The sequence below is a fragment of the Pempheris klunzingeri genome, chromosome 3 (genome assembly GCF_042242105.1).
Source record: "Pempheris klunzingeri isolate RE-2024b chromosome 3, fPemKlu1.hap1, whole genome shotgun sequence".
NCBI lineage: Eukaryota > Metazoa > Chordata > Actinopteri > Acropomatiformes > Pempheridae > Pempheris > Pempheris klunzingeri.
Genome location: NC_092014.1, coordinates 22,861,273 through 22,993,260, shown reverse-complemented (window position 1 = coordinate 22,993,260; position 131,988 = coordinate 22,861,273). Strand labels below are relative to the sequence as shown.

General features: G+C 41.9%; 12 protein-coding genes and 1 long non-coding RNA gene across 18 annotated transcripts in view; 9 read left to right on the top strand and 4 right to left on the bottom strand.

The window, feature by feature from the left end:
- Positions 1-779, top strand: part of wiza (WIZ zinc finger a) — a 6,529-nt gene extending 5,750 nt beyond the window's left edge. For all 3 annotated transcript variants that reach the window (XM_070827581.1, XM_070827582.1, XM_070827580.1), the window contains exon 9: positions 1-779. This exon is cut by the window's left edge and continues 424 nt beyond it. The gene's annotated coding sequence lies outside the window, so the exon portion shown is untranslated.
- Positions 780-26,995: 26,216 nt separating this feature from the next.
- Positions 26,996-32,047, top strand: LOC139198852 (prostaglandin E2 receptor EP1 subtype-like). The gene is made up of 3 exons (XM_070827817.1): positions 26,996-27,255; positions 29,150-30,060; positions 31,131-32,047. Exons 2-3 carry the CDS (start codon positions 29,191-29,193, stop codon positions 31,398-31,400), a joined length of 1,140 nt encoding a protein of 379 aa, XP_070683918.1. The 5' UTR covers positions 26,996-27,255; positions 29,150-29,190; the 3' UTR covers positions 31,401-32,047.
- A 1,939-nt stretch (positions 32,048-33,986) lies between these two features.
- On the top strand, positions 33,987-45,817 carry LOC139224808 (interleukin enhancer-binding factor 3-like). 2 transcript variants are annotated; one of them, XM_070856127.1, is made up of 20 exons: positions 33,987-34,060; positions 34,502-34,648; positions 35,517-35,628; positions 35,926-36,119; positions 36,246-36,420; positions 36,512-36,665; positions 39,037-39,128; positions 39,622-39,717; positions 39,843-39,954; positions 40,049-40,146; positions 40,219-40,327; positions 40,427-40,567; positions 41,836-42,026; positions 42,236-42,355; positions 42,516-42,647; positions 42,900-43,061; positions 43,511-43,637; positions 43,767-43,805; positions 44,764-45,123; positions 45,298-45,817. In XM_070856127.1, the coding sequence occupies exons 2-20, from the start codon at positions 34,536-34,538 to the stop codon at positions 45,402-45,404; spliced, it is 2,634 nt and encodes an 877-aa protein (XP_070712228.1). In that variant the 5' UTR covers positions 33,987-34,060; positions 34,502-34,535; the 3' UTR covers positions 45,405-45,817. The 2 variants fall into 2 exon arrangements, with proteins under 2 accessions (XP_070712228.1, XP_070712230.1); XM_070856129.1 differs by lacking the exons at positions 44,764-45,123; positions 45,298-45,817 and adding an exon at positions 44,037-44,056 and having other exon boundaries at positions 43,767-43,837.
- Positions 45,818-48,438: 2,621 nt separating this feature from the next.
- acp5a (acid phosphatase 5a, tartrate resistant) lies at positions 48,439-50,073 on the top strand. The gene is made up of 5 exons (XM_070856142.1): positions 48,439-48,618; positions 48,702-48,901; positions 48,989-49,113; positions 49,197-49,542; positions 49,642-50,073. The coding sequence occupies exons 1-5, from the start codon at positions 48,528-48,530 to the stop codon at positions 49,879-49,881; spliced, it is 1,002 nt and encodes a 333-aa protein (XP_070712243.1). The 5' UTR covers positions 48,439-48,527; the 3' UTR covers positions 49,882-50,073.
- Positions 50,074-57,806: 7,733 nt separating this feature from the next.
- Positions 57,807-59,013, top strand: syce2 (synaptonemal complex central element protein 2). The gene is made up of 4 exons (XM_070854337.1): positions 57,807-57,878; positions 58,214-58,293; positions 58,399-58,513; positions 58,752-59,013. The coding sequence occupies exons 1-4, from the start codon at positions 57,807-57,809 to the stop codon at positions 58,950-58,952; spliced, it is 468 nt and encodes a 155-aa protein (XP_070710438.1). The 3' UTR covers positions 58,953-59,013.
- Positions 59,014-59,448: 435 nt separating this feature from the next.
- Positions 59,449-63,497, bottom strand: gcdha (glutaryl-CoA dehydrogenase a). The gene is made up of 12 exons (XM_070828475.1): positions 63,417-63,497; positions 62,752-62,861; positions 62,628-62,660; positions 62,392-62,532; positions 62,142-62,204; positions 61,824-61,994; positions 61,599-61,728; positions 61,099-61,315; positions 60,890-60,993; positions 60,553-60,678; positions 60,291-60,451; positions 59,449-59,894 (listed from the first exon to the last, which is right to left on the bottom strand). Exons 2-12 carry the CDS (start codon positions 62,852-62,854, stop codon positions 59,821-59,823), a joined length of 1,323 nt encoding a protein of 440 aa, XP_070684576.1. The 5' UTR covers positions 62,855-62,861; positions 63,417-63,497; the 3' UTR covers positions 59,449-59,820.
- Positions 63,498-65,809: 2,312 nt separating this feature from the next.
- slc44a2 (solute carrier family 44 member 2 (CTL2 blood group)) lies at positions 65,810-81,369 on the top strand. 2 transcript variants are annotated; one of them, XM_070827454.1, is made up of 22 exons: positions 65,810-65,963; positions 71,287-71,335; positions 71,426-71,499; positions 71,635-71,719; positions 71,899-71,983; positions 72,082-72,201; positions 72,310-72,370; positions 72,471-72,597; positions 73,702-73,785; positions 74,030-74,142; positions 74,233-74,364; positions 74,446-74,545; positions 75,099-75,191; positions 75,781-75,865; positions 76,064-76,326; positions 76,439-76,533; positions 76,856-76,959; positions 77,043-77,116; positions 77,246-77,316; positions 77,425-77,513; positions 77,605-77,689; positions 80,357-81,369. In XM_070827454.1, exons 1-22 carry the CDS (start codon positions 65,927-65,929, stop codon positions 80,464-80,466), a joined length of 2,136 nt encoding a protein of 711 aa, XP_070683555.1. In that variant the 5' UTR covers positions 65,810-65,926; the 3' UTR covers positions 80,467-81,369. The 2 variants fall into 2 exon arrangements, with proteins under 2 accessions (XP_070683555.1, XP_070683556.1); XM_070827455.1 differs by lacking the exon at positions 65,810-65,963 and adding an exon at positions 69,980-70,106.
- LOC139198568 (uncharacterized) lies at positions 77,952-79,740 on the top strand. Its single transcript, XM_070827456.1, has one exon. The coding sequence runs from the start codon at positions 77,991-77,993 to the stop codon at positions 78,435-78,437; it is 447 nt and encodes a 148-aa protein (XP_070683557.1). The 5' UTR covers positions 77,952-77,990; the 3' UTR covers positions 78,438-79,740.
- Positions 81,370-81,895: 526 nt separating the features above from the next.
- odad3 (outer dynein arm docking complex subunit 3) lies at positions 81,896-87,935 on the top strand. The gene is made up of 13 exons (XM_070828279.1): positions 81,896-81,986; positions 82,204-82,325; positions 82,462-82,539; positions 82,786-82,977; positions 83,082-83,183; positions 83,717-83,842; positions 84,247-84,369; positions 84,661-84,810; positions 84,896-85,056; positions 85,143-85,299; positions 85,994-86,143; positions 87,312-87,399; positions 87,485-87,935. Exons 1-13 carry the CDS (start codon positions 81,908-81,910, stop codon positions 87,607-87,609), a joined length of 1,653 nt encoding a protein of 550 aa, XP_070684380.1. The 5' UTR covers positions 81,896-81,907; the 3' UTR covers positions 87,610-87,935.
- Positions 87,936-91,192: 3,257 nt separating this feature from the next.
- rgl3a (ral guanine nucleotide dissociation stimulator-like 3a) lies at positions 91,193-105,596 on the top strand. Its single transcript, XM_070828075.1, has 17 exons — positions 91,193-91,381; positions 96,318-96,607; positions 98,526-98,570; positions 98,692-98,861; positions 99,151-99,311; positions 99,406-99,717; positions 99,834-99,937; positions 100,144-100,228; positions 101,325-101,399; positions 102,070-102,156; positions 102,269-102,301; positions 102,437-102,558; positions 102,678-102,773; positions 103,087-103,222; positions 103,403-103,675; positions 104,146-104,260; positions 104,817-105,596. The coding sequence occupies exons 1-17, from the start codon at positions 91,193-91,195 to the stop codon at positions 104,969-104,971; spliced, it is 2,448 nt and encodes an 815-aa protein (XP_070684176.1). The 3' UTR covers positions 104,972-105,596.
- LOC139199065 (uncharacterized) lies at positions 104,093-111,407 on the bottom strand. The gene is made up of 3 exons (XR_011584112.1): positions 111,234-111,407; positions 107,808-107,937; positions 104,093-104,187 (listed from the first exon to the last, which is right to left on the bottom strand). It is a non-coding gene; the product is annotated as an uncharacterized lncRNA (long non-coding RNA).
- A 3,869-nt stretch (positions 111,408-115,276) lies between these two features.
- nfil3-5 (nuclear factor, interleukin 3 regulated, member 5) lies at positions 115,277-124,833 on the bottom strand. The gene is made up of 2 exons (XM_070828176.1): positions 124,452-124,833; positions 115,277-119,304 (listed from the first exon to the last, which is right to left on the bottom strand). Exon 2 carries the CDS (start codon positions 118,757-118,759, stop codon positions 116,885-116,887), a length of 1,875 nt encoding a protein of 624 aa, XP_070684277.1. The 5' UTR covers positions 118,760-119,304; positions 124,452-124,833; the 3' UTR covers positions 115,277-116,884.
- A 3,051-nt stretch (positions 124,834-127,884) lies between these two features.
- Positions 127,885-130,628, bottom strand: LOC139198916 (nuclear factor interleukin-3-regulated protein-like). Of its 2 annotated transcripts, none has more exons than XM_070827902.1 (2): positions 130,568-130,628; positions 127,885-129,957 (listed from the first exon to the last, which is right to left on the bottom strand). In XM_070827902.1, exon 2 carries the CDS (start codon positions 129,851-129,853, stop codon positions 128,642-128,644), a length of 1,212 nt encoding a protein of 403 aa, XP_070684003.1. In that variant the 5' UTR covers positions 129,854-129,957; positions 130,568-130,628; the 3' UTR covers positions 127,885-128,641. The 2 variants fall into 2 exon arrangements, with proteins under 2 accessions (XP_070684003.1, XP_070684002.1); XM_070827901.1 differs by having other exon boundaries at positions 130,503-130,581.
- Positions 130,629-131,988: the final 1,360 nt, after the last annotated feature.

Genomic DNA, 131,988 nt, shown 5'->3' with positions numbered 1-131,988 from the left:
TTTTGACGCTCGGTGCTCTCCTCCTACTGCTCATACTTGATGTTAAATGTGTTAACGTTCTTGGTCAATGATGCTTCTCTTTCTGTTTTTGTCCTACTAAGTAGACTGGTATGGTCGCCATATCACTGTGATATACTTTATCTCCTTTATATGCCCTCGACCAGAGTCTTGTTTTATAACTTTATTTTTTAAGTGTTTTACTATGAATCTGGAAGGATTAGTTTTTTTCTCTAACGGAAATGTTTTTGAATAACAGCACTGATACCAGAAAATTCGACACAATGTGTGTCCAGCTGGTCATAACTTGGTTTAAAATAAGAAAATACATCAGTAATATAATGTCTTAAAAATCAAAGCCTCTGCCCTCTTGACCATAGAGGCTGTTTCTGTTGTCATTTTCTTCAGGTGTAACTGTTAATCCTGTGCCGTTTTTCTTGTCTTTTTACACATCTTTTTTAACACTTATGTAAATTAAATTCTATCTTGTATATAACCATATAGTGAAGGAATGTGTGTGTGTTTTTTTTTTTTTTTAAACAAATACCATTCAAATGCAGATCAGTGTACAAACAACCTGCATTTCACCAGCAGCCACAGCGCTCACTGTAGAGATAATACAGTCTGTCCACATTGCCAATACATGTACATGTCTTAGCCGTTCTGAACACAAGCCACTATACTGAAGAGTCACTGTAGCTGACAGCTTCTTCTTTCTCCGCTCCTGTTCTTTCTTCTTGTCTTCGGTGTTGTGAGATGTCATGTAATTTTTTAAATAAATATTCAGGTAATTTTCTGCCTTGACTAGAGAGATGAAATGAAATGAGGGGAGACAGATGGGGGAGGGGGGGTGACATGGATTAAATGTCCCCCGCTGGACACGAACCTGAGAAGTTGTGGTTCATGGTCGCTGTCCTTAGACTGTAGGTCACACTGATGCCCTGTCATATTTTTTTTTATCTGCTCAGCTTTAAATTCCTGGCAGCCATTGTGGTTGTGCCGCACTCACCACTGGATGTGTGCATTTATTTAACGTGTAACATTTAGACTTTAAAGAAGAAATCAAAAAGCTGTTTTATCATTAAAACGATTCATTAATTACTAAAATGTCACAGTGAAAATAAAACAAGAAGCTGTTGCTAAAAGCTGATTGAAAAAAACATTTGTTGTGACGATATCTGTCAGATAGATGTTGCATAACAGACCAAATTATGAGAAAACACACAGTTTTCCATAATTTCATTTTCACTTTCCCTCTCACCCAAAGCCTTGTCATTGTTGTGTCTCCGGCTCATTTAACATTTCAAGCACTCGCACTTCTGCCCACCAGGAGCGCAGGAAACACTGTGAACAGCTCTGAGTTGAATAACTAAATGAGTTTGTGTTGTGTCCACTGGAGCTCTTTCTCCACGGTCTCCATGCACATTGCTTCTTGTCTGACGGGGGCCTGTAGCTCCTTGTTGAATGTTTACACATTCCTTGACACCACGAGACTAAATGTTCATTCCCTGCCGTGTCGTATTTTAACAGCATCTCAGCTTTGTTTAAACAATCTCATTCTCACATTCACAGATAGGTTTTGAGTTCCACAGACCACTGCACTCTTAAAAAATGTGGACATTTTGAGGAGAAAAACCTGCACATTCAGCATCAATTATCAGAGTAATCGGTGGGCAGCTTCCCTCCTCACGATTTTCATGTTGTTCTTGTAAAGCAGGACCTCACCAACTGCAGTCTGTGTTTCAACTCTTCAGTCCTGAAGTTGCTCCATGTTGTAGACATGATGTTGAAAAGTGTGATTTGATGCAAGCAGTGACTTTAAAAGTCCTTCCATCTGTCTTTTTTCTTTTGGTAAATGTCTGAGTTCAGAGCAGAACATCCCAGAGCTGCCATCCCTTGTGTGAATAAGGTTCATAGTGTTGCTCCTGATTTGATTTCCTCCACTTTCCACGGCTATATTCACCATTGTGTTGACAAGGGCCCATTAATCTTACTACCTGTATTGCTTCAGCAGAAGGTCCTGCATCCTTTATTACTCTGAGATGGACGGTCGGTCCCTGAGCTAGTGCAAGGGGAAACTCTGCACACACCCATGAAGAATAATCAGTCTCCTGTGTCTTTTCAGATTCTCGCCAAGGCATCCTCAAAAGCAGGGAAAGGCATTGCAGAGAAGTATATTATTCAAATTTCTGTATTACAATGCACGCCCACGAATACTGTCAGTGAGATTAGACTGAAATGGATAAAACAGATGAAGTGTCTCACACTCCATTTTCTCCTCGTTGTTGTTCAGATTCTCTTAATCAAAAAGAGGGACATCTCCCTGCACTTGTGGTCTTATGTATGTCGAACATTTGCTGAATGGTCCCTCAGTTATGCAGTGAAGTGGAGAAAACAGCTCACAGGAGGGGCTGATCTATAATAGCTTTCCATGTGACGCAACACCATTTCTGTGTTATGTTCACTCTCCTCTGTTTCTGCTGTATATTCCTGTCATCAAGCCTAAAGTCCCACTCTTTGTACTTTACTACCAGAGGGAGGTGGGCAGTGCTTCAGTCTGCCTTAAGCCACTGATGCAGAAATCTGATGTCCGCTCCTCTGCCAGCCTCAAGCCAGAGGTGAGGACAGAGTGAGAGACTTATCCCACCTGACAGAACCTGAGCCGGCGGGTTCCCGCAGCTATCAACACTGCATGGTTTAATCACAGACGCGAGGGACTCAAAGCAGCTATTACACAGCGCTCACTGAAGTGAGAGCCCAAATTAGGAGCACATCTGTCTTCCAGGACTGAGGGATTAGAAAGATCTGGCATAATAACTTTGGGTTTCTTTAATGTAGTCCATGTGTTTTCAAACTGGAAGCTGTGCATTCTAATGCTGTTTTTCTTTTCTTGTAGTCAAGTATCAGGGTACTCTCGACAAGACTGCAGTTATAAATGTGGACTATAGAGATAAACAGAAATAATAGACTCACCAGGAAGCTGGATCCTTTTTATTACCTGAAAATAGCAATTTTCCAATCGATCATGATTTGATGAAACCAAAATTTGTGTTTTTTTAAGGAATATTAATGAAATGAATGGATTTGGTTGATTGGTTTTCCACATGATCTTAAGGGTTTTTAGCAGAGGAGTCCCATAAAATTCATATCTATCAATATCATATTATAGAATTTTTCTGATCAATTCTGTCACAGCTTTACAACCTGTATTTACTGTATTTTTCAACCAGCTTTTGTCAGAGCGCTGCTAAACTGACTATAGTCTTCCTGCGCTGCACCACACAGCAGGCAAAGTTAACGACTAGCCGGCTAAAGAAATAGATATTATACACACAGACAAAGCTGAACAGAGAGTGAGTGTAATTTGTCAGGTGGCCAGAAAAAGGACTCTAAATAAATGCCAATGTTGCTGTGAATGTCTGTCAACACATTTGCTACAACACCTTTATTCGTCAGCTTGTTCTTGTTAACACCCAACGCAGACCCAGACGGAGAGCCGCTCACATCTGAGCCGGGTTCTACGTGAGGTTTCTTCCTGTTAAAGGAAGCCATTGTCTCCTGATGCTTGCTCATGTGGGGATTATTGAATTATTGTGTCTCTCTTAATGAAAGAGTTTGGTCTAGACCTGCTCTTTTATGTCTTGAGATAACACTTGTTATGAATTTGCACTATATAAATATAGATGTCCCAAAGAGACCTAAAAACCAATTCATACTATCCACTGTAAGTTAGTTTGAAACTATGGTACGCCTTAATTGTCAGTGATTTTATTGTAGTCATGCACAAGAGTTACGAAACATGAAAAATGAAGCACAACAAACATACATAAGAAACAGCTGCAATCAAAGAAAAGGATTTGACTGAAACCTTCCTGTTTATTAAACCCACATTTAAAGCATTTCGGTCATATTACCAAAGCAAAAGATGCTCTAGTTTCCATTTCACTGTGACTTTACTGTTTTAAGCCAGTACATGTAACATGTAAAAAAACAAAGTAAAGGAGTTAAAATCTGTCATAAACCAAGCAAAGCATGTCTTGCAAAGTTTCTAAATCAATGCAAACTGAGAGCTAATAAAGTGTTGACCCTGTACGGCAGCAAGACACCAATCAAAGCAAGTTTTTATCTGCTAATAATTACAATGTAGTGAAAAAAAAGTCACACTTATAAGAATAATCTGAACCTTTTATTTCTGCCATGGCCCAAATGCTAAGTAGTCCATCACTCTACCATTCAAAACATGTTTAATCCTTCACCTTGGCCACAATGACAGACGTCTGCGATGGCTGCAACATCTGGAAACACCTGATAAGTCTCGGCTATTTTGAGCAAACAAATTAAGCATAAATTTGCCCATAATATCCACTCATCAAGTGTAACAACAGTGCACTACATCAGTTTTTTGTCTTTTAGTTCTTTCCTTGAAAGGGAGGTGAGGTAGAAGTTTAGGACTTTTTGTTATTTGGATGGAAGCAAGGGAGGGAACCAAGAGGGAATTAGGCTTTCTTTCCTTCCTCAGTGACTCAGTGTCTGGAAGTGAATTCTTCCAGCATCTCCAGGATGATTTATAGTATGTGTTGGGGGCTTGGCAGAAGATGGAGTTTTATCACTCAGCTTGTGGTTTCATAATAATGCCTCCAAGAGGACCCATTCCCTAAAACTGTGCAACTCTGGCAGTGAATCTGTACTTTTCCCTTTCTGTTTTCTAGCTGTTTTAGTTTTGTAGTTGTTGTATGTTTCTTTCTCTAAACAGCTGGTGATGGCGATGCACATGTCCTTCATTATGTTTCAAGGATATAATTCACACTCACACGGATGATATATGGAAGCATCATTGTATGCAAAAAGCCATCAGGTCCTGAGATCACACAATCTGATTCAGCATTTTACTGTGCAGTCATTTTCAGGCTATGAGGCTATGATTAGATCATCTGACTGGACTTGGCTGCTCAGGTTGCCAGTTTTGCAGCATTCAGACTCCACTGACACCAGAGACGAGCACAGAGCTATTCCCAGGGGGCCGTGCTGCTGCTGGTGTCATCATGCCAGTGTTCTCGAGGCTGTTCAGATGACCTCTCAACACTCCTGCCCTGGGATTGCAGAATGTGAAACCCTTTTGCCACAAGCAGCTAATCACTCCAGCAGTTTACAATGGAACGAATACATGATTTACTGCCAAGTTGCTTTTTGGGAAATCCAGCCAAAACTCATTTGTGTGTCACAATTCAGATTTACAAGAATCTAACAAGCGCACGCTGTGCAGGACTGGAGGACAAAACGAGACACAAGCTCACCAACTGTTGAGTAAGGTGCAACAGGACCAGATGCATGACAGATGGGCTGCAACTCCACCTCTGACCCTAAGGAAGGGCAGAATAATGTGTGTTTACAAAACTGCACCTATAAATATATCAGAGATGTTTAGTATTATTATTTCAATATCTCATAGATAAAATTATCTTTTAAATTTAATTTGCATAATGTTTTCAGCCTTTGTGATGACCTTTTGTAATTACATCACTATGTTCATTATAGAAGAAGATGCTTTGTTTTTGTCAAAATGTCAGATGGATTATTCATTTTCCAAAGTCACAAATTAAATACAGAACTTATTTACTTCAGCCCTGCTTTTCATTTTCTTGAGAGAGATGTCTGACATTGATTGTTTCAGTATTTTCGATAATTATTCCGCCCCCAGACAGACCACGAAAATATGTCCGCTGTAGAGATTCAGAACAGACTGCTGTCACACTGCAATATAATTACCACTGACATGTTTGAGTGGACATAGGCCGAAGCTCACTGCTGGTCTATGTGCGTACAGGTGTTTGTTGTAGCCCTTTTTGTGTGGATCTATATGTGTCTACCCTCACGTCAGTGTGCATGGACGAAGGCATGCACAGTTCCAACCGGTCAATGAGCCAAACAAACACATTGTGGTGGCGGCCTGGGGGGGCATTGACATAAATCACAGTCAGCTGCAGGGACAGCAGGATTATGCAACCCCAAATAAGTTTGTCACCTCAAAGACACACAAAGCCCATAACTGGAAGCAGTGGTATGACTGCATGTATGGGGCCCCAGAGAGTAGAGACAAAAACACAATGTCTTTGGTTATGGCTCAATGTTTTATCAATCAGTTTTGTAATGGTGTGGCCTCTCTTGCTAATTTTACACATTATCAAACAATTAGTCATTACATGCTAATTTGTCAGTAATAAATACCAATTAAGATATGGAGCTCTAATATCCTACTGAATGTAAAACCTGCATTTACATTTTTGTTTTGGCCATTTGGGAGCAGCAGCAACAAGCTCCCTTAATGAATATATTTATACATCCAGCAGCCTCTCTTTTAGCTCTGATTTGGTCTCCACCAGTGCCAGCTGGAAATATCTGTCTCTTTAGCAGCTAAATGCTTCACAATATAGTCTGCCATTGGTGTTTAGAACTTTTTCACTGAAATCAGCTGTCTGCTGCAGTGTGAGCGGCCCTGAACAGTAGCAGGCCAGAAAACCTAAACGGTTTGCTGAAAGACGCCGAGCAGCTCTGTAGAGCTGAGGGAATCTGCAGAGATAGTGATTATTCTCTGTGGGCCTGTCTCTAAAGGTGATCTCTTTCACTTACACAGCATCACTGAAGTCATTGTTAATGTGAAAATATTAACGACACCCACTGAAAGAATGAAAGGAGAATTTCCTCTGTAATAAGATTGATAAGGGACCAAGAGTTTCCCTTCACAATTTTCCTGCAGCATGTCAGGAAATCCCCTCACATTATCAAAGTTTAGTCCAAATCAATGATACTCACTGTCCTCAAAACAATGTTGTGAAAAAAAAGCAAGGGAATATGCTGGAAGTGTTATGCCCCCTGTATTTCCTGTAAAGAATGAATCATATGCCTGACTGCCAAATGAGAACAAACCAAACTGAGGATGAAAAGACTGGACAGTGTTTTCCCTACCAGCTGTCAACAGAGGAAAGACCTGTGTTTCACACCAGGGAAAAATACAGAAAGTCAAAAGTGAAAGTCAGGATTTTTCAGCAAGTCACTCTATATTAAACATGTCACATGGAATATTTGGATCAGAAGGGGAAATGTTTTTTTTATCACCTAGATTTTTTTTTGGTCAGCCTCACTTTAGGTGACACTGAGTTTTGGTCAAAGATTTAAAAATCAGAGCAATAAACCACCCAGGAGCTCCCAATAGAAAGGCACTGCATTGCTGCAGACCCCAAAGACTGACCGCCACCATTCTCATCAGTAATTAGGAAAATGAGCACAGATAAATGAGGCGAAATGAGGACAGAGAGTTACTTAAATATATGGTATTGATTGCCCACTTTTCTCCTGGAGCAAATGATGTCGAAATATTCGACTGTAACTAGAATCTTTGAAGAATTTGCTCTGCGGGAATGAGGGAGGACTAGTTAGAGTGTATTCCACAGCGGTAAGAAGAGAAAGAGGAAGAAAGGTCTGTAATTATCATTATCTTGTCACACAATCCTCATAATAACGCCACATGCTGTTTATAAAACTTCGGCATTGCCATAGCAGGCCATTTTCGCTACTGGACCACTTTAATTTATGCATATTTCTTTCAGGGAGTGGTTTTTCTTCCACAGATGAATTTGCCCAAAAGAGCAGCTCAAGCTCTCTCTCTCTCTCTCTCTCTCTCTCTCTACAAGGGAGTTTGATTTGTATTGACTGTAGTCCAATAACTGTTAACTGCAGAAAAGAATTCAACAAACAAAATCAATCTCACTGCACATTTTAATTTAAGTAAAAGCCATGTAAGCAATTGCAGTTGTCGTGGGGTCATTCTTCAGGAACACGTGTGTGCAGCCGAGGCTTTGGTTGCCTTATCTCACTGACTGTGCAGAATAGCTCAGCTAGCTACAGACACCAAAACAGAATTTCTTAAATTAGCTGTGAAGTCTAAATAGCCCATGGTTGCTTTTCTGCGCTGAGTGTAGAACATGAACTTTGTATCAGCGCAGAAAGGGGCCAGGGATGATCTGTCCTACAGAATATTCCCTGTCTGCTCTGCCACAGAGCAAAGTCAAGAAAACACTCGGTGGCATTAAATTGGAGGCCTGAGATGGAGCCTGGGCAGACTGCCAGTCCATTGCAGCATTAACACAGATGACCACATACAATATGACTCACATTCATTCTGTGGGGTTGCTGCTTATTTTTGTAGATTTAAGGGAATATAGAGACTCCAGTCCACCTGACTTGAGGCCCTAATTGTTACCTCTTGTGGCAAGTGGCAAGTTGACCATCTAACCAGACATGTTGCCAGACATGTTAGGCCCCCAGGTTCCCCACAGGTTCCAGCAGCTCTCACGCAATTTATATCTTCTGCATAATCCCTAACATTTTCCAGGCCCTCTGTCCAGCTCTGAATCATGAACCCCTGGTTTATTTTCTGGTTTTCCTCATCTAACAGCACCCCTCCACATTAACTGCACACACTGTGAATGGGCCCAAGGAGAATACTACATTTCAGATGAATGAGCCGAGAGATCGCTGAAATTCAAAGCTAATGGTCAAAGTCCCACCCACGACCGAACGTTCAATGAAAAGCTTTTCCTCCCTTCCCAACACTGTATAACCTGTTATGAAACATTTTTAATCTGGTAGGATACTGTGACTGAACACAGTCTGCTCATTACTGTGGCCAAACAAAATACGCTCCAGACCAGTGTGGCTCCTGTAATGTGGAGACCAGTGTGCTCTAATGTGCGAGCCATGCAAAGTCGATATTTCACTTCCAGTTAGAAAAACTGGAACTATAGTTTTCATTTCCTCTGACCTTAAAAACCCAATATGTAGTAAAGTAGTAATCCCTGCCACACGTGAAATCCTCCTCCTTAAATAACTACAAAGAAGCCGAGATAACACACAACATATAATGTCATATATAACATATTTTGTACACACTTACACAGTCATGACAGGAGTGAAAACACCTGTGTGAGCGGACCATGAGTGAGTAGGGGCTTTAACTATCGATGCAGCTCTCTTTATCTGAGATAAGATGAGTTTTGTTGACTCCACTAAGTGTCACAGCAGCAGAAGTACAAGAACAGATAAGTAACTTTGCTAAATGTTTAAACATTATTTAAAAATGAGAATACTATATATATTCTGAACATCTTCTATATACAAATGCAAAAGAAAAAGCATGAAAATAAATGGTACAACTTACTAATGGCGTAAGGTTGGCTGTGAAGCGTATGAGACAAAAATAGGCACGAATAAAGACATGAAGACATGGAAGTTACGATAAAAAATTAAAAACAAAAGTTGCACTTGAGAGAATCAAACTGGGTGGTGGATCTTGTGTTTGTAGATGTCTTGTATGCAAGACAGTAGTAGTAGTTCTCCAGTCCCAGTAAAATATATAAAACTTAAGATAGCTAATGACACATAAAGATTAGCACAGCAAATCAGTTAAATGCTGCAGATTAGTTTTTCCAGGTGTCTTTTCATGCTTGGCCCAGTCTGTTCATGTGTATTTATATCTGTGGTGACATACAGAATGATGTCCTGCTATTTATACTTAGTAGATTAAAATCCACTGGGCTGAGTTATGCACTGTGAAGTCTCTGCCTGTAACTGATGCAAACGTAGCCTATTTTTCTCTGCACACTGACTCAGCCAAGTAATGCAAGTAAATTCCAGGAAAGTCGTGCAGTACAGTACAGTCGGGGGTTGTGACTGTAAAAAATTCTGATAGTTTTGCCTCTTTCACTCATCAACACTTTGGTATGGTTCATCGGAGAGTCAGCAGAGGGACACACAGCCAGTGGAGAAGGTCTAGATTCTGGCAGTGGGTAGTGAGTCAGACAGTGAACATGTAACAGTCACACATGTGAGGTGTTTTGACGTAAAGGGCCTCAACTGGTGCCTGAACCTTATTGTATCTCATGATTATCAAAACCTTATTTATTTACAAGTCAACTATAACAATATAATAAACAGTACATAGTGTTATGTAATCCCACATTCTGCTCACGCCTTATACACCAAAAATACATGCAGCACTATTTATATCAAAAAACAGTCATCTTAAGCAAAATAATGCATCAGCTGTGCTTTCCTGAACAATAACAACCTCGTGGGACACATTTGTAAGTCTCACATCGTTTGCTGCGTGGAGCAGTGAAAGTATACATTTGGAGTTTGTACATAACATTCAGTGACTCTTCATTGTGTCACATAAACACATGACTCCTCCACGGTGCTGTGATCCTCAGCAGGAGCAGCGCAAGCTCCAAATATGGAACCGAAAATATCGGGGAGCGACCCAAATCTCTAAAAGCTCGCTGCATGATTTTATTTCTGTGGTGTTTACACTGATGCCTCGCTCACCGAGGTGAGCGCAGGCCAGCGTAGCCACTGGTGAAAAACACATTTACACACCCTCATGTCAGATTTGAGCATAAGAATAAGCTTTCAGTTTGGTGTATTTTTTTTCATTAATAGCGTTATTTCCCAAACCAACCGTTACATAACTAAACAAACCAATTGTGCACCACTGATAATCCACATGCAAACAGAAAACTAAGACAGGGACATGCTAATTCATACCCCAGATAACTCACTGCCACCAACTATAAGATAAATCATTATTGAACCCCCCTGTGGTTGCAGACAGACACTAATGACCTTTTCATGATGAATCTTGTTTACTCACTGACGCAGGAGCTATATTGGCAGACACGTAGGTGGAGTTTAATTTACAACATGCCTCAGTGGCAGCTGGTAAGAAACGGATCAATCTGATCGCAGAACTTTGCAGTAATTGTGTAAAAGGAAGAAAAAACCCGAACTTGTTCACAAAAATCAAAGGACAGCCAACAGGTCCATATTCTACACTCCCCACCTCTATCTCTGTGTGATGCATCTTTAGCTGCTACCCTTCAAATCTCTCATGAGCTCTTTATATATGGTCAAGAAGGTCAGCCAGCAATCTCCACCCGCTCCTTTGTGACTGGGTGACACCAGTCCAGTGAGCCAGTGTCCTCTCCACCCACAGTACACGGAGGTCAGAGAACACATTACAGTAGCGCGGAGGGATTTTTATATCGTGTCCTCCAGCTGGAAAGTGTAAACATCCCATTTCTGGCCCCCTTTATAGACAATGTTTTTGGTGCATCCTATATTTGCCAGTGGAATTTCCCAAAAATTCACACAATGACCACTTTCAGGACATGCTGCACCTCCTGACCTGCAAAGACCAAAAATAAGGATATGTAATGGTTTATAAAAACAGACCCACCCGGACTAATTCCTGCAAGAACCCAGAGAATAAGAGATAAAACATGAATGTGATACTACAGCTCCCTTGTGTATTCTTTAGAAACAGAATAGAGAGTACAGCCAATGTGACGGATGAACCGCCAAAATGAATGTTCTGTACTAACATCCATGAAACTTTGTGATTTTCACCTTCACACCCTTTGGATCAACCCTAAATGTAGTTTCTTAATTTTCATCACCCCCTTCTCTGCTTCTTTTCCTCTTCTCATTCCCTGCACTGGGATCTGCGATTCATGGGCTCAAGCATTTCAGAAGCCTATGAAAAGTCAAGTCCTGCGGTTAAGTCATGAGTGTGGTTGGGAAATGCTGTGCTGCTGCCTTGGGGGTGAAATATTCTTGTTGATTGCAAACGACTGTAAATTCCCAGTAAGAAAGGACAAAGAGAGTAAAAGTGGACATCCCATCACTGCTGTACACGTAGCACCCGTAGACTGTGGCAGATTTTAACATTGAAATTCTTTTTATCATTTCTTTTATTGATTTATATATTTGAAACAATGGGTCCTTGATTTTAGGCAAAGTGAGACAAAAGCAGACGTCTCATTTCTAGCTGGCAGCAGTCAAAATCAGCTCTAACTAGCTGGCTAATTAAGCTAATGTTAACTCATAACTCAACCCATATCCAGCTGACATGTTTCTGATTGACTCTTTTTAAAATGCAGCAAAAAAAAATTGGTTTTAAATTTGCAGTTAATGATACATGATATCATGCTAAAAGACTGAGGCTAAAGCTGCACGTCCCACACAAAAAGTTAATATGTTGTTCACGTTCTGTTTGGAGCACTCGTTAGCGGCTCCAAAGACATACGTAACATTGCTTTATCACCTTGATACTTTATGACTTCTCCTAAAGCTGCTGCTCATGGTGCCTTTTATACAACATCACGTCTCCCAAATCCCAAATAAGTCTATTTGAATTTTGAATTTCTCATTATTAGATTTACTCTTCTTGCCTCACAGCAAGAAGATTCCAGCTTTAAATCAGCTGCCTGGCAGGTTTGTGGTTTGAACCTTTCTGTGTGGAGTTTGCATGTCCTCGCCTCTCACCCCAATGTACCCCAATGCCCCTATATATACACACACACACACACTCTTAGCAAATGGTTCAGCAAATGGTTGGTTGCATTAAAATGGCTCGGATACAGAGGGACACATCTGTTATGATCTTTAATTTTTAGTTCAGTCTCTCAGGTTGTCAACACAGTCACAATGTGACACTTACTGTGTATCAGCAGGGATTGGGCATCTGATAGACTCATCATATAAGTATCTAATGAGTTTTCAAGGGCTGCTGCAATAGATGGTGGATATTCAGGAAGTGTCTGCTGAAGTGACTGCTTGTAACTGAAAAGTCCAACAGTAGGTTCATTCATCTCTCAAAATTATTACTTTATTTGGAGTCCAGATTTTTTTAATAAAACCAGCCGGGCACATGAACATACAGAAATAACCTTTATTAGATGTACAGCTAATTTGCTTTTCTTTTTTTCACTCTCCATATTTCCAAAGGTGAATGCCAGAGCACCGAGTTAGACCTGAGTTCAAAGGGAAAAGATCATGTCTGGCAGGAAAAGTGCTGTAATGCTGTACAGATGCATATTACGCAGCTGAGTTCAAAAGTCTGCTAAAGATTATTCACTTCCAATTCTTGAGAATTTTGGATTTCATTTCAGATTATAAAAGAAATGACTGGAAAAGGGCTGAGTTGAGTGCAGTGTGGATGAAAGATGTCACCAGTCTGCTGTTGCACATTGACCTCCTCTACTGTACTGACCTCCATTATTTCTGCCTTCAGTCACGCACCATGCTGTCCAACAGCGTTTAATCAGCCACACTGAAAGATTTTCCATGCCAACACATTGTTCATTTAACAGGAACTCAGACTGGGTTGTTTCACCTGTGTAGAAAGGAGTATAAGTGAGTGCTTGACCTACTTTGGACTGGCTTGAAAATCACAGAGAATTGCAGCTGGCACACAGGAACTATTAAACATCTCACCGCCGACATTCACCTCCGTCCCTTTACAAAGAACATCAGTATTTGATGTAATTACACTATTGGTTAAAACAGGCCCTAAATATTTCCAGGTTTTTGTTTGAGAGACAAAGTTGGTCAAAAGTCCTTCAGGATTGGAGGTTTGATGTGAGCATCCAGACATCATGATACTGCATTGTGATGAATCAACATAAGTTCTTATTACATTCGTCATTTACTTTCACGTCAGGGTTTAATGAGACACATCTCTGCTTTTACAGAGAAGCTTGAACACCAATGATTGATCTTTACTCTATGGCATGTTTGCAAATGTTTTCCTTCCTTCCATCCATTTGGCCTTCAGCCTGAACACATATCAGCATGGCCAGATTCATTACAAGTGCTAATTCAATAGCAGCGATAATAACTGGGCCATTTATTATCATGTTCTGGAAAGTTGGTGCCTCTCAAGTTGCTGGCCGTATCTGGTTTGGACTAAAACGTCTGAGTCAGCGGTACAGATGTGTTCTTTTCCTTTGTTCTCAGTCTTTCAGACATGTAACTTGCTTTAAACCATGTTTTCCATTTTTGTGAAGGTCGACCTGCTGTCATTTATATATGTCTTTTTCATCAAGTTTTGCGTCTGTTGTTTTGTGATATTTCTTAAATCATCAGATTGCACAATGATATTTAATCTGCATTGTGAAGAGGAAAATATTCAGATAGGCTTTATTCATCTGATAATTTAGGATATTATGAGGTATAATATTGTAATATAATCTCAAACTCAAAATCTCAAAATCTTCTTTTCCCCAAAAATGTGAAGGGTACAAGTGGGTGGATATGACCTGAGTTCACATGTAATTGGAAGAATCCTATCATAAGTGACCTATCATAAATTAATCCACACCCAAAGTAAGGTCCAGTAAAGGAAGCAAAGAACATCTTAGGCTGAGTTCAAATGCATTGCTGTGTTTTCCTTTAAAATACAGATGCTGTCACATACAGAGCACAAGGTAAAGGTCATCTGATCGCATGTGGAAAGAACAAGCAGAGGCCAACCTCTGCTGGAGTGACACTCATCCAGTTATCTGATATGTCATTTATCCTTATTAGGGTTTGAGAATCAAAGGTGATGTTTCAACTTTTGAAATTTAAGACCTTTCTGATGATATTTTAACTTCTATCCATTATAATTTGAATGTACTGACACCTGCTCATGGTATGTGTGAAATGTGAAAAATCTGATATCTTGCCCAGATCTTGTAGGAACACTTAAGTATTATTTCTTCCAGATGTATTGAAGTCTGGATCACCACTCCGTGCTTTGAACAACCTGAACCTGGGTCTCCAATTCTCTTTATGTGTGACCTTGGAGAGAAGATATTAGTCAAATTTAGACGTTAGACGAAATATACTGAACAAAATTCACTCTCCTTCTCTATGGTGACTAGGCAATGAAACGTGTGACATGTCACTGATTAGTGTGAATAAAGCTTTTACCAAATCCTGTCTGAGGTACAGCAAACACATCTGTCTTATCAAGAAAAGCTTTAAGTGCAGTTTTTGTTTTTCCTTCAGAGAAAATATACCTTCCAAATCTGTCTGAATGGGAGAGGGACCAGACGCATCTGCCAGAGCAAATAAACCTAGCTCGCAGATTCATCTGGTTCCCAGGCTACATCTGGACAGTTGTGTTCTGTTCTCTGAAAAAAGAGGAGAAATTATCTTTTTGTTCTGCAGTGAATATGAAAAAAGTACAAAATGCATGTTATTGTAAAAGCACATTTTACAGTAAGTACAAGTCCTGACTTAGAAAATGCTTTAAGGAAATACTTTATCATTTGGGAAATACAAATGTTCACTTTATTGCAGAGGTAGATGTGCCTGTATGGTAAATAAGGAGCTACAACCAGCCTAGCTTAGCATAAAAGTCAGAAACAGGGAAACAGCTAGTCTGGCTTGGTCCAAAATCCACCTATCGGCTCCTCCAAACCACCCTGATAAACACATTACTACCTGGTTGTTTGATCTGTGCAAAACCAAAATATAATAACAACACATTGCATTGCTATGGGAGGTTAAACACTTGACTATTTCTTGACCATGTGCAGTAACTTCCTGGTGTCTCAGCATGTTAATGAGTGAGATTTGGTAAAGCTGGAGGATGTTTCCACTGTTTCAAGTCTCTAGGCTAAGCTTGACAGACATGTCCAAGAATTGCTATAAAGTTGCAATATGTACAATTTAGTGGTATCTGGTGGTGAGGTTGCAGATTGCAACCCACCGAATTCCTCTTGTATCACCCCTCCCTGTCCAAGTGTGTAGGAGAAGCTACAGTGGCCAAAGGATTCACACTCTCTTGCTTTTTCTTGGGCTTCATAACGACATTGAATCTCCATTTTTCTTCTCTCATCTTCCAACTTGTGCATTCATACCACTAAATTCAAGCTGCCACTCTTAAGTAAATAGCACGAGGATTCATAGTTTAAGGCAATTATACACATTGAAAACATAATTATGAATATTATATTCCATTAAAGCCTACACACTACACCTTTAAAAAGTACAGCTACAGAAAAGTAGCTAATGCAATGTTAGAGAGCTTGTCAACAAGAAAGCATGTTTAGGTCCTAACTGATATTTGGCCTTTTGGGATGTTTCATAAAGAACAGAGGACCATAAAATAGCACTATGTAAAACAATGGGATGCATACTGGCATTTAGAGTCAACCTTTTTTCGAAGACTAGATCTATTTGGGGTTAAATATTAGTGTTATGTCTCATCATTCCTAACTCCCTGCATGACATAATACTCCTGCTGTAAAACCTTTTATAGAGACATCTAACCACATTGTTTATCATCAGCTAAAGTGTCTCCTTTGGCTTCATAAAACCCATTTTCATACAGAACTTAACTTTTTTATCCATTTATTGTTTGACCCTGTAGAAGCTAAACTAAAAAATATGAGAAGCTGAATTAAGCGTCTCACTGCAAACAAGCATCAATGAAACTATAACTTTAATGACAGAAATCATACTATGAAAGAAAAGAAAAGGTAAAACATCTCCAAAACTGCCACTGTCCAATTTCATTTCTTTTTTTCTTCAAATTGTGCAAGCATGGTGCTATACTACATTTTAACGGCTCTACATTACAATAAACGTAACAAAACTTAATATACAAATAAAACTTGAAGCGGTAAAAGAATATTGAATATTTAATTACATTGCACTACATGTATTGAAGATGTCATTAAAGGGTAAATGACACCACGAGAACATCAGTCAAAGCAATGACAAGAACGTTAGAATGCTCCAGTGATACAGTCAAGCTCAATGTTGTTTGCAGTTGTGTTGTACATAAAATACAGAGAGCGTGGAGCACCAACCAGTCTAGAAAGTGAGGACTGTATGGTATTTTTTGTTTCAAACATGATGGATGGACAGCAATGTGGTAAAAGTATGCCTTTTCTGGAAACAGATGTGTCTTTAAGCCACCAGAAAATGATGAATTAAGTATGAGACTGAATCAGAATCAAATCATACCTTGCACTCTATTAGAAGATTTGCATGAATCTTTGCATGAGTGAATCTGCCTATTGTGTGTACAAGTGTAGCTGACAGATGTGTCTTTATTTGGGGTTTTACTCAGGCTGGATTGCTAAAAAACACAAAGACGTGATTATCTGAAAATCTGTTTGGGGATCCAGCTGTCAGATCGTCTTTATTTCAGTTGTGCGTTTCCACCTTGCATGATATATTCCTAAATTAACGCATTTAACCAAATCACCACACAGCAAACTTAGGCTCAGGAAACAGCACTCGCTGTTCATGAGAAGTATACAAACACTTGTTTATAGCATACTATAATGAAGTTTCAAGCACAGTTGTGCTTGTATCAAATATGTCTTTATATTTTATATTCATTCATGTATTTATTCATTAAGGATCATATCTATTGATGCACGTATTAGATAATATATATTATTAGTATTAGTAGTGTAGACTTAGCATATACTAATTCTTCACTCTCCACGATAAAGGCGATGAGTTTCAGCTGACAGTAAACTGAACCTTTTACCTTTTACCATTTCTGAGGTCAGTCAATCAATCAATCAATCAATCAATCTTTATTTATATAGCACCAATTCATAACAGCGTTATCTCAAGACTCTTTCCATAAAGAGCAGGTCTAGACCAAACTCTTTAGTTAAGAGAGAGACCCAACGATTCAGGAGTTCAAAATTAAGGATTCAAGCATGTACATGATGCACATGAACAAGCATCAGATAGTCAAGAATGAACCTGACAGATCAAGACTTTTTCACAGGCTACATATTTGAGCACATTTATAAACAGTTTTAAACCTGGCTGTGAATGATTTGAACGTAAACAAATTACATTTCCTCATTACAGCTGTTGCACTGTGTTATCAGTCATTAACTGTTTATACAGCAGTTATAGATGCTTCACAAACGCTAGAATTGTTTAGAAATGCATAAGCACCTTGAAATGTTCATGTATCTGCTGTTATCTGTTATGAACAATTGATTAATTGATTATATACTTCTTATAACTGCTAAACATGTTTTATATGCATTTCAAAAACAAATGTCTTACTTTTTGAGTTAATTTAACTGATCATCTATTTTCACAAATGATGCCACAATTTAGAGGATGAATGTCATTAGACTTTCCAGCCCCTCTAACAAGCCTCCCATCAGAAACAAAGCATTTCCATCAATCTGTGAGTGGAGTAGAGAAGGTCAGACCGGAGGCAAACACAGCATGATAACTATCAGCAGCCTTACCAAAAACAGTGAGCTGGCATGTTACTTTCGCTGTGTCACCACAGTACAGTTTGTACCTCTGGGAGAACTACGCTGAGCAAGTTCAGTGTGGTGACCACAGCTGCAGTGTTAAGGACATGAGTGTGAGTTATCTGACCGTCTCCTGTGGCGTCACACATCAGTGTGCAGGCTGCACTAAATCTGTCATACAGGACTGCACACTCATCCCTGCACGACTGTTCAGGCTGAAGACAAATGCAGGGGATTATAAAAGGAGGTGAGTGTCCCGTATGCAAACCTTTTCCCAATCAGGCAACTTCCTGTGCCCTTTATTGTTGCATATGAGGAACATTTTCTAAGCTTTAGCTGTTAGTTGTGTGAGTTCATTACTTTATGTGAAAAAGCACATTTTGATCTATGATGTGAGCCACTGCAAAAACACTGGAGTCCAGATGAATCCCATCAATTTCACCCCTCAAGCCGCAGTTTACTGCCACTGACATTTCATCATGGCTATGAGACTGATGATGAAATGGAAATGAAATGGAGGGAGGGAGCTGGAGTAAATAGATGGATGGCTTCAAGCAACCCACATCTATGACTGCCTCTATTATTGTTGGTACTGTAAATCTCTTTGTGTGCAGAGCATTTTAAATGACATACACTTGTGGTCTTTGTGTCTTTAGTTTCTGAGGTTAATTGCTATCTGATCAATGAAGATTTGACTGTTTCTAAAGTGGTCACTTTTATCTGTCCATAATAAAAGACATGCCATTAAAATCAATCTAACCGCTGCTACATAGGTTTATTGCAGGCGGTGCAGTAGCTTTATCTGATACCTGTATAAAATCACAGCTACCACACAAAGAATTACAGCTTAATGTATTTATATTAAGAAGGAAAATGTTAAATGAGGGAGGTGGAGGAAAATTATTTAATGATCAGTCCAGTCAGATGAAAGATGTTGTGTGTGGGGGCATAAACTGCGTCGTAGGCAAACAGGGAGGAAAAGCTGATAACATTTGTGCTCCATTTAAGATCATCCACCATTTTATTACAATGTTGGTGGGAGTTAAATGGTTCTTACTTGTTTCAGAGTCAGAAAAAAAGTTGAAGACTGATTCCCTGGCAGTGCTCACCATCCCCCCGTCTCTGTGGAGCAACTAATGGTTTCACTGTTGCAGACTGGACTCAGTTTGTCTTCATTTAGGTAACGTTTTGTCCTCTAATCTTCTCTTGCTGATTATTCTGTGTTGATACAGGAACCTTTAAACCCTTTGTGGATGAATAACTTGAACGCCTGTCTGTGATCAATAACAACCGTCATTGAGCTAATAGTGTTAACAATGAGGGGACAGATTGGCATTATTTAAAACATACTTGTTGAGAGTTAGATGAAAAGATTCATACCACTCTTGCTTCTTAGCTTGAACAGCACGACATTTTTGGAAATATGCTTGTTTGCTTTCTTGTTGAGGGTAGGATGAAAAGATTGATACTGATCTCATGGCAAAGATGAAGTTTGACCCAGCAGTCTGTTAGCTTTGCTTAACACAAAGAGTGGAAAACAAGGGTAAACGCCTAACCTGGCTCTGTTCAAAGGTCAAGTCCACCTCCCAGAAACCTCTGAAGATCACTGATCTAACTGAAGTGTGTCAAATTCACTTTTTTCATGGGGGTTATGTGCCAAACAGTTTTTTGATTCTGTGCAGCCCACAGAGGCCTCGGGAAGCTACTCCTCCCTTTGGACAGAGACAGGATAGGTGTTTCCTCCTGTTTCCAGTCTTTGTGCTAAGCTAAGCTAACTTCATCTTTACCATGAATCTCATGGTATCTTGGTAATCTTTTCATCTAACTCCCAACAAGAAAGCAAATAAGCTTATTTTCAAAAATGTCATTTTGTGTTTAGATATGACAATAACACAAATCAGAGGAAGACTGGATTATGAGAAAAGAGCAGATCTCATTGAAAACTAAATTTGCAGCTAATTTAAATCTTTTATGTTGAGAATTAAGAAGCACATTGTCTCTAGAAGGAAATATTTGAAGCACCAGCTGGTGGTCCCAGGTGAGACATTAATGTGTGTGACTGAATGAATGTGATGGAGTTTGTGCCTGTGTGTGTGTGTGTGTGTGTGTGAGGGGGTGGATAGGTGGTTGGATGCTTGTGTCACCATTTACTATTAATAACATCTCTGCTTAATAACATCATGTAATTAGCAGGCTGTGGTTCTTAAATCTTGCTCTGTCGCAGACCTGCTTTAATTACCACTTCCCCTCTTTTATTCACACTGACAGGGCTTCTCGTTAATCACTACACAGAGGCGAGCCCTTCAATTTTATTACCGCAGACATCAGCAAAGCAGCTAAGCGCGTGTGGTATGATGGTGGCTGCTCTGATGGATCAGACCGATCACCGTGTTCAGATATGTTGAGTCTCCCTGCAAAGCTTCTGCTTGTTTCTTTGCTGAACTGCATAACCTGCATTGAAAATTCATTTGCTTTTACTTGTCTTTGTTTCAAAGGTTCTGGAGCGGGAATGTGGAAATAACATTAATCAAAGAACACAAAAGAAATAATGTCCTTCAACTCTGAATTTATGTTTTTCATTATCATTCATGCATTTAAATGAGGGGTAGCGGGAAGGGGGTTGGTTGGTTTGGTTTGAAAGAAGATGTCTACAGCCTGGGGTTGTAGTTTGAGGTGCAATGACACAAGTGAAATTAACACAAATTCCTCCAATGCTAAATTATGACCAGCTAGGATTCAGCACAAAGAACAAATCATAAATAAAAACCTGGAGAGGTCTAAAGAACGTCTCTACCAGTGTAACTGAAGCAGAGATCGGACGCAGAGTGGGAGTAGAGCCCGGGCTGATATGCTGTGGGGGTGGGGACAGAAAAAGAGAAATACAGAAACAGAGACACAGAGGTGACCGTGACAATTATTGCTCTTGTTTAGAAGGCATTTCAAAAGTATTTGTGACAAATCAATGATAAACGAATGGTAATAAGTAGATTTTGTTCTGCATCTTTTTTTCACAGAAGTGAGATAACAGATAAATTACAAAGTTGAGGCTTAAATTTGGTCTGTGAGACAAATTTCTGATATTGTGCAGGCTAATCTATAAGCCAATCAAGTTTTCTTTTGGGTCTTATTGTTACCATTAATCTTATTGTTATGTCAAGAGCTGATCATCTCAGACAAAAAAAGTTCAGTACACTGAGAGAAAAAAGATATCGGGCTGAGACAAGAGGAGCTGCCATTTTTGAGAGCTGTATTCAAAAGGTATGAGGAAATGGTCAAAATCTCAATGGTGATGTTAAATTAAGCTCAGTTATGTCTAGGAGAAATAGGGTGAACAAAGAAAGGATCTTATTTAGATTTTTCCTTTCCTCAGGGTATGTCTAGGAAAATAACCATCCAATTTAAACCATACCACAAGCCAAGCATATCAGCCAACACAGTTGGAGAGAGCCCCCTTATAGATGTATTCACATATTGACTAAACATGGGTTTAGATTGGCAGGGGCAGAGTAGGGAAACTTTTATCCGATGCCGATCATTAAACACAGATAGGGAAAACTGTCATTGGTTCTCACTGTGAACAAAAAAAGATTTATGAGAAGAAAGCCACAGAAATGTTATGGTTTTACTATTTGCAAAGACAACAGGAAGGAAGTTTTGAGACTTTCACTTCTCAGAACCAGATTTCATTGAGAATTTATAAGGAGATCCTGTGCAGGATGTATTTTCTGGCACCTGTAGACTGTCACGCTGCTGAATGACATCATGACATTGGATTGAAGGTTAACTTTAAAGGAAATACGTTAGATAGATAGATAGATAGATAGATAGATAGATAGATAGATAGATAGATAGATAGATAGATAGATAGATAGATAGATAGATAGATAGATAGATAGATAGATAGATAGAAATACTTTATTGATCCCCGAGGGGAAATTCTGGTGCTACAGCAGCAAAAGAGCAAAAGCTTCAGCTATTTAGTTAATTAACATTAACGTCATGACTGTCTTTTAGAAAAAGTCACAGTGATCTTCCTGTGATCTTGGAGAATATTCTGAATTAATAATAACAGAAATAGAATCCAGAGAGAGAGAGAGAGCGAGACTGTTCTGTGCATGTAGTATCACTAACAAAGGATTTCTAAAGGCTGATGAAGAGAAAATGAATGAAGCGAGCCAAGCAGTCGAGACACAGCCGGCACTTGTGCGGAATCAGCAGGCGTGTGTGTGTTGGATAGGCACAGAGGCTGGCGTCCCAATCTGCCTACTGTAATGGTTTTTTTCCCTCCTTTTTATTGTGTATATTTGTGACTCCACTTTGTTCTGCTGTCCCAACTGGAGCGCTTCTCTCCCTCCAACTCTCTAAACCTCAACAATTACATCCTGACACAGACCATAAATTCTTACAAAACTGGCTCATCGTGTTGGCTTTGCCGGTATCCAGTTACTGTGGCATGCTGCTTCAATTCAGAAAGCCTCTTATCACTGTCATCCACTCTGGAGGCAGATAATGCTGATGCCTTGTGTTAAGTCACTGTCTTTGCTGCCCTGTTTTTCTTCGCTAACCAGAGGGTCAAACCATGAAAGAAACAAAGTTAAAAAAGGGAATTTATTATCTTGCATTATGACCTGAGAGTGATTCATAGAGACAAACACCACCACAGGCATTTACATCTTTCACTCTACTCAATGATGTCGTCTCCTTGATGGGTCACTGTCATTGGTTTGAATATCTTCAAGCACATGCAGTAGACCCAACATGGTGGTTGATTTATAACTACTAATTTATAATTCAGTAAGAAATTCTATTAGACCTTAAAACTGCCTGCCTCATTTGACAGGCTACTGGTAACTGAAACAGAAATACCATTGGTATAAATAAGGTCTTGAATCTTGGTAAGCTGTGAGGAAATGTTCCTAAATTTGTGAAAAATGAGCCATTTGAACCTTGCAACCACACATACTGTATGGCCGCAACAATATCTGCTACACACAGAGATGTAAACAACCCAAGAATGATGCATTGCAATTTCTATTTCGTGCTATTATGTTGCAGTGATCAATAGAAACAGATATGTGGCAGCCAAAATATCATCATCATCATCATATCATCATTCACATGCTGCATAAAAGATTAAATCTATTCTGGCATTAAACTTCTACAGCTACACAAGCATCTTGTGAGGAATTAGGCATTAGTGGTGCTTTGAGCTGAATATTACAATGAATATTACAATGACTACCATGCTAATGTTCAGCAGATATTTTGATCATGTTAGCTTCATGTGTTGCCTTGCTAACATTTGCTAATTAGCTCTAAGAACAATTTAGGCTGATCGGAATGTCTTTAGTTTTACAGGTAATATTCAACAATGGAATTATGGAAATTCAATGGTGGTGCTAGATGAAAAATCAGCATATTAAAGTCATTACAAGTCATCCTGAGGGCAACATCACCACATTTTATGGCAATCCATCCAATTGTTGTCAAAACATTTCATAGAAAACCAAAAATGTCACAGAACGGTGGCACTAGATGAAAAGTGAGGGGATCACCAAAATTAGGGCCACGTTATGTTCATTTCAACAACGTGGCGTCCAATCATCTCGGAAGACAAAAGTGTTTATAGCCGTTTTGAACAGCCACACTTGAAGGCTGGGTGAAAAGTCACCTTTCAGACCGAGGGTGAGATCCGATAACAGCGTACATTTTCAGACAGCCTCTCCTAGATGAAAGAAGATAGCGGAAGAGAGAAGTTCAAACTCTGCTTACTGTCTCACCTCCACACACCTGGCCAATAACAGTGTGAAGTGGGTGTGAATGTCAGAATGTTAGATATATATATATATATATATATATATATATATAGTTTTATATTCAAGTGGTGGGTAAATATTCAGCAGTGTCAACACAGCACAGCAACACAACAACCAGTCTTCTCAGTCTTTTGCTTGTATTGGCAAGTATTTGTCATGTCATTATTTCCTGCAAAACATTTATTACCAAGGAGGCTGTGCTATTGCCAGTTCTTAGTAGTTCTGGCTCAGCAATAGAACAGCATGATTGCACTGTTTTCCCTACCTTAACCTACCTTAACCTTTACTTGAAATCTGCATTATATCATTAGACATCTAATACTACTTCATCTTACCAATGCATCCAAAATATGCGGATTAATGTGAATACTTTTAAATGTTATCTCTGCTGGAAACAGGAAAATCAGCTGTGACAAACCTCTCTGCCTTGAATGGATGACAACTGTAAATATTTGTGGATTTCACCATATTCTGATTTTGCTTCTTCTCTTGCCACAGTGACGCACTCCATCCCATCTTTGCACTGTTTGAGACATACAGGCACAACGGTAACAGAATATTAGCAATGACCTCTGGGTTCCAGCCAGACAGCAGTTTTTAAACAATTTGCACTACAAGGAGTGTGTGTTTCATCAGAGAAAAGTAGCAGAACTTTTTTCAGTCTTTGCCTCCTCTTCTCTTGACGTCTCTTGATCGTCTCATGCGAACATTCCACTGTTTCATTTTTGGCGAGTAGTTTCTGAGGCGCCCAGACTGATAGCGTGTGGCTTTCCACTCATAATAGCCAGCATCTCCTTAAAATGTCAAGGAGGAATGCACAAGCACATGACACAGTGGTTACCTTTGCCACACTGGATGTATTGACATGATGTCACATTGTTTGATTGAAACTTGAACATTACAGTTTTGGAAATTACTGTCACAGGCCTGAATTTCCTTGCTGTAATAAAAAAAAAAAACATTTTTCAAATAGTAGAGAGCACAGTTACTGGCAAACCAAACAACTGTCAGCTTCAAAGCTACTCAGATGCTAAGAAATACCTCCCTGACAAACAGGTATGTGCTCTGCTGAGCATTTTGGGAAAATGGGCAATGCGACAAACATATACAGTTGGAATACTTGTATGCATATGCAACAAGAAAACTCACAGCTTTGTCTTCAACTTCGAAAAGAGATAGATCTTACTCTGATCTTACCTCCGATCTGAGGAACTCCTCCATCTCAGATTGTCTCAAAGATCATCAGGTATGCAGTCAGGGGTTTTTTCTCTCTTTGTGGTCAGTGGAAGGGGAAAGGGCGCAGAGGGAGCCTCTAACCCATAAACCCCAGACTTAGTATTGGACGAGCCAGCGGGCCGCAGAGGCCAAATGGCACCATTTGTAGGAGCAATTGATGAGGGAAATGGGGGCAACAGGGTCTCCTTTCAGAGCCGGAGGAAAAACACACATGGCGGCCAAACGCTTGATTGTTGCACTTAGAGTCTAAACGGGCACCAGGAAAGGAAGAAAGCAGACATAAATTATTGGCTCTTAAGCCCAAAACCAACACACACTGAAACATGCCTTTTCTGATGTGCTAAAAAGACAAATGAAGCATTATATTGAGCAGTCTAATTTAGTATGGACTTCCCAATTTGCCATGTCTATTCTATCTGAATTCCTTTGGTGGGCTTCGAAATCAACAAGATCAAAACTGAATGTGTATAACTTCACTGTTGCGGTCTGTAATATGTCAATAGAATAATCCACTTTGGAAACAGGCTCCTTACAATAATTTTACAGCCATGTTAGCACCTCAGACTTACATACATCCCTGCACACTTTCTGCTACAGTCAAATATGTTTGCATTTTTCAGGCTTGAACCACTCTTTCACAAACAAGGTCACGTTTTACAAATGCATTTTTGATATTTTCTCAGTTTAAATCACATTCTATAATGTGTCAGCTGTCAGTTCATAGACTTATACAGTCCTGTCAAGCAGCTGACCCTTTCCTCCAGGTGCCCCACTTCCAGAAAAAATTAAACCAATTCATGTGTCCACCTCTGCTCTCTTTCCGATTTAAGATGTTGCTTTTATTCTGTTTCCAGACTATTATTTGTGCAAGTATGTGTCCAGCTGGGCTGCCAGGTCCCTGTAAAATGAAAACAAACATGACCACCTGTCCCCAGAGGAGCAGGATCAGAGATACGATATTATGCCTCCTCGTGGTTTTCCCTCTCAGAGTGTCAGTCAAACAGAAGGGAAAAAATGGCATGTTTTCCTTAATGCAGCTGCAAAAACCCTCAGGACCAACAGCAGAGTACTTGAGGAACATCTGGATCATTCATAAGGGAGAATATGACTTTTCCATGCCTTTCCTGAGTTTCTATAGCATGTAGGTATTTGGTTTAAAAACTCAAATACAAAACAAATACGTTATAATTTCACCACATCTTTAAAGACCTGTCTCCTTTACACCTAATTTATTCACAGACCTGAAATAGAAAACCTTTCCAAGCCCCTCTAACAGCAAACTGATATTTGTAGTTCCACCATGGTCTGAATCTTTTGGATAAGTGATACCTCAGAGGTTATTCTGAGCGCAGGGTGACAGATTAAACAGCAAAATAAAACATACTGAAGGCTTTGAAACTCATTCTGTTAACATTGATCCAGGCTCCAGAAAGCAAAAAGCTGAACAGTGACATGTTAAATCCAATCTGCACATTCAAAATTTTGGGAAAAGGTGACAAAGTCGTGGCTGTAAAAATCTAAACGTGAGCTTTGATGAGCACAATGTGCTGCCTAAAGATAATGAAATGTCTCTTTGAGAAATGTAGGTGACAGACATAACGTGAGTAAGGACTGACCGTGTAGTTAACGTAAACAGAAGGAGGCGACACAAAGTGCAGCAGAGGCGTGAACTTGAGTCAGGAGCACACAACAGCAGGAGGAGGAGGAGGAGGAGGAGGGAGGGAGGGAGAGAGGGAGGGACGCCCACACAGACTGAAGGCTGGAGGACCCACTATAAAACCGTAACGCTGTATTTGGGTGTCAGTGGGGATCCTTTCCAACCTGCAAGGCACCATGAGACAGCCGGACGAGTTCAGCCATGGAAAATACTCCCCAAAGGACCCTGAAGGTTTTGACTTTATCAAACGAGAACAGGATTTCTGATCTTAATTTAAAGACATTTTTCCATTTATTTGTGGACTTTGCTGAGATTGTTTCATAAACTCTTTTGGAGGAGTATCTCTGGATATCTGCTTGACAAGGAAAACTGTTTCCTGGTCGTTCAGCTGGACTGAGAAGGTCATCTGAACTATGTAGTGGTGAGCCATTTCTTCATTTGAAATCTAATAATAAAAGTAGACCTTTCCCCCTCAGGGTAGCCTCAATCTAAGACTGAGTGGATTGCATCTTTTATATATAAATAGCACTTATATTGTTTTATTTCTGTGATCATAATCTTTTCTCTGCATACCTCTTACTGCACAACCATACTGCAATCCACCATCATTTCTTTTAGAATCAGAATCAAGTTTATTGCAAAGAAAGTTTTCATAATTACAAGTAATGTGCCTTGGTGTACTGATGCATAATCAGGCCACATAAATATAACATATAAAAAAAAGAGATATTTGCAAACCAGAATATTTATGATAAAAAAATGTGCAATATATCTGTTTTTGAAAGGAAAGAGCTGTACAGTGTGTGCAGGAGAACTGCAATTAAGGTGCAGGGTTTACAGAGCTCTCAAGGGGGTTTAGAGAGCATGGATAAAGCAATGAAAGCAGCCTACCCTTCAATCAATTGTCCGATATAGTCAAATATTGCCCAGATGAACAGATAACACACAGAATGAGTCAGAGAGCGAGTCAGGACAAACTGTTTGACAAGCTGTTCAGTGATATTGAATTGTATAAGCATGGGCTCTACGGAAGGGTTTTTTTAATCAGGATAATTAGACGACCTATTCTGATATCTAATTATAGCAGGATCTGTTAGGGTACAAACAATCAGCTGTTTTCTTTGGTTGTAAATCAACCAAGGAAAACGGCTGATTGTTTGCTTTGTATAGTCAGTTTAGACAATAAAAGTGGGTATGGAAAAATCCTATACTAACTAAAGAAGCTAACCAGTAAAACATATTGATTGTCCATACAGTGTGTTTTGATATATCTTATTGTATTCAAGTGTACCTGGCTGCTATGGCAATTTAATTTCCCTTTGGGGGTTAATAAACTCATCTATCTATCTATATCTATATCTATATCTATATCTATATCTATATCTATATCTATATCTATATCTATATCTATCTATATATATATATATATATATATATATATTGCTAAACCTAAGTGATCTGAGTCCACCATGTAAAGGTCCGGTCATATCTTCAGTCATCTATGAAGACGTTGTAGGAGCATGTGTTGAACTCTTTTAGTTAAGAGTTATTAGAAGACCCCGAATCTTAATCTTAAAAGACTGTAAGAAAATATACATAGTCTATGTTTTTAAAAAAGGCAACGTAAAGCTTCTTAATATGCCACAACAGCCTCAGTGCTCCCTTCTCACAGTGTGTGGAGAGACTGAATACCATTCTTTCAAAATCAATCAGTCAATCAATCTTTATTTATATAGTGCCAATTCATAACAGCGTTATCTCAAGCATCTTTACACAAAGAGCAGGTCTAGACCAAACTCTTTAATTAAGAGAGAGACCCAACAATTCAGGAATTCAAAATTAAGGATTTGCCCCACGTGAGCAAGCATCAGATATTAGATTAGGCAACAGTGGAAAGGAAAAACTCCCCTTTAACGGGAAGAAGCCTCGAACGGCACCAGGCTCAGATGTATCCCTTCATTTTGTGTTTTGATGGTGGTGGTTGAGAGAGCCGTCTAACATGTCGCTCCACAATCTCCCATAGATGTTCATTTAGGACCTAAATTGACCTTTAATCTTAAGGTGATATCTGGAGACTGAGACCATAGCAAATAATCATATCATTTTAATTTGGATAATTTGCCCTGTATGGAAACATGTGCACTTGTTATGTTTCCTCATTCATTTATTCAGGTTTTTTCTTTAATTTTTACGCCTGTTTGTATTTGTAACTTTTTCCTTCTTTTTCATCGATGCATCAAATCAATTGTATTATGTACTTAAGTTGATCCACATCTCATTTGCTCTCCTCAAATTTGATCTTCTTTCTCTTGCAGCCTCCTTTAACTATGGACCTCATGACCTCCAGCGTTCAGTGATGTTAGCTTTGAGCCACTACAACTCTTCAGCCCCCCCGCTCCTCCAACGTTTCTCTAATGACACCCCAGGGAAGGTGGAGGCTGGGGTGGCTGTTGAAGGGCTGTCGCAGCAGGGAAACCTCACCTTGGTGCAGCCCACCACCAGTGGCGTCATTGTTGTCGTATTGTCCATGACACTGGGCATCATCTCCAACATTGTGGCCCTCTTCATCCTGGCCAACGCCTACTCCCTCCAGCGCCGGCGCACCAAAGCCACATTCCTTCTGTTTGCCACTTCACTAGTGGTCACAGATTTCATTGGCCATGTGATCCCTGGCGCCTTAGTTCTCCGACTCTACCTCTCTGGAGGTGTGCGCCCTGAGGACTTCAACTCTTCCGATGGGATGTGTCAGTTCCTGGGTGGCAGCATGGTGTTCTTCGGCCTGTGCCCACTCTTCATGGGCTGTGCCATGGCTGCTGAGCGATGCTTGGGTGTCACTAAGCCACTGCTTCACTCATCCCTGGTCACCAAAACCCGCACAAAGATCTGCCTGTCTGTCATTTGGCTGGCAGCTCTGTGTGTGGCCCTGCTGCCGTGCTTTCAGCTGGGCTCTTACGCCTATCAGGACCCAGGGACCTGGTGTTTCATTAATGTGCTGAGTGACACTGAGGAGGTGGATGTGGCGTTTGTGGTGCTGTTCTCTGGACTAGGTCTGACCTCGCTAGCTGTGGCCCTGGTGTGTAACACCATCAGTGGACTGACGCTAGTGCTCGCTCGGCTCAGGAGGCAGCCTGGCTCCCATCACTCAGCCAAGTCCCACGACATAGAGATGGTGGTGCAGCTGGTCGGCATCATGGTCACCTCATGTATCTGCTGGAGCCCTCTGCTGGTGAGTATCAGGAAGTAGAATGAGAGGGAAGCAGACAGTGAGGTCATAATGAGATGGCAGTGAAGTACACATTGCCATTAATTCAGTTTGCATGCTGTAGTTGAAAATGCTGGAAAGGTATACTACAAGTACAGCCCAGCTATAATATAGGTCTGTAATCAGTACAGGCTTTAGAGCTTTAGAACATAGTATATACTTGTATATAATTAATGGTCAGTCTAATTTTTAAGCTAACCTTAAGATCTCCTTAGGAATGTGCACTGTATGATCTTTCTAAAGGATTTTCATTTTCCACTTCACTTCCATGAACAAACAATATTCGTCAAAAATCAAGAACTCTAATAGAAAAATCTGTTGTAACAAATGGCAGCTCAATAAGAAAACAGTAATGATGGCATAACTTGTACAAATAATGCATCCATTGCACTATCAACGGGAAGAGAGAGTCTACTAACAAACACGGATGGCAGATTGTGCTGCATGTTTCTTTAAATAGGGGTGGGCAGATCAATATCTACAGTAATAACACTTCAAGTCAATAAGATCAGTTACAAAAAACTTAATCCGTCTCACATTAGATCACCTTGGGGGAAACATAAACACTCTCCTTGGTGCATGCACTCTTTGCCTCGCTGCAATTCACGCAGTAAATATTTATTACTTACTGTTAACACTCTCTTGCATTTTAATATGCATGTGATTAAGTAATCACACGACACACCACTCTCCTCAGCTTCATAGTTTGTTACAGCTTTGATAAATTAAGTAATAAAATGACTTTAGAGTGGGCATATTGTATTGTATGTATCTGTCACTCTTACAAAATTCAAAATCACTTGTTGTTGATATAGATGCAACTATAATATCTAATGTGATAATGTGAAAACATATTAGCATGTCCTTAATACAAAGAATATCAGTATGAGCGTTTGAGTGCTTATCAAGAGCATCCATTTGTTGTTGTTTTGCTGTTATTTTCGAGTGACTTTAGCTTCGCTATCAATGCAGTGTTTTTGCTCTTTCACCATGTAATATGAGCATAAATAAAAACATCTGTTTCATGCCTGCAGATCTTTGGCCTGATGTCCGTGATCCGCTCCTACACAGGATCCATTGGAGAAGACCTGCCCAGCTACAAAACCCTGATGGTGATGGGTGTGAGGCTGGCCACATGGAACCAGATCCTCGACCCCTGGGTCTACATCCTGCTGCGCCGCACCGTTCTCCGGAAGATCTACCTCATCGCTAAGTGCCAAGCAGGACTGAGGGGTAATATAATAGGCCGCTGGGAGCCCACCTCTTTTCCAAGCTCAGAGAAGAATCAAGTCAACCAAGTCTGAGCTGAGAGAGGGACTGATATAATACTTTGTGGATACAGTACTTTGTGGATGTACTTTGTGACCAGATCATTGAACGTACGAAGAACAAAGAGGTTTAGATGGAGAGACAAAATCTCTGTCATACTCCATCAAGGAGAGGAAGCTAGCTAATGCTATGATTTTGCACAAAATATAAACTTTCTACTGTTTACTTATAATAAGTGAACATTCCATATTATCATTATTACATTCTCATTTGGAAACACATGGCCAAAGTATATGAGTCACGTTCTGTCCACTGCAGGACTGATGGGATCGAGGGATCTGGGCATAATTTGGTTTCTTTCACCAACCTTTTTACCAGCTTTGAAAGTAAAAATATATGTGCACAGTCACCTGGTTTAGACAAATATGAAAGAATGAATCTCTATCGGTGTAACCATGAAAGGGAGGTTCAGAGTAAAACCAGAAATATTCAGAGTGTATTCGGAATTTGAATTACTTTGCTGAATGTATTTCATAAAGGAATGTTAATATTCAAATACTGTGGAGTTTATGTATGATGAAGTTTAAATATGCTTTCCATGTATGCAGTGCTTTATGTGAAATAATGTAAGATTTTATAAACTAATACTTGAATTGTACCCTCAATTTACTGAGGATATGTAAAGAACTTTAAATTGAATGTAAATAAAACAATGTGACCTTAACCTGAAGTTTCTGTTTACTGACTAAATCTATTCTGTGTTGAGAAGGAGAATGTTGGTTAATAGATATGTTACACTGTACCGTCATATAGATACACATTACATATTATTATATATAATTATTCTGGTAGCTAAACAGAGCTTTAAGTGTGAATTGGACTCCAATAAACATGCTGTATTAACTTGATCAGTTTACAACAGTGGGTTTTTCCATAGCTGTTCCTCAGTTCACCTTTGTATTAATGATAAAAAAACAACAACTTTGTGTTGTAAATGTGTATGTTGTTAGAACTCTACTCTGAGGATGATGTGATCTGCAGCTTGGATTTCCTGCAGAGTCATTCTGGACTTTACTTTCCATAGATGACAAATCAAACAGGATTATCCCCAAAGGTCACAGTTGCTATTTCAGCAGCTTCCTAGTGTCTAGGCAGGTAGTCTGGCTCTGATGTGATAAGTTGCAGTGCTTCAAAACAGTACTATAATTTCCAATTTCCTATCTGATCCGTTTCCTCCCCTGCATCATTTCTATTCAACCACATCCATGCGGTCTGCAGCTGTGACATTTTTCAAATATCAGATTCACAGACCTGGCCAAAAATCCTTCCTGCCAACTGCAACTCGTTAACAGCCAGTGATATCTGGGCGGCCCACTGTGTGGTATTTCACCACAAATGAATGGAACGTGAATGGAACAAATAAATCCTCTGCGGGGGCCACACCATCACTCCTAGGACTCCTTGTTCTTCTTTACACTGAAGATAGTTCCTAATGACATTGGCTGCATGTTTGGGGTCGTTGTCTTGCTGCAGAATAAGTTTGGGGCCAATCCCACGCCTCCCTGATGGTATTGCATGATGGATAAGTATCTGCCTGTGTTTCTCATCACTGTGGACACCATTAATCCCGACCAAATCCCCAACTTCATTTGTAGAAATGCAGCCCCAAACTTGCAAGGAACCTCCACCAGCTTCACTGTTGCCTGCAGACAATTAAACTCTCCAGCCCTTCAGTGAACAAACTGCCTTCTGCTGCAGCCAAATATTTCAGAGCACCTGCTGCCATTTTTCTGCACCCCAGTTCCTATGTTTTTGTGCATTGTCGAGTTGCTTGGGCATGTTTCCACGTCGGAGGTATGGCTTTTGGTCTTCCATGAAGACCATTTCTAGCCGGACTTCTCTGGACAGTAACTAGTCTCTAGTCCTGGTTAGTTCTGAAGGGACACATAACCTAATCTGAATCTTCTGATTTTGAAGGGAACTAAGCATAATGTGTCTTTGATCTTTGATCTTGAAGTTTCCTTGGCCGACCGCTGCGTCTACGGTCCTCACTGTGGCCCATTTCAGTTAATGACTGTTTCAACCTACATATGAAATCGATGCTCATTAGCAGCTGTTTGGTCTACTTGGTTAATCATGCACCTGACTATGATCCTACAAAATTTCATTTAGATTTTTCTTCTGTTCACTCACTTTGCATTTTGTAAATTGGTCAAAAGAAACAACTAAATTTTATATTTTTGAAAGCATCCTTACTTTACAGAATTTCCTCACACCTGCCTCAGACTTTATATTTTCTATTGACTTCTGTCTGAAATCACTAACTATACTACCTATACGTCCACTTCCTAACCTTACACAGTTAAAGTGGTAGCCTGATGTAGGTATTCATATTGCCATGTTACAAACATCACATAAGTCAGCTTCTTATATATTGATAAATATCAGCTTATTTAGATTTAGATTTTTTACTTTTATGTTTGATGTTTATTCTCATTCTTTTGGAGCTGTGTGTAACAACAAGCAATTTCCCCCTGGGGATTATTAAAGGAATTCTGATTCTGATTCTGATTCTCTTTGCAATTTTAAAGGTCGTGCAGTGACGTCATCTTTCAGCGACCGTTCCCTGGTTAACAAAAACGTAACAACGTTACCTCGATAAGGGCTACACCTCTTTATACGTTAGCTGACAAAGGTAAGCTTCACCTGCACAGACGGCACTTGGCCAGAAGTCAGCGGCATGTGAGAAACCGAAACCTCTAATGGGAAACTGACAAAAACGGCATGCTGGCCGACATTAGCTAGCGCGATATCATCCGTGCTATAGCAAAACATGAGCTAACAGCTAGCTAGCTGTCACTGTTTATCACAGCGTCGTTTAGCATGGGGTGCATGAATGACGTGAGCACTGGACAGCTGTATTAGATTGTGTGTGTTTAGTTTAGTTAATCAACTTATGCAGCTCGTTTGACGACAGGAGGGGCCGTTTCAACCTGCTGTGCAAGTTTCCTGCATAACGAGCACCTGCTCATACATACATGAGGATGACATAGTGCCAGTCGTGACATTTGGTTTGATCTGTCCTACACTGCCAGCTATCTGTCGGTCGACCAACACAGGTGTTTTCTCCTAAAAGCAGGTGGCAGCTTTGGTCTGGGAGTCGTGACACCATGGCGGCCGCTGCAGCGCCCATGTGGGATGAGCACCAGGCGTATGAGGAGCTGCTGTACTGGGACAGCCTCATACAGCAGGGCCATCACCTCCTCCCGCATGACTTTGATAGGTGCAGACACACACACACACACACACACACACACACACACACACACACACACACACACACACACACACACACACACACACACACACACAGCATGTCTTGTAGTGGCTGTGGTGGCTGAATGCATTTAGCAGACTGGTAAAGATCAGAGAGACATTTAGCACTTCATGTTCGGTCTAAAGGATTTTCACTTTCCACTTTGTTGTGCAAACAATATTCACCAAAAACCAGGACTGGAATAGGATTATTTAGAAAAATGGTAATTCAATAAGAAATCAGTTATAATTATCAGTAATAATAGCATACAATACTTACTCAAATAATGCATCCATTGCACAATCAACAGGAAGAGAGGGTCTACTAACAAACATGTAATGCATGGTTAATCTGAAGGCAAGGCAATTAAGTTTGAAAGCATGTTTCTCTATAGGTAAGTTAAATGCACTTTACATTAAAATGTATACAACATCAAGTAACATGTACAGAAGATGCAAAGATATTTTCGAATAATTCTCAAAAAGAATTTTAAAGATGCCAAAATACACACACACACACACACACACACACAAAGAAGTGAATTAACACCTTAAACACAGACAAACGCTGAATATGCGTGTGACAGATCAGGAACAGGTAATAGTTGACTCTGCTGATCAGTAAATGCTTTTCTACTTTTGAAATCACTTCTATCATCACAGCCTCTTGAATTAAATGTAGAATAATATATAGAAGGACAGTGGGAAGATTTAACCTTATAGGGATTTGTTAACTGTTCAAAGTGTCAATGAAAAATGATGATTGTCGTTCACATTTATGCATTGATGATGTAGCATCAATGCACCTGCTTCATATTGTCATTCGGTCCTTCCAGATACGAGGAGCTGCGTTACTGGTATGACTGCCTTTGCTACGAGGAGGAGCTGAGACAGTACCACGACTACATCGCTGCTATTGAGGAGATGGAGGATAAACGGCATCACGAGGTTCTTATCTCACCTGCTAAATGGTCCCCCAAAGACATGATGATCCAAAAGCATCTTTTAGATTGAGTCATTTAAGATGCTTCCTTTCTTGTTTACTGGATTACATCAAAGTAGCAATAAATGGGATAATGCAAGAATTGCTTTTAATGAATATTCTTAATAATCCACTAATTACAAAAATATGAATATATGATTACATTATGAACTGAAGATTATAAACTGAACATTTGCTCTCTGGTGCACTATGCTGTCCTTTTTTCCAATACAAACCTTAGCATTTCTGATTTGCTCATCAAGGAAGCCGCAGCCTCCCAGGTGCACACAGGGCCATATGATCGTCATGTGATGGCCAAACACTCCGAAGTGTACCCCTCTCCAGAGGAGCTTAAGGCGGTGCAGACAATCGTCTCCCATGTGGAGTGTGCTCTGAAGACCGTGTCTGACCAGATGGATACACCGAAAGACGACAAAGAAAATAAAGAGGCAGAGAGGTAATCGAGGCGCCCAAATGGTTTGTGGCAGCTGTCCCAGTGGTTAAAAAGTCAAGTGGCTTTTTGAATATTCAAACTCTACTGTTTTTCCTGTTTACGTAAATATGTTTTTTCCCCACTTCACAGTGAAAGTGGTGATTCACAAGATCGTGTCCTGCGTGGGGTTATGAGGGTCGGCCTGGTAGCCAAGGGACTCCTGCTGAAGGGGGACAAGGACCTGGAGCTGGTGCTGCTTTGCTCCAACAAGCCTACTATCACCCTGCTTCAAGAAGTGGCTGAAAAGTTAATTGCACAGTTGGAGGTAGAACTGAGTACTTATAGTTGTTTTACATTGTTCAACATTTTTTTAAAAATCACAGATTTGAATCAGGTTTTTTTCCTTCTTTTATCAGTTAAGTTCAGAGGGGACATATACAGTAAGCCAGTGTCCAGGGGATGCGGCCATTGTTGTGACAAGCACCAAGGAGTCGGCGCTCACTCTCACGATCCACCTGACATCACCTCTTGTCAGGACGGAGCAGGAGACTAAAGCTACAGAAGAAGAAGGTGCGTATGTTGGTCCAGCTACCACAGGCCTGATCTGTGTGTTCTCAGTATGCAGACACTGTACTGCTCCACTGATCTGAACCCTGCACTGACTATTGAAACCCCACAGACGTTGTCCATCTTCATCTCATTAAACCTCAGTGGTGCTCGTACAGTGACTGTCTCAGACCGATGCCAGTGAACAACCAAATGAATGTTGGCTCTTCACTCGCTCGAGAGTCCTATCGTCGTCTTGTGACAAACTGGCGTTTGCCAGCACTAAATTTCATCTGTAGTTACTGATGCATTCTGCACATGTTGTTGATAACAATGCAAGTCATGAAAGCAACTTTGTTTATTCTTGTTCAATTGTTTTCATGTTTTTAAATTGAAGGCTTTTCAAGAATAACAAGTTAAAGCGCGCATTGCATGTACTTGATGCTTAACATGTACATTTGGCACCAGCTGCAGCAAAACTGATTATCAATGAGGACATTTCTGTGGCTTCTCTCGAGGAAGACCAGTAGAAATAAGTAAATCCTTATTTGTTTATAGATGAATGTGCTGGTTAGTGGAGTGTTTGGTGTGTTGATCAGAGCTGTATTTACATGGGAGTCATAAGTTTCACTGAGCTCATTTTAAGGTCAGGGGGAGTTTGCTGAAGTCCCACATACAGAACCATACCCGTCTCAGTGCAGCTTTAGTCCATTTACTACACTGCACACTGTGGCTGCGCCGTTAAAGTGATGTAACAATTGTGATCATGACTCTAGCTTCCACAATCATTCAGACCCGATCGCGTGCAGTACTGACACTGTGTTTGAAGGGCTTATTTAGTGCATCGAATCAAGCACTACCTCACAGGTAAACTGTCTTGACGGGTCAGGGGTTTGTCATGAGCACTGCCCCGCAAAAAAGTAGTGGATTGCAGACAGTTTTAGACAGGAGTCAGTGTTACAAATTTGTTCGCTCGGAGAGCTGTATTTTCCCTCAGTAACTTCTGTAACACAATGGTGTGCAGCGGTGAGAAAAATGCCAGGGGAAAGCAAACCGTACAAAGGAGAGAAAATGGAGAGAACTGGTGGAAGTTGTTGAGCTAACAGTTAACTTGCCAGCTACAGTGGTTCACCTCTCCCCCTGTGAGTAGTAAATATCACCCAGCTTCTGGACTCCGCCTATTTTGTATCTGTGTAAAAAAAAAAACAACAAAAAAAACAGTGCACAAACAGTAGGCTAGCAGCTCCACCAGCGGGCCAAACTCAAACTTGATTGTTGTGTGTGGTCTCTGCAAGCTGTTTTCTGTGCTCATCCAAAGGTTGTTTGTGTGGCAAGAAGCTCAGCTCCATTCTGTAACCAGGAGTGTTTCTGCAGTTACAACAAATCCAGCAGAGTGAGGAGATACCAATTAAAAAAGGACTCGAATCAGGCCAAAAAAATCGTAATCTGGACATTCATAATTTACGCAACTGTTCTGGAACTGCATCGTTTTAGTTGGGATTGACAGTTTTTATTTTAGAAGATTACATTACTCTGATGACATGGCTATTAGTATTATTTTAATCTATATTTACTGTAATGTTAATCTTAAAGAAAATGCTGATTTCATGTAGATGCTTTTGTTTAACGATTTGAACATTTTCAATATCCAACTAAACATTTAGTTTTTTTCCTAAATGAGGATGGATATTCCAGATGATTGTAATTACAGTTAAATATCATAGTGATTTATAGATCTGGCCATCATAGTGCAGCCCTGTTGCAAGCATACTGCTGGTCATCTGGTTTTCAGTTTTTAATCGGACGTGTCGCTCATACGACAATTAATTGTGGCACAGTATTGGAGTGAACTCGCAGAAGCCTAAAGCTTACTGTGTTGGAAATGAGCTAAAACTTGCATGAAGCTGGTATGGCTCTTTATGTTTCTGCACTTTCATAAAGCCTGTTGAAGCCACTTTGGATCAGGACTCCATCAGTTTTGCTGCAGTGTGGGGCAGACGTGAAGATTATCTAAGTGCTTGTGATTTACAACTGATTACCTTTTAGTTTGTCAAGTTTTTTAGGAACGGTGGACCTTTGACCAACTGGACACACTGTCTCAGGAGGGGGGGAAAGCAGCAAACCCAGGCCAAGGGGCTAAGGGAAGGGGGTATTCATTTGTTAACAACATGCTATGCAGTGTTGTAAATACTGTTTCTTTATGGCGGCCTTTACTTCCACTTGTACTCACTGTGGAAAAGTTAGCTGGGATCTGAAGATTTACACATTAGGTTCTTGGGACCCCCTTTCCCTGCTGCTGGTGGTTTGGGGAAAGCTGCTACTCCCTGAGCTGCAAGACAGAGCCGACCCCCTTGGTCAAACTGTACCTCTTCTTCTTACCCCACCTCGTCAATAGAAACGCGAACAGTCAACGATCCGCCGGACGTTCTGGACAGGCAGCAATGCCTAACTGCCTTGGCGTCTCTCCGCCACGCCAAGTGGTTCCAGGTTTGCATTCACGTCCTTATTTGTACGTAAGGTTGAAGTGTTTCTTTGGTCTCTCAACTGTTTCTTTAACTGTGCTCTCAGTTGTTGTTGATGTAGTCCATAGTCTTATGAAAGTAGAGAGTGTGTCGGGAAGTTTTAAGAGTTTTACTGATTAACTCATGAAGAAGGATCTGCTGCTTCAAACCAATGACAGATGTGGATAAATCATTGGTATTGACACCAGCAAATAATTAGATTTCAAAATGTCCTCAGTCAGACTGAGCTCACAATATCAGCTCCACATCTGTTGACCAACCACAAACAGCATGTGGACAAAAATGTGTAACATATGTGTTAGTCTCAGCTTTGATGATTTGGACGTGGCTCAGTTGTTCTGATCTTCCTGGGGATTGTTTTCGGAGTCGTTTGGTGGAACCTCAGAGAGCACAGGGTTGAGGCGGCATCAGAGGCAGCAGGTCCCCCGGCTGAGCTGGCTTTTTGCTTGTGTCTCCAGGCAAAAGTCAACGACCTGAGTTCCGCCGTCGTCGTGATCCGGATCATGAGGGACCTGTGTAACCGTGTTCCTACCTGGACGCCGCTCTCAGGATGGGTGAGGAAGCTGTTGCCGCACATGTTTTTGTAATGGCCACTAAAGACTTTTGGCAGCTCCTTTCTTGCTCTGTGATCAAAACCTTTTTAAGTATAAGTAGTGTGTGTGCTCTCATCTCCACACAGCCTCTTGAACTGCTCGTAGAGAAGGCTATTAGTACATCTGAGCGACCAATGGGAGCAGGCGAGTCATTGCGCAGGGTTTTGGAGTGTGTTGCATCTGGAATCCTCCTGGAAGGTGAACGTTTTTTTTATTGAGTTGTCAAACCGGAGTGAATGTTCACATACTCATATTATCATTAATATACTAATTTAATCATATCTGTGCAAAGACGGCCCTGGAATTAAAGATCCATGTGAGAAGGAAACTGCCGATGCCAACGCAAGTCTGACTCTGCAACAGCGTGAAGACATCACACAGAGTGCTCAGGTGAGCTGAGGCACAAGCACACTCATATCTTTGAACCTTGGTAATGGTGTCTAACATTTATTCTTCCCTTAGTTTGCCTTGAGGTTGTGCGCATTTGGACAGATGCACAAAGTGTTGGGGATGGACTTCAAACCCATAAAGCAACGGAAATCAGTGGGAGCTGGCTGCAAAGGTGGTACAGGTACCTGATGATCTGTGTCCTTTTCTCTTTCTTTGCATTTGACTGAACACCTACAGGAAAAGATCTATTCTCAAGCTCCTTTCTGTTGTTTTCATGCAGCCCAAATAGCACCTGCTGGACTTTTCAACCTGCCAGCTAAGAGATCCTACTCTGAGGTGGACTCAGTGGAGGAGGAGCAGCACCTCAACAGCAAACAGAGGAAGTCTCTCAAGTTCCAGAAGCGCTTTCAGAGGAAATCATGTAAGCAATGAATGTCAGAGGCCTTAATTTAAGCCGAGTCTTTTTACTTTTAATGAACCACTTTAATTTAGGATGTGTGACCTGGCACATATGACGTAAAATGTTTTGTGAAAATGATTTTATTTTTATTTAATTTTATTGATGTTACCTTCAACTCCATGGCAAAACACGAGCCTGACATTGTTGAGCTGTCAAAATATACTATTGTATATTTTCAGTTCAATTTGGCTTATTTAAAAGATACTGTGGGTAATTTGAATCTTTACTCTTTCTATTTTCCATCCAATTTAATGTTAATTGTGACAGTTTTTCCAAATACGCACAATACGCATGGATCCACATGCCCTGTGATGCCAGTTTATTGTGTACACTCAGCTAAATCTAATGCAGTCTAATACCTTAATACCTGTGCCTGATAAATCGGCATCACAAAGTACAAGATAAAAAAAAATCAGTTGTTAAAAAAATCAGTTAATTATGCGTTTCAAAAGTGTTGTCTTCAAGTATTAAGGGATAGATTTGCATTTTTACAACATTTCAACATACTTGGAAGAAGTGATTTTGAACCTGTTCGCACATTACATTAATCACATTGTGTATGAGTACACAGCCTTGGTGTCAACAGTGCAAATACGGAGTCGGGAAAGTGACTTTGAAGCAATGGCATTGAAACACTTGTGTTGTAAAAAGTTGCATTGGTGCTCATTCTTCATTTGTTTTTTCATGTCATCTCTTTTTTTTCAGTGACTTTTTTTATTTACAGTTGACAGTTGGAGTTTTTTTCCTCCCACAATGACACAATTATTTTTGGGTTTCAACTTTCTGTCACTGTTCTGGAGCGTGGAGGCAGGGGTTTGACTCTCAGTGCCAGTGTCTGCCTATCTCTGTTCAGAGTTTGCTGTCAGTGCCAAAATTTATTTCGAATGCCAAATTTAAAGTCACTGCTTTGGCTCCACATGCAGACGCTTCCTCAGGATCGGTGTAATAAGAATTCGAGTCGTTAATGTCAAAATCAGAGCCCCTGCTCCCTTATGACACTGGAAGCAATGTGCTGATTTTCATTAAACCAGATCGAGAATAGTTGAACTCTGCTAATAGAAACTTGGTGTATTAATACAGAACTGTTTTCTGTAAATGTACTTAAGATATATAAAATACTTCAAGCTTACTACTTTTGGGCAGTACAAGTAATGAAATAACCACCAAATGTATTGAATTCATTTACTTGATGGCTCATGTTTCTCTGCCTGTCTTCTTTGTCTCTGCAGTCACAGATGATTTTAGCATGAATGCTGTGATGCGTCTGAACCAGTACAGACCTGGACTGGAGTATCGACTTACATCTCAGACCGGTCCAGTCCACGAGCCGGTCTTCACAATGGCGGTAGACTTGAATGGGAAGACCTATGAGGCAACAGGACCCTCCAAACGAGCTGCCAAGCTTAATGTGGCCACCAAGGCAAGACTCGTGTATATCAATCTAAATACACTGCCTTTAATTTGCTTTATTATAAAAGCTAGTTTCCCAAGTTAACCTGAATGGCAGCTCAGTTATTGTGATTCTTGACAGTTTTCTTTTCACCAGTACAGCCCACAGTGTGACTGGAGGAAGAGTTGTTGCTGTTTTAAATTCCCATCCAAGTTCATGTTTTGACTTTTGTCATTCAGGTCCTGCAAGATCTCGGCCTTCCCACCGGCTCAGAGTCTAAATCAGAGTCCAGTGGAGACACTGAAGGAACCCTGGAATCAGCAAAAGCGTCTTCCACGGCCTCTACCACGTCAGACGATGTATGTTCCTGCTGGAGTGCTACATTTAGAGGCATCTTTTTAAAAACTTAAAGCCGTCTCAACATTGGCTTTCCTCAGAGAGAAAAAAAGACGCGAGATGTTCTTGACTATTGGGTTCATAGTATTTAACAGCTATTGTTTGTCCACTTGCTATGAACAGAGTTGCCAGGGTCCTATCTTGACCAAAAATGGCAAGAACCCGGTGATGGAGCTGAACGAGAAGCGCCGCAGCCTGAAGTACGAGCTGTCTGCAGAGACGGGGGGCTCCCACGAAAAGTGCTTCGTCATGGAGGTGAGTCAGCTGTGTCATATGTCAGGAACCAAAACTAAAAAGATAATTGAAAGGTTCATGTTGGTGTTGTTTTTGTCTTCATCCTTTGCCTCTTAAGTGTTAAGTGAACACTGAAACACTTCAGTCCATAAGGTGGTGGTGGTTCTCAACTCTTAGAGGCAGAATCAGATAAGAGTAAACTCTGTAACAAAAGGTAATGCATGTCAGATTTAAAAGTGCAAAAACTTTGATGTGTGGTCTTCGGCCTATCAGGTGGAGGTTGATGGCCAGAAGTTCAAAGGGAGAGGCTCTAATAAGAAGGAAGCAAAAGCCTTCGCTGCCCTCGCTGCTCTGGAGAAGCTTTTCCCAGAAGACAGTGGAGTGTCAATCACCAACAGAAATCCTTCAAAGAAGAAGGTCACCTACACCGACATGGTAATTTATCCAGTTAACGTGCTGATCAAAGAGTTATCTAGTTAATACTGCCTCAAACCCATCACAAATACAATTCTGTCAGAGTGTACATGGTCTGAATTTGGATGTGGACCATTTTGGGAGAAAATGGCTCTTTACGATGATGTCGATGGGGACTTGAAAGCATTGGGAGTTGACAGGTTATTTCTTTTAGTGAAAGCTTCTCCTTCATCTCAGCGTGTCTGTATCATGCCCTTCTGAAAACACTCTTTTGCTTTAAATGTATCAATGTTGAATAAAACTTTCAGTTCCTCAGTCAAATCTTAAAATGATTACACCCCAGAAGAATACATGCTCACTTACTGTTCACTGTATTTATACATCAAGACAAAAAAGAAAATTTCCTTGCTAACTGCATGCGCATCTCTCACTCTCACTCATCAAATATTCTGCAATCTTGTGTTCACCAGCACATCCCAGGCTTCGGCACTATCCGTGGCATTCCTTCAGACTCTGGGTCTCGTGGCTGGGGTCCCAACAGAGGTCGAGGCAGGGGCAGAGGCAAACCGTTTCTTGCAGGACCCAGCTATAACAAGAGTAAGGAATTTTACAGTCACTAGATGTCAGCCGAGTCTTACAAAGATTATGTTGTATGTTTTTAAATTTGCTTCGTACACCTGTAAGAAAATCAACTAAATAGTCATTTCCTTTTCTTCATTTTTAAAGCCAACTACAGTTATGAGAGCAGCACTGGCACAGGCTATCGTAAGTATACACTCTGTGCAGACTGACTTTAGGTTGGTGTGTGTGTGTGTGTGTGTGTGTGTGTGTGTGTGTGTGTGTGTGTGTGTGTGTGTGTGTGTGTGTGTGTGTGTGTGTGTGTGTGTGTGTGTGTGTGTGTGTGTGTGTGTGTGTGTGTGTGTGTGTGTGTGTGTGTGTGTGTGTGTGTGTTGCCACAGAATAACACAAATAGAAATCACTGTTCTACAGTTACAGTTTTCCTGTTTTATTTTGCCTCCATACGCCGACAGCTGTGGCCAGAGGCATCATGTTTTTCGGGGTGTCTGTCCGGACGCACATTCTTGTGAACGTCCACTTTGGCTCATGGATGAACTGATTTAGATTTTGTCGATTAAAGGTCAAGTTTACTGTGACCTCACAAAACACATCTTTAGCCATAACTTGAGAATTCATACACTAGTCATGACAACGTTTCACACAATGTTTAATTGTCCAATAAGACAGTGATAAAGTGACATTTTATGTCCAAAAAGTCCCACTTGACTGTGACTTTACAGTGTTCTGCTGAAACACTTTTCTGGCTGTTTTCCAACGTCACAACTTGCAGAAGGAGAGATTGGGACCATATTTCACATTTGGTTGGATACTGAATCGGTGACACCAATCTTGGGTCAGGACTGACATGGTTCAATGTCTAAGTTAAATATGTTAAAATAAAGTAAGTTCCAAAGGAACTTTACAGTGATGTTAAAATTCATAATACATCCTAATGCAAGTAGTAAAAGTTTTATGCTGTGCATGTCTTGCCTGTCGTGCATTATACTGCTGTCATGCTGCCCAGATTTGTCTTGATTGACATGGATTCATTTTAGTTTACCAAGAATGCCTTTTGTTTGCACTGTTGAAGGAAAATGAAACAATGGTCAAAAGAAAATGATCTCACACATCAGTGATATTGCTCTTGTCTCTAACTGTCCTTCAGATAAACTGTATGGTAATAATGCAGCCAGCGTCGCAGGCAAAGGCAGCGGCTCCACTGGACAAGGCAGTAACATTGGCTACGGCACCTTTTACCCAGAGAGCAGCACTTACTCCTCCCCACCCGTCTCCAGCTCAGACTCCAACACTATGAAGGTGGAAAGCTACCAGTCGATGCCTCCTCCCATGGACCAGGAGAGCCCCTACAGCTACGGGTATGGAGATGAGAAGAAGAAGATGCTGACCCAAGGTCAGAATGAGGGGCAGGTCCAGGTCCAGGTCCAGGGCCAGGGAGGAGACTACTCTATGTACAGCACAGCTTACCCCAGCTCGGTAACGGGTGGCCAAGTGTATAATAATTATGGTGAGTATTAATGAAGCAAGTTGAAATCCACTCCTGCAATCAAGTACAACTGCCCGTCTCTTCTGCTAGTGTTTTTTTAAATACTGATATACAAATGATACCTCGCTGCATTTAGGTCCTGTTTCAGTATCCTGTCCATCAAATTAAGGACTCTGGTTTGATGTCACTTTACAGGCTGGGGAAACCAGTCGTCCTGGGGGAGTCAGCAGGGTTATGGCATGTACCAGGGCTTCGCAGGACAACCCCAGGGCTCGTTCTCTGGATACGACATGAATTACTGATCATTACATCATGTACAGCCCCTCTCCCCTCACCATGCCATCTTTTGACTCTGTCCATCCTCGATGAAGATCCTGGAGTACCACTTCTGAAAAGGAAAAAAAAGTGCTTGTGTTGCCACTGAGACTGGAATTTTACTGTTTTTTGTTTTCACCTCACTTGACGATTGTAGGGGACAGACGCAGGCTTATCTTTTGAGTAAAGCCAACCTGTTTTTCCTTTTAACAGCAGTATCCCTCATCATTTCTGTGTTGACCTGAGTGTAAAAAAAAAACATACCTTGTTTGTCATTATAACTTGTTTATATGGTTGTGGTTTTTTTTAGTGTACTGGCTCTGTATCAGTATGTTATGGTCTTGATTTAAAGCTGCTTGTAGTTTTAACCGGAAGATTTATTCATTTCTGTGTCAGATCAAATCCTCTAATCTTTCTTGTAAAATAAATGGTTATTATTTTGGAGCTCAGTTTCAGATTAGTTTGCTAATTGAGATTTTCAAGCTCACCTTCTCACTTACTGTGATGGATGAAAGTCTGATATTGAGTGGGACAGTTCAGGTCAACTTGAGTTTCCCTTAAAAATACTGAAGATATTCCTCACTTCGGTGCTACTGAGAATGTTTTGTAACACTCACAAGTGCTGCGAGTGGTTTCTGCAGGACATGCAGATGCTTCACAGTATCAGCATGTTTGTTCTGTATGGATGGCTGCGTGACTCAAAGATGAGGTGAAGCCTCTGAGGAAATAAGGTCACTGTAGTTGCAAAGATAGTTGGATTCCCCAGTGAGGAGATAAGAGAGAAGGTAACAACACAACTAGAACATAAAACCGACAATAAATTGGTGTAGAAATAAGATAAGATAAAAATGGTAAAATACAGAAGTTGTTTTTATATATTTACATACTGCCACTTTACAAAAGGGAATGCACTTATGTACCCTATGGCCTTATAGCTTGCGAACCTGAAACCATATTAAGAATTACTTTCTTCAAAGGACACTCACATATTTAATATTGATGCCTATGAAGACTGAGACAGGTTACAAAAACAATATTCATAATCGAAGCAGCAGAAGCTGAGATATCCTGAGTCAAAAGCTTCAAAACACTGCATCCTACATTTCCCATGATGCCACTGGCTTGCATCTTTCATTCGACGTTCCTGCTTAATAGACGGCATATTTTAAACTCCAAACCCTCAGTTTGTTCCCCAGGCTTTCTGGTGAAGTCTTATGATGCAATCCATTATTTCCAGAACTTGTGGAGAAAAAAAAGACTTCTGACAAAAAGTCCAATGGAAGTCATGGAGTTCACTGACATAAAATCACGCCTGATGTCGCAGCAATGTGGTAGCCAATGTGACTTCACCATTAAAACAACTTCTAGTACTTAATGCTATTGGCTATGGTGAGCACGCTCAGCACTCGTTTACACAGTTTTGAGCTATTGTAAGTGATTATGTGCAAAGAAGAACAATACAGTGAACTGACGGTTTGTCCTTGCTAATGATGCTGTAGTCATTAATATAGATCCTAAGCTGGTGCTTGTGATGACTTGCCATATAACCATTAGTTTGCTGTTGTGGGCATCCGTGTTTCCCGAGCAAATGTATCGGGATGCATTGATATTGGAAGCTGTACTATTGACTTCCGACTTGCAATGGATTTCACCTTTAAGTCCAGTCTGAGAAAATCCTGATGACACCACAATGACATCATCTAGGTTTTTTAAAAATTTTGGAAGTTTCCCACAGAGCTGCAGAAGACACTATACAACTGCATAATGGCTCAATAGTACTACTCCTGACAAGTTAAAAAAGAAGGTGGAATGCCCCTTTAATTAGGCCTGCATGTGAGAGCAGAATAAGAACTAAAGAACTGATTTTGAATGCTGCAGCCGTGTGCATCTCACATGCTAGTTGCTCTTCATCTGGTCATTGTCTTCTACTGATTTAGAGCCACCAAAAGTAAATTCCATGGCCCTCTAGCTGCCCAACAGACAATTATGTGTTTGCATCAAAGTGAGAAGAGGGCAGTGAGTTCTGCTTTCAGTTAAAGTGACAAAAGAAGCGTGACAATAGAGAAAAGGGGCATGTGGCACTCCAGTTTAACAAGACAAAAAGCAACAAAATACAAGACTGCAGTCTGTTTGACTGTACAATTTGTCCACGCCCTCAACATTTATTTATGCTCAGCACCAAACCACTGAAATAAACTCAGCAAGCTACATGTTATTCCCCAATTATCCTAAAAGATGGAAGCATAGACATGGAATAAAAAAAGAAGAAGGGAAATGGTGATTAACACTGAAATGGAAAAAGTGGAGTCTGGACACCAGCTATAATAACCATTATGGATCACATGTGGACCAGATGACCCTCCAGGCCCAGGACTGAGTCAGGGTGTGAGCAATGATCATGCCCCTGCGGCGTGTCCAGGAGCTGTTCCTCCTGCACACTCTCCTCCGGGAATGCTGATAAAAGGAGGGCAGGAAGGGCGCTGCGAGGCCAGAGGGTGTCCCGTCAGGTCATATTCAGCAGTTATCAGCTGTGAGTGGTTTTTATCTTTGAGCTCCGACATTATTATCTCTGCACGCTGACACCTACTCTTGACAACTGGTTTTTCTTGCTTTGTTTTCTTTTTGGTGGGAGAGGACTGAGGTGTTAGATACCGCTTTTACCTTTGTGGCGTGTGTGGTCTGCTTAGGCTGATGATTTTCAGCTTATCTGAAATAGCAGAGTTTCTTTTTTAAGAAGAAGCAGCGTTACAATGCTGTGCTTTGACAGACAGAAATTATGACCTCTGATCCTCTCAGCTTCATAGACACGGCTGCTTTGATTACCGTCCATTAGCTCCAGCTGGGACGTGTCAGCTTCAAGCTGCAGGCAATCACATGTGACCTTTAGGCATAAAGCTAGAGATCATGTTATTGCTCAGTGAGGTAGGAAGGAGAGAGGAAGTGGTAGGCTTATATGGTATGTTGCCGCGCTAGCTGTGGTTTGTTACGCTTCTGGTTTCTCTGCTCAGGCGTGTGTTGACTTTCATTTCTTGTCATGGTGAGGTGTGTTATTCTCACTTGAGTTGTGCTTAGTTCTGCTACCAAGTGAAGCTCTGTTTCTTTCTTTAAAGATGGCACTTACACTGGTGTCCATCATAATTGCTGCCATCCCCGTGGCCTACTGCTATCCTACAACCTTCCAAAACCTGGAGGAAAGTAGCAGTAAGTACTTCTTCATGCATGCTTTCTTCCAGTTGTGAACAACTGGATATCTGTGTGAGGTTTTTATTTTTATGTTCTTGCAGCCAACAGAACCTCCATTAAGTTTCTGGCTGTAGGAGACTGGGGTGGGGTGCCTTATCCCCCTTACATCACCGCTGTGCAGAAGGCTACAGCTCGAGAAATGAGTAAAGTAGCAGAGCAGATGGGAGCTGACTTTATTCTGGCCCTCGGTGACAACTTCTACTACAAAGGTGTGGACAGTGTGGATTCTCCTCGGTTTAAGGTCAGCTAAAATGAACCTGGTGTATATTGAAATGTAAAAAACTGGAGGTGTTTTTAAAAGGGATGGTTTCTCTTCTAACTCTATCAGGACACTTTTGAGTCTGTGTACACTGCAAAGTCTCTCAAAGTCCCCTGGTATGTGCTTGCTGGTAATCATGACCATGCAGGGAATGTCAAAGCCCAGATCGAGTACAGCCACAAATCTGACAGATGGTAAGGAGCAACTTTCAGATGTTTCCTAAAATGCAACCCCTAAACTTCAGATATCCAGAGTCTTAAGCTTTGCTCTCTGTTAGGAAATTCCCATCTTACTACTACGAGCTGAACTTTCACATCCCCAACACGGGAAAGACCTTGACCATCATCATGCTTGACACCATAATGCTCTGCGGCAACTCTGACGACTACGTAGATGAGAAGCCCAGAGGCCCCCTGTGTGCAGTGGATGCCAACCGTCAGCTGGCGTGGCTGCAGGAGAGACTGGCCCGGAACAAGGCAGACTTCCTGCTACTGGCAGGCCACTACCCCGTGTGGTCCGTGTCTGAACACGGTCCCACAGCATGTCTTCTCCAAAGGCTTCATCCCCTGCTCATTAAATACAAGGCCACGGCTTACCTCTGCGGACACGACCACAATCTGCAGGTTGGTTCAAGCAAACTGAAGTTTGTGTTTGTTTTTTTTTTTTTTGTTTTTTTGAGGCTGCTTTGCCTTTAGTCCCATCTTGCCGTTTCCCCCCTACAGTACATTGAAGAGTCTGGTGTGGGCTATGTGGTGAGCGGTGCTGGAAACTTCCTGGATCCCGATGTCCGTCACTGGAACCATGTTCCAAAAGGTTCTGTGAAGTTCTTCACTGGCCAAGCTTCGACACTGGGAGGCTTCGTCCATGCAGAAGTCACAAAGAACAAGATGATTGTGACCTTCTTCCAGGCTAAAGGCACTTCGCTATATCGCACTGTCCTCTCCCAGAGGAACTTTGAGTAGATCGCCCAAAAGAAGTCAAGTTGTCAGTTACATACGACACTAGTCTGCAGTGTAGTTTGAAACTGAAGAAATGACTGCTAATCCTGTTTTAAACTTTGGCATTAATTTTTCAAAGCAATTGTCTGTTTTTAAAGAGAATCTGCTAGTTTTTACATGTAAATTTATTGGATAAGAATAAATGGTTTGTAAATGTGTCTTGTCAGCTCAGCTGCAGTCTTGACTTGTGGTATTGAAGTTTTGAAATTTATTTAAAATGTGTTTTTGTGAAAGCTGCTTGGTGTATCACATCACCTGATGGGGATGTAGAGTCTTACTCAGGAGGCCTCTGAATGAAAAGTGCCTGGGGCTTGGGATACCCTTGTTACTAAGGACTGTTTTGATCAGTGGATTCACCTCTTGTTTCATAAGCAATTGTAGCCCCCATTCTAAACCAGGTATGAACACTTCTCAAACTATTAAGGACTGAGTTTGAACTGTACATGTAAATGCTACATGTCCATATCTCTGCCAAAACATTCACAGGAGACACAAACCACATGGAATATGATCTAGCTGTATTTGTGCTTGCGTTTTGTTTTTTTTTAAACTTGAAGTGAGAAGTTTGAGGTCTGTTCAGAAGCATGTTGTTACCAGTATGGTAAATATAACGAGACAAACAGTAGTTTTGTTTGGTCAGTCAGGTGACTATATTAATGACAATGTTCCATGAACTTGCAGCTATGCACATCTAAACCATTAAAATTCCCAAGGCTTGTGTATTTACCCCAAGCTTTCCTGCTAATTCTATAGTATGGGAAAATTAGTTTTGTACAGTGGGATCTGGCAGATCAAGTTAACTGGTGTTATGCAGAAATGTATGACAAAACTATCTTAGATTTTCCTTCAGATTAGTTAAATGGATCCCTGGATGAGTCCTGTTTTTAAAAAAATAAATAAAATTTAAGTTGTGGTTCTACCCGTTCACCTGTTTGTGGCCTTGCCTGGTTTTCTTATGAATTGGTGAAAACCATGATGCAATGGTGAGAAACGGTGTATAAGAGATGTAGAATTCACTTCAGTGAATTTGGATCCTATCAGCCAGCCCCTAAATGTACAGGAAATGCAGTCGTTTCACGCTTGTCGTATCAGAAGCTCATGCACTGACATGGTTGGCTGCTGTTGAAGGACAAGAGAGGTCAAGACTTCCACAATCACTGCTCTTTGGTCCATCGCAGAGTACCACCTGGCCTGCCAGCACAGGATTAGGCTGAATGACGCCAGATTGGCAGTGACTGCAACCAGGATAAACTCAGCCAACCAATGAAAATTAGCCTGGGACACCCAGAACAGATGGGTTTCTATTTTCTCTCCCTCGTGCTGCTGACATATTGGATTGTTGAGCTTTACTGCTTTTAATGTCTTAATGAGTAAAATAGATATGTATGTAAAATCTGTGCAAACCACCACTATATGTCGGTTAATAGGTTCACAAATCCCCAAACAGGCCAGGACACACTATAATATCTTCTATTACCTAAGGAAGTGACACAGAGGTTTTTTCCTAGTGTTTTTCTTGTCTTAACCACAGTCTGGCTACCACAGGGTCACTGACTCTTAGTGTGTGTTGCTCTGATCCAACTGGGATGAGTTACAATCTGCTGGTGTCATGCATCAGCACACTAAAAGCTGGACTGACAGAAGTGAGTCACTGCCAACAAGAAATTGGCTGAGGATAAGCTGTCACCTGAGGATAAAGGACATGCAAGGACCTCTTAACCACGAGTGACGTAAACTCTCTGCAGACCAAAACAAAGCCTAAGCGGGCTTCGTTCAGCCAGGTCAGCCAGAGTGATGACCAGACACTATCTGAATTTACAGTAGTTATATGGATGTGTCCATCTGTAATCAGTGGGTGCCCCAAGGGGATCGCATCAAGTTGGAAACAGTTTAAATTAAATCAAATTAAATGATTAAAGCAGCTATGATTTATATCGTTTAGGAATAACCATGTTTAAAATGATGATAAAGCTGCAGAGACTTTATAGCAAGTTTCAGCTCATTGTTTAGCTATCCAGGTTCACACACTCACAGCTCTTATAGTGTCATTTTCGGCCACAACAACAAAAAAAGCTTTAAAAACCGCTGTATACTCACTACCTGTTCAGCATCAAACAGCAGACTGACAAAGTTAGAAACTAGCTGGTGAACTCACTGGAATATTTAGTGCCAGATATTTCTCTTGGTGGCTGGTGGAGGCCAAAAACAGAACCAAGAGAGTCTTACATTAGGTGGCCACAAAGATGATCCAAATGAATAATAATAGTTCGACATATCAGAGACTGATAATGTGGTGTGATGCCATGATAAAGTGGCCAAAAAGTTATTGCAGGTTTAAATGTGAACTATGATCATAAAGTAGCTACCAACATTCATAACAATGTCATTTTAAAGGGAGAAACCCAACAGAGCTTCAACAAGGCCAAAATGCTGAGACACAGGTCAGAACAAACAAAAAACCCAAACAGGGGCAGCCTGCATTGAGAAAGAGGAACTAGCTCATGTGTTGAAACTAACCCAGAGAAGCATAAAGAAGAAGGTGCAGGCTGGAGTTGACTGACACTATGTGATCTCACAGGAGCCATGTTTTTACTGTAGCTGTGTTTGCGATGGTTACGAGTCATTTCGAGTTTTGAGTTTTCTTTTGTTCATGTAATTTTAAGGCCAAACCCTCAGTAAATACAGTTTACACGTTTTATATCTTCCTACCTGCCACCAAATGTCTGCAGCGCAGTAATCCCACATTCATCTGTTTCACTTCAAAAATCTAGACATCAGCTAATCCTCCAACGTCTCGTGACAGTGGTGAACACAGCAGCAAGCAGTTAGGCTCCATGTTAATGTAGTGTTTTCATCTGCTTGTTAATCAGACAGCTCATTATACCTCACACTACATGCAGTTATTACTGTTCCTGTAATGTGGTGTAGGATATCTACAGGTGGATCCTGAGCTGTGCTTCGACCTCACTCATAACCTTTGCATCCAAAATAGACCCGACCAAATATCCAGGGTCAAGCTGCCCTAGAAACTGAATAAAAATCATGTAATATGTCACATTATTTCCCGTGATTAAAGTGATACGCCAGATTCTGACCTTCTTTGAGGCTTTATTGGCTCCAACTTAAGCCTTAAACCCTCTGTGCCACCAGTGCCTGTCCCACAGTGTCAGTGTGGAGTTTAGAGTGCTAAGATCTCCTGCCTGAGGAAATAGGATTAGCAAACTTCTATCTCCACCCAAGTCAGAACTGAAAAAGCCATTTTAGAAAGTTACATTCAAATTGTAACTTTAAATTGTAATCTCCCCCATCTTACCAGAGAACCAGATAAGACAGATATACCAGATATACACCACCTTTTTTCTTGTTTGTTTGCTTTTTTTGGTATTTATTGTTAAATCTATCTATTTCATGGAATGAAAAATTGGCTAATCAAATATCCAGTTCTCCATCACAAGGTCAGTCTTAAGGCATCTTTTCAACTGGTTGTAAGTTTCAAAATGCTGCTCATTTTCTGAAAGTCGAAACAAATTTCTCTTTCCATTCTACTGCTGAAAAATTTCACTTCCTTCTGCAGGTGGCCGAGTCCCTTCCCTCCTCCACCTGCCCCATCATATGCGCCCTTGCACTGCATGACTACAATCGCTGTGACTTTCAGTTCTACATCTGAGCTTTTTGGTTGTTGCAAACCAGCTTTTGCCTATTAGTTGAAATAATGCTGTTTGCATAAGACACATCTCACTCAGTTTGGACTTAAATCAAACTCACACTGCTGCAGTGAGCTCTCCTTTCTCCATTCATCACTGGCTCCATGCTTCCTTTCAATCTTTCACTCAACACTTCTCTCCTCTTCACAATCTGTTGTTGGCTGCACACCCCAGCCTGGATCCTATGAATCCTGTCACACGACCAGAATAACAATGAAACTCAGATTGGGCTGATGCTGTCCGATTATCTAATTCCACAGCTCAAAAGTAATAAAAGGGTGCTGTATTAAAAGCTAAGCTGCTCATCTAATCTTCTCTCCCTAATCTCTATCCCTCACTGAACACAGGCACTCCAGGTTCAACAGATGGAATGAGCAATGTTAACTCACTGAGAGCTCCCTAAAATTAGCTAATATAAAAAAAACCCACAATGTTAATACGCTGATGTTTGTCCAGAGAGACACAGTAAAGGTGGAATAATCTCATCATTGTTGCATCCGTGATGCAGAGAGAAAATAAAACGATAAATTAAAGATGCTGTGCAAATGTGTGTGTTTGTGATGTAACAGCCTTCACATGCTTTTAATATCCTGGGATCTCTGCATCTCAGCCAATATCCCGCTTAAAACGGGCCCTGAAATCTGTCTTTTTGAGTTGCATAACAGTGGGTGTGTTTTTTGAGGCCAACAAGCAAAACTAGGGAGATCTACATGCCTAGTACTACACACCCTATTGTATTTTAACAGTTTAACAGATAGGACTTGAGTGAATCCAACACCAATATCAAGGCCATAATGTAGTGTCTGTAACATGTTACCAATTCAACATCATTCATTACGAATATCCAGATTCTTAAAAAATAGTATTTTATTACTGGATTTATTGCAGTTATTATTTTGCAGAAATAGATAGGCTGAGAAGATCAATCCATTTCCAAGACTTTTATTTTAAGTTAAATTAATGTTGCACATACTGAGCCCATCCTTGAAAAGTCACCTGAACACAATCACCTCCACTAATCACATTAACTTCACCCTATTTAGTTAGTAAGTTAGGCCGATCCTCCTAAGGACAGGAAATATGTTTAGCGTCAGAATAAGATTGTGAGTCCTGCACTCACCTTTATTTGACACCATTTCCCTCCTGTACTGTGCACACTGCTCTTTCTCATTTCTCTTCTGGTATTCATAAAATAGGATATAGTGAAAGTGTAATACATTGGAGAATCACTCGGTGAAACAGTGAAGCTTTCAGACATGGTTCTGACTGGATCTGTCATTCACTGGAGTTAAAAAACACACACCTGCTCATGGCCAAACATGAACTAATTATACATTTGGATTCTATTATGGTGAATATGATCACAAACTCCTCAAAACTCAACTCCACCTTAAGTTTCGCAAAGCAGGTAAAGATCTTACATAAAAACAAGTGTGGACTGCTGGGACGAGTGAGTCTGGCAGGAGAAGGTAAATAGTCATGATGTTAACTTGGCACAAATCCACAGGAAAAAAAACAAAACAAGTAAATGCTGTTCCAGTCAGTGTCCCAAGGCTCTGCTCCTGAGAAAGTGTGCTGTTTCTGTCTGTCTTGTTCTAACACAAAGATCAGTTTTACCAACAGAATAAATCCAAGTGTTCAGAATGGCCTTCATCACTGCTTGTGTGCGATACCAGTCAGATGTAGAAAATATCAAAAGTCTTAATGCATAGTCTGCAAGTCTCTCCAGGTCATACCATGTTGCTGGAATTGTGACGCTCACTGATTTTCATGAGATCTTCCCAGAAATTGACAATCGTCAATGAAAACAAGCAGCTAAAGCAGCCAAAGAGGCTCAACTAAAGAGGAAACCCAAAGCGAGAGGGAAGAAGGACGGTGTTAACAGTAAAGCTGACTCAGCTGGGTCCTTCATGCTGCCTCACGCATCACCCTCCTTCGGGATTGGGTGATTGTAGGACGGGCTGTTGATGCTGAGGGACGTGGGAAAAAATGAAGGTATGTATGGCATGACTGTCATCAAGGGGCTGGCCAGCGGGCTTTCACGTGGGGAGGTCATGGGGATGATGACGTCGTTCTGGTCCCACACGTGGAAGGCGTTTGGGTGGGAGTGGCCGAGGACAGGCGGCATGTGCAGAGGGCTGACTCCTTCAATCTCGCCCTCTTTTTTCATGTCCTCAGTGACTGGGCCCAGCAAACAGTCTGTGGATGGATAAAAGGTTTGCTGAGAAGTCAACAATCTATCGCCACCATCTCTATCCCTGCTATCTTTAAAACAAAGTCCCCCAAAGCTTGAATTAAAAAGAGAAATCTAGACTAGCTGCAGCCTGCACCAACAAATCCTGTGTGCACTGTACTGTCAAATGTATATATGTTTTAAATTGATGCATAAGGCTAGACAGCACAAAATTAGAAGACTTTTATAACATATGCAGACACCAAAGAGTTCTGATATACATCTAATGCTTCATTAAGATGAGTACCTGTTATATCCAGCATGAGGTCTTTGATGAGATGACCCACAATGGCATAAGCCACAGCCACCACGACCAGAACAGCCATCAGGAGGTAGACAACAGATTTCGGTACCTGGATGAGGTCCCTCGGAGCAGGCTTGTACTCCTTGTAAAGTGGCTCATTTTGAACCAAGTACTGGTATGAAAGTCCTTCGTCTGTGTAGTTAAAGCTGTCCATATTCCCAGAATCTCCACTTCCTCAAGCAGTTATTCCATTACATTGGAAGTGAAAATGTTCCCAGCTTAATTTATCCACTTGCTAAAGATGTCGCTCCCTAAAATGTAGAGTGGCAGAGTGAAAGTCTACTGCTCAAAAAGCCAAATGAATGAAATGAATATCTATATCTTGTTTAAGTAACTTTAATATGAAGCAGATGGAAGAGTGTGATGCATATATATATGTATAAATATATATATAGCTACTTAACCAACATGAAAATAGGCCTGTGAACACATTCACCCACCTGTCAAGACCAGGTTTTTGCAGCTTCAAGATGAAACACATTTGGATCTCTGCAGTGCCTTCAGCGACATCTTTCTCAATAACCTTCGTTAGTTTCATGTTGTTTCATGAGCTCATCCTCCACCAGACATCAGGACGCTTCAGACAGCCTCTGTGCTGTGTGCTGTGTCCTCTGTGCTGGAATAATCCAGACTGTGGGAGGTGACTGAGGCAGAGAGAGAGAGGAAGAGGGGGATTACATTTCCAATCACAGCAGATCAAACAGTCCTTCATCCCATCCTCATCCCACACAGATTATTTAGTCCACCACAGATGATCTGAGAGGGTGCTTTCTCTCTTACAGTGAATGAACCCACACACACACACACACACACTCAGAAAAAACCTTTGCTAAGAAGATCTTAGTTGTTTTAACGTCATCTAAAATGATAAATTTAAGACTTCCTGGCTGAAAAAATCTTTTCCTGTCCACGTTCTAAATTTAACAGTGCTGACAATTTTGACTTTCTTTGACTATTTTCATATACTGCTACTTAAAGATCACACCTATAATACCGAAAAAAATACATGTATTAGCTACAAAACACACCTTACAGGGGCCCACTGTGTCTCTGCCTTATGAGTATCTTTATTGCCAATGCTGTCTCTTCCATTAACCAGGTGAGAACATCTCCCCTCTCAAATCACAATATGATGAGTAAAAATGTTGTATTCGGTCTATAATTTTAACAAAATAACACAAAAAACACTAAAAATGTAAAACAGGTCGCGGGATTTCGATTTGTTAACATTAACACGATGAAAATAAAAAAGAAACCATGGTACTAACTAGCTAGTTAGCAATACGTTAGCATTTAATGCTAACTGACTAGAAAGCACAAACCGAACAGGTCTAATAACAGCTAACGCTAAATATATATTTCTGTATATGAGAATATATCTTATATAATATATAAGAGCCATTTATTTGTGATATACTGTAACTACATAACGCAAATTGTTTTCATTCTGCGGTTATTTTACCACCTAAAGGGTTGAGCTAAGTTTAAGCTAAGCTAACGGTAGCTTAAACTAAATGTGTATGAAGCTAACTGTGAGTGCTATTGAGCCATCCCCTTGTGTTAAATTAAGTTAAGCTATATCGTTGTCATGTTTTCATTAGTGTTGTTTTTATTTGTGTATTTTAAACAGGCATATCTTTCAGCCGAAATGGATTTTTTCTATGAGGACCTCCCATCCACCTCTCAGTCTACCAAGAACGGACATGAAGATTCACACATGGTAAGAAAAGCTTAAAAAAAGTCCCAAGATATGTTTTTTTTTAATTGAGACACTAAGACGCAAGACTCCTACAGGTTATTGTCTTAGTTAAGTTATAAAAGTTAAGTTAAAAAGAGTTGTGTGAACAAGTGTCTGATTGCAGATGGGTCTGTTTGGAAAAACAGACCCATCTTGTTCCCCTGTTGTCCCAGATGATAACTTATTTCCCCAAGAGATTAAAAAACTGAATGTAATCAGGGACTGTTTTTTGGGATCTGTGAACTCGAACAGGTACAGTGAATCAGTCAGCCATGTTAAATGTTGAGCTGTGTATTTCATTGTCCGTGGTGATACAGACAGAAGACACAGACCGTGACTCATCAAGACAGAAGTCATCAAGTGTGAGCGTGACTGAGACTCAAGAGCGATATACCAGGTACAGAACTCACTGAGGCGATCGTTCCTGTAGTAGCTGTGTTTTCATTAAAGCCAAATTCAACCTGCATGCATGCCAATGTTTGCTTGCTGACACTTATTGTAGCTCAAGCATAGATGACATCAGCAGAAGAGTGCAGGATCTGGTGGAAAAGATAAATGACAGCCGCACCAGTGACCAGAAAGTGATGGACAGCTTTCAGGAGAAACTAGTGCAGAAGGTACAGAACTTCATTCATTCTTCTGGGTCTATTCTTTATGGTGATTTTTGTCTTGTCGACCACTGTATTTATACTTACTGCTTTCATGACTTTCAAGTTTGACCAAGATGCACCACTAAAATGCTTATTTTGAACTGGTGCATATGTTCTGTTGTTCATTGTGTATCTTGTACTGTCACTGTAAGCAAATGTTCTGATTTTTTCTCCACCTCTTATACCTGTACCTCTTATTCCCAAGGTGACAGAGATGTACCAGCAGATGAAGGAGCACATGTACACGGTCTATGAAGAGAACAGTAATGAGATGCAGGTGAAGCTACAGGAGTTAGCAGAGGTGTTGGAGAGCTGCACTAAGCTCCACAAGGAGCTCATGGACGCCAATCGGGCGCTGGCAGGTCTCAGGGAGGGCCTGGCTATTAGCCAGACATCAGAACCCTGATTAACTGGTGCTTGTTCTTATGTCTGTGTTCTTTAGTTTATTATGTTCAGAATTCAGTTGTCGGCTCTGTCTCAGATACTCCTTTTGGTTTCCTCTTTCTCATTCCTCTTTTTCCAAGAATACACGGTTGACTTGAGTCTGTCTTTAGGATAGTGGTTCAGGTTACAGCTCATTACTACAGTTGAAAACAAGCTGAATCCATGTTTTATTTATGTTCAATTTCAGTATTCACATCAATTAATAAATTAAACTACTACAAAGAACAAATAGCCCAAATTATTTGACTCTCTGATGTTAAAATTTTTTATTTGCTATGTATTATTATGCTCCATTGTCTTTGGTATTTTTGTATTTCACCAATAGGCAGTTCCTCAGACTTACAGTAATTAATGTATGATAACAATGTAAAATAACAATACAATATAATTTAATTTGAATCAGTCACAGATCAGTATTAATTGATCTGTATGTACAGAATCTGAGCTGCACTCAGTCACATCTTCTCACTCATTCAAAGCCATTTATTTACATATTATTTAATATACACCAACTTATAATGCCACACATCTTACATGCACCTGCCTGATCAGTACCTGGAATATATGTCAGGCATTTTAACTGTACAAATGCTATCACAGTTGGACCCATTGCTTTGTTAGGTTGACCTTACAGTAATAGACGGCTACTATCAGTAGTTTGCAAAAGTATAACCATAATAGGGTATTTGTAATGTATCCCACTAGGCAAAGCTCCAAGTGCGAGGCACCTCATGTTCCTACACATATAACTTTGCCCAGTGAGGCCAGATGAACAGGTGGCACAGTACTAATCCACATCAAGTCCGTTTCAAGAAGGTGGTGGAGAAGCTTTAATTTCCAACAGTGAAAGACTGCAGTCCAGTGATGGCTCTGCCAAGGATCAGGGCATGAATGTCATGAGTTCCTATAAAAAAAGAAAAACATTAACAAATTGTTTTAACGTGAAAAGATAATGAGTTGATGGTAAAAATCATGGCATTCCTCTGAAATTGATGTGGCATTTTCCAAACCTTGCTTTCCAAATTAATTACAAAAATAAATATTTTGGAGTTTTACATTAATCTGGCACATAAAATTCAATCTTTGACCATCAGCTTTGCGTGCCTTTAATCATAAGTGTACTGCTCTGAATGCTGTGTAATCTACACATGCCAACCTATAATAACCTCCGTGCTGCTGACCTCTGGTGGTGGATGCAGGTAATTGCAGTTAAAGTTGCAAATCTAATTCCCCAAAACACCACATTTTGCCAGTACTTCTGAAAATGAGGACTAGATTTAATCAACTATTGTGTGCCTACCCTCATATGTGTTGACGGCTTCCAGGTTCATGACGTGGCGGATGATGTGGTACTCATCTGCGATGCCATTTCCTCCCAGCATGTCTCTGGCTTGTCTGGCAATATCCAAAGCTTTGCCACAGCTATTCCTCTTTAGCAGGGAGATCATCTCTGGTGCTGCTCTGTTAGGAGCAGAACACACACAATAAAGGAAAACTGTTTGGTTGTTTTAAAGTAGAGGACAGAATCAGTGGCCAAAACAAGGCAGAAAGAAAAGACTCACTTCTTCTCATCAATAAGTCTTCCCAGGGCCAGACATGACTGCAGCCCAAGAGTGATCTCTGTCAGCATGTCTGCCATTTTCTTCTGCATCAGCTGGTTCCTGGCCAGTGGCACCCCAAACTGGATTCTGATTGGTGGGTAGAAAGACATGAAAAGCAATCCTTTCGTTAGAAAAGCTGAGGCTGGCAATAACATGAGGAGACGATCTGAACATAGAAAAATGCAGAATAATGCTGATTTTCACTCTTCTTCCACTGGATTTGGATTCTGCTATGTCTGTAAAGTCCACTGACCTTGACTTTAACAAACACACATGCTGCAGACAGAATATCATGTACCTGTCCAAAGTGTACTGCCGGGCAGCGTGGAAGCAGAATTCAGCAGCTCCCAGAGCTCCCCATGCGATGCCGTACCGAGCGTTGTTCAGACAGCCGAAAGGGCCCTGGTCACAAAGGTCAGCGACAAAAGAAGTGGAAGATGTTAACACACTGTAACATTTCTCTGGTTTTGTCGGAGCTGAAATTGATCTAAGAAAGCAGCCACTTACAGCTAGGCCAGACACATTGGGCAGTAGGTTCTCCTGGGGAACTTCCACCTCATCCATCAGGATCATGCCAGTGGCGGACGCCCTCAGCGAGAATTTGCCTTCAATCTTTGGGGTGGCGAAACCCTTCATTCCGCGCTCCAGGATGAAACCCCGCACCCTGCCATCCTCACACTTGGCCCACACCACCGCGATGTCCGCCACGGGGGAATTAGTGATCCTGGCAGAGGAAGGAGAGTGAGTAACAGGAGGAGGGACGTTCATAATGCAGAGGTTTTCAAACACTAACTACAGATTAAGCACTGAAGTATTTCACAAAGGGCTTGACACTTGGTTATATATCCATATAATCTATAGTAAATTAGATTTCAAGTACAATTTAAATCAGGCACACCGCTGAGACCAAACAACCATATAAACCATCATAGTCCAGGGCTGGCACCTGTATCTTCATGCACTCTATGAGGAAAGCCAGTGTTTCTTGCTTGTGCCTGTCTACCTACCAGGTCTTGGCTCCACTGACAGTGAAGGTACCGCTGGATGGGTTGTATTTGGCTTTGGTCTCCATGCTGCTGGGATCGCTGCCGTGGTTGGGTTCTGTCAGGCCAAAGCAGCCCAGGATCTCTCCACGAGCTGCAAGACAAAAGAAAAACCGTCTTGAGACCCTCCTGTAACATTTTTTTTTTTTTTTAAATGTTGTGTACAAATGCAGAAAATGTCCCTCTCACCAAGCCGGGGAAGGTATTTCTCCCTCTGGGCCTCTGTGCCGTACGCATTGATAGGGTGCATGACCAGTGAAGACTGGACACTCATGACTGACCGATACCCACTGTCCACTCTCTCAACCTCTCTGGCTATCAGGCCGTATGCCACATAACTAGTGCCTGCACAGCCGTACCCTGCAGGGTAAAGAAAACAGTAAGAAATCCTACAAGAATCCTAATCTGAACATGATAAAAAAAAAAAAGCTTCTGAAGAAGGTGGCAGAAGCACAATAATGTTCTTCAAATACAAAACAATCATAATGTAGTTTTTTTTCTGTTTACCTTTAATAGTTGGGCCTAGGACGCCCAACTCTCCCATCTCTGACACAATCTCACGGTGGAAATCTGTAGCACAGCACATGTTGGGAAAATAAAAACTGACAGTCAAATATACCTGAGGTGATATCACATGAGGATAAACACCTTAGAGACCAATTCTGCTCTGGTTGTTAGACCATAAATGAGTCCGTCATAGTCTGAAACAGTCATGACTCCTCCATTTGCTCTGATCGTGGACGTGGGCTACACTTACGTTCATGTCTGTTCGCCATAAGGATGCGGGGCATGAGTTTTTCCTGGCAGTAGTCGCGGAAGGAGTCCCGGATCATGATCTCCTCCTCTGTCAGCTGACCCTCCAGATTCAGCGCGTCCTGCCAGTTGAATGGCACCTTGGCTGAGGGTCAAAACACGCGCACACACAGTGGTTATATCACTGTAACATGGTGACGGAAGGTGTGAAGGTATCAAGACAACCCAGGTTCAACTTACGGGCCTTTGCCGGCTTTTTGACTTCTTCAGCATCTAAAGGAGGAGAAATAAAAAGTTAAACACTCAATTTCTGCTTTTATCTCCTGTGTGTGTTCTTTTACTTTAATAAAGAGCTGAGCTGTACCTTTGGGAGCGGCAGCGGCTGTGCCCTGGGCTCTGGACGCAGTGACAACAGCACATTTTTGGCTGTTTGAGAGCAGCCGGGTGACAGCACCTCTGAGAGCCATGTGTTTACTGAACATAGAGGAAAGATTTATCAAAAATTAGAATATTTCTATATATATATATATACACACACACACACACATATATATATATACATATATATACACACACACACACACACATATATATATATATATACACACACACATATATATATACATATATATATATTCATTTATTTATATTTATATCTCTAAACATTGTGGAGGCACATTTCCCAGTTAATGATCTTGTTATGCAACAGGAGGTTGAGAAACCAGACCAGTAATATGCAGGCAGGTTTGTCCAAATATAATACACATCTTAATTTCCTGATATTCCTATGTATAGTTGTGTTTGGTGGCTCATAAAACACACTTCTTATTAGTGTATTATCATCACCACATGCAGGACAGAAAAGTTTGGCTGTCGATGCGTTAGAACACTATCTAAATGTTTTCCCAGCACTCTCCGTATGAACACACTGTTCTCTGATGAGGAACGCTCACATACACTAAAGCTAATTCTCAATGCAACGGTGCAAACATGAATGGACTGTTTTAAGAGCATCCACCTCTACAGTACCTTTGTCCTCTCGGTGGGGTTATCTGATGATCCGGTGACTTTCTGCGCTAAAGTGAGCGATAAAAGTCGCTTAAGTAATACTTCGCCCGATGAGACGTCACAGGGCTACGTAATGTCAGACTTGGGAGCTTTTTTCCTCCATGACAGGTGAGGCAGGACGCGCTTGGAGCTGTGCACGACCTGGAGTTGTGCAACGCGTGGAAGTTATGCAACCTCCTCTGGACTGCCCCTGGCGGTGGAAATAGAATGATATTAAATAGACTTTGGGTGTCCACCTTTTGATGTCCACTCCTGATCCCCGAAGATCACACTGTTTGTAGTTTATCTGTTCATGGAGTTATATTTGCAGCACATATACACACTCAAAATGGCGTTTGTAGACTGCTGTGTGGCCGGGACGCGTGGAGGGAGGCGGCCCACGCCCTTCCTACTCATTGGCTGGTAAAATAAGTAGCCGTGGACAGAATGTGTCAGAGGGACTGGAGACAGCTTTCATAAGTGACACTGCTGCTGACTTCTGACTGCAGGCACATCTCAACAACAACAATCACAGCTGCAGCCTGAGTGCATATACATGTGTGTGTGTGTGTGTGTGTGTGTGTGTGTGTGTGTGTGTTTATATAAGAAAGGAGGCTAAGAACATTTTCAACAAGCTGTTAAGAATCATCAATCAGGTGACAGGTGATCTTTTGCAGTTTGACCAACTTTTATTTATTGATTTATTTGGTATTAAAGATAAAACAAGTGAAAGCATCCACTAACACAACATCAGTTGACTTTCAGTGAGAGAAACGCCACCAGGCAGCATGTCTGTATTCACTTATTTGTTTGAGCGGCGGCCTGTTATTTCAGATGGGTAAAATGATTCTCATGATCCTTTTAAGAAACCTGATAACATTTCATAGCCCACCTTAATTATTCATCGCTGTGTCGGAACACCCACACGTGACACTTTTGGAGCCAAAGGTGAGGCAGAGCAGTTCGCCTGCCACTGACCGAGTTACGAAAAACATGGGATAGGCCTAGTTTCTCCTAAACGTTTGGATTTGAGAGGAATCGGATATGTGTTTTGTTTGTGACCATCACAGAGCTGCTGAGTCATGTCTCTGCAGTGGCCAGTGAAACACTTCATGAAAATGTCTTCCTAGATGTTAATAGGCTTTATGCATGCTTATGTTGTGCTTATGCTTCCTCTTGTTTAAATTGTACATATCTTTTTATGTTTATATCACTGTCCACTAGTTTATTATTTATTCTTTTATTTAACATTCTACTTTTGCTACTCTTTTGCTTTTGCTATTCACTTGCTGCTGTAACACTGAATTTCCCCGCTGTGGGACTGATAAACTAATATCTTGTCGTATCTTAGGTATCCATTCCTGATCGGATTACTCAGGGTATCCTGTCCCTGTGATCTGAACTGCTTATGAACATCCAGGTCTTTCTGTCATGAGGTAAAAGGTAAAAAGAGTAGTTTTTCCTCGGAGTAATGGAGCCTGCACTGTGTCCTGTGCACTACATATAACCATACCAAAGTTTAAAGACTCCTTAAAGTAAAAGCCCTGCTTTTCAAATTGTATTTAAGTTGATATACAGATGAAACATACGTACAAATATAAAGTGCATGAGTTATGGAATGTTGCATTATTACACATTTTACATTACTGGATTGCATCAACTTGTGATCACCATTTTAATGGTGCAGCCTACTTTGAGCCAATTCTGAATACTTTATATAACCTACCACTGGGTAGTTTAATCTATAATAACAAATTGTATATGCTCATCAAGTGCTTTGTATGGAAAAACCTCAATCAGTGAAGAAACTACTCCAGCTGGGAGGGAGACATTGTTTTCTAATGTGGACTACATATTTGACTGCTGCATGCAGCTGGATGCACAGAGGAGAAGAGAGCAATGCTTCCCTCTCAACTGTAGTCGAGCATCAGTATACAGTGTCATAAAAGTACAAAAAGCTCTAAAATGTACTTAAGCACAGGAGTTGAGTAACAATAGGAGAGTAGCCTATTGTTATTCTAACCTCTGCTGTGCTCTTTTATTTATTTTCTAAGGTTAGAATAAAAAACAAACAAATAATATTGTCTGATTTAATCCTAACCGTGGATAAACACGCTCTTTAATAACTCATCATGTCCATTAGAAACACATTCGTCTTTACAAACTCTCTCCACACATTCCATCGAAGTAGCGGCGAGACAAATGTTTTTGTCCCGCTTTGATGCGCTCTGATTGGCTGAGGCAGCTGTCAGTCACCGGGCTCTGCTCTCTCATTGGCTGGTCTCTCCTCTCCGTTAGGCTGGAATGCGCCCTGACTCATCTCTGTTTGGGATGGTCTCTCTCTCTCTCTCTCTCTCTCTCTCTCTCTCTCTCTCTCTCTGTAGCTCTGTGGCAGTCCTCCTCTGTTATTGATGTTTTTTTCCTCGACATTTCCATGGTAACTATCCTGTCCAAGGTCTGATCAGCAGCGAGCAGCCGAGCAGTGTGTGAGAATGGAGCTGGAGGAAAAAAACCCGGACCCTAAATACGGTAAGAACAAGGTTTATGTGGCCGCTCTCTCCCCGCTCTTTGCTTTTGACGAAGAAATGGAAACAATGACTGCAACGGATGGATGGGTGTGGACCTCATGGGTCTCATGCAGATCTGAAGTCATCCTCATCCTCCAAAGCCGGGTTGTTTTTTAGAGCACTTCTCATCTTTAATGTCGGAAAATTCTCTATGAACTACTCTAATTTTGTATCAGACAATACACTAATGGGTGGTAGGATTTGGATAGATTGCCCCTTTTTTATCAGTCTGCATTGTAAACTAAATATAGCCTCAAATGAAACTAGGCCCACACAGTTATTTACTGTTGGTAATATGGGTTAAGGTAATAAAAAGTAGGTTGCCTTTCATTCAAACAAGTGCTGTCTTGTTATTAAACTGGCTTCATTTTCAGGTTATTCTGTACTGCAGGAACATCCAAGAACAGGCCACAGAGGAGGAGCACTTAGTCTACTTAATTTATTGTGTTCTCCCAGGGGCTCAAAAACCATTTGGTGTTTTGTCGAGTGACATATGGTCTTTGTACATGTACTTGTACAAACATACAAACACATGCGCTTCACTGATGTTAATTTCTTGTGTTCACGCTGATTTTTTTGCATATTCGTATCATGGAAAAATCATTTAGTGTGCCAGCCGAAGACATGACTCATCGCTGATTATCATGTGTCACAAATCCATCTTCTCCACCAGCACTGACGGCCTGGGCTGGGCTGTTGTTCATATGGACTGTTGAGTCATGAAGTTTTGGTAACCAGTGTTATTCTTGCTTTAATACCCCATGTCAGTGTTGTTACATGAGAGGACCGCAGTATTTCACCACGCTAATGCTGGCTGACAATTGAGATGCTCCTAACAGCCCGCACCCACAATGTTAAGTGCACATCCTCCCTAGTCATTCTATGGAGCTCCCACCGTGGAGCATTTCCATGTTGCTTTCCTGTTGCCATGTAAACAGCTCTTTTTTCCTTGGCTCCCCTCCCCCATAAAGGCTAAAAGGTCAAAAACCACAGCCCTTTAAAACTGGACATAAAGCTGTAGACTATGTAAACACTCATTACCCATTCCAGCTCACCAGTATTCTGAAACAGCTGATTTTATTAGCAGAGTTTGGCCTGTCAGCAGTCTCTGGAAGCATACTACTGTCACTACTACATTTTCCCGGTGTCTCGGCTGGTGCGCAGGCAGGCTGCAGCCTGCACTGCCTGGACTGTGTTCTGCCTTGTCTGCTCTACCCACACAGCAGACACAGTCCACTCAATATCAAGCTAGCAAACACTCAGATGTATTACCACATACACTGCATGTGCACACTGAGACACAACTGCTAAATCTTTAACAAGGATCGCTTGCCATTAGGAGCCCGATCGTCAGTTTGGGAAAATCAGACAAACTGTTGCTATTTGATCAAAGCAGGTTCTGTGAGGAGTAGACAGAGACAGTGATCTGAGCCACAGCTTGTCGGTTTTTAAGTATTTAGTTCAGCAAAAAGATACTTTGATGTGTTTTCTCCTTCTTTTTAAGAGTATGTAGGCCAGTGACCTCATTAGTAGTGAGTTTTTTTTTTGCAGCTTTTAGATGCAGCAGTAGAACAGTAGCACATACAGTGGTCTCTGTGTGGTCTCATCAAGTCCCATATAGTAATCATTCAAATATACTCCATCTACAGACCACATGCATGCACACACACATACACACACACACACACACACACACACACACACACACACACACACACACACACACATACACATATACATACACACACACATACACAGTGCCCACTAACCCATTAAGGTAGTAAGGGAAGGGTACATCTGATAACCCCTCTGGGCCCATTAGTGAATCACATCAGTCATGACATCATCACTTCCTTTAAAGCACACACACACACACACACACACTCACACACACACACACAAAACATAACAATTGTGATTCTAAAAACTTTTATCGTCAGGAGAGGCAGAGACCGTATTGCTTTACTTTTAGATTTCACATTTGTGCCATTTCGATTTTTTGATTGAAATAAGATTGTGCTAAATGCTGCTGAGATCAGTAAGGTTCGGTAGATGTTTTAATGCAGATTAGATCGTCTGGCAGACCCTGTAGATTTTCACCATCAGGGCCCCTGTGTCAGTAATGAGCTACCTGAGGAGCCCAGGCCACCCAAATGACAGAATAAAACCACCTGGATTTGCATGTTAAATTGCAACATTTACTGAGATTAGCATCTGTAACCCACATTATTTTTGCCAATTAAGTAAACAAGCAAGACTATTTACAAGACATTTGGCAGCCTTTACCCACCAAATCTGCTGGAATGCTGCTCAGCACAATCAGAGATTGTTTCATGGCACAAAGCAGGCGGCTCTAATGGAGCCGTGTCTCTCACACTCACAGATGGTCCTACAAATGAAGGGCTGATGGAAAAATCACTTTCAATGTTTATCCTCCACAGTAAAGAGAAAGAAGAAGTGTATATACACAAAGTGATAGAGAGAGGGTGGGTAAGACCAAAGCAAGTAAACCCTTTCAACATTTCTATAAATACTATGCAGACAGTTTATAATGATCCTGTTTCAAACTGTGGCCAGGACACTAAACTTTTGGGTGGAATTATTATAGTCAACAATGATAGCCCAATAATTGAAGTTTAGAGCCCCAAATAAATAAATACATAATATCATCTCTTCATTTTAGCTTATTTGCATATATGTAGTTCAAACAAGAAATAGTTACGTTTGAGGTCATTTCAAAACAGCATGTCTATTACATAGTTATATTGTTAATTAGATCAAATGTAGTGATATATTTATTTGTGTGATGTCAACATGCTAAAGCATGAAACGTTTGATATGCCATGATTTGCTCATGCCAAACACAAGACAAGAGGATTGATGCTTGTCACGTGTTTGTATGCTAAGTATGCATATTGCAATTTTACGAGGGGCCATGTGCCGGGCTATTTCTAGGCTACAGGGAGTTACCTGTCCCAGCTAAGAATTAATAAAAAAGAATTAATTGTTGGGGTTAAGATGAGCTGGTAGGCAAGCTATCCCAGCCGCACCAACTGACACATATGGGAGTGGTATTAACCTTCTCATCTCACTCTCAGCAAGAACGCCTTTGAGCAAAAGCATGGCACGGTGTATGTAACATGTGTATGGGGTCCAGAGTGAGTATTGTATTTCATGCTATGGCATGCTGGCAGGCTGTCACATGGCAACAGAAGTGGGCAGAGCAGAGCAAAGTCATGTGCCAACAGTGGACACGTAGGACGCTCTTATCTCTGATGTGCAGTTCAGCTCGCCGCCTCGTGTGTGTCACATGCACACAATGCATCAATAACCAAATCATTGTCTTAACCATGCATGGAACCATCTCAAGAGAGCTTTGTCCATTGTTTAGGAAGTTAGTGATGCAAAGTTTCAATATAAAAGCACTTAGAGGGGCGTGTGGTTTAAGTGCTGTAACAAGTTGGAAAAAACAACCTAAGGTAGAAACAGGAAGCTCAGAAAACATCGAGAGGAGGCCATAAATCTTACTAAGTACTGGTGAAAGAGAAAACTGTATAGTAGCAATGTTGTCAAAGCTAGTGTCAAGGGCTGAGGCTGTTTTGGTCATATGACTACTGTGAGGTGAGAGCGCCGCTGCTCTGCGTGCAGCTACACACTGCAAAAGGAAACAGGCAGCACACGTTGATTCAGCAGTTTGAGCTGAAGACTAAAATAACTGTTTTGATGTCGAAGTGAAAGACTGTTTTGATTTCAGAGCATGCCCCTGCAGTCAGAGAGTCTTGAATCAATTTTGGCAACAGCAGGTTCATAGGCTCAACAAGTCTGTGTTGCTTCTGCTGCTTCTCTCTCAATTCCCCCGTCAACACTGTGTCTGCTGCAACTCCCCTGACGAGCCAAGAGGGGGTGGGGGTAAAGAGAAATAGAGGGAATATGAAGCAAAGGCAGGGCTTTGAATACACTGAAAGAAGGAAGTGAAGAGTCAGAGGACAGTCCTCACACAGGAAGGAGACGTAGAGAAAAAATTGCAGCACACACGGCACACTGAGAGAAACCATCCATGAGAGAAGCATAAATAACCACGGAATGACAAAATACGAAAGACACGGTATTGTACCCGTCTTTATGATGAACTCAAGGTTGATTTGAAGGTCTTATTGACATTATTCAAGCTTGTCAGACAGACCACTGCTGCACTGACTAATGGATTGTGTATACTTCACTTATTGTGATGGTTAATGGACTGCCTTAAGTCGCGTATTACCTCCAGCAGAAATACTGCACTTTAAAATACAAAGTTCAGTGACACCTTTGTGTTGGTGCCAGTTAGATGTCTGCAATATGTGGGCAGACTGTGTGTGTGTGAGTGTGTGTGTGTGTGTGTGTGTGTGTGAAATAGCAGCGTACTGTATGTAAGCACTAAGAAGGAACAACAAGTATTTAAAGAACAGGTAAACGCCCCATCATCATGTGAAACGTCCTGACGTCTGCCGTCTTACAAGAGGATGTTGGTCAATGAGCTCATGTTTACTGAATTCTTCACCAAGCTGATTTCCTGTCTGGCATGAAGTTCAAGGTGTAATCTAGACATCCGAAAAACGGCAGATGAGCGTATTCATTTTTCATTGTTCACTGATAATGTTGACTCGCAGTGTGAGCTCATGATGATCTCACCCCAGGCAGAGTGGGCTTGGTTGATGTTTCCCCTATGCCGTGTCTGAGGTGTTTCCATGGCGGCTGGTGATGTCCACAGGGAGCTCACTGTCGCCGGGGAGCCATTTTGTGGGTTGCTAGGCATGAGAGTCAGGCAGAAGAATCCTTTTGTTCTGTCTTTGTCGATACATGAGACTACACATGTACTGTGCTCATGTGTACCTCCCGTATGCAGAGTGCGCTTTGTGTGCACACATACAGTGTACATATTCATACTATACTCTACTGTAGAGTATAATAAACTACAGATAATTTAAGATATAGTGTCAGTCATTGGAAAAAATACTATTTCTCTGTGATAATTAAAAAACATAGTGTAATCTGTGTCACTAAACAATGTGCTGAAACAGATTTACAGCTCAGTTTTAATTTAAACAACAGAAGCAATTAGATTTCACAATGAATTCCCCAATTAACATTGGTTAAAAAGTTCACATGTAGAGCGAATAATCACAAGTGGAGTTCCTTAATTGAAACCACAGGTTTTTGGTCAACTAGCATTAATGTACTAATTACAGTCTCATCAGATTGTACAAAGAGACATTAACAAGCTGGTTGTTTCTTGTTATCCCCAGGGGAATCCAGGAAGTTTGACCCCAACTTCAAAGGGCCGATTTACAACAGGTGAGGCGTCTTTTTCAATCACTGATCGTAATTTTTTCCTATCTGTTGTACTCGAGACCAATAACAGTATTCTGCCTCTCCTCTCCTCAGGGGCTGCACAGATGTCCTCTGCTGTATTCTCTTCATCTTGGCCTTGTTTGGATACTTTGCTGTTGGTATCCTCGGTAAGACTGATCCTCCATCACTAAAATATGCATTGCTTCGTTGCTTATGCATGCTTAGATGTGCTTAGACATGTCTTGTCATTTGATCTGAATTCCACTTTTCGTTCTGAATCATTTGAATTCTTGTCTACGCAGCCTGGTCGCAGGGTGACCCCAGGAAAGTGATCTATCCCACTGACAGTAGGGGGCAGTTCTGTGGACAAGCTGGAACACCTCTGGAGTGAGTCACCTGACAATATGATGTCTTTGAAAAGCTTTCAGATGCAGGCTATCTCTTATATTTCAGACAATGCTAGGTATTACCATAATCGAACACCACTCATTATGGGCTATGAGACAAAAATAATATTTATGCTACAGCCCAAATGCTAGTTTTGTTTTGCTGTTCTTATGCAACAGGAAGAAGCGTCTTCTGTTCTACTTCAACATCCTGAAATGTGCCAGTCCTCTGGTGCTGCTGGAGTTCCAGTGTCCCACCACACAGGTCAGATGTCTACTTATCTTTTATGTTCACTGCAACATGTTTCTCGTCTCCAACAGTCACGTTAATTGTTGCGATTGTATGTTGTTATTTGTGTCCAGTTATGTGTGGAAAGCTGTCCTGACAAGCACATGACATTGGTGAAAGCAAAGTTAGGCGGCAAAGAAGACCACGAATACTACAAACAATACTGTAAGGATGGAGTGGACTTCACCAAATTGGTAAGTATGCAAATGATTTGATTATTCACATTTTATTCATGCTTGAAGTGATAATGTATGCAATGAGATGGGACAAAAGTACATTGAAGCCTGTTTTACATGACACAGAGTCCTCCTGAGCTCCTGAGGGATGGCTTATGTCCCGCCATGCTGATGCCGAGTAAAGCCTGTAAGTGAGACGCTTGTTCCTCCTCGCTTAATATCATTTCATTCTGTTTGCGTGTGAAACAAATAAAACCAGACAAACGGATCATCTCCTCTCTCCACAGTCACGCGTCGCTGCCTGCCGGCCTTGGGAACCCTGAAAGGTGGGGTGGTGGTGGTGGGCAATGAGACCACTTTTGATGCTGGACAGGGCGTCAATATTAATGCCACAGACGTGCTGGATGCATCCAGGCGAGTAACACACACACACGCATGTACACGTGAAATATGCTAATATTATAAGAACATTAATCGGGCTCTTTGTGGTTAACACGCCTGTGCGATCCTGTCATAATTTTACAACTAAATGATCAAATTAGTACTGAAACGATTATTCGTTGAATGGATTAGTTTTGCTTTAGATTATCACTTTTCATTATAAATGTAATCCCTTTGGGTTGGGGATTGTTGGTTTAGACCTAATGGGCTAGTTTGGGGATATCACCTTGAGCACTCAGAACTAAATGTGGACATTTTGTCTTCATTTGTCAAATATAAACAAAATGCTGCTAGGTGGGTTAATGAACCACTTTAGGCTTGACACTTGGCGCACATCTTGCCATGTTGTTTCAAATAACATTTAGTGTATCACTTCCCCGTCATATGTCACTGCAGCGATTTGATGTCCTATTTAAAAGTCCTTATGCTCTTATTTACTCTGCACGCTGATGTGTCTTTGCTACAGTGAGCGTTTGTTTTGGTTCTGCTCTATTTGTATGCACCCTGGAGGGTTTTTATCTCAGCGTTTCCTATCATTGTCATTCCCACTGGGGGAGGTTGTAATGCTCCCCGCATGTTATTTATCAAGATGATGAGCTTTACAGGCTGTTCTGTTGCAGCTGCATCCTGCTGCTGGAGCGTGTAAAACCACACCGCCCAGTCAAATTATTTGTCATCTTAATTTGCAATGTGACACGCTTAGCTTTAGAAATTAATAACTTAATAATAACTAACCCCCCCCCCCCCCCCCATGAAATAATTTTTCATGGGAGGGGTACTTCAGAATGAATTTCAAAGGCAATTCTTCTACTGATTTTACATGCACATGCTGAAAAAAGCTTTTTTACAAAGTGAATGGATTTTAATGGAACAGCATAAGGTTTAGATTTCTTTTAAATCCCCATCGTCATTGTTTAACTAAAAATATTATCTATCAATGTGTTCAGTTATAGGCTTATTTTTTGACTTGTCTGATAAGCTTTTACGACATTTTGTTGGGGGATCCATACGCGGCAGATGTCGACAGTCAACAATTCTAATTCTGGTTTGTGTTTAATTCATTTCCTTTTGTTACAGGAAATCAAACATAGCTGTTGAAGCTCGCCAGGTGGCCATGAGGATCTTTGAGGACTACACTCAATCTTGGCACTGGATATTGATGTAAGTCTGTCCACTTTTCAGTTACAGTCATAGAGTTGTGCAGTGTAGAACATCAGTATTACAACACAAGACATGAGAAAATGTTTCAGGTTTCAGTCAGGCTGCCTACTGTAGTTGTCAGAGCATACACATGAGATCATTCATCATGCTTGTCCAATGAAAAGCATCTGAGTGTGTTAGGGTTAGCTAAAAGACATTTCTGTTAACTCTCTTTGTTAAAACGTTGTGTGTCCACCCTCCCCAGCGGTCTGGTGATCGCCATGGTCGTCAGCTTGATTTTCATCATCTTGCTGCGGTACTTGGCTAACATCATGGTCTGGGTCATGATTGTTTTAGTCATTCTAGTCATTGGATATGGTAAGTCTTCAGCTTCTGGAGATGATAAAGTTGGTTTCTGCTTTTTTATTCAAATCTAAAACTTCTAACTGTCTGAGCTATTCTCTTTAGGGATTTTCCACTGTTACATGGAGTTTGCAAGTCTGAAGGGAGAGCCGGGCGCTGACGTCACCATCCGTGACCTGGGCCTGCAGACGGACTTCTCTGTCTACCTGCAGATCAGACAGACCTGGCTGGCCTTCAGTATGCACTTTTCTTCTTTGTTACATGTGTATATAAAGTATTTATTATTCCCAGTAATCTAATGCCTTTGCTGTTTTGCAGTGATCATCCTGGCTATTGTGGAGGTCATCATCATCCTGCTACTCATCTTCCTCAGGAAGAGAATCCTGATTGCCATCGCCCTCATCAAGGAGGCCAGCAGGTCAGCCTGTGGCAGTGAATCACTTTCTGGCATTGAAACGTTGAGCTAGAACAGAAACCAGGCCCGCTCTCATATTTTAAAGCCGCACTAATCAACATTTTTATACGGACAATAAATTAAATGACGGTGTAATGTGAAAGAGGATGCTCATAGTGACAAACCCACAGAGAATTATCACCCCACTCTTAGTTAGTGATTAGCTGGTGAACATTGCGAAATGTCCCACAATGTTCACCAGCCAGTCGCTAAAAAAAGGCTCTGTAGCTAGCAGCTAAGGAGTAGGTGGAGACCCAATACAGAGCTAAAATAAAGCTGAATATTAGACTTACATTCATCAGTTGGACAGAAACACGACTCCAAATTAAACTTAATGTTGCTTTGTGTCTTCTGGAAAGAGGCAACTGTTTGCTAGCATGTTTAGCACGACAACATAATGAGGTAGTTTCCAGTTTTGTATTTTGCATATTTGTTTTCATAAGAGTAAGAAGAGACTTTTAGCTCTTAAAGTTAATAGTTGTTGACGTGACATTTTGATCGTTGTTTCCTTTTTCAGAGCTGTTGGTCATGTGATGTCATCGCTGTTTTACCCACTGCTGACCTTTGCCCTCCTGGCCGTGGTGATTGCTTACTGGGCCATCACTGCTGTGTATCCTCTCATCAGTCCAGATAATGATCAAAGTTGGTCAAAATGTAAATGTGTCACTTAGTTATTAGCTCCCTTGATCTTTTTACTCTACTTTCTACTTTTATTTGCACAAATTTGATTTTCAGTGCTACACTGCATTTTTCTTATTCTAATCCTTCAATGTTTTATATATTTAGCAATGAAACAAAAAAAAACATACAAAAGGCAGTTAAAATGCTAAGGTGTTACTGATTCAGTAAATTACATTAGAAAATAATAGACAGAAATATAATAAATAAATAAATAAATAAAATAAGAATTACTGAAATGGACAGTCTAACAGTTTGAAAAACCATCTATGGTAATAAACCAATTAATCCATCAATCAAACATTCTTTTTTATCACGTTTAATGCTTCTCAAAGCTGTACCCTCTATTTGCAACTCCTACATCTCACCAGTTCTAATAATTCCCTTCCTTCCTGTCTAGTTGTTTTTATTCTGTCCTGCTTTGTTAGTTCCCATCAATGTATAAATAGATGCAAACGACTCTTGATTGTGTCACAGATATCCTCCTTTTTTGACGTAGTCTCCTTGACCACTTTGACCAGTTTCTTGTCCACCTCTAATGAGCAGGTGTACAAAGTGTTCAACAACTCTGAGTGTGAGTACTCCCGAGAGACCTGCGACCCCAAGGTACGCTTTTAAATATCTCAGCCAAGAACACGCCAGCCAAAAAGTGAAACAAGTATTCTGCTTATTATTATTTGATACCTTTCAGGAGGAAACTGTTTTATTGTGTCACGGTTTGCCAGGACAGCAGCATCAGTTTTCATCATAGCATGAAAAATCACTTTGATAATCCTGCGGTCTACCACTTCTCTCTTCCTCCAGACATTCAACACCTCCAACGCCTCAGCTCAGTGTCCCGATGCAGAGTGCCTGTTTGCCTTCTACGGTGGGGAGACCCTCTACCACAAATACCTCATCCTGTTCCAGTTCTACAACGTCTTCCTCTTCTTCTGGTGCGCCAACTTCGTGACTGCCCTGGGCCAGGTCACTCTGTCGGGGGCCTTCGCCTCGTATTACTGGGCCTTCAAGAAGCCCGAGGATATTCCCGCCTACCCCATCTTCTCCTCTCTGGGACGGGCCCTCCGGTAAGAGGCTGTCTTTGTATTTGTGCCTGCAGTCTGTCCACCTCTGTGCATTTGTGTGTTTTCTAAACTTGTGCAAGCAGAAGCAAAGTATACGTTCCCTCCTCCTGTCTAGATACCACACAGGCTCCCTGGCTTTCGGCTCTCTGATCCTGTCTTTGGTCCAGATCATCAGGGTCATTCTGGAGTACCTGGATCACAAGTTGAAAGGTCAGAAGATCTAACTTCAGAGCAAGACTGTGCATCTTCATCATTATCATCTTATATTAATCAGTTTTTATATGCATTTAGGATATTGTGTGAATGAATCCTGGATTTAGATAGACATGCTATACCAAACATTCAACTTTTCATACTTCTCCCCTCTTCACATATACTCTTCATACCTTGGAGGGGCACAGAAATGTCCTCTCTGATTTATTTACATCAACAGGGACATTTACAGGGTGTCAAAGGTGCACTTTGTGTGACCCAACTAAGACCTGAATACAGGCAGTAATCAGAGTATTCTGTGGCTGCTCTCATTCTTCAGGTGCTCAGAACAAGTTTGCTAAATTCATGCTAAGCTGCATGAAGTGCTGCTTCTGGTGTCTGGAAAAATGCATCAAGTTCCTGAACAGAAATGCCTACATTATGGTGAGTTCTTGTAACTGGATACAGCCGCATTGGACATGTTGGTTTCTGGTTAAAGTGGTAAATTGCTTGTTTTCTTTCTCCAGATTGCCATCTATGGAAAAAGTTTCTGTCCCTCAGCTCGAGATGCTTTTTTCCTTCTCATGAGGAACATTCTCAGGTGAGGTTTCATTACACTAATATCCACAATTTGTAAAGCAGTATGCATTAGACTACAACATTTATTCAGTGTTTAACAATGTGTTTTCTTAGTCTTCTCTAATTTACTCTCTACTGTGTTTCAACACAGGGTGGCTGTTTTAGATAAAGTGACTGACTTCCTGCTGTTTCTTGGGAAGCTCCTCATCGTTGGAATTGTTGGTGGGAGAGCTTTTATTTTTAGACCACACATGTCTGTTTTCTTAATTGGAGAGAGATCTGTCTGGATTTCTAGTTTAAAGGCACTAATTCACATTTGTTTCTGTGCAGGGATCTTCTCTTTCTTCTTCTTCTCTGGAAGGATCAAAGCAGTTGAGGATGCTGCTCCATCTCTGAACTACTATTGGGTGCCAATAATGGTGAGAGATATTATATTTGTATCATGTGGTCCTCACTTTTGAGCTCAACTGTGGGCTTTAATGCTCGACGTATGTGACTCTCTTCACCTAGACGGTGGTAGTGGGGTCCTACCTCATCGCCCACGGCTTCTTCAGTGTGTACGCCATGTGTGTGGACACCCTGTTCCTCTGCTTCTGTGAGTAACTGCGCATTCAACCAGGTCCCCCACAGATCCTTCCTCTTCCTGTTTTCAAGCACTCATACAGACTGCCTTAAGCTGAGATGCTGGTTTCCTCTTCTTGTTATGTTTCTGACTCTTCTTCTCTTTGTCTCATTTCTCCATTTACTTTTCTTTATTTTCACATATTTTCCCTTTATTTCACATTTTCATTTTCCCTTAATTTTCCATTAACCCAATCAAAAAACACACATCCCCATGCACGCAAAAAGGTGAGGACTTGGAGAGAAATGACGGCTCATCTGAAAGGCCGTACTTCATGTCCCCCGAGCTGCACGAGATCCTCTCCAAAACAAGGAGAGTGGAGGAAGATGGCGCTGAGCAAGCGGATTCTGCCAAGCAAATGGACGAGGTGAAAGTGGAGGAGGAGACCCCTCTTCAGCAGGAGCAAGACGGAGAGATCCAACTGAAACAGGAGACGGTGCTGAAGCAGGACATCGAGGAGGAGGAGCCTCTGCAGGCCAAGACGGACGCTGAGGAGCCAAAAGAGGAGAAAAATGAAGAACAAAAAGTCAGTGAGGCAGAGGAGGCGGAGAAGAAAGAAGAAGCAGAGGTGAAAGAAGAGAGAGAAGAGAAACAGGAGTTGAAACAGGAGGAAAAGGCGGAGGAAGCACCGCCTTCAGCTGTGGAGGCAGAGAAAGAGGAGACTGGTGAAAAGAAAAAGGAAGAAGAGGAAGAAAATCCCCCCTCTGCACCACAGGAGTAGATGTTAAGAGTGATGTGAGGGGAAAAAGTAGGTACGGCAAACCTCATAAAGCATAAAGAATGAAAGAACAGTACCCACAAAACCTTGTGATATGGACCTGTTAAATGTAGGGCAAGCTAAAATTTCAGATGGCCTTCGTATGTGAGCGCTGTGACGTCCAGCTTGGGGAAGGTCGACGTGAAAGCTGAAGCAGGTCAAAAGCCCAGTGCATCTCTGTAGCTTGAAAAAAAATGCTCTGTTGTGTTGGTTTTAGAACAGTGTTGGTTTTTATATTGTGAAGATCTGTAGAACATTGTGAGTGCTGAAGCTGTGCCTGATTACTGTCACTACTAGTTATTGTCTTAATCCTGTTAACGAATGCACTACAGAACCACTAAATACCGTGTTTACAGTCAGAACAAACACATCTCCACTGAAGGTGAATCTCTTTCACTGTTTACAATAATACCAGCTGACGCCAAAATGTTACAGACATATTTGATATACTGTATGAATATTGGATCTTTTTTTCCTATGGAACTTGTATATATACAGTAGTGTATGTCTATTGTGTATTTTTTGGCTTTGGCCTTGTAGAGATCCTTTCCAAGATGGGATCCCATGTATTGTATTGCCACCTACTTGCCTCAGACTGGCGTAAGTGCTGTGATTGTGTCGCCATGACGCAGCCATCGTGACCTCTCTGCAGACCTCCCCAACCCAACCCAACCCAACCCCCAGCCACCCAGCCGTTTACTGATCCCACCTGCCTTGCTCTGTCCCTATCCTCTCTCTGTCTTTCTCTAAGTGCTGCATGGTGTTGACATGGCCTTCTGAATGCTCGCAACTAACATCTTAAGTCTCGGACGCTTTTGTACCTTTTTTTCTTGTTAGTCACCTTGTGTAAGTTGACTTTCCACTGAAATTACTGATGACATTCCACATTTATTGGACGTGAATCTTGATTAAAGGTGATTGTATTTAATCACAGTAGTTCTGGTTAGTTCTGGGTATGCACGTGAGTTTCAAGGTGGTTTGGCGTAAGGAAGCAGGTGAGTTTTCATGTGCAACGTGTCCAATTTTGTCTTAAAGGGGAACTCCCAACAATTTCACATGTCTAAGTCAGTTTGCTATAATGTTTTCTGTGGCTCTAAAGACTCTCTTAAGTCTCTGGAAATGATTGATGACATCATTTCATTAATTTGATTGAGGTTCGGGTTGGAGACTGCAAATGTTCAACCTTAAGCCTAAGCCTATGTTACAAACTGTAGTCCCTGGTGTTTGAAAGTTGTGGGCATTTGCTAACAAACAGAATAAAATGCATTATGGGCGATGTAGTATCCTGGGTTTTCTGTAACCTTTATAAAGAGAGCGTATTTCTGCCTCTGCTGCATTGATTTAGAGCATCCATGAATGTCTATGTGAAAAAAGTGCACATCTCTAACTGAAATATGAAAAATGGGTATCTAAAAAGGGAAAGAAACCCTCTTTGAAGCCAAAGATTTTTCCTTCTCAGAAAGAGGGCTTTCTACATACCTATTTTTCATTTTTTACCCCTTTAAAGCACCTTATCTAATGACACCTTTTTCCTGGGACCCTATGAGGGTCCTGACCCCTGGTTGGGATCCTCTGATTTAGAGCATTCTTTTATTGTTGTTTATCAAACACCACCGGAAAATATTGTTTTTGCTGACCTCTAGTGGATTCTCACCGTCTCACCTTGCTCTAGTGACGTGCAGGTGTACTCCAGGACCCAGGATTCAGTATGATGTTGAGGCAATATTGAGTGCAATATTACATTTCAGGAGTACCCCTTTAATACTTAATCTACTGAAAGGTAGATAGGCGATGCATGAATACAGGAAGAGCGGAGTTACTCTTTAGTGTTGGCATGCTGTTTGGAAAATGTTGTTCTTCAACTGCTTCTGTCCATGTCACAGTGGAGGATCTGGAGCGCAATGATGGATCAGCAGAAAGGCCGTATTTCATGTCGCAGAACCTGCTCACCCTCCTGAAGAAGTCCAATGAACAGCAAAAATCTGTAGATTAAGTCATGACGTGTGTGTGTGTGTGTGTGTGTGTGTGTGTGTGTGTGTGTGTGTGTGTGTGTGTGTGTGTGTGTGTGTGTGTGTATGGTTATTTTTAAATCAGGGCAAAAGGATGAATTACAGTGCCATTTCCTGTGCTACATTATGTATGGACAGTATGATTGTGTCTCTCTGCCAAATGGGATTAATTTCTGTTGTCTGTATGATCTTATGATCGTTTTGGATTTTGTTACAAAGTGTTAAGCCCACTGTCTCACTGTACTAGCCCAAGACAGGCTGGTTTTAGTAGAGAAGGAATATGAGAGCTTGAGTTATGATAACTGTAGTTAATTTAACCAACATTTTTTCTTACAAACTAATGTTTTTATTTTTCACTGTACATTTTGGTCTTTTTTGTCACTTTTTTTTGTGTGTGTGTGTGTGTGTGTGTTCTGTTGTGCAGTTTAGGTGGAAGCTTTGAAGGGTCCAACATCTTTCACTGAGATCTCCACTTTATGGCAGATGCAGCATGTTGATACATGAGTAAAGCTGTGCTTTATCAGTTTAACTAAGCATATTGCACTGTTTGACATTAGCTCACCAAAGCAAAGTTGCTAAACCGCAGGCGATTAAAGCTTAGTATGATACTCAAAGCCTTAAGAGATTACAAAAGACCCACAGGGTTTAACTTGTTTCAGTCTGTATTTTTTTAATAACTTGTGTTCTTTTTTTGATCATACTCTCCACTGAACATACAACATATCCGTGTTTTCATTCCATCTTAACGTGTGAAGCTTGTAAAAGTTTTACATTACCTTTTATTTTGTTGGAAACAAATAAAACTTTGTGTTGCCATGTCAGTATTCAAAGGCAAAAAATCAACAAAAGAGACCACTTCTTCTTAGGTTTATTTGGCTACAGTAACACATGGATAACTGATTACATTTAAGCACTAAATGAAGTACTTTTTTTGTTTAAGAAAAGTCAAAGTGTGCACAGAAGTGAAATCTGAAATATGAGCGACATAAAAGTACTTCAGATCTCCTTAAAAATCCAGAAAACGTATTGTGTTACATCAACTATAGCTGATATAGACCCAGAGTTTACAGTTGTATATTTCAGGCAGAAGGAATCCTGTATGTATCTGTGTGTTTTACATGAACTTATTACTTATCAACAGAAGCACCATACGAGGTGGTTTTTGATATTTTGCGATATTTCTAAATGAAATGAATGGCCGAAATGAAGCATTTGGTTAAAGGACAATAAGCATGTGGTTGCAGCTGTAGTGTGAAATATTAAAAATAGATTTAAATCCATGACGAGGCCTCAAACCTGAAACGAGCCTCGCTCTGGTGTCAGTGTACACGTTGCTAGGCAACAGCGGGGAGCTGTCCGGTCGGGTCCGGCTAACAGGAGGGCTCATTTCTTCCTTCTGTGGACACACAGACACACGGCACAGACATGCCGTTCACCGCCGACACGTTTAAACCACCGCTGCACGACCAGATAATGGAGATGCAGCGCAAAATCCAACTTCTGGGTAAGTTTATTCAAAAGTGGTAGATTTCTGTTCGTGCTAAAGGACGCGTGCTTTGCTGCAGTTAGCTAGCCAGCTTTATGTTTGTGTTGCCATGTGATTAACGTATAGCCACTATTCATACATAACTGAGATAGAAATAGAAAAGGTAGCAAGCTGTGCCACGATAAGACTCCTTTCTCCGTCTATTATTGATGCAACGATTACATGTGTCCGCCAGAGGGCGACAGAACTGCATATTATGAGAGCTCTCAGTCCACCATCAAGAAGAACAGAGAGTCCATCCGTCAGCTGAGGCAGGAGAACAAGAGGCTGTACAAAAAACTGGCTGAAACTAATGCTGTAAGTCCAATTTCCCGGCACTGTTGATCCTCACAGATCTTAGCCAGAGCAAAAGTCAAACTAAGTACATCTGACTTTCCTTGAAAATCTGACAATTCCAATCTTGTTTCCTTTGTTGGGTTGTGTTGCCTGCCAGGGTGATGAAAATGTCATCAGAGCAGCCTTTCACAACAGAGGCTTAGAGAAGGATGCCTACCGCAACATGTCAGGGAAGGTGAGAGGAAGGAGCACAGATAGGCTCCTATTGTTCTGTGTCATTCATTTTAGGTTCATATGGTTGTACTGTTTTCACTTTTCCCTCTGAACACTGCAGCTGTTGCTGCTGCTTGAAATGGACAAAAGTCCTCAGTAATGTGACACAAACAAGACTTAGAGACTGCATGTGTACAAATCTCAAGCTCACTGTTTGTCTCTGTTCTTAAGCTCACACACCTTCTCCTTGTCTTCACCCCTTTCTCAGGCAGCCCTGACAGCACTAGAAGAGAGGGTGCTGTCCAAGATGAAGCGTTTCAATGCCCTAAAACACACCACCCAGACTCACCAGCGTCGCCTTGACGAGCTGAAGATGGAATACCAGAGGGTGAAACCACTGGGCAGCAGTGGAGCACAGTCTGCTGATGCTCGCGCGAGGAAAAAAGAGGAAGATGCCATGGTGGTTACCTCTCAAGCTCACACAGAGATGTGCAAAGCATGAAGTACTCTAAGCATAACTGAATGATACGTGTGGCCGCTCTGTAAGTATGTGTGTGTCTTCAGAACCTGCGGGCGCTGGAGAACAGTCTAGAGAAGACCCAGTTTAAGTGCAAGGAGGCTGAGAACATCATGACCAACTATCAGAAACTCAAAAGTCACCTGCAGGTTAGTCCAACAGCCTCAAATAATGTTCTTATCTCATCTTCACTTGCTGGACATGTTGCAGGAGCATTGTTGGCACTGCCTCCCATCATGATGTATGTCATTGTACTGAGCTGCCCACTGTACAGATAATTATGCAATTAGTGGAGTCCTTTTTGGACTTTTGGCATAATTGAGTAATAGACAAACAGTAATTGTGCATTCGCCATCAGCACCAGACACCCGTATGAGAGATGCTCAGTGCCAGTGTTTTATATACAGTCTGCTAATCATTTTCATTGAGGTATCATGCACAGCAAAAAAGAAATGCTCCCTGTTAAGCAGCGCTATGACACTTTGTTGTGCCTTTGATATGGGACTCTGTGTTTGTGATGTAAATGTTGAGTGAGACTTCCACAGTGGTACAGTACTTCCTGTCCCAGGCTCACTTTACCTTTGTTTGCACTTAACTTGACCTCCGCTGCTCTTGCTCTTTACATCCATGTTTCCCGTCCTTTCTCTTTCTACCCCTCACTTTTCCACTGCCACCACTTCAGGAGGAGAGTCTGACTTTCCAGGGCCAGTTGGACGGTCTGGAAGCAGAAATCCTGAAGCACAGAGAGGAGCTCCACAACATGCAGGCCATGAACAACGACGCCCAGCTCTCTAAAGAAGCTGCTAAGGTGACCTGCAGCGTGCTCTGCTAAGAGTTTACAACACGCATGTATCAAATGAAGGAGTCAGAGGGATGATTCACTCACCATTAATGATATAAGTTATATGAGTTACACGCTAAGCAGCTGACATTGCTTTTTCAGTGATTAGCAGCCTGTTTCCTTTTCATTTTGATGCATACACACAACTCCCAAGCACAGATACATCAGCCCTCCTCATCGCTCTGCATTGTGCGAGCATTTTATCCCCAAAACAATGTGGCTCTCTCTTCTTCTCTTTTTATTTCTTCAAAATAAAAGTAGAGCTGAAGATTATGATGCCTGCTGCATGACAACCTCCTACGAACTGACATTTTGTTCGTCTCCCTTCGTTTCCAATCCGAACCCTTTCTTCCCTTTCTTCGTCCTGCCAGGCTGAGTTACAGCAGCAGGAGGAACTGCTCTACAAGGAGCGCAAGGAGAGAGAGCGCATTATAGCCAGCTACAGGAAAAAGGTTGAGGAGCGCAAGGCCCAGGCTGAAAAAGTTGACAGAAGGGTGAGATATACATGGTGGTGGTGGTGGTGTGTGTGTGTGTGTGTGTGTGAGAGAGTGTGTGTATGGTTTTATTTTGGTTTTATTTTAATGTTGCTCCCTCTTCTGATGACCTGCTGTCTCACTAGCCATGTGCAAATACCTTAATGACCAGAGAATGGCCTACGACACTCAGTCACCCTCATTTCTATCTAGTTTTCTGTAAAAAACATAGTCTGGTTCAAAACAGAGACACTGTGCAGAGTGAAATGAATAATTAATGTTTTGAGTGGTGTTAACCTCTCCTATCTTTAGGCTCAGAGAACAGCTATGCAGCCAGATGAGCTGAGCAGTGAGGCCCAGCGCAGCACCCCCAGGATGGCAGGTGAAGAGGAGAAGGCCATCTCCACTTTTGAGGAGGCCTTCCGACGCATCAAGGAGGCGACAGGGGTCACAGATATACAGGTTGAGATGTGGAAAAGAGAAAGATTCCTTGGGCCTGCTGTGTGTGGTGCACCTATTAATGTTGTGTGGTTTTTCATATGTTTAGGAGATAGTGGAGCGTTTTATCTCACAGAAAGAGACACACCAGCATCTGGAGAAGCTGAGGGAAGAGAACGAGAAGGTGCTGCAGCAGCTGAAAGAGCAGAAGGAGCTCCTGAGTCAACAGTTCCAAGATATGAAATATTCTGGGGAGGCTAAACTCTCCAGGTGAGTCTCTCAAGACTGTAGGGATGGAACAACGGCACGGTGCAGGTTATTTTCAAGCCTTCACTCTTTCTCTGTGGTTTTATTAGTGACCAGCAGATGCTGGAGGAGTATGAGCAGCAACTGCAGGCGAGCCAGCAGAAGTGTGATGCAAATAAAGAGCACCTGGATTGGCTTGTTAAAGCCCTCAGTACTGTCCGAGCCGGGTCGGAGCACCTCGCAGACAAACTTCAGCACATCACACTGGTAAATGCAACCTCAAACACCATGATTGGAAATTGTCCAGCTGTAGGTTTAACTCATGACGACACCTAGAGTCTGTCTTTTTTATATTTTAATAATTTAAAACAGACAAAGTATAATGGAATACACAGTTGGTCACCAAGATATTCATACATCACGCTGATGGAAATACACGTCAGTTCATACAGTAACAGATCGGTAGTCCTCTCGTGCTGTCACAAACACAATCCATTTTCCCAGCAGTGCAAGAATTTATCAACCCATAGATTTAGTGAAAAAGTCACAGAGAAGAGAATTCCTTCACCAAAAATGTTCTGTATTGCTCCCATTACCCCCTGCCACTATGACTGAATGGCTGGGAAGCTACAAAATAAATGGAAATTATCATATATATCCAATTCTTTCTAGAAGCTATCCAATTATTCCTTTGATGAAATGAAACAGTAAGAACCGATGCTAATTCCATAACAGTGCTTAAATCTCCTATCAGTCCTTGCTGGCTTGATGTTCGGGCCAAATGTGACCCAGCTCAGCCGTCTAGACTGTCTTTCCAGTAGTGGTGATTTACATTCCTCGCCTATATTATTCTTTAAAAGTGCCAATTTCACATCCATCTATGTTTTTAACTCCTATTCTCTCAAAATTTCTGGTTACAATTGAGCTTATGTCTGTTCACCGTTGTTCCATTTCTCTCCAGAGTGAGGACACGGGGGCTGATGTGTCTCCAGACTCAGATGAGTTTGTGGTGGAGCTGATGACCCAGTGCGAGCTGAAGTTGCAGTTGCTGCACGAGGAGCTTCAGGGAAAGGATCTGACTGCTGTTATGAAGGAGATGGAGGAGGAGGAGGTGAGTCGAAGCTCCACAACACTCATCCGGCATCACAGTGTCCGACTGTTGCATTTGCAGAGATAATCCTCGCAAACTGGCGCAGAAGGCTCGGGTACAGTTTTAGCGGGTAGGTGTGTGTGAAAGACAGATAATTGTATGAGTCACATTGTTCATACTGACCTCATGAACAGAAAATAACAGTGATAATTGCTGCTAGCAGCATTTCTCATGAGTAGGTGTCTCCATTGGGATTCCTGGCGATGGTCATGTTACCAAAGTGATCTGCCAATGACATCTCTGTAACTAATGACAGGAGAGGGTTGGGTAAAAAAAACAACTAGTTTGTGTAAAATGATTTATTTAAAATGGACTCCTGGTTTGACACTTAATCAATAGTCTCCACATTGCACGATGCGACAAGTGAACGCAGCATGGCCGAGCATGTATGCATGCATGCTGCCGTGCTTGCATAGCTTATCTGAATGGAAAGGCAGCCATTAGAGCCAGCTGAAGTGTTTGTTCTTGATTACTAATGCTCAGCAGCGCCTTCTCTGTTTGAGAACACGGGGTATCACAGTGTACCATAGGAAATAGCCTGCAGGCCATTTGGTAATGACATTGACTGTTTTACTCTGCGTTTTTAGAAGCCATAATCTCTGCAATTGACGTAAATCTGAGCTGATAATTTCAGAATCAGTCTAGCCTTGTTTGCTTGGCCGGCACTGTTAGAAACTGCTTGGCTGTTCTGCTCAAACTTTCATCTCTGCCATAAAGAAGTACATCAAGTCTGGGAGCGAGCGACCTGCTGGCCATCAGACCTGTTATCATACACCATAATTATAGAATAGAATGAAATTGATTGAACAGCATATTGTTTGTGTTGTAATTTCCATAGATGCATACATTAGTTTTCTCATAAAGCTTCAAATGAGCTCTTTAAAAGGTTTGTTTCTAAAATGGCAGCACACTAATTTAATTTCCTCATTAATTTGAAATTTTAGATACATGTGAAATTCTGTTTACATCATGGGGTTTAGGAATAACATCAATATGTGTAGGGTACATGAAGACAGTTGTCATGGAAATAGATTCATATTAGATATAGCAAAGCTACATTGGCAGAACACAGCTGCGAATCACTGGCTATTTTTAATGTGTACTTTTTTTTCCTTTTCGCTCTGAGCAGTTCTATGTCAGGATCGAGGGGAAGCTGCCAGCTTACAACACCCGTGTCAAGCTGCCTGAGGACCAAAGGCTGGACCTCTTTAATGACGGTGAGACGCAGACTCACTCACACTAGTGCAGGCACACACGGTCCAAATGACTCTTTGTCTCACGCTGTCGCTGTTTGTGTCCTAGAGGACGAGAGCGAAGAGGACGAGGCTGACATCATCTCGCGGGAGGCACTGAAGCGTCAGTCTCAGCTGATCATTGACTCCAAGTCCAAGAAGAAACCCTGGAAGAAGAAAAAGGGAAAGTTCTGAGCCAGTAGCCTCAGGACTCAGGACTCGGGACAAATAAATGCACTGAACTAAAAACTGATTTAGGTGTTTGCTTTCAGTGTTGAGTGTAACTTCCTGTAAGTTGAGGACGAAGAGCCTGTAAGAATGATATAAGATTTCCCGTTGCAATTTTAGCTAAAATTAATGTTTCACCATTTGAAAATCTACTTTTAGACTTGTTGAAAGATGAGCACAATTTAACCGTTTGTAGAAGATATCTGTGAGTAGATATAATGTCTCTTTGAAGCTGGGTACTTGTTGTAGAAGTGGCTTTGTTTTGACAACAGTAATGTTCTCTGTCAGGTTTCATTGTTGCACCAACACTTGTTTCTCCGCCTCTGTGTCAGTCAGTTTTTCACCTTCTGCCTCAAGGGGAGGCAATTAAAACAATCAAAACGCTGCTTTCACTGTTGACCACAAATGTCTGCATAGGGTGAAATAGGTGACTTGTGCCCAGACGTTTTGGTGCTGCAGATCGAAACCAATTCATTGTGAATGCAAAAGGTTTTATCTTACATACATGATGCCCTGCAGCCTGCAGTGCACTGAAAGCCAACACCTGTGACCAATCCAGCCTTTATTTAATGGCTGAACGACACTAAAGATGCACACGCTTTGTCTCTGTGTAAGATGTGATACAGAGCTGTGTTTGAGACCTTCCCTGCTTGTAGTGGTGCAGCACCAGCACCTGAAATATCTCTGCTATGTTTAGCATCTCAGAAATGTTCTGCCTCTTTACTCACATGCTTTGTGGTTGCTGGAGCCAGCCCTAGGATGTTGGGTGGATCGTCTGGTTTGTTCCTGTTAGCGTCGGATGTTTGGTGGGATTTTACCAAAATGACATTTTGAAGGCCAATATAGTGGCAGATATGTGATCTTAAACTATATACTGTAAATAAAGCTGACTCGACTTAGACTGCATTTGTCCATCAGCATAGATTCAATATATTTGAATTTGACTGCATTTTTGACTCAAACAAATTGAAATTCTTCTACAAATTGATGGTTCTGTATAATGTGTAAACAGATAAAGGCCACTGAGACAGCTCTTAGATCCTACTGCTGGCTGTGCCTTAGAGAGAGATCGGTTTGTCTCCTTAGTCTCATTGTCTCCCATCTAATAGTGTCAACATGTAAGCTCTTTGCAGGTTATTGGCCCAGTGTGGCTGTGAGTTTAGAGTGTTTTTCAATCAAAGTGTGATTTTCCTTTTGTTGTTTAATTTGAAGGATTTTTATCGTCCTGAAGACTTCACATTAACAAAAGCAAAGATTAGAGAAATAATTATGTTCTTTTATTGTGATCCTGGTGTCCTCATGGTCCACCAGTGTCATTATCACACTAAGAATCAAATATTAGGCTCAGTACTTGGTTGAAAAGGATATGTCCCTCATCTCAGGCCTTATAATGAAGGATTCATTTACAGCAAGCCTCCATAAAAAACGGATGATTTAAAGCAAGACATGGCATGGAAACAGAGAGGAGTTGAAGAAAGAAAACAATGGATTGGGTTGGATTCTGTCACACACACATATGTCACACAAATACTCAGAAAGACCAAGACAACAGAGGCACAATCCAACGTAGGGTCAGAAACAACCATTTAAATTGAAATACAACAAACCATAAATAGCATGTCACACAACTTTGGTGTATATGTAGAGCTGCAGCACAGAATAAGATAAAAAAAAAAAACAAGGTAAATGTGACATATTATATTTTCATTTTTGATTCTGGCCTGCCCTAAATAGTGATAACAGTAGACACTGTTGTGTCTATGATACATTACACACTTCAGTAAAAGTTGTGACATTCAGACGTAATAATTATTGTCAGTGTCACTCATCATGCACATAGTCGACAATAAATCACCAAAACTCACACAAAAATAAAGTTTGATGAAATGCTCGTCAGTCTGGAACGAACCTTAATCATGTTGGCCATTGATTGGCTGATATACAGGCCAAACATATCGGTAACCCACAAACGCTCATTTTATTGGTGCTCTTCTTTGCAGCTGATCGGCCAATCAGAGGAGGGGGCGGGCCTGCGTGCTCTGCTGCAGGTTTTGAATCGCTGCCAGCAGCGTGAGAGAGTTTCCTCAACATCTCCTGCCATCAGGCCTCCAAACCAACCCAACATGTTTGAGCAGCCTGAACAGAGCTTAAATCGTGAATTACTCACGTTTTTATAGGCTCGCCCTGTTTCAAAAGTGTCCTGTAACCCACCAACAGGTAAGATACATTTCAGGCCTGGACAGCTTATCAGCAAACTGTTTAGTATGATGTGCCAGTCAAGTTCAAATACCAAATGACTGTTTGAGCAGAGTCAAACCATCCCTACATGTATGCGTGAGTGTTTGTATCAGTGTGTGATCCAGGTGAAAATGAGGGCAGAGGGGCTGTGCTTTATTCTAATGAGGAAGTCAGTGAGGTGGAACTGATTGGATGTGAAATGCAATCAAAATACTTATATCAGTGTACAGCCAAACAGGGAGGAGGCCTTCCCAACACACACACACACACACACACACACACACAAACACACAAACACAAACATGCGCACAGAGCATCATCCACCCACAAACACAGAACAATCCGTCCTCAGTGATATTACGCCAGCGTCTCTTCCATCCAAGTTTCACTCTGTCTCTCCGTGAGTATTGTGCCTGAACCAATGCAGCTCTGAACATGGTCTTCATCAGGATTCAGGAGAAGCATCAGCACGGTTAAGTAGATTTCTTTATGGTTCGCAGGTTTTTGATTGTATCTTTTGATATCTAGATGTTTCTTTGGGATGCTGTGGAAGACACTAAATAACTGCTTGTTTGTGAATTGTAATTGAATATATGATATTTTTTTTTACCTTGTTAAAGAAATATTTGATATATTAGTTATATTGAGTGCTGACCAGATAGTCATATACTGTCGTCATGTATTGCAGTCTTCATATGTTCATTGATTGTTTTCATGTGGCCATTGAGACTGTATTACTAATTAGACAAATGAATGTAATATAATATATGAGTGTTTACTCATTATTCCATTACTGACAGAGCAGCAGTTAACTATATATACAACACAGACTGATTCAAGAGAAGACTCCTCAGTCATTTTAGACAAAATGACTTTTTATATGGCAGATTAGGGGTTTTACAAGCCCTTTGTGTTATGAAGGGAATTCATTGAATTCACGTTATTGTGTTGTGCTGCTCCTGATAAACCTAGTGAAGCTGAAACCTTAACTCATTTTCTATCCTAGCATAGTGAATCTAATCACGGTTTCTATGCTTAAATTCGACTACAGCCACTGACCTAGATTGTAGATTTTTAGTACTGGTGTGTGTTTATTGAAATTTAAATGGCTGGAAGCAGGAGATTTAAAAGTGGACAGTGGACCCTTCTTTGATTTGGGAAAAAAAAACAACCATAAAATTACTAGAAAATGTTAGAGCATCTTTTATGTTCCTAATGTTTTCACGCTCTCCTCCTTGCCACAGATGAAGCAGCAGGTGTGGAGGAGATCTGACGAGGTGTGTGGGCCCGTAGCGTGACACAGAGCTGGGAGATGAGGACCATTCTTCCTGTGTGCGGAGGCGGTGATGGAGGGGAGTCCCACGGCCTCCGCAGCAGGGTGGGCAGGATGAAGAAGCTGCTGTGGCTCAGGCCGAATCAGTGCGTGGGCGTCCACATGGACACGGAGCCCGGCGTGTGGCTGACCAGCTTCCAGGTGCTGGACACTGACGGACAATGTGAGGTGAGTTGGAACAAAACTACACAAGATCTGCACTGTAAACACCCAGTTTGTTGTCCACGCTTTTAGTCAGCCAGAGCATGAGAGAACAAACATAGAAGAGTTAATTATTCAAATCTGGAAAGGTTAACATTCCTGGTATTCCACCTTGAGCTAGAAGATGTTACTATGAGATCCATATTGTGATATGGCCTTAGACATTGCCTGGGTTATTATAATGTCAGGATTTATGGTTTTAATGTTGTCCTCATTTGGCTGCATGAGATAATGGATTCACATGTTTGAGGTTATTATTACACTTCTTGCTGTATCATATCAGCATTAATCATGTGTCCAATGTGTCTCTTAAGTATTTTTTAGATTTATTGTTTGGTCTATGAAATTTAACAAATAAACGCCCATCACTGTTTCCTTGTTTTGTCTGACCAACAGTCCAAAACCCAAAGATATTAAATTGACAGTAAATTAAAACAAGGAAATGCAGCCGATCTTTATTTTAAATTAAGGCTGAAACTTATGATCAAGTTACTGGAGCTGATGTTGAAATTGACAAATGGTCCAAAACTATACAAAGCAGATTCACATTACTATCACAGAGGTCTGTGAAACACTAAGAAAACCAGAAGATGGTCATATTTGAGAAGCAGGAATCAGTCATATTTTATCCATTTGTGCTTAAGAAAATATTATTTTTGAATTAACTCATTAGGAATCATGATTAAGCAATTATCAAAATAGGGTTTGATTAATTTCCTGGTCATCTGATTGACGTCTGCTACCATTCAGTCTCCCCTGAACCTTTTCTTATCATAGAGTTAATATTTTAAATGGCTGTAAACTTAGATTTAAGCTCTAATAAACTTGTTCTGAGATTAGATTTACTGCTGTATTTATTGTACTCTGACAAGTCATTAGTCAGTGAGACAGAGAGAATTATTAGGGGTTGTTGGCCTGTTGGTGTGACACACACACACAGACACACACACACCTGTGTGATGGAACAGCTGTCGTATATTCACTCATTGTTTACATCAGGTTTCTCACTGGGAACTTCTGCTGCTGTTCATGTTCAGCTCAACATTGTTTCACTCAGGACGTCATCAACACCAGGAAATTTTTAGTGACACTGAGAAGGAAGTACAGCAGACTCTCCAGGAAGTGTGTCATATTTCTTTCAGCTAAAAGAAGCCTTTTAATCATGTGAGGTTTCGACCAAATGACTTCAACCAGCCTGTTTGGGCATCATCTTGCATGCATGCTTCCGTTTGTTGCTTGCCTGACACCTCGTCACCCATTCATGTGTCTAATGAGCACTAATTGAGGTTTCTCCCGGCACTGTTTCTCCGCTCTTTTGTTCAGCCACAAGTATAAAAGCAAACGTGGAGGAGTGATGGTAGATTTTTAATTCAGAGAGACAGAAACTCATTAGAGAAACAAAAAGCTCATTATTTTCTTTGAGCTGAGAAAGCAGCGGATGGCCTGATTAAAGATGTCCAATGTGCTCAGCATGTCACTGTTGTTGTTCAGTGTTTTCACTAGTACTGATGGCTCTTAATTTCTACATTTTCCCTATTTTGTGCATCCTTGAAGTCACAAAGTTGAAGTTACTTCAGAACAGACCTGTTTCATGTGGTATATCCGCACCACGCCCCTGACCTCATGGGAAGGGGGCAGAAGCTAAAACTGTCCCAACTGGATTCTTTAGAAACAGCAGCATTGAAATGCACTGATTCCAGCATGTTGATGTTGGCTTGAAATCAGCTTCTCACCTCTAAGCAGAGCAGCACCTCTAGGCAGCAACTTTCATTTAATCTCTTCCTGTAAGGTCATCAACTGATGAGAATGTGGAGCAAGTTGAAAGCTGCTGGGCCTGTTCCTTATCTGGACAGAGAGCCTGCGGAAATATAAAGAACTGAGTTCATCTTTTTAAAGTTTACAGTTTGGCCACTAGATGTCTCAGGACTTTCTCTGCCATTTTAAGGAAATAAGTTCTCATACAATGTATCTCCAGTGATAGAAATGTATGGGGAAGTGTATGCGGCGCTAAAGCTGGAATACAACCACATTTGTAGCGTTCTCTTGGATGTTATGATTTTGGTAACACTTGCTGTAAGTCCCCATAATGCATCATGTGTCTTTTACCACCAGTCGTATGGCATTGTTAGCATTGCAACAGCTCATGATCTCTTTCCCCGTGGGGCATCAAAGGTACCTGTAATAGGTGTAGGCTGTATTTCTATTCAGCAAACATGCTGTAGGACTGTGAGAGGCAGGATATGAACCATCACACCACATGTTGGTCCTGACACATCATCCGTTACTGTTATTTAAGCATTTCCAGATGCTTTGAAACTTCCCTGCGGTTTCAATGATTTTTCAATTTTTTTTTTTTATTTTACATGCAAAACTTACAATAAACTGTAGTTTAAACCACTGAGTGTTAGACCTAGCACCACATGGACTGGCTGCAAAATTATTATTTATTTGTTCGTTTAATCTGTCTCTCTATCTGTTGCCAAACACAACTCTGAATGAGACTTCCATTAATATGTTTTTACTTTTTATTTAAATAACCCAGTGTTTCAGTGAAACATGTGAAATAGTTACTGTACATTTTAAAGGGTCTTTTTCCACATGTTTCTACCACTGCCTCCACTGTGAATAGTAGTAACACTAGACAGCCGGTACTACTGCTGCTGTTAGAACTGTAACTTTAATAGTACTGGATACAATATATAATGCACAATATTAATGTTCAGTAAGTTGTAGTTTGTTTAGGTACGAAATGTACATATTGATAATTCACAAACCATCTTTATCTTTATATACAAGAAAAAGCATAGTTATCTGTAACTCAAATAAAGGGGCACACTTAACTCTTTTATGACTTTAGTGCTTGTAACAACATAATCAGTGTCAACAGCAGTTGTTTTTTTTCCCTCAGTATTTCTAATCTGCATGAGAATATCTCACCGCTTTAGCCTCTGTGCCCTCATTGGTCGCCCCCTTAGCCCCGCCCACACCTGTGTCGTTAGTCCCGCCCAGTGTCGTGCCGCTCATTCCCGTTCTCACCCCTCCACCTCACCCCCCCTCAGACCGGTCCGTCCGCTGCCCCTGTAGCGCCTCTTCAGCTTCTTGCTCCATCCTATTTTATCACGTTAACTCTTAAAAATGGAAGCGTCAGTTATCTCTCGGAGGACGGAGACGGATCCTTAATTCGTGCCTGTGTGAAGGTTTTTGGGATTTCTTCTCTGTGGCAGGAGGACAGACATGGGGAAATGGCACCTTTCCATGGTAGGTTCACTGACAGGTCGTGAGGGTCAGAAACGCAGTGGCTGCACTGTGTCATTTAGTCCAAGTTTTGCTTTGCTTTGCCATGTGAACCTTATTCTGTCACCAGGACACACGCACTGATGATAAAAGTTCCATTGAGCGCAGGGTGTGTAGCCTACATGTCATTGTGTCTGGAAGAGAGCACACTGGGTTTAGTCCCAGTTTCTGTCATGTGATATCGCATGTTTTCAGGCTTGCTCTGCTTTGCTGTCTGCTATTGTTAATGCTGTGATGACTTCTAGCCTCTGGACTTCTGGAAAACATTCTTCCAGTTTGTCCACAGTCACAGAGGCTCATGGCACAGCAGTGAATAGCTGTTGATGGTCAGTATCACGCCTCATTTTGTCAACAGCCCCTATATTCCTCAGTCTGGGTTCTTACAGTATGTACCACTGACACTGTATAGAGAAGAGACAGAGAAAGGGACTACTTGGATCCGGCCTAACAGCCACATAATAACATACTTGCCCCATGCAGAAGTTTTTTTTTTCTTCTTTTATTTGCTTTATACCTTTTTGTGCCTATAGCATTTTAAGCTGTGCTATTGAATAAATTATTCTAAAACACTTGCAACAGCATATTGTAAAAGGTTACCGTATCTTAACTAACGACTTAATTCTGCTGTTTAATTCAACCATAATGCCAAATGCAGTGCATTCTTTGTCATGCTGTTTAGATAGATGGGTGTGATTCCTGATTTACACATAAAGAACTTTGTATTTTTAGGGACACGTTTCCTACTCGAGTAGAGATGATGTGAAGATTTTCTGTTAGTGTCTTCTGCTAAGATGTGGTGTGACAGTAAAAATCAATCTTGTGGTACTTGGTCATAATTAAATAATATTGTGTGTTAACACTCCAAATAAGAATAGAATGTATTCACCTAAGATATGCAATATTCATGTTGTTCTTTCTTTAAAACGATACAATTTTATTCAGTAAACTTTAGCATAAAACTGTGATTTTATTGGTGTCTTATAATTAGTGAAACATACCTTCACTTGTTCCTTTCAAAACTTGTCTAAGCCCTCCTGATCTCTGCTGGCCACTTATTGTTTCTCTAACTGGAATTAAATTTAAGAAAAAAAAAAAAAAAAAAAAGCAAGTTGTCCCTGTGTGTGTGTGTGTGTGTGTGTGTGTGTGTGTGTGTGTGTGTGGGGCAACTTGTGTGCCAGTGAACGCTTCCTTGCCTAATCATCGGTGCAGTCACCAGGTGTTTGTCTGCGTCAGGGTTCAAGGCAGGGTCACAAGCAGAATGTCAAGAATGAAGTTAATTGGCGCTGAGTTATAACTTTCTTAATGAAGTGACTCAGTCTGAAGGCTTATTGCATTTGTCTTGACGTAGGTGTAAGATTGTCACAGTGATTTAGTTTAGCGGCACGTGATGAAAGAGCTCCAAGACTGCTGGGGCCGAAGAAAAAGTTTTGGTGTTTGTCCAAACTTCTTGTTTCTGTCATGTTGTGTGTGTGTGTGTGTGTGACACCTGGACAATATTTCATGTTTAGTATCTCCCATATTAAGAAGAAAGGAGCAGAATAGAAGGCTGTATGGAGTATTTGGGTTTTTATTTGCCATATCTTGATGACCTTGCATTCTCCCCCCGCAGGACCCGGTGCAGGAGTGGGGGGAGGAGGAGGAGGATGGGGCTGTGTTTGGCATCACGCTGCGCAGAGAGCCCGTCCTGCCGGGCACAGACCCGGCAGAGCTCCCTACGGCCTTCAGCTTCGTCCAGTACCACACGGTGAAGGTGCGCAGGCTGAAGGCCGGCACCATGGAGCGTCTGGTCACCCACCTGCTGGACGCCGAGCACCAGGAGCCCGACTTCACCCGCGTCTTCCTCTCCACCTACAGGGCCTTCACCTCCACCAGCACCCTCATCGAGCTGCTGTTTCAGAGGTGGGAGACTGTCCTCTCTGCAGACTTGTGTTGAACTGAGACATATGTTAACAAAAACCATGAGGGCTCAGTCAGCTGCTCTGCAAGCCCTCATATCGTTACCGTTCAAGTCATAGAAGGATTCCTCACCTTGGCACTAAAGGTTTATTTGCTCTGTTGCTTAGAGTTAGATGAGAAGGTCACCTTCATATCTGTCCTTTAAGACTGGATTAGTCCAAAGGTATCAAAATTAGCCGACCGGGATCTCCAAAGCTCACCAATTTACATAATGTTTCTTTAAGTCGCGCTAAAAAGCAAAGTGTAAAAGCTACATGTTGTGGTTTTCTGGTGGTTTATATGACTGCAGAGGTGTTGGAAGGTTGGTTTAGTTACCTTCGGACAGAGCCAGGCTAACTGATGTCCCCTGTTTCCTGTCTTTATGTTAAGGTAAGCTACCCAGCTGCTGGCTCTAGCTTCATATTTAACACAGAGACGTCTGAGTGGTATCAATCTTTAAGAATCTTTAAGAAAGCTCCCAAATATTAAAAACTACTTTACAAGCTTTTGAAGATAGTTAACTTTTGAAAATATATTCAAAAGGCTCAATAACATGGATTTATGATTAATTGATAAATTCATGCTAAAATCCTAACTGTGGAATTCCAACAAACTTACTCCACAAATGTCCCCTTTTAAAGAATTAGGTTAGTTAAAAGGTGTCAGAAGCCAGATACAGATTTGAAGGCTGTTGACTATTGACGTTGATTTGTTATTCCAGTAAACAGGCCACTTCTGTATGCAAACGTAAGTGGAGCACATGTGTAGCCAGGTTTTACAACATGTCAGATGCACACATGAATTTCTAAAGAAGACGGCGATTTAACACCGTCTTTACGTCTTCTCAGCTATTCACATAGCAAACCTCTATTGACGCTGGGCAAGTTTCCGTGACAGGTATTATCGTCAGAGCAGCTTTGTTCCCTTCCAGAGTGGTCATGACTACGCCCTCCACGCCCAGCGGAGGTGCTTCTCCACCTCATGAAAGCTCAGTGAACTCAGAGATTTATTTTGACCTACTGAGCAACACTAGGAGACAACTTGTAAAATAAGTAAAGAAGAAGAAGAAGTTTTTCCCACTTTAATATGAATAACTGAAGAGCTAAAGCAGGCTCATCCCCAGTCCACAGATCTTGGTCTTATGTCTCTCTCAGGTTCTTGCAGCTCACCTTTGCTGAGTGTCCTGCAGATGGCTGCCAGTGTGAAACTGTGTCCATTAATGCTCACTTGATACATTATTTGTCAGTCGCTCTCATATCTGTGCTGCTGGTGGCAACAGGTTTCCTGTGAGCTGTATGTGAGGTCAGCCTCATGGCAACCAGGGAAGTGTGTTTTCCCTCCTTTGCCTCACAGGATTTTGTGCAGGATGTAACATTTTTTTGCTGTCATTAACTTGTAAACCACCTGTACTGTAACTTAATAGCTGCTATATAAAATTACATTTTAGTTATACGTTTCACATTCTTTGATTTGCTAAATGTGACATTTTACTGTTCTCCTAAGGTTTTTTCCCTTTTGTGTCACATTGTGATGGAGGAAAGAGAACTCACCTGTTGTAAAACTTTGGCCAGGTCCATACAAATGCAACAGCGTGACACAATGCTTCAAGTAAATGATCAATGTTATGCTGCATATTATTATTATTATGATGCCATAGCTGATCCTTGAGGGAGACACTCAACAAAGCCACAGTGTCTCAGCAGGGATTCAGCGTGTTGATGTTTCCACGGGATGAATAGCTATAGAGGATCAACCCCGGGAGTTGTTCTAGTTTACAGGATGTTTTTTTGTCACCACCAGGTCACCATATTGTCCTTCCATGTGGTGTTTATCATTGAAATGTAGGTCTCAGTAATCAGTAATCGTGTTTACTTTTCCACAGAGATGACTCAATGGCCAACCTGGATAACACTGTCTGCCCACGCAGGTGAGTGTGTTCACTCCTCGATCAACAAAGATTAGTTTGAATTTGTCGTCAGTCGGTACTGAGTTGATCTGAGAAGTGAAAGACTAACACTGCAATTAACACTCCCTGATCATCCCCTCAGTACCTTACCCCCGGTGATCCGGCTGTGGCTGGAGGAGTACAGCGAAGACTTCCACGAGCCCCCTCAGTACCAGGCCCTGCGGCTGTTGTGTGTCCACTTGCGGCATCGTCTCTGCTTCAGACGTTTGGCTCACATCGCGGAGACCCTCCTCAAGAGGTTCCAGGAACAAGGTACGGGGGAACAGGGGATGTGATGATGCCACAGCGTGTGAGCACTGTGCCGTCATGTTGGCGTCTATAGATAAATGAAAGTTTAAGATCTGATTAGATTTTCAAATACCTCGCTGCAGACATTTGTTAAAGTGGAATAACTCTGAAGTTATACTCAGCTCCCCGTATAATCAGTTATCCATTGTTTTATTGATTAGATTATTTAAACCTCATTGAACCCACTGAGCTGTAGATGGTATAAAATCCTATAAACATCCCGTTGTCAATTATGATTTGTTGTGTTTCACAGCTTGCGGTCGGTCTGCGTCAGAGCACAACAGTGAATCACTGCAGCAGGAGCACAGGGATCAGGAGGACGGAGGAGAATCGTCCACTAAGGAGGAAGACAAATACAACTTCATGGACTCCCCTGTGAGAGAAGTGGCGGTGCAGCTGACCAGACTGGACGCTGTAGGTTTCATTGACAAATATCTCAAAGTGCTTTTCTGTATCACACTGGGTCGATCATTCATTCTGTGCCTCCCTGTCATCATCTCCCCCTCAGGAACTGTTTGTCAGAGTGGTGCCCTTCCACTGCCTGGGCTGCGTCTGGTCCCAGCGGGACAAGAAGGAAAACCGAAACCTGGCGCCCACCGTCCGCGCCACCATCTCCCAGTTCAACGCCGTCACCAACCGTGTCATCACGTCACTCCTCTGCCCGTCCTCCCCGAGCCCTTCCACTTCCTCTCCCATCTCATCGCCCAGCTCCTCCTCTACCTTCCTGTACCCCTCCACCGCCCCGAGCTCACCTCGCTGCACGCACACCAGCCCCGCCCACAGAGCACGCATCATCGAGAGGTGGATCGCTATTGCTCAGGTCAGGATTGAAAATCATATAGATATATCACTAAAGGTTTACAATCAGGTGACATATGAGCGAAACCTTTTGTCAAAAGGAGTAATAGAGTTGTTTCCTGTATTTTCTCCGTGCAGGAGTGCAGACAGCTGAAGAATTTCTCCTCTTTGAGGGCCATCCTTTCAGCCCTGCAGTCCAATGCTGTGTATCGCCTCAAGAGGACCTGGGCTGCCGTTAGCAGGTCAGCAAACAATTACAAGACAGTAGACTCACTTTACTAATAACTTAGAAGACAGACTTGTGTAAAAGAAACCATTTAGTTTACTTTTATAGGGCACAAAATGGGGAGGGGGGAAGCAGGTCAAACAAAAGAAAATCCATTATTTATCTTTTACTTGCTACACACAAAGAAGATGTTCTTAACAGATTGAATTTGTTTGATTTCAGGGAAAGCATGACCAACTTTGACCACTTGTGTGAGACTTTCCCTGATGAGAACTGTGTGCTCGCCAGCAGGGAGATCCTGGTGGAGGTAACTACACGTGTTTTTGGCATAAACACGTGTGAGTGTTTGGCTTTGCATAATTACTGAGGGAAAGATCTGTGGGGTTATTGCTGTGCCAGGTCTTCCCAGATGCATGGGCGGAGGGGTGTGTTCATGACTATACTGGGTTAACAGTCCTGGTGTACAGCGCAGCAGCTCTGTTTGACTTGTTTGATGATGCTCGTGTCACTTCTACCATACGGCCTGTTTTTCTTGGGGTTCTATATGGTTTAAATGCTACATACTACAATTCAGTTTAGCAACAGAAAATCAACAAAAATTAAATTGATGGCGACTTTTTTGATTATTGATTATCATTTTGGTTGCTTAAGAAATCAAAAGCTTTTTAATGTGACAATTCCCTGCTTTCCTCGAGTTAATATTGTTGTAAATTGATTGTCTTTGGCTTTTGGAGTATTAATGATAAAAGTTTTATCTGAAAATCTACTGAACAAGCAATAACTAAAATAAAGGTTAGTTACAGCCTTTGTGTGTAATGAAAGGTGTTCTAAACACATGTCAACCGGTTATTTTATTAAACATCTAATAAATGAATCAACTTACTGAATGCCTTGTGTACAAATGACCTCTAATAATTAGTCTGTTTTTCAAATCACCATACTGAATTAATATTCAGACTCCAGGCCACCTGCCACTCTCCGTCCTTCATTCACTGTAGAAAACAGTTGATATGAATGTTTATTTAGCGATATGGCTGCTTTGAGCTGCCCAGTTTCTATGAAATAATAAAAAGGCCATTGTTAGCAGCCAACACAAAGACAACTACAAATAACAGTGGCTAGTTGGGCACCAGCGCTAATCAGCAGTTATTAATTTTATTCAGTCCATACTGTCTAATACTCTCTCTCCTTGTAAACACACCTGACCGCATAAAAAGCACAATAGGCTGTAACCATGTGGCTGTGATTGTCACCCTCCCACACCCAACTGCACCCTGTCAGCTGGTGCACAGCCCTGAAAAGAACAGTTGTATAACGCTTTGTTGTCGTCTCACATTTACGCCCTGAATTTCAGCTATGTTGTTCAATCAAAGCTGACAGGACCTGTTGTTGATTTTCTGCAGGACGGGAGTCACCCGGATGGCAGCGCCACCCCGGGCTCCAAATCACCTCAGCTCTGCTCAGCATCCAGACAGACGGTAAGAAAGTAGTCATCATTTTTGTTTTGGATACAACCTCGTTGAGCGCTGACCACTAAAATAAAGTGAATATGTCAGCTGTACCAGCCAGTGAAAATGAAAGGCAGAGGTTTGTTTTTCTCTGCCTGGATCATCAATTCAACTTCCCTAAACGCCACATGTTTTCAAGCTAGTTTAATGCGCTATAATAGACACCAGAGTTCCAGTTCCCTTTTCTTTTTCAGTGTGCTCTTTCAATGGAAAACAGTTTAAACGCTCACATGACTGTTAGTTTTCCCCTTTGCGTAGGAAAAGCTATAAAAGCTGACGTGTGTGCAGCGTTTCCCACAGTTTAGCAGTTTACTTAGTATGGGTGCGGCTGTCTGTAAAATGTTTTATACCCCATATTCACCTTGTGTAAATAATAATGGTGGGTGCTCTCAGTTGTCTAAGTATATCTATACTTAAGTTACAGTTTATTCTTTAATTTTTAATGGATTACTCTTTCATTTCATTTAATGAGCTCATTATTGTGTCCCCAAGCTAATGAGGCTGGCATTAGCATCCCCACTCTAATGAAATATTTAATCTTCTTGAATTATATTGAATTAAATATTTGCAAGAGATTGGTAAGAATTTGCTTCAGTTGTGCAGCCAAAATGTAAAAGTGTTGCTTGATTTTCGCCCTCAGAGCTTCAGCAGTGGTGTCGTCCCATACCTGGGCACCTACCTGACGGTGCTCACCATGCTGGATACAGCTCTGACTGACACGGTGGAGGTGAGTACACACCACACAGGTCCACCTTCTGTTTTAGTTTGGGACTTTAGTGGACTTAAGATGCCTTATTTGTAACACTTCTTGTTTTTGTTTTTTTTTTCTTTTTTCACAGGGTGGGCTCATCAACTTTGAGAAGCGCAGACGGGTAGGTGTCGCCTCCTAGTGGTGTCTTACATGAACAACATTGGTTGTTCTCAATTTTCATAGCTGGAGCTAGCTATCATAAGATGATGAGCTCTATGAATTAACCTGTGTTCTGTTTTATTTCTTCCTCTTGCAGGAGTTTGAGATTCTGTCTCAGATTCGGCAGCTTCAGGCTTCCTGCTCCCACTACAGCCTTCCAGTCGACCCTCGTATCACCACCTGGCTGCAGGCACACACTCTGCTCACAGACCAGGAGAGGTGAGACGCACACTCACACCACTGCAACGCAACATAAAGTCAATCAGGTTGATTGGAAGACTTTTATAAAGCCATTTAAATTGTTTTTTAATTAAATCCTTTTTTTGTGTTTCTTGTAGCTATGAACTGTCTCGTGACCTGGAGCCTCCAGTTGACCCCTGTCCCAGCTCTCCCAACTCATGGAGCAGTCGTCTGCTCACTAAGAAGCTCGCTTCGTAAGTCTGGAAAACCACCTTCAGCCTGTAACACAATAAGCACAGCTGCCCTTTTAATGACACTGACTAATGCAAAGCCTCAGCCACTTGTATGCAACTATCAGTCATGAGAGACACGGGCCAGATGATTTAGTTTTTAATCTAAGCAAATGCAGAAGTTTTTGAGAATATAACAAACATCTAATAAAGGAATATCTTATCTTTCAAAAACTCCTGGATCTGTACCAAAAATGTACTTGCCCAACTCTTTAAAATGGACATCAATAGCTATTGCATGAAAAGGTACACAACTAAACTGTGTCTGTACGTGCAGGCTGAGAACATCCAGCGACAGCTCCCTGAGGAAGACCCACGCCGACCAGATCAGTGTGTCGTCGTCTGGCTCCAGCAGTTCAGACATGGAGGACCTCTCTGCCCCTCAGCCCTCCCCCCTCAGACTCAAACTCAAAGTACGAGCCCTGACAGTCTCCTGTGTTTATAGTCAGAGTGTATAGAGGTCAGCAGGGGCCACAAACAATTTTAAATGGACTTCACACTCAGTTGGTCTAAAAACTGGTGAGACGGGTTTAAAATTGGCACATGAAATTCATATTTTCTCCTCTCTTTATCCCTCTCTTCCCCTCCAGCAGTCTCTCTCAGGCTCTCTTCACAATGTTGCAGAGGATTTCTCCTCCACCTCCATGTCCTCCTCATCTCCCAGTCTTTCCAGCTCCTCCTGCAGCTCCTCACATCCAGACCTGAGCTCTCCTTCTCTGGTTCTGAACCATGAGTCGTCGTCGTCGTCGTCCAGCTGCTCTCCTCAGACCGCTCTGCCCGTCTACAACAAACAGGTCGCTGACTCATGTATCGTCAGAGTCAGCGTGGAGTGTGTCAGCAATGGAAACGTCTACAAGAGCATACTGGTAAGGGTGATGGTTGACTTCTCTTGTATTTCTGAGGTCAGCCAGTCTGGGGTTTTTTTTTGTTAGCTTAGTTTGACACTTTCTGAAAAAGGGAAGCAGAATAAAGACAGAAATAGAAAATAGAAGAGAAAGGGACTGGTGTCACCTAATCACCCCATTATGTGGAAAGAAAACTGACATATTTCACTGATGAGTATTTAGAAATAAAACCAACATTTTGTACATTTATCATATTTAAAAATGTCACAATTTATAACGATGCTTCTCTTCAGTTATGGCAGATCCTGTTGTAGTTACTTGTATCACTTTAAACAATTCACAATTAAAAGCAGGAATAGCTGCAAAAATTTGTTAAAATAAAATTCCAGGCTTTCAGATAAATTGTCACCTTCATAGGTGTGTGTTCGTACTGGGAGCTACAGCATTGACTGGCTGTGTTTTGACACCTGGTTGTCTTGTTCCATCTCCAGCTGACCAGTCAGGACCACACACCTCAGGTGATTCAGAGGGCTCTTGAAAAACACAACATGGAGGATGTCAGCTGCCACGATTTCAGCCTCTGCCAGATGCTCAACAGTGGAAAAGGTGAATATCTTCTCCTCTGGCCTGTCCTCCAGCAATCTAATGTTTTCTGAGTGCAGCTGTAACCTACTCACAACAGGGTCAGTTCTAAGGCCTCCGTTGCTTGTGCAGACTTTTCCCCCTCTGTTGCTTTTCACACCAGGTGTCTCTTTTTGCCAACGATCAAATACAAAACACAAGCAAGACCACAAATGACAAGTAGTACTTTGGTTGTGTACTGAGCTGCAAGTCACACAGCATCAGACCTTTTATTCAAATTAAATTTAATAGCATCAGTTCCTTTGCTTGATTTTAACCAAGTATAATGCAAAGACATTTTGATTATTTCATTAAGTGGTGAAACACAGCTGGAACTCAACTGTTGCTCTTATTATATTTTCATTGCCTTACGCACGGGCATAAGGCAATGAGGATTTACAATTCTGACATTTCCAAAAAATTGCTCTCCATGTTATTCTGAGAAATATAATTTATCACTGACTGAAATAGAAGCAGACAAATTGGACTAACGGAAAATGAATTGCAGCACTGCGTTACTCCATTCCTCTCTCTGCCTCAGAGCTCCAGATCCCAGACAAAGCCAATGTGTTTTATGCCATGAGCACCACCGCCAATTATGACTTTGTGCTGCGTCAGCGCTGGAGGTCCCACAGGAGGCATCTCGGCTCCTCCTCCAGTCCTGGAGCTCAACCCAGGAGCCGCCACGCCAAGTGACAAGCACCTGTTCTGGCTGAATGTTACAAGTACAACAAGTAGGCCGAGGAGCCGCTTATCTGCAACAACAGCTCGACAACACATCCGTGGCCGATAGCATCTGCTTGTCAGCATGAGATTGACACTATGCAGCAGATAAGAGCAGCTCTGCCATAGAGATTCCCGAGAAACCAGTGAGCTTCGACTGAAAAGTTACCTCATGAAGTTCCCACTCACCAGGTGCAGTACTGGTAGCCTATTGAACTGGCTAACCTGGGCTGTTTTTAAAGGATGATGCAAGGAGAGAAGTCCAAGTATACAGAAGAGAGACATAAAGAAGAAACAAAATCAGGATTTTGTGTTCTCATCATCCTAAACATCATCATCTTTGGATAAACGGACCACAACTTATCCAGGATCCTAACATATAAACACTTGTATCATCATGGACAAATGCACATTACATTGAGGAGTATTGTGTGTCATAAATCGAACAGCACTTCAGGTTTTAGTGCAGCAGTTGCTGTGGGAAAACGTGGCTGCAGAGTGTCTGGCGCAGCAGACATGGGACTTTTCCTTCAGCCCGTGTGGTGGAATGAGTAACTTTTTTTTTTTTTTTTAACCACTCAAAGCAAAGTGACTGAGTAACATTCAACACGGAGAGTTAATTTGTCCAGAGTGTCAGTAATAAGTATTCAGTCGTCTTCTAGTTGAGGATTTAAATGTTTTAATGTAACTTAATGTAATTTTATGAACTTAAATTATTTAATGCATTTCAGTATTCAGCTTATAGAGCAATGGTGGCATGATGAACGTGTGCTGGTTTCTCCTCTCTTCAGCCTCTAGTGCTACTCTCTTGTCAGACATAAATATACTTAAATTGCTTCAGTACACATTAAGCTCAAGTTTGCATTATTTTAAATGAAGCTGACTTTTTCCTGTCTGCTGTTATTAAATGAAGGAGACATTGTATGTGAGCACAATGTGCACGTCACAAATGTTTGTACTCGGTGGTGTTGCCTTTACTGTGGCATGTGTGTCTAAGAGGAGCTGAATAGGTGATGTGAGGGCTGTGATTCAGGTGAGCGGCCGGTCACTACACTCTGTAATCCAGGGCAATAGAAGAACACCAGGCCCTCAATAATAAGCGTTATCTGGCTCACTCCACCTGTGTGACGCTGTGAATGATGTTCATCTGAGGAATAGGCCATGTATGTGAAAATGAAGTGTCCAAGTATGTGAATTTAATACTACGTGTGAGATCGTCTCAGTGATGTGAAACCCCCCACAAAACCCTAAAGGCAGCTTTCTGCAAGCATTACAAGTCAAATTTTATATTCGTTGGATGATGCACACAGAAGGGTTCAAATCCCTGTTTAAAATGTTTTTTTAAAGTACACACTGGTGAAGTTTATCCTCAGTTTTGTGCAGGATTTCACATCTCTGGGTGCAGCTTTAATGCTGATGTGGTTTGTTGAAAGTCAGGTGACAGTTTGGTAACAAAGGTCTGGCAGCTGCAATATGAAGGAGTCTTCAGCGTGACTTCTGCTGTGTCTGTATGTCTGTCTGTCTGTGTGTCTGTCTGTGTGTCTGTAGGCTGTATTATTAGTGGGCTGTCATGTTCATTCCCTCCCCCATAATGTGTTTTGAACATTACTGTATGAAAGCCTACATGTCTTTGTTCTAATTTTATTTCAACAGATGCTTTATTTTTAAAGTTTAATCTAAGCACTTATAACTAGTATTGAATATCCACTAATAAAGCAATTTACTATTTATCATTGTGCCACTATTGTAATCATTTGTTTTGCTTGTTGTATTGCTTATGACCAAGGGACTGCTGTAGTCCTGAAAAAGGGCTGTTGACAAGTTACTTAAGGTCCACTGATGTGGTTAATTTTGAATGTAGGCCTCAGTTTGTTAGAATTACATAAGTGCATTTACGCACTCTGGCTTTATGACTGGGGGTGTAACTGTCGCTGACGGTAAAACTCTGTGTTGTAGTTGACCACTAGGTGGAGCCAAACACCTTGACTGTTTTGTCCTGCTCTGCTCATCCTGGTTCCATTCAAACACAATCAAGTGGTTCATCCATCAGCCAAGCATCAAGTCTCCTCAGGAGTGACCAACAGTTTAGACAGCGGAAAGCGTTCAGATAAAATGTTGTCGTTGGTAAACAAATGTGACTGAGATGAGTATAAAGCATAAGAACAAACAAGAGCAGCAGAAACGCAGAGGTCAGCATCGCCATCCCCAGCCTTCCAGCAATTTGGGAGGTCAGAGTTCACACTCAGTATGTCAGTATGAGAAGGGTTAGGGGTTGTTGTTGTTTTTTTTTTTAACCCCCTCCCTGGCGGTGGCTCAGAGGTAGAGCGGGTCGTCCATCAATCAGAGTCAGCATGTCAAAGTGTCCTTGGGCAAAACACTGAACCCCAAGTTGCTCCTAAAGCTTCAGTGTGTGAATGTGTGTTAATGAATAGTCTCCTCGAGCTTAGTTTCCTCCTGAATGAATGATGTGTGAATGAGGATGTGATGTAAAAGCACTTTGAGTGGTCGAAAGAACTAGAAAGTCACAACACAAATCATTTACCATTTTGGCCTGGCAATGCCTGTGTATGGCTATATGTGCAGTATGTAGAATTGAGAAATGGTTTGTATTGATTGAGTTTATCTACACCAAATGGCAAACGGAGCCATCTTTCATAAGTGTGTGATTACCTGCATTAGTATTGACTGACACACCTTCACCTTCTGTGCACGATGTCACAGTGACACTTCAGTCACATGCTTCCCTCAGTTGACTGCTTATATTACATTAAGGCATCTGTGTGTGTGTGTGTGTGTACGTGTGTGTTACCTCACAGGGCACAGAGCAGTGTCTTCTTTCGTCCCTCCACTTGTAGTTTCTTGCTGTCCTCCTCTGCCCCGGGTCCTCGTGGCTAATTGAGGCTTAATGATACTGTATGCGGTCAGATCAGGACACTTTCCTACATGAAGTAACAACATTTTCAGTCAACTGGTATCATGTGACAGTCCAATATAAATTACTCTCAGTTCACCATGGGTTAACTTGCAGAAGATTTGCATTATTTGAGTTTAATGGAGCGTTGATTCTTTTTAATGTCAGGAATTAGGCCTACAGCAAGAATAAAATGATCGGTAGTTTGGTTTAGTAGCTGCTCAGACTGCGATGCAAATAATTACTTGTTTTGGATCCAACTTTTAGAGATATTCCATATAAACGTAAAAATATTTGGCAAGCGGGAAATTAAGAACAACACTTATCTGGATAAGTAACACAGTGATAATCATGCTGATTTTATGTCTGGCTGGGAATGTTAGAGCTTTGGAGAGGGATGAATTGTACCAAATTTCAAATGAGTGAGATTCCTGATCAGAGAGTGAAAGCAATTTGAATTGAACATACTGCTGTTAGTTCCGTATTGCTGAAATGTGAGCTGGATCAGAGCTTTATATGTGTCATGTGACTAAAAATGATGCAAAATTTGTGTATGCAGACAGGGTGCTGGAACCAAAATATAATTCAGATGTAGGCCATGGGCCAAGATCAAACTGACTAGAAAGAGATGAAAAACAACCGCTAAAAAACTCAAAACTCAAAAAACTTATTTCTTGATACGGTGAATAGATAATGTGACTGTTAATTATGTAGTTGATTATTGCCAAGAACCAGGGCTTTATTTTATTTCATTTTTGTCTTTTTTTGTCTGTGCTCGTCTAAACCCGCCGCTGTCAACAGTGTCACACACACAGTGACTTACTTGAATACATTTAATTTAAATCCCTCCACACAGACAGCTGTGTCCAAAGTCAAGCGTCACTAGCTCCACCTCGTTGTGTCAGTACTGTACATGAGATGCATGTCTCGTGTTCACTCAGCTAAGAATAATAACCAACGACTAATCACGTTGTGTGTGTGTATGTGTGTGTGTGTGTGTGTGTGTGTGTGTGTGTGTCTATCCAGCTATAGGCAGATATACAGTGCAGTAAGTCAGTGGGAGAAGATTTGCTCACATGCTCATGTAAACATCTTTCTAATGCCTGTTTTGGTGTGTGTGTGTGTGTGTGTCCTGTGGTCGTTGTACAGTCACAGCTCTGTGTTGTAACAGTAGACAGATGGGACAAATAGCTGAGACTAATCCATGGGGGTTAATCCACTTAATAACCACCATGAAGGACTGCAGGTTACCTCACTCACTACAGCTCCAACATGTTGTTTGTCTGTCGGCCTGCTGGAGCTCTGATAAAGTTGGCTTACATGGAAACTGCACACTGTGCATTATTCCTGATGAAACAGTATCAGCTGTGTGTACCCTATCTGCAGGAGGGCATCAACCTGAGATAGTTTTGTGTATTAAAGAACAGGCTTCAATAAGACTCAAGTGCCCATAAGTACATCATGGTAATCATGTGTCCTCTCCATGCTGGCCCTGAAGACATCCCATCCTAAAGTAACTTCAATCTAAGTGATGGCAGTCAAAATCCACAGTCATTCTTCTGTGTAAAGATGTATTTGAATCTAATATGAGTCCTCAGCATTCTGTGTCAGCTAAACCAAGTGGGTATCTCTCTTTGTCTTTGCAGCATGGAGGAATAGTAACACAAAAAGAGAATATATTTCTAAAAAGATCACAACTTTGGATGACACATCCTTGCCTTGGCAAACCTCAACTGCTTAAGTATGATATTATCTTAGCTAGAACAAGGACTGGGAATTGTATCCCTTATTTTATATTAACAATGGATTTGGCTAGCAAGGGATCAGTGTGAATAGGAGGAATGATTAGTGAACAATAACTCTTTGAATGTACATACAGGCATGCGATGATTGTAGACAGACGATGTGAAAACTGTACTACATAACATATTACAACAAAAGCCATCCTTCACTTAAATATGAGCACACTGCCTGGCAACTGCAAAGCTATTCCTATTTATAAATTTGAGTAGTTAATGCTCACCAGTAAACCATTAATAAATGTTTTATCAATAATGAACATGATTTTAGTACAAACAGCACATAAACCCTTATTGTTTCCTGGAGAGTTTTACTGTGTCCCATAAAGGCAGACAGTCTTACATCCCTTTTGTGTTTAATTAACCTTATTGATCTCCAGTGATGTTAAAATATTCATGCAACAACGCGGCAGCAGGGATTTAAAACCGTGAGCCAATGATGTCAGTAAAATATTTGTATTGTACACGTACGGCTCACAAATTGTAACCTTTTTACGGGAAAGTAGGGGATAGACATTCATAACACCTGAGTCAGAGGTCTCCAAAGGCTTTGTGGGAAACATGAATGTCTGGACTGAGCAGAGACTCACCACCAAAGCCAGTGTTTAGGCTAAGCTTCGCTAGCTGGCTGGTGACTGTAGCTTCGTATGTTGCATGCTGGGTGGTATCAGTCTCCTCATCTAACTCTCTCTTCAAGTCAGCAATCAAGTCAAAGTCTTAAATTATTCTTAGAAACTTTGAGGGAACAGAGGATTGGATTGTGTGAAATATGATAAAGTTGCTGTTATTAATATTAGACATGTGTTGAAGAATTTATAGCTGCCTTTGCCTTAAAGTTGGTTGATAAGCTCACTAATACAGAAATATGAAAAGAGAATCTATTTCTAGTTTATTTTAAACTTTTATCAGTGAACTTTTTGATTCTTTAAAATAACTAGATATTTAAATCTCTAAAATAAACTAATGGGATTTTTCATAAAGCTGCCTTGCAGAGACGGTCTGGAAACAACTGAAGGTTCAGCAGGCTGTCAAATTCAACAGGAGGATGATGGATTGTTAAAATCAGATGCCCAAAAGGGTATCAATCTCACACACACACACACACACACACACACACACACACACACACACACACACACACACACACACACACACACACACACACACACACACACACACACACACACGCGCTGCTTCCTGTAGCACAAGGGCACAAGATATGGTAATTGAACCCAAGGGTGGTTTAGCATTGCATAACACATAGCTGATTCATCTCTCTCGCGCACACACACACACACGTCGTTCTTCCCAGTGGCCTACTTTCGTTTCAAAAGTGCACAACTTTCTTGTGGCCTATTTTTATGCTATGATGTAAATGCATCTGTGTGTGTGAGTGCATGTGTGTATCAAAGTGTGTCACTGAAGTTGGCAGTCCTTAAATCATTGTTAAACGCACATCTGGTAGCAGCACACACACACACACACACACACACACACACACACACACACACACGTATTCACTGACCTATTTACAGTGCTGTGTAGGACAGAGGCAGAAGGGATTGAATGGGTCGTGGCAGGCAACATAACTCTGTCCTGACCCGCAGCCAACCAAGCATGTTCAACAGAGGAGTCGTTTTTCTCCCTCGCTCTGTTTTCTCTCTCAGCCGTCCTGCAGGCGTGTACCGAATCTGAGCCGCATTTCTGATGGTGGAAATAAAATGGCTTTTATTATCTGTTTTGATGTCACCCTGCTTAAAGGAGCTTTTGGCTTCATTTGATGTATTTGACATTCTGAAATTGTCCAAGAGTCACCTAACTTCTGGAGACATGGAAATGTGCGTTCAAACTAAACATGTACTTTTCAGTGAAAATGACTTTGAAACATGAAATTTGAAATGACAAATTCCATGAGGACAGAAACAGAAGCGGATCCACCTCATATTTATTCTGCATTATTGCAATAATCATCACATCAAATGAAGTATGAAACTCAAAGGATGTACGTAAGCTTTATTAATAGCTGCAATAAACCTCACTGAGGGAACTTGAGACTCTCGATTAGCACACCGTCTAGTCGTGCTGCAAAGTGTTTAATAATTGATTGACTGCATTCCAGAGTTATTTATTCTTTAACTGGAGAACTTCTCAGTGTCCATTATTCATGGGTCTAAAAGTTGCGTATAATATTTGGTTGATGTCGGATCATTTCAATCACAATTAGCATTGTTTTGATTCCTTTAACTGACTTTTCCAACACACACAACACAACAGGTTTCCATTCAGACTTTTATCTGCACAGTGCACATTGCACATTGATAATAGCTGATAATGGCTTTTTTTGATGTCATCAACTGAGAGAATGCTGCCAAATCTTTTCTTTTCACATCAGAAGATACAAAGCCTTGTGATTTCGTCTTTATGAGGGTTGGATTGTGAAAAGCAAACAGCTGCTATATGCACAAGTTAATGTTTAAAGCTGAGTTGGTTTAGTTTTGTTGCACAATGGGTTTCTGGGCTTCTGATTGTTTTTCCTTATCAGCCTCTAAATTTAAGTCGCCTTCAGAGGAGATTTCTGCAGTGAGTGATGGTATTTGACATGATACAAGCTGCACATCCCCCCGTGTGTGGACAATCAGGTAAAAGGAATCAAACCTGAAATACACAGGCATGAACGCACACTCACACACACATGCAATGTAACACGCTCCTCAGCTTTATCCTCGTTACCCCATCCCTGCCTCTCCCTGTGCTGCTGACCTACATACTGCAGCATCCCGGTTACATAACCAGCCAGGGCTGTTGATCACCGCAGGCAGCGCAGGGCCAACACCCCCCTTTCTTTCTCTCTCTCTCTCTCTCTCTCTCTCTCTCTCTCTATCTCCCTCTCCCTCTCTCTCTCTCTCTCACAAACACAGACGCACATATAAACACACTCCTCGCTATTAACCAGCTTTCATAAACTCCCTCACACCGTAGGAAGTTCAAATCCAGGGTTTTACGTCCACTGCTGTGCACACACCTGAGAGGCAGGTGGCTTTAAATGGTGCATGGGGGCAAACACTGAGACAAAAATCCAAATTAGGTCAAATTAAAACAGACAGAGTTTTGTTTCTAAAGGAGAGCTGGCAGCTGGTAGCTGCATGAGTCACCGCCTTCCTCAAAGGTGCAAATTTCTGCACAACAAAAATATCACCCCACCCAAATTACAGTCTTTGGTAAGAGGTCACTAAAACTCAGCAAGAATCCATGAAAATAGTAAGAATGATCATAACAATAATGATTTACGATCTTATGAAAATGTCATGGAGTTCTCCAGAAGATAATCCTATTAGCTCTGAGGTCAGTACATGCGTACAATTTTTTTTTATAAATGTCAACTCATATATCGATGTAACCCAAGAGTCTGTGTGTGTGTGTGTTTGTGCGTGCTACTGACCTGCTCCCTCAGGCAGCAACAAGAGAGAGCTTCTCTGAGTAGTTTGCTCAAGTTTACACTGTAGAGGCATGTGATGTAACCCTCCCTCCCTCTCTCCTTCCTCTCTCTCTTTCCCTCTCAGCCCTCCACTCTGAATAACCCCTTCCTCTCTCTCTCTCTCTCGCTCCCTCTCTCTCTCTCTTTCCTCACCCCCTCCTCCATCCTCTCCCATCCCTCCTCACTGACCTACTTTTCACTCTCCTGGCCCGTTTTCACGAGTCTCCGCACAATACAAAGCAGCTTTTACAGCTCAAAGATGGGTCGGAAAAAAAGGGGATGAGTGAGTGAGAGAGAGAGAGAGAGAGAGAGAGAGAGAGAGAGAGAGAACAAGAGATACTGGGAGGGGAGGGGGAGAAAGGGGAAGGGAGAAGAGGAAAGGATAGTGCACTACAAAGCACTGCGGTTTTCTCAGGAATGTCACCTTGTTCTAGCTGGCTGGTGGGTGGCATGGAGGGCAGCAGTGAAAACACATTAGAGTTTCTTATTTTTGATGAACATCAGCGGCTTTGTCAGCTGCTTCCACACACGTACATCCTGCCCCTATCTATCTGAAACTGGGGAACAAGCCACTGTTACTGTACACAAGAAGTGCTGTGGCTGCATTTCATTTGAAAATTTCAAAATGTGAAGCACTCTGGTGACAAACTCTGCAAATGAAAACATGTTCATAACTGTTTTTTTCCGTTCGCTCATCTTTGTTGACATTGTCAGACTGAGGTTCTTGAGAAACACGGGTGTGTCCTTGAAATTGCACCACCCCTGATAGGCTCCCATTCCTGTAATGGCTGTGTGGTAACCCTCGCCGGTGGCACACTCTGCCGATGCCAACTTTTTGTTCCCATCAGCTATTGCTCCATTAAGGGCAGGGTCAGCTGGAGGCTGCCGCACTGTTCACTGTGTTCACAGTCTGACGCAGATTTCTCCCAAGACAGTTGTGTAACTTGTTTTTGCTTGTTGCACTCTGATACACAGATTTTTCTCTCTTCTTTTGTCCAATTGAAGCACATCTGTTAAATTTACAGTTCATGGCTTTGAGCAATTCTGGACTACATCAGGAAAAGAAACCAAGATATGTAACTTTGCTTCTGTGTAACAACTGCTTGAGGGAACACAATTTAACATGTCATTTTGAAGACTATTAGATTTGACGCTGGTTTCGTGGTCTTTTTGATAATCTTTAGCACTTAATCTTTATTAAAAAATCATTTTGTTTTCTGTGTCTATTAAGTAAAGCTGCATTTGTTGTTTGTTTTGGCCACATCAGGACAGCAGAAGCTGTAAATACATAACTGACATCACCTCATAAAGTTGTTGCGAAAGTGTTAGCAAACAGTTATCTCTTAAACAGCTTAGTCACACATGCTGCAGTTTCTTAGCATTCATGTGTGTTTCTCGCTACATGTCTTGTTTTAGCTCCAATTTGATTTTTAGCTGCTCAACACTCACAATGCTTGCATGCTGGTTGCTAACGTTGTCTGTCATTTGGCAGGTAAAATTAAACGTGTTGGTGATACTTCTCTGTGGTTCATGTCTTGCAATGACCTCCTTTCAGGCACATCATAATAATCCCTTTGGTAGTATGAAATATCAATTAGTGCAGCTTTAATTTTCACAAGAATATTATTCCTTACAATGTGTTGCTATGGGGACGTTTATTTTCTGCAACTTGAAATGCTCTAATAAGGTATTTTTCCTCTTTCAGAGCTCTTTAAACTGACCCCTTTGACTTGCTCTGCCCTGCTTGTAACCAGTTTAATGCAGTTCATGAATATTTATGACATATTTTATTACTGAGGTTGAACAGACTGAGGTTAAGTTTAGCCAACAGATTCCCACCTGTGCTGCTGTACCAAACAGTCTGTGTGTTGTTCTGATTTGTTTCATTTCAGTGCATCTCTGCCAGTAGGCGGCATTATGTGATGACATGATGAACCGGTGAAGTTTTTCTGGCTGTCTCTGTTCACAACAAGCTGAACTGAGATACTTGGTTTAACAATCTAGTCGGACTGGTCTGCGTGCATGTGTGTGTGCTAGTGTCATTTTCATCATGCATTTCAGAAGAGCGACTCAAAAAGTTCAAAAGATATACATAAATTGAACAACCTTTTATTTTTTACCCATTTTGAATCTTTCACAATCAAAAATGAGTGTTTTTGTAACCATTTTGCATATCCACATGAAGTATAGCAGTACATAATCACTTCTGGACAAGCCTTATTCTTTTTTTTTTTTTTTTTTTTCTTTTTTGGAAAGCCTTTCGGCAAACAACGAAGGTTATACAGTAACACAGAGTACAAATGGTAACTGGGGACAAAGGGCAGCATGGGTAAATACACAGCACAACCAGGAAGAGCATAGAGCAAAATGACACAACAGGATGACAGAAAAATACACATAATAGCCAAAATAATAACCGAATATAATAGAAAATAATATTAATAAAATAATAATAAAATAATGACAGCAGTATACAAGAGATAGAGAGACAACTTTACATTTATACATAGTGGCCAGAGGCAGGCACCAGGAAGTGAAACAGTTAAACTTGTACAGACTGTATGATCTACTGTAGCTAAAACAACTCAGTGCGGAGGTGAGTGGGATCATTAAGACATTGGCCAAAGTGGGAACGAGTGACAACACAAGAAAGAGGCACCTTATGAAGAGAGAGCAGCTTTGCTGGTTTGTGACTTGGAGAGCCATTTCATTTATTAGACAGACAATTTTTGTCTGGAAATTAAGATTTATTGATTTTTGTTGAGCGGCTGGCAAACAAGGCTTGCCTTGTGCTTGTCAGGTTTTGCCAACAGCAATGTGTGACTGCATAGCCTTGACTGATATGCGTATAACTGGCCTTGACTGTTTTAACAGCTTTGAGTGTCAAAGAGCTCAGATCACCTGAATGAGGCCCCCGATCTGATCAATAAATCTGGAAAAAAAAAAAGTACCTTTCTTTTGTTTGTTTTTTACAAGTTGTGGCTCATTGTTTTAGTTAAAAGAAAATCTTTGAGGCATTTTCTAGACAAAGAGGAACTGTACAAGGTGTCTCAACAAGAACAAACTGATCACTTTAAAGTCTACGACTTCGGCATCCCACTGTTTTATTTTTTGTTGTTTTTGCCACATTTTTCTTCTTAAAATATATAATCCATATATGCAAATTTTTATGTCACAGTAATATACAATCTAAGTGCTTCAGAAGTGAAGGGGACTTGTGTGCAGATGCTAAAAGGATGGAGCATCAAAAGATACAGATGTGTTCAGAGGGAGGAAGAATGTAACTCTTTACCAAAAAGGGAGACGCTAAAGGAAGGATGTGTGTTCTTTGGTCAAAGGAATCTTCCCATAATGCCACAACAAACGCTGGCAAGCCACCAAGGCAGTTTACAATAATGAATAATTGAATAATGTTTGAATTTTCCACAGGGGAAATATCCCAGACTCCAGCTCTGGAGAGTTTCATTCTGTCCCCTCCCTCGTTAAGTGATCTGTTACTTTAATTGGAGGGATATGTGGGAGGTAGGAGAGAGTAAAGGGAAGGGGAACAGGTGACACAGTGAAAATTGATGGTGAAATCACATCCTAACTGCACCTCACACAGATCACTGGTTTTCCTCTCTGTCCTGTAAGGTGGCGATGTGAGTCAGTGTAGTTCGTTTGTCTGCTGTAGACAATTAAGAGGTGACTCATATTTGTCCTTAATCTCGCCTCTTATTGCGCCCCCCCCTGCTGCTGCTGGAGCCCCTCTTCCCTCCCTCCTTTTTTGCCTCCACTCGTCCATTCACCTGAGGCTCTTCTGCATATTCAGTCTCATTCTCCAACTCTTTGCTCTCCCCGCTGCCCTGGGTGCTGTGAGGGTTGCTGGGAAGAGCTAAGTAAGGGTGCTGAGGCAAATTGGGAGAGGGGGACATGGAGGTGTAAACTGACCCCTCCATCTGGGCTCCTGCTGCCCCATTGGACAGAGCTCTGTACTTGAGGCGGAGCTTGTGGGGCAGGGCAGTGGCTTTGACCTCAGCTTGGCACTCGCTGCGCAAACTGGCAGCTCCCACCGCCTTCTGGTGGTAGCTGCTGATGTCTGAGGAGGAGGAGGAGGGGGACTCGTCATCCGTGGAGCCCTCCTTGTCAGAGCTGCGAGGGTCCCCATCACTGGATGAGGTGTCTTTAGTGGAGGAATTCTCCTGATAGAAACCGTCGGCTCGGGGACCTCCCTCGTAGGTGAGCACTGGGGGCTCTTCGTCCAGTGTGTTGAGGTAGCCGATGTGATGTGGGAAGGAGGACTTGCCCTCCCCAATGTTGTTGCTAAGAGCAGGGGCGAAGGGGTTCTGGTGGCTTTCTGTGTGCTCCAGGCTGCTCTCCTGGCCCTGGCAGCTATACTGCCTGTGATGGTTCTCATGCTGTTGCTGGATGTTGGGATTGTACCTTTGCTGAAGCTCCTCTGTTGAATCAGCATGACCATTAGTGTAATCATACTGAGGCGAGTCCAAAGTCTTTGTCCTCTCGAGCTTCTCTGCGACCTCTGTGATAGTCACTGAGCAGTCAGAGAACTTGGAGGTTGAGGTGAGCTGGCCATGTTGCAGCGGCCTGCTCTGTTGGGACTGCAGGTCCTCCGGCCTCTGGCTCTCCATGGGGTAACAGCCGCTGCTGGAGCGGTACAAGATGACGCTCCTCTGTGCAGAGGTGGTCTGAGGAGCAGGACCGGAGGCCTCCATGTGGTTCTGCTGTTGCTGTTGGTGGTGCTGGTAGTCCATGGCACTTTCAGCCATTGGTGTGGTCTGCTGGTGAGGAGAAACCAAAGCAGTGTGGTTGCCATGATAAGCCCCACTTGGCATACCATTGGGCATCCCATTAGCAATCCCATTGGGAATCCCACTACTTTCCAGTCTGGCCATCTCCATACTTGAAGGTTCCTTCTTTATGCTGTAGCCCATGGGTTCTGGGCTGTCTCTGGAGGAGGCGTCAGACATGTCAGAGATGGATCCCCGGGGAGAGAAATTGTGAAGCGTGGTGTGGCGCTCGCCATGGGCCGACTGTTCAGCTTCAGATGAGTCAGAATTCAGCATCACCTGGGATGCGCTGGAGTAGCCGCTGCTTGAGAGGTAGGTGTTACTATTTGGGGTGCCATTGGTGCTGTTCCCATTGCTACTGGCATTACCAGCAGCAGAACTGTTGGCGATCTGCTGACTTTTTTCCATGTAGGAGGCCGTGCTGATGAGGCCAAAGCGCAACTTGAGCTGAAGGAGCTCCGTTTTCAGACGAACATTCTCCTCATTCAGCGCCATGACCCGGTTCTCTAGCACCATGTCATTGAGGCGACGCTTTTCCCTTGAGCGCTTGGCTGCTTCGTTGTTCTTCCTCCGTTTTTCCCAGTAGGAAGCATCTTTCTTCTCATCAGAAATAAACTCTCGCTTGCGGCGGCAGGTCATATTAGCCTTGTTACCTTTAGCCTGGCGGCTGACCCGCACTGCAGCGTCAGGAACAGGGGATGGGAGGCCACTGCTGTAGTTAGAAAAAGTATCTACCTCCATGGCATTTTTGTTGCTGGTGGATGGGAGGTGTAGACTCAGACTTTCCATTTTTTCTGGGGGCCAGAGTGTAACTCTAGCAAAGGGCAAAGGGGGAAAGGGAAAAGATGTAAAACTATATGAGCCTTCTGCTTCGTTACTAAGGAGTTTGACCTATGTGGCAGGATCGGCAAAAACTTGATGAGGTATTTGTGCTCCTTGAAAGGATAGCCTCATTGATTTCAATTATTTATATCTTGAGATCAAAATATTCAAGTGTCCAAATTAGCCAAAAAGATTAAAAAGAGGTGGAACTCCACAAAAACCTCAGACATTGATTTAGTGTTCTGAACAAGGAACCTATAAAAAGAAGCAAGTTTGTATTTTGAGCAAAGAGTCTTCTAGCTGTCTTGGCAAATAGTTCAAAGCTGTCTCCGGAGTCTCGTTCGGGGTGATTTTGAGTTCACCAGCGTCTTCCTCAATCTTCAGCGGAGCTGTGATGTCTGTCAGACTGCTGCCCTGTTTCTCTCAGTGTCTTACAGAGGATGTAGGTCAGTCCGTCTACTTTGGGGCTCCCTGAGGATCCAGCTTCAGTGCTGCTGTTTGCTGACCACTAACTGGGTTACGGAGACAGGGAGGGGGGGAGAGGGGGAGAGAGAGAGAGAGATAGAGTTAGATTATCAGTTACACCACCACATTTACATTTCAGTCCAGTCAAATTAGATTTGTGAGTTGTACAGCAAAAGCTTTAATGTGGGTCCCTTGAGCGTAATATCTAAGGCTTGAGATCAATACAGTCGGTTTATCACAGTTCAAAATAACAAAATCTATGACATAATCTCCAAAGTCACACGGTGTTTGTCTTCCTATATTTCCTTGACTTCAAAAGGAGGGTGGATGCATTGTCCGAGTAGCATCACACACATGAGTGCACAGAGCTGTGGCTTGGCTGAACATACTGTATGTGCTGCTGCTGCAGAGCTCTTGTGTAAGACAGGCTGCTGTCATAGTCACGTAATGAGGACTGAGGCAGGCTGACCTGGTGCCAGGACTGCGGAGACGGACAGATAAAAGGCTGAGGGAGGCAAGAATGGACATGTGATGTATCATCACATTCTATGATATATTACTGTAATTATGGTATGGTGTATGATGATGTATATGCATCAGACTCGATGAGGAGTGACTGAAATGGGCTTATGGGACTTGGGCTGTGTGTGTCCATGGGGGAGGCAGCAGTAGTGTCTCACTTTCTTTGGTAGCAATCACACTGTCTGAAGTTACACAACACTACAAGCTGCTGAACTTCCCTATGCTGTGTCAAAATTGTAGCTAAACAGGAAGCCTTGCCCATCCAACATGTCTTGCGCCATAAAATTAACAACAATGCTGAACGCAGCACGGAGGGATGTTGACGGCAGTCCGGCGTTATGTAATGCTCTTGTTTTAGGCCTACTTCCTTTGGTTCTCTCATGCACAGCATTACCCAGTTGATATGCAGTAATTAATAACACATCATTACACTGACCCCCGGAGTCCATTACAAACATGAAAACATCATTTTATGGCGCACACACACACACACACACAGACGCACAGAGGGAATGCAGTAATCTAGGTCACCGTGCCTGTGGGTAACAATGACTCCTCTGGCGTTGATTTTAATTCCCAACACTAGAATTAAGCGAAGCACAATTATGAAGTTTTATTATCACTCACTTACTTTTTTAGTTTGGGTTTTCCCCTGCTTCCACTATTTTTTCGAGGGAACCAATTTTACATTCTGGAAACTGGAATTTGTGAAGCACAATTACAGTTTCATGGCCACTATGCTGTCTAAAGGAATTCAACCTGAATCCTTCCAGTTTCTCTTCTAGTCTCCAACTCGCAAACAGCTGATTATCATTTTTCTACGGTATTGGGTATGAATATAATATACATCAGTTTAAGTGTTATATAACAAACTGCATGACAGCTGTGGCTGCTGTCAGTCCTATTTGCTGACGACATGCAGAACAACAAAAGTAACTCACTATCAGGACACTTTGTTTCATTTCGAGAGTTCAAACTCAAAACTCTTGCAAACAAAGCTGCATACAAGAGGGTTAATGTTGCTGAACAAACGGCAAGCTGCTGCCAATTCCTATTCAGGCTATACAGCGGTGCCTGAATCCTGAGACCAGCTATGACACGAGCAGAGAACACAGACCTGAACAAAGAAGCTCCACTGACTGTTCCCATTATAAAAATTGTGATGGCAAGAGGGCAAAAATTATATGCACATATCCCAAAGAAAGTGGAACAAAAGTGACTCACAGTGACCTTCTTTCACTGCGCTGCAGTGCATTGTTCCTATATCGCCAACCACTTACTTCACACCACCAAGTCAATGTTACATTACTATTCAATCTGATGTGCATCTTCTCCAGCTGTGTTTCTCTGCTTCCCCAGTCAATGACCCTGTTGCATAATCTCACATTAAAAAACCCCACATTGTGACCTTGACACAGACTGACTACTGCTCTGAATAATTAACCATTTATTTAGCCATGTCTGTTATGTCGTAACTAAGGGGCTTAGTCTGCTGCAGGCTGTTCCTCAAATTGAATTTCTCCTTCAGTGCCAAAACAAGGACTTTGCCGTCTCTTGTCCGTCTGTTTTTCTGAAAGAACTGGAGTAAAGCTATGCTGAACAGAAAGGGATTTGGACACAACCACCAACAGATGTGGAAAAATGTAGGGTCACTCCCCCCTCCCCCCTCTAGCCCTGAATAATTTTCATAACCACATGCGTGAGTGGGGCGGGGGGTGGGGGGGTGAAACAAAGGCGGGCAGAAAGGAAGCACGCATACGTCTGCGCTGTCCCACTGACCTAGAAACGACGCTAAGCAGTAAACACTCCTCCTGTCTTTGACGGTGCGCCATAAAATAGGTCAGTGGGACTGCAAGGGAGGGAGGGCAGGAGAGAGAAAGAGAGTATTAGAGTGCACTCTAAAAATAGAGCGAGGGAAAGAGGTGATGGAGGGAGGAAGCAGAAGAGGGATGGGGCGACAGGAGGAATTCAGTTGGTGGAAATGAGAGGAATTTTACAGAAATCTGCAGCAGCGGGAATAAAAGAGACAAACTTGAATACGTCATCTGGCTGAAAATCAGATTATGAAAGCCCCAGTGATTTTCTTCATGCAACATTAACTCCTGTTTCGCGGTAGCCTTATGCAGTGCATAACAATACGCATCAGTCTCAGATGAAAAAAATGATAGTGAGAGATAGGGAGATGGCATTGACGTCAGAGCACACACCCATCTCTGCAGCCAAATTCACACATAACAAGCTCTCTCAGGACTGCATGGGGAGGGGCTGCTGTTGTTGCAACGTAACGTACGTGCTCTGAATTTCTCTTGTTGCGGAGCAAAGCTTGTGTAACACATGCATATTACATAGCAGCAGAAGCTACAGGTTACTGGCTGTGAATGCCCTGAAATCTCTCCTTTCACTATCCTCTCTAGGCATGTTGTGCTCTGAATAAAAGCCAACAGTAATTCTAGGAAATAGTAATAGGAGATGTCAGATTGTGTTGGTACATTCAGCAGCTGGCTCTTCGTGCAGGTACTAAATTCCCATTTAAAAAGAATGATTCACTGCAGCTTGTGTAAGCAGTTTGTTTTCCATGTTTTTGGCTCTGAAGTAGTTCCCAGGCACTTGCCGATCAGGGAGAAATGCTTCACCTCTGACCTCCTCTGAGGCAAGTGTGAGTAAAACGCATGGCATCCTCTACCCCTCCTCCATCTTTTAAGTGATCCAACACCACACACGTGGAGGGGCCCCAGCAAGGAGCCTCCATTTTGCCCCACGGCTTTGTGTCAAGAAACATAACTAGGAGACGGCAATCCAGACATTCCAGGTCTGCTAGTGAGACCCACGACCTGTAGCGTGATCTGATTTCCTGCAACATGCTCACATCTTTACTCACAAGAAAGAGTTTATAGCTACTTACAATCTGCAGACTTACAAAGTAAAATTGGCAAGAATAAAGATAACAAACTTGTAAATTCAAAGACACAAACCAGGACAAGTCTGCATGAATCTGTGGTATTATATTCCTCAGAACAGACAAAGTAGTCCACAGCTTGCCCTGTATACCTCATGTGTCTTCTCGCCCAGATACCGGTCTGACCTATATTCACAGAGCTGGCTGGGACTCAGACTGTTCTGAAACCAGACCAGCTGGCAGCAGGCGGACTAAGAGCTCACCAGAACTCTGCCTACATTCGCCAAACAGGGGTTTCCATGCACTGCCTCACACCCTGGATGTTCACGTTATTCTAATTTCATGACAAAGTCATACTGAGACCCCTCTGGGGTCTTGGGAGAAGAGTTCTGTGCCAAACAGAAAAGTTTGTTGGATCTGGCTCAACCTCACTTCTGCTTTTTGTGGTCCATGTTTCCTCTTGGAGGAGAAAGACTGAGCAAGTTAAAAATAGCCCATGACTTTGAGAAGTCGGGTTACATCAGTGATGAGAGCACTTCTAAAATACATTTTCCACCCGCGCAGACTTGCTAAATATCTATCCGCTTTAGAAATAAAGACTTGGTGTTAATCTGGGTATATGAATGATGGGAAGAAAGTGCAGGGTGTGAACGGGAATCAATTACAGGCCCGTGTGTCCCAGGAGAGAGCTGCTGTTTATTGCTTCTCCCTGCTGTGTGCTGGTTATGTCATACCCTCCAACTCCCTCTAAGCAAAGCTCTGCGCTTCACTTAACACACCTCACCAATAGGAAAAAATCACCCACTTTGAACTCACTTTGACTAGAAATCAGACATTTTGCAGCTGTTTTCTCCTTTGAACTGGAACATCTATAAATGTATTAGTGCCTATAAAACAGAAGCAAATACTCTGCACATCTGGAGGAAAGGAAGTTTTATAGAAACACAAATGTGTCCATTCATTTGGTAGTTTTCTGCTGAATGACATGTTTTCATTGTAATATCTCAGGAATACTATTTCTATAAAATAATATCAACAAATAAACCATCCATCATAAGATTTTTATTTATTATTTTTTTTGTGTGTGTGTGTGTGTGTGTGTCCAAATAATCTCTATCCAAATTTAACACAACATCTAATCTGACATGAGTCTGAGCTGCCTTTACTGAAAATGTTGCGTTGGCCAAAGGCTGCACAGGCTTTAATCCGGTCTACTGTTGCCATCAGCTGAACAGCCACAAAGACGAATCAATATCTATGCAACCAAAGTGATCCAGTGACCTACAAAAAGACAACATGCACATACAGACAGCAGCATGCCACGTGCAGGAGCTAATATAGTAGACCGTGTGTCTGCATTAAGCAGACAACACAGACAGCGCAGCAGCTGCCCCCATTCCCTGGAAAACACCACCATGAGGGAAGTAACCTCGCCTTGACATTGACTACATAATGTGGGACATGGCCAACCACGTTTCGCAGCCCCACTGGATCTTTTCTGCCAAAGTCGAAGCGAAAAGACACAAAGAACCCGACAGGCAAAGTCCCATTTTAGCCTCGCGAGCGCCGCGTTTAACGTGACAAAAAAACGGCCGCAAACGTCTCAAAGTCACGGGCGCGCGGACCTACCGGCGGAGTCGCCATGTGAACAATAACCGGCCATAAGCATCCGACACACGCCGCTAAAACAGCAGCGTAGGAGCCCGTAGAGAGCTCACAGGCGGACAAAGGAAGGCAAGGGACGGAGCAGCAGCGGCGCAGTCAGTCATAACATACCTTTCCATGTCCTGGAGGAGGAGAGAGAAGAGAAAAAAAGACCCAGGCTTCCCCGACACAAAAGCTGTCTCGCTCCCGTTTCCTCCTTTCCTCGTCCCCTCAGAAGAAACCTCCCAAAAATGCCGAAAAGTTTTGGTGTGCTCCCGCTGCCGCTGCTCGGCTCGGCCGTGGCTCAGTCAGTGAGTCGGGTGGGTGCTGCTCCTGTCTCTTGGCTCGGGCTGCCTGTGTGTTGTGCGATGCCGGACACTTTGCTCCAGTTTCTCCGGCTCCCTTTCTAGAAATATGTGTTAGTAGGTCAGCGGTTGCATAACAGCTCTTAGGCTGCCTAGTCACGTTTTTGTCCTCTATCCCTCCGCGCGAGAGTCTCTCCCTCTCTCTCTCTCTCTCTCTCTCTCTCTCGCTCTCTCTCTCTCTCCCCCCTCTCTCCCTCTCTCTGGGTTATTAGCCCCTGTCAGTTCCCTCTCTCTTCCACCCCTCCATCTCTATCTCCATCTCCCCTCCACCATGTAACACCACCTCGTCCAACGGGAGTGGTTAAGTTTATAACTAGGGCATGAGCGCGTTTACAAAGACATCATGTTCGTAAGGTCCAATAATAGCCTGTAACAGCATGTTCCTCAACTTCTTCAAGGCTGCTCTTACATCTTCTCCCCCCAGTCATCTTATTATGTTGTGGATATTCCTGTGAATGAAGGATTATTTTAATTACACGAGCACTGCTTGCGAGCACAGCATTGGACTTGAACGCAGCAGTATAAGGACGGTGTTCAGAATACTTTACCATAATAAAAGAAATATCTCTAAAAATCTAATATCTGCATGAAAGTACAAGCAACAGCCCACTTACTTTAGATCTTTTTTTAAATTTATTTTTTGTGATTCCTTTGCCCATAAGGTGTCAAAATGAAAACATTTTTTCATTCATTGCATGATTTTTGCATAACTGTTATTATATCTGTGTAGCTGATTTATGAGGCTGTCTGTCTGGTGTGTGTTGGGGGAAAAAAGAAGGACAGGATGTAGGGTTGCATACTTTAATAAGTATGAATATAAGCTGAGCTGTGATAATCACTATCCTTTTCCTATGAGGTTTTATGTGAAGCCACTCACATGCATCCTGATGGCTGCAGACCACCACTGTCTATCTGTTAGATCAGAGCATGTTCAGACAGCTTAACCCTTAGTTTACACATATATTTATTGTGTTATTGTGTTATATATTACATTGGCTGTTTTGCTATTTTTTTCCTGCTTAATATAAATTCCACATTCATCAAGTTTTTCGTTTTGTGATGCTCTGTACTAACATTTTAGCAATATAGTAGAAAATAGTATAGGGAAAGAAAATACTGGATTCTTTTTGGATCTTGTTATTTTTTGTGTCAAAGAAAATCATAAAAACACGTTTTAAACCTAAAAAATGAAATTTTCTCTACCTATGGTCGATGATATGGGATGGCAGGATAACAAGAGAAAAAAATATCTTCTTTGCTATACATAAATGTATTATTGCATCATTATTTATTTGTCATTTTCCTCATCTTTATAGCAAATGGATGTGTGTTATCTGCTTAGGAGCTTTTCTATTATCCCACAAAGCCTGTTGTCCTCATCACCACCATATTTCATGAGCAGTTACGTCAGCCCTGTTTTGTACCAGACACACATCCACTTCCATCCCACTTTCTCACTCACATCCCTTCCCCCTGCTTTGTCTCGACCCACACACGAACACCCATTCACCACACACAGACAGACAGACACACACACACACACACACACACACACACACACACACACACACCATCACCGCCACCATTAGACCATATTGGGGAAACAGTGGCCTTGAACTTGTCTAGCTCCTCCCCCCACCAGTCCTCTGTTATAACCACCAACCCCCAACACACTCCTCCATCTCTATGCATGCAGGCATTCCCTTGGCAACTGTGGTGTGGTGGTGCCTGCCTAGCAACCAGAAGGCTCACACTCCTTCCTATATGGCTCGTGGCATGGGGGTTTGCAGACTGGGCTGGATGAAGATTGATTGCAGACAAAGTATCTCATGCGTGTCTCGTGTTGTCCACGTCAGGGCCAAAGCATGAAGAAGAGGTCTCTGCAGCTGCACACATCTGATGTTACTGGTTTAACCTCACACGTTAACATTAGAATTCATTCATTCAGGCGTCATTTTGAAGCTCAAGCCTCATCTTGCATTGTGGTTTTTGAACACAGATGGGTAATTTGAAGGTGGGAGTGCTGCGCTTCGAGCGCAAAATGACACCCTTGCTCGTTCTGCATGTGCAGCATGTGGTGCAACAGTAAGCACAATAGAGGAGACGACCTCTGTAGTAACACTGCCGGTGAATGAATGAGTGAGTGAATGAGACTCAGTGATTCATGCTGATAAACACTTGGCGCCCCCTGGTGTTGATAAAGAAAAATGCCTGAGAGCTGAAAATGGAAATATTCAAGATTGTTTTAATACAGAATGATGACAATCAGTAAAGTGGATCATGTTGTCTGACAAAGCTTCATAATTCACTGTATGTGATGCAGCTTTCTGTCCCCTCACAGCAGCTCTATTGATGTCCATCTGCACACTTGTACTCTCTCCAGGTGTTAATGTATTCTGAACCTGTATCCTTCACTTCCATATGGGCCAATCAGTCTCCACCGCAGCTGCTTCCATGCTAAAAATAGCTTTCATACTGCTGACGTGATAGATGACTCATGCAGAGCCTCACTCCCCTCCCTGCATCCGTACACTACCCCTGTCTCCTCGGCACTGTCCGACTCCCCGCTGTCCCACTTTGATTCGATTCAGTAATCCTGGTCCAGTGAGGGTGGACCGACACCACAGGGCTGTTCACAGTTTTAAATAATTCAAATCAGTTCAGCTGAAAATGCAATTAGCAACATATTCATACTCCTGCGCAGTGCACCTCCCCACTCCAGTGCCACACCTACCACAGCTCCCCCTGCCCCAGCTAGGTTAGTATTTTCTTTACCCCAGCCTGTGATGTAATGCATCAGGCATTTGGGAAAGCTTAAAACTCACTTGCACATTCCATGCTGATGCCTGTATCTATAATGAATAGAAAACAGTCATGTCCTTCAGTAATGGACTCGGGTTTTATTACTATAACTGTCACAATTATTTCATCTAATCTTTCATTATTAGCAGACACAGACATATTATACTGGTATCATCTCTGAAGACAGTGTGTGCTGCACATTCTGCTGTTACAGTGATACTAAATGCAGATGGGTGGTAAAGTAAAACAGACCAAATCTGTCATCAAATATCCACCAGCCTTTTCTACAAAACATATTTTAATATCCAATTACAGTTCACCTCAGTTCTGATTCTGGGCAAAGATGATATGTACAGTTGTATGTACCTTGCCATCACAAGATAAACCAGATACCGATACAGTAAACAACACATAGCGATCGCAAAGCACATTCCAAAAAAAAAAGGTGGAATTTTTAAACACACCTGTGTTTTCTTTGGGGGAGAACAGTATATTTAACACAATGTATTCATATACAGTATTTGTGTTGAAAAGTCTACAACATGTTTGTTGTCCCAAAGACAAAAATTAGCATTGACACATCTGAGTCAAGGAATCATGGTGAAATTGAAACATGTGCTTAATGTTGTTTCTAACATCTTCTTCCAGTCTTTCTAACCAATCTGCTCAGTCAAGTATTCAGAAATGTACAGCGTCCTTCAAATCACAGGAAATCAACACGATCCAAGCACATGTGATGACTCACACAGAAAACAAAGGATTGTGCTTGTATAGCGCCTCTCTATTCTTTTCACAGCACCGTAACACCACATTCACCTTTACACACACCGCAGCATAGCAATTTGGTGTTTGGTGTCTTGCCAAAGGAGACTTCAACATGCGGACGGGAGGAGCTGGGAATCAAACTGTCCATCCTCTGATTAGTGGGGCATGCTGGTGTTTTCTGGTAGTGATGTGTTGACCGTCACAGAACAAACAGGCTTCTAATGTAAGCTTTTCCAGTCAAACAGGTGTCCAAAATAAGGTTTGTCCCTCAGAGGTAGCTGTTTACACTGGGACCATGCTGTCCTGTGGAAATAAGCAGGTCTGTAAGATGGATGGCTTGGACAGTGGTGTGAAATACACTTAACTCTAGTCCAGACTTGAGCTCAGGTTTTAAGCGATCTTAGAGAGCAGCTGCTGAGAGAAGAGCCTCTTGAGCTGAGCCACTTCCTGAGACAAACAGCTGATCTGAGACCTGAGACTGACGTCCTCTGTTGAATCCTTGGCGTCCCTGGAGTTCTGCAGAGAGGTGAAGTTATAATATTCACAAGGTGGACCCTGATACTGCTGCCCAAGTCCAGCACAGGCCTCCTCTCTGGACCAAGGAGCCGGACTCTCTGTCCGGTTGTCCCATCCTGCCTGCTGGTGGTTCCTCACCTGGATGTTTGGCCCCACTGTGGCTACAGGTGGTCTGTAATCAGAGGACGGAGACATCTCCCCTCCCGGGCCTTTGAAGCGGAGCTTGTGTGGGAGGCTCCTCAGACCCTCGGGTGAGTCTTGTCTGTTTGTGTGCTGACTCTCACTGGCCTCCGGGGGACAGATGTGGGACTTGTAGCCCTGCTGCTCCTCCACCAGCTCCCTCGGAGAAGGCCCATCACGGTCACTCGCCGCGTCATCAAAAAACACAGGGCTGCCCACATTTGAGCCACATGAGGTGGAGGCACCGGACTCCTCGGATGCACTATGATTTGACAGAGGCCTGGTTCCCCTCGGGCCATAGACTGCACCCTGCTGCGGAGGGTGAGGATGGATGTGGCTGGTCCTGGAGCTCGGCTGTGTGCTGAGGTATGACGATCCATCAGTGTGAGGATGGTAGAAGTGTGTCGTACTGCGTACTGGGTGAGCACAGAGGGGTGCAGACGGTAGCATGACGGATACATCAGTTGTGTCCTTGACCAGGCCGAAGCGAAACTTCAGGGCTAACAGCTCGGCCCTCAGGCGAGCGTTCTCCTCCAGCAGGCCCAGCACTCGTCTCTCCAGCACCATGTCATTGGCTCTCCGTTTCTCTCTAGACCTCTTGGCGGCCTCGTTGTTTTTTTTCCTCTTGTCCCAATAGCCCTCATCTTTCTTCTCGTCAGAGATGAACTGTCGTTGGCGGCGTGTACTGCTGTCTTCGTCGCAGCTGCTGCCAGCCTTGGCCTCGGCGGCGGCGGCGAGGCCCTCTTTGCGTTTGAGGCCAAAGGTGTGACCCAGAAGGGTTCGGGCCAGTTCGCTTGTGGAGGTCAGAATAGAAACTGCCTCATCAGTGAAGGACCCAGCCCCTCCCGGAGAACTGGACTCCAGTCCCTCCACAGTCAGTAGAGAGGGCACAGTCTGACCCGTCATGTTCAAACACTCCTGCTTTGACACTTGAGGTTAGCTGCCAGGTGTGAAGGGAACTCACTCAGGGTTGGTGTTTCGGGGTGAAGTGTATGCTGTAATGGCACCACCTAGTGGTGAAAAAACACAAAGACGGGTGGTGAAGATTTGTTTGCAAGTCTGCAAACCATTAAATCGACATTATATACTAGTGCCAGCTGACTGTAGTAATCTGCTCAACAGCAGGAAAAGACTTGAAAAGTAAAAAAAAAACTATGAAAAAGATTTACAGTGGGATTAAAGTATATCAATATAGACTCATTGCCTTTTTGATTAATTATTATAATAATATTATTTTCTCTATATTTAAACAGTGAAATTATCATATTTGTAGCAATCAAATGGCCACAGAAACTACATACAAGAAGGAAGGAGTCAACTGTTTGATTTTTTTCCTTTCAATCTTCAACTTCTCTCGATTGATTGATTGTTATTAGGCATTTAATATTAGTGTTATCACTGCCATAATGTTTTCATCAGACGCTAAATCCTCAGAGGAACACTGATGAGCCCCCAAGCACTTTCCTGTTAACATAAAGTAACCTGCATATCAAATGAAATGGCCATGTTATTTCCTCCGGTATGGGATGATAAGGTCTATAAATAATTCATTTACCTTCTAACTTGAGAGCTCACAGAACCTCGCAGAATCATTGATAAATCAATCCAAAATCTACTTACACAGTCATGCAGCTGCTGAAACCTCTCCTCGGTCACAGATGGATGTCTCTCTGGATGTCTTCTGCTCCTCAAAAGCTCCGCTCCTCTCTGTCGCTTTCCCCCCCGCTCATAGGTTCAGCCCGGGTCGGATCCTCACCCCGGGTGACCCCCCTCCCCCCCTCCCCCTCTCCTCCCCTCCTAACGGGACGCCAGCTGAGTCAAACCAGCGGAGACACACAGAATAAACAGCAACAAAGCCGTGGTGTTTTCAGACTAAATCTTACTAGCTTGTTTACATAATGTTTTACGACTTTAGTGAGCGCGAGACGTCAAAAGGAAAGCGAGGCTGAGAATTAAAAAAAAAAAAAAAAAAGACTGTGAGCCAAACATGTACTGAAAATTCACCAAATAACTGAGAATGTGACTAATGAGTGATACTTTCAAGAAAAAATAACACTTTATGTCCCAGAAATGGCTACAGCTGACTAAACACATACCGACCTGCCACAGTAGCATCAAAGGGCTTGACTGCCCTAAAGGACACGTGAGTGTTCAGCCTGACAGCCAATCACAAGCAGCCCTGCTGTGATTGGCCCCAGGGGGCCCCTGGACTGTCAGGTGTACGACCCCGTAGTGAGGTGAGAGACACAGGTGGACATCATGAACAGGTAATTGTATCGTTGTACGATGGCGCTGTGTTTAGCTAGCTCCTGTGTGCAGCAGCGTCATTAGGAAGGTCGTGTGTTTAAGGCAGACTGAAGTGTGAACTAAATGACAATGCAGTCAGTTCACAAGAGTTTATAACCATGCTAGTAGATATGACGCTCTACAGGCCCAGCACCGCTTTCATGTTAAAAGAATAGCATACAAGAGTACAGCTGAGGCCGGAGTAGCATTAGTTTTGCAGCTATTTAGTCAAAAAACTAAGTATTGAAAGAAAAACTGAAAGTTTGACCTGATGATAGTGCAAGAGGAAATGTCAGGGGGTCACCAACGTTGTAGTTTGAACAGCTCAAACAAGAACAATTGAAATAGCTCAACACAACCAATATTACAGGTGGTTTCTCTGAATTCAACACAAAATGCCACTTTTAACGTATCAAAATGATTCAACCGCTGATTAGAATCCTTTATAAGAGCGCTCATTTGCAGGTCAGGCGTTGTCTCAAGGACAATGCAACTAATTAAGGGCCTCATTAGTTGCATCAGGTGTGCTTGAGATAGAACACATCAAATACCTGGACGGGCTATGGGCTTGTTCACAGTGACGTTTGGTTGCATGTTAGAAATATGGGTAAAGAGAATTGTCCAGAAAGTTAAGAGAGGAGATCATTGCCTTGCACAAACAAGGGATACAAAAAGACAGCAATGTTCATAGAGAAACTGTTGGAAGCAAAGTTCAAAGCTAAAGGAATATTGGCTGCACTACCTGGACATGGCAG

What these genes read in the sequence shown, in the direction of transcription:
- LOC139224808 (XM_070856127.1), top strand. Translation starts at nt 34,536, where the DNA reads ATGGCGGCCGCTGCAGCGCCCATGTGGGATGAGCACCAGGCGTATGAG. An exon ending in TAAAGCTACAGAAGAAGAAG is followed by an intron (nt 36,666 to 39,036) that starts GTGCGTATGTTG and finishes CCTCGTCAATAG; the next exon opens with AAACGCGAACAGTCAACGAT. An exon ending in CCAAGTGTATAATAATTATG is followed by an intron (nt 45,124 to 45,297) that starts GTGAGTATTAAT and finishes GTCACTTTACAG; the next exon opens with GCTGGGGAAACCAGTCGTCC.
- syce2 (XM_070854337.1), top strand. Translation starts at nt 57,807, where the DNA reads ATGGATTTTTTCTATGAGGACCTCCCATCCACCTCTCAGTCTACCAAG. An exon ending in ACTCAAGAGCGATATACCAG is followed by an intron (nt 58,294 to 58,398) that starts GTACAGAACTCA and finishes CACTTATTGTAG; the next exon opens with CTCAAGCATAGATGACATCA. An exon ending in AGGAGAAACTAGTGCAGAAG is followed by an intron (nt 58,514 to 58,751) that starts GTACAGAACTTC and finishes CTTATTCCCAAG; the next exon opens with GTGACAGAGATGTACCAGCA.
- LOC139198852 (XM_070827817.1), top strand. Translation starts at nt 29,191, where the DNA reads ATGTTAGCTTTGAGCCACTACAACTCTTCAGCCCCCCCGCTCCTCCAA. An exon ending in TCTGCTGGAGCCCTCTGCTG is followed by an intron (nt 30,061 to 31,130) that starts GTGAGTATCAGG and finishes TCATGCCTGCAG; the next exon opens with ATCTTTGGCCTGATGTCCGT.
- gcdha (XM_070828475.1), bottom strand. Translation starts at nt 62,854, where the DNA reads ATGGCTCTCAGAGGTGCTGTCACCCGGCTGCTCTCAAACAGCCAAAAA. An exon ending in AGCCGCTGCCGCTCCCAAAG is followed by an intron (nt 62,661 to 62,751) that starts GTACAGCTCAGC and finishes CTCCTCCTTTAG; the next exon opens with ATGCTGAAGAAGTCAAAAAG. An exon ending in AGCCGTCAACACATATGAGG is followed by an intron (nt 59,895 to 60,290) that starts GTAGGCACACAA and finishes CTTTTTTTATAG; the next exon opens with GAACTCATGACATTCATGCC.
- acp5a (XM_070856142.1), top strand. Translation starts at nt 48,528, where the DNA reads ATGGCACTTACACTGGTGTCCATCATAATTGCTGCCATCCCCGTGGCC. An exon ending in AAACCTGGAGGAAAGTAGCA is followed by an intron (nt 48,619 to 48,701) that starts GTAAGTACTTCT and finishes ATGTTCTTGCAG; the next exon opens with CCAACAGAACCTCCATTAAG. An exon ending in AGCCACAAATCTGACAGATG is followed by an intron (nt 49,114 to 49,196) that starts GTAAGGAGCAAC and finishes GCTCTCTGTTAG; the next exon opens with GAAATTCCCATCTTACTACT.
- odad3 (XM_070828279.1), top strand. Translation starts at nt 81,908, where the DNA reads ATGCCGTTCACCGCCGACACGTTTAAACCACCGCTGCACGACCAGATA. An exon ending in AGGAGATGGAGGAGGAGGAG is followed by an intron (nt 86,144 to 87,311) that starts GTGAGTCGAAGC and finishes CGCTCTGAGCAG; the next exon opens with TTCTATGTCAGGATCGAGGG. An exon ending in GCTGGACCTCTTTAATGACG is followed by an intron (nt 87,400 to 87,484) that starts GTGAGACGCAGA and finishes TTTGTGTCCTAG; the next exon opens with AGGACGAGAGCGAAGAGGAC.
- LOC139198568 (XM_070827456.1), top strand. Translation starts at nt 77,991, where the DNA reads ATGTCCCCCGAGCTGCACGAGATCCTCTCCAAAACAAGGAGAGTGGAG.
- LOC139198916 (XM_070827902.1), bottom strand. Translation starts at nt 129,853, where the DNA reads ATGACGGGTCAGACTGTGCCCTCTCTACTGACTGTGGAGGGACTGGAG.
- slc44a2 (XM_070827454.1), top strand. Translation starts at nt 65,927, where the DNA reads ATGGAGCTGGAGGAAAAAAACCCGGACCCTAAATACG. An exon ending in CTTTGCTGTTGGTATCCTCG is followed by an intron (nt 71,500 to 71,634) that starts GTAAGACTGATC and finishes TTGTCTACGCAG; the next exon opens with CCTGGTCGCAGGGTGACCCC. An exon ending in TCTTGGCACTGGATATTGAT is followed by an intron (nt 73,786 to 74,029) that starts GTAAGTCTGTCC and finishes CACCCTCCCCAG; the next exon opens with CGGTCTGGTGATCGCCATGG.
- rgl3a (XM_070828075.1), top strand. Translation starts at nt 91,193, where the DNA reads ATGAGGACCATTCTTCCTGTGTGCGGAGGCGGTGATGGAGGGGAGTCC. An exon ending in ACCTGGGCTGCCGTTAGCAG is followed by an intron (nt 99,938 to 100,143) that starts GTCAGCAAACAA and finishes GTTTGATTTCAG; the next exon opens with GGAAAGCATGACCAACTTTG. An exon ending in GATGCTCAACAGTGGAAAAG is followed by an intron (nt 104,261 to 104,816) that starts GTGAATATCTTC and finishes TCTCTGCCTCAG; the next exon opens with AGCTCCAGATCCCAGACAAA.
- nfil3-5 (XM_070828176.1), bottom strand. Translation starts at nt 118,759, where the DNA reads ATGGAAAGTCTGAGTCTACACCTCCCATCCACCAGCAACAAAAATGCC.